Genomic DNA, 144179 nt, shown 5'->3' with positions numbered 1-144179 from the left:
GACAGTATTATTCTTTATTGTTTTAACCAATTTTCTTGGTACTGAAGTTAGGCTTATTGGCCTGTAATTGCCAGGATCGCCTCTGGAACCTTTTTTTAAAAAAATGGGATTACATTACCTATCCTCCAGTCATCTGGAACAGAAGCTGATTTAAATGTTAACTACTTACTGTGGTATGTAATCTATTATCTAACCACTCCAATTTCGTATCTGAGTTCCTTCAGAACTCGAGTGAATATCGTCTGGTCCTGGTGACTTATTACTGTTTATTAGTTTGTTCCCAAAACTCCTCTATTGTCACCTCAATCTGGAACAATTCCTCAGATTTGTCACCTAAAAAGAATGGCTTAGGTGTGGGAATCTCCTTTGCATGGTAAAGGCCAGCACCTGTGCTTTGTTTTCTTTCTAAGGGCTATGAACAGTGTATTGCCAGCAGTTACAAGCTATCACACAGCTGTTTTGAAACAAGCAAATTTATTTTTAAGGTAACAGTATTACAGAAAAAACATAAAACAACAGATGTTCCTGTATGCATGCTAAAAATCTTACCAGAGGTCACCCATCAGTCTAATATGAACCTAGTAGGTCAAAGTCTTCCCCAACCTTCTGCAAGGTCTATTTGCTGAATCAGAGTGAAGGTCTTGAGTCAGTTTAAACCCACTCAGCCTTTTTATACCCTTTGTTTGTTGTTCTCTGGAAAATCCAATTTGAACTACTACCTTCAAGCCTCCCCAGGAGGTGGTACCTCCCTGGATGTGTTTACAACATAATTGATTCACCTTAATCACGTCTACACACTATTTTTGCTTCCTGCTTCTGATAACCTCCTCTCCTCCGGTGTTGCATACAATCCCTGGCCCACAGCGATACATATGCTTAATACAAAGGTACCCAAAAATATTGCATAGTATTGCAATGTCTGTCACAGTGAGAACATGGAAATAGTCAGGGAAACAAAATATCTTTATAGAGCTGAACACTTAAGGTTTGTCTACACGGTGTGTTAGTGCACACCAGAGGAGTGTAAATTGTAGTTAGTGCATGTCACATTACCACTAACTGACCCATGTGGACCCTGCTGGTGCACAGTAAAAGTTCGCTAGTGAGCATTAATATAGTAGTGTCACATAGGTCACTGTGGACTAACATATCATTTAGACAAGTCTTGAGTCAAATAGATGTGCCCAAATTTTTCAGTGAGGAGTGTTGAGTAACATCTTTTCAATGCACCCTGCCTCAAAGAGACACAGTGAGCCTTGCAGTTTTCCAAGTTAATCTCTGAAGATATCCAAAAAAGTTTTCTGGTTGAACTGAGAGACAGGAAGTCTATGGTACTGCAGTTCATAGCATTAGCTTTGTGAGTTAATGCCAGAAACATATGTGAGAGGGACACCATCATTAAAATATAGAGAATTTTTCATGCAATTACATAAAATAGTTTGTGGGAGGGCAGATCTCACTATCACTTTTTACAATCACATTGACTATTTTTTAAAATTTGTTTCTCTCTCTCTGTGTTGCTATGTGAGAGACCAACAGGAAAAAAAAACGGGGGGGGGGATTGACTATACAGAGGAAATATCGAAACTCGCTATACACAGATAGTTGTCAAATGTACAATGTAATCAAATTGAAATAAAAAATTTTTGTTCACCCATTATATTAAAGTTCCAATTATAAATGATTTATAAAGGGCTAATACATTATTAATACATGCTATAGACGTGAGTAGTAGGTGTTATAGATGGTTAAAAACTACAGTTATAAGCAAAATATTGGAAACTATTGCCAAAAAAATCTATGAATCAGTTCATTCAATATAAACTATTTATAAACAAAAAGTAGGGCTGTTGATTAATCACAGTTAACTCACATGATTAACTCAAAAAAATAAATCGCAATTAAAAAATTAATCACGATTAATCAGTTTTAATTGCACTGTTAAACAATAGAATATCAATTGAAATTAAATATTTTTGGATGTTTTTCTATATTTTCAAATATATTGATTTCAGTTACAACACAGAATACAAAGTGCACAGGGCTCATTTTATTTTATTTTTATTACTAATATCTGTACTATAAAAATGATAAACAAAAAAATAGTATTTTTCAATTCACCTCATACAAGTACCATAGTGCAATCTCTTTATCGTGAAAGTGCAATTTACAAATGTAGATTTTTTTTATTGCCAACCGCACTCAAAAACAAAACAATGTAAAACTTTAGAGCCTACAAGTTCACTCAGTTCTACTTCCTGTTCAGCCAGTCACTATGACAAACACGTTTGTTTACATTTGCAGGAGATAATGCTGCCCGCTTCTTATTTAAAATGTCACCTGAAATTGTGAACAGGTGTTCACATGGCACTTTTGTAGCTGGCATTACATTATGTGCCAGATATGCTAAACATTCATATGCCTTTTCATGCTTAAGCCACCATTCCAGAGGAGATGCTTCCATGCTAATAATGCTCATTAAAATTTAATGTGTTAATTAAATTTTGACTGAACTCCTTGGGGGAGAATAGTATGTTTTACCCATATTCTGCTGTTTTACCCATATTCTGCCATGTATTTCATATTATAGCCATCTCAGATGATGACCTAGCACATGTTCATTTTAAGAACACTGTCACTGCAGATTTGACAAAACACAAATAAGGTACCAATGTGAGATTTCTAAAGATAGCTACAACACCCAACCCAGGGTTTAAGAATCTGAAGTGCCTTCCAAAATCTGAGAGGGATGAGGTGTGGCACATGCTTTCAGAAGTCTTAAAAGAGCAACACTCTGATGCGGAAACCACAGAACCCAAACCACCAAAACAGAAAATCAACCTTCTACTGGTGGCATCTGACTCAGATGATGGAAGTGAACATGCGTTGGTCTGCACTGCTTTGGATTGTTATCGAGCAGAACCCATCATCAGCATGGACGCATGTCCTCTGGAATGGTGGTTGAAGCATGAAGGAAAATATGAATCTTTAGCTCATCTGGCACATAAATATCTTGCGACGCCGGCTACAACAGTGCCATGCGAACGCCTGTTCTCACTTTCACGTGACATTATAAACAAGAAGCGGGCAGCATTATCTCCTGCAAATGTAAACAAAGTTGAATAGAGTTGGGCAAAATCTTTCCTCCAAAACTTTTTTTTTTTTGCTTAAAAAATTCTGAATAGGTGACACAAACGTTTTATAAATTCCCCTTGTTTTTAACTGAATTGTTCATTTCAGAAAAAATCTACAAATTTTAAAATGAAAACATTTTGTTTTGACATTTTTAAAATGAAACGTTTCAATTTTTCAGTTTGAAACTATTTTTGTTTCAAAATTTCCTTTAATTCCTTTTTAAAAAATACAAAAGTGTTTAAAATGATTAAAATCCAAACTGAAGTGAAGGCTTTTTTTTTTGGTTTGCCAAAAATTTTAAAAATATTCATTTTTGGTCTGACCCAAAATAATTGTTTGACTTTTTGAAATTACCAATGTACTGAAAAATCTGTTATTGGCACAGCTCTCCTTGTGAGTGTGTACTAGCTGCTGTGCATGCACACTTAATATTTGTGCCACAGTTTATGTTCCCTGAATGCCAGTTGACCTGATCCTTTCGGCAAACACTGTATATTTTGCTACCCCATCACTTTGACATTCCAAATTTTCTTCATGCTCTAACGTATTTAAAAAAGGAGGTCAACAAGTTAGTCTCCTGAATATGAGCTGTTAATATTCCTAGACTAGACACTTCACTTTTATGATATCCTTTTCTACTGAGCACATATAATATGATGACTGATTCTTTTACAGCTGCTACAAAGAAACAACAAATATTCCTCTGAATAACCAGGGCACCTAATCATCCCTAGTAATCAAAGGATTTGTAAATGTCACTGCACTTTGTCACATCATTCCTGCTGCCAGTAGAGCAGTGATAATTTCTCTTGAGTGCTAAAATTTTCTTGCCTGACCTCCAAACTTTGAACACATGAAGAATATAGGAAACTAAAAGCTGGCATTTTCCCACTGAATATCCTTAATCAAAGTTGTCTAATGTGTTTACGATTAAGAGGGATATGGAACCTGCTGCATTAACATTAAAATACTTGGCACATTACATTTTCTTCTACTTGTTGTTGTGTTCATGTCAACCTTGGTATTTAAATGATTTCCTAAACTTTAAACAGGATATATAAATTCTCTTACACTTCTCTAGAATTCAGATTGTGTCCTATACTAGGTCCTTGATGTGTAATGATAACTGAAAGTCATATCGTATTTGGGGATGAATAAAAATGTTTTGGATAAAATCAGTATGAGATAAGCCTTGTGACAGGGGGCTGCATGGGGTTTAGTTGTTTTTCTTTTGAGATTGTATTTTTAACTTCTCTCAGTTTTCTTATTTTGTGTGGCCCAACTATAATATGAAAGAAATGTGGAAAATAGCAACATTCTTTTTGTTTGCAACTGCCTTGTTTGATCTTTTATTTGTTCTGTCCACAGAAAATTAGGTAAAGGACAAAGAGGCAAATACATACTCCTGTGTATATAGAATTATTCTTATTAATTATTATTATGATTAATCATAAAGACCCTAATATTGACATTTCTGAGCTATTAATAACCATAAAAATGATATTAGCCAAGCACAGGTTCAACAGCCTAGCAAATGGGACTCTGAAGCACAGGAAATAGGATCAAGAAATCAGAAACTTCAAGGAATTTTTTCTCTAGTACTGATAAAGGCAACATAGCACAAGGGGCTTCACGATTACTGCCAAGATCCCTCGCTGAGACTTTCTGAAAAACTTTGCTAAGGTAAAGTACTTCCAAGGCAATGAAGAAAGCCAAGATTTTCAAAAATGGGTGCCAGAATACATTTTGCTAAGGGACTTCTGGCAGAATGGTTATTCATGTAATGCATCTGAAAACTGAATTGGAATGTAGGCTGCCATTTTAATTTGTAAGGGGTTTCCTGGTCTTGCTTGTAGGTGAAATGGCTCTGCAGGGAAGTGTGCAATCAGAGCCACTGTGGAAGAAGCGGGTGTAGAACAAGGTGGCGTGAGTAGTGCCTTGCTGCCTTTCAGAGCAGCCTGCTTTGCCTCTCTCTGGTTTTGGTTCTTGTGTTGGAGCTCTGGATTTTAAGAAATTAAACAGTGTTACATTTTTAGGAAGGTATTTTATGTTTTTATCCATCCTCTCTGATTGTGAACATAATCAGAGGGCCTTGAAGTTGTCATTTGTACATAATTAGGCCCCAACCCAACACACACTTGTGTAGATGAGTAGCTCTATGCTCACTCAGAGTCCCCATTAAGTTCATTGGGGCTACACACATGCACAAGGATGCTCATGAGAGACAGGATGCTGCAGTGATTAGCCTGGGATTCAGAAGGCTGGGGTTCAGTTTCCTGATCTGCCATAAACTTTGTATGAGACCTTGGGCAGTCATTGAGGGCTAGGTTTTCAAAGCTAGTTAGGTGCCTAGTGGGATTTTTAAAGGTGCCTCACTGCTTTTTCAAAATCAATTGGAGTTAGGTAACTCAACACTATTGAATATCCCAGTAGGCATCAATCTTTTGGCGCCCTAATACCTTTAAAAATCTGTCCCTTAGTTCCTCTGTTTGCCCTAGTCTCTCTTTTCCCTATCTGTATCATGGGGATAATAGTACTTTCCTACCTCACAAGAGTTCTGGGGAATAAATACATTAATGATTGTGAGGTGATCAGTGTGACGTTGTGCAGTCTATATGGTTTTATAAAAACTTGATAATAAGTCAATATAATGTAACTGAGATAGTTTTAGAGAAAATACGGTAATAAGTGAATGTAAGTAACTGGGATATGCCTCATGCAAAAGGTCTCTTGTAAGGTATCATTACAAAGCTTATAATCTACTGAGTATGATCATCTGATTTGTATAAATGTACCACTCTTGTATCTAAAACTAGAAATATAAAATGTAACTCTGAGGGACTATTGTAATTGTGTAAAGTGTGGACCATTAATGATGGTTTGGAATCTTGATGACTCCCATTGCCGGCAGATGGCTGTATTTACCTGTGAGTCTTCCTGTATATGTGTGTGCTGGCAAGTGAGTAATGAAGTCTTGCAGTGACATGTGATCATGTCACCTGAACTGGAATCCATCTTTAACCTGGTGCTTTTCCAGTGTGTGGGGGGGGTGGAAACCCAGAGAGACAAAGAGTTCCCGCCTTATGCAAAAGATATATAAAGGGGGGAAGAGAACAGAGAGGGAGAGGAGCCATCATGAAGAATCCCCTAGCTACCACCTGAGCTGCAACAAGAGCTGTACCAGGGGAAAGGATTGTGCCCAGGCCTGGAAGATGTCCAGTCTGAGAAAAACTTACTGAAGCCTCTCTGAGGGTGAGATTATCCGTATTTAGTTTGATTAGGCATAGATTTGCGCATTTTATTTTATTTTGCTTGGTGACTTACTTTGTTCTGTCTGTTACTACTTTGAACCACTTAAATCCTACTGTCTGTATTTAATAAAATCACTTTTTATTTAGTAATTTACTCAGAGTATGTATTAATACCTGGGGGAGCAAACAACTGTGCATATCTCTCTATCAGTGTTATAGAGGGCGAACAATTTATGAGTTTGCCCTGCATAAGCTTTATGCAGGGTAAAACGGATTTATCTGGGTTTAGACCCCATTGGGAGTTGGGCATCTGAGTGCTAAAGACAAGCACGCTACTGCGAGCTGTTTTCAGGTAAACTTGCAGCTTTGGGACAAGTGATTCAGACCCCGGGTCTGTGTCTGGAGCCAGACGGGAGTGTCTGGCTCAGCAAGACAGGGTGCTGGAGTCCTGAGCTGGCAGGGAAAACAGAAGCAGGGGTAGTCTTTGCACATCTGGTGGCAGCTCCCAAGGGGGTTTCTGTGATCCAACCCATCACAATCAGATAATATAGTAATGGAGGCCAGCTTAGTACCTAATAGATAGATTTGCAGCACTGGGGTATTAGCATTACATTAAACGTAAGATAATTAACACCGGTTCTTTTTCATGGCAAAAAGTCACAATTTTAGTTGAATCCCCATTATCTCCTCAAAAGCCATGTCACTCGATTTTAAACATATATTGGGGTTGTTTTTTAACTGTAAAAACACAGTAGAATTATATTAAATTTATTCAAACAGGAAAATCCCTTCATACACACAGAATACTTATCCAATACTTATAAAAATGAAATCAGGTGTCATTTTTATAGAGCATGTTATACACTTATAAATTACATGGTTTATAGCTCACCTGTTATCTCTAAACTCATCTTTATGATGGGTGGGGAGAAGCTCTATTTGCTGGTTGGCAATAAGAATACATTCCATTGGTTTACAGTAAATTCATCTTTGTGTCTAAAAGACCCAGCAATTTGAGAAGGGCGAATAAAATAAACAAGGGAACTAGCCAGAGAAAAACTGTACCTTCACAGGGAGAACGATGGGCATAGTTCTGCTCTCTGCGAACCCTAAACTTGAACCTTATTCTTAGGACTTCTTAAAATTCTTTAACATTCCTTGTAGTGCATGGAAATTTATGTGGTGATTCTTAGCTAACTAGTGTAGAGATTTTTTAGAACATTTCCAGAAAAAGGTTCTTCTGACTAAAACAATTGCAAACTGTAAAATATTTTGTGATTATCTCCCCCACCCCCTCTTTTTGGACCAGCTCTAATTTGGCTGAAGATGACTCTTATGTTACATAGATTCCCAGGATTTACTTTGGAGAAAGAAGTGGTTAATCCAGAATAGTTGCTCTGTTAGGCTAGGTCTACACTACTGGCCTGAATCGGCGGGTAGAAATCGACCTCTCGTCGACAGAAAGCCGCAGAAGTCGATTTTGCCGCCGTCCTCACAGCGGGATAAGTCGGCTGCGATACGTCGAATTCAGCTACGCTATTCACGTAGCTGAATTTGCATATCTTAAATCGACTCCCCCCTGTAGTGTAGATGTACCCTTAGTGGAGTCAGTGCTGGTGGAAAACATTTTCATTCTCAGGTTTTGAAATTATTATTTTTTTCCAATTTAGAATGAAAATGAGACCTTTTGAAATTTTTCACAAAAAAGAGGAGAGTCACCCTAGATTGCCCAATAACACAGTGATTAGGCCACTCATCTGGGACATAGGAAGCCCAAGTTCAAGTCCCTCTGTGCCTGATTTGGAGCAGCAACTTGAACCTGGGTCTCCCACATGAGTGCCTGGACCACTGGTCTATTTACACAAAATGGAACTGCTCCTATATAGGAGATTGAGAGACTGAGTCCATAGACTCATGTTTAGGGCACTCACCTGGGATATGGGAAACCCCGTTGCAACTCTCTGCTCTGATTCCTGCTGAACAAGGACTTAAGACACTCAGTTGGGATGTGGGAAAACTAGGTTTAAACTTCTCCTCTGATCAGGGACTTATACCTAGGTTTCCCCCATCCCAGGTGAGTGTCCTAATCATTGGGCTATTGGTTATTCTGGGGCAGGTCTCACTCTCATCAGAAATTCCATTGTGGATCTGTGAAACATTTTAGTGAAACAGATACATTGTTCATGAACAATGTGGGTTTTGACAAATCAGCATTTTCACATGAAAAACATTTAATCAAAAAATTCCCAACCAGCTCTCATGGAAACCACATCAGGAAGAAGTACAAGTGAAATGGCATAGGCCTCTAGGGCTGGGAGACTGTTCCGTATGGTCACAACAACAGAGCAGTCAGTGTGGTCTAGTGGATGAGGTACTAGGCTGGGATTCAGGAAACCTGAGTTTTATTCCCAGTTCTGCTGCTTGCCTGCAGGGTGACTTAGCACAAGATGCTGCATCACTATGTGCCTCAGTTTCTCCATGTGTTCCCCAATAATTCAAACAGGAAAAATCCCTTCATACACACAGAATACTTATTTTATACTTATAAAAAATATATCAGGTCTCGTTTTGATAGAACATGTTATGCTCTCCTAAATTACAAATAATTCCTTTGTAAAGTGCTTTGGGATCTACTTATAAAAGGTGTTTTACAAGAGCTAGGCACTATTATTCCTACTCACACCAGGTCACTGATTCTAATATCAGGTTCACAGTGGCCAAAGTTTTTAGCAATTGATGACTGATTGGTGGTCCAAGGGCACAAGCATCCACCTCAAAGACAACAACAAGTGTACTTTAGTATTTGTTGGCAGTCTCAACAGAGAGGCTCTTGAGACCACTCATGTGCTTAAAGCTAGGTACAGGCTTAAGTACTTAGCTGAACTAGGCATCCAGCCTTAAAGGTCATTGAGCCTGCATTAGTCTTTCACTTCTGTCTTTCACTTTTAGAAGTGGGTTCCCCAGGAAGTCCAATGTGAAGATTTCATGCTCAATGCAAGCACAATGCTATCCTTGTTCTGTGGATAATTAGAGCACTTCATTCCCCAGGCTGCCACTATAGTACCTTGCATTAACCCTAAACACACACACACCAATTTTTAAAAGATGTAAATGGAAGACTGTAGAGGAGCAGACTCACCCCTGTGGCGCCTCCTGCTGGTGACTTCTGGGAATTAGCTCATTCCAGCTCCGGAGTGCCCTCTACAGGCCGGGGATCCACCTGTCCTCTGGCCCCCGTGTCCCTCCTTGGACCTTGGTGCCCTTGGACCTGGGGTGCTGCCCCCTAGCCATAACCCTTCAGTCTTAGGGTCTCCCCTCCCCGGGGAACCCCCACCCACTATTCCCATCTCACCTCAGTATAAGGCTACTGCCAGTCATCGTCTAGCCCCATGCCCTGGGGCAGACTACAGTATCAGCCTACTCATCACTGGCAAGCTTGGGTTTGGACCTGCTGCCTTGGCCTACCCCTGGGCTGCCCTCTGCAACCCCCAGTATCTGTTGGCCTTATGCTAGGCTGCAGCCTGGGGCTTTCCAGGCTGGAGCTCCCCAGCTCCTCTGCCTTTCCCCAGCCCTGCTCCACTCAGGTACCCTGTCTCTAGCACCGTCCAGCCAGGCCCTTCTCTCTCTGAAGAGCAGCAGTTCTCAAACGGTGGGGGTCGGTACCCTAAAGTGGGTCACAACCCCTTTTTAATGGTATCACCAGGACTGGTGTTAGATTTGCCGGGGCCTGGGGCAAAAGCCCAAGCATGAGCCCTGCCACTAGGGACTGAAGTCTGAGGGCTTCTGCCCTGGGTGGCAGGGTTCAGGTTATAGGCCCCCTGCTTGGCACTGAAACACTTGGGCTTTGGATTCCTGCCTTCTCCCCCCCCCTTCCCCCAGGGCAGCGAGGCTCAGGCTTCAGTCCCCCTTCCTTGTGTTGCGTAGTAATTTTTGTTGTCAGCAGGGCCAGCTCCAGGGTTTTTGCTGCCCCAAGCAGCAAAAACAACAACAAAACAAAACTGCGATCGCGATCAGCTCTACCGCTGCCACCTCAGTCTTCAGTGGCAATTCGGCGGCTGGTCCTTCGCTCTGAGAGGGACTGATTGACCCACCACTGAATTGCCGCTGAAGAGCCGGACGTGCTGCCCCTCTCCGTTGGCTGCCCCAGGCACCTGCTTGCTGAGCTGGTACCTGGAGCAGGCCCTGATTTCAGAAGGGGGCTGAGGAGCAATGAAGTTTGAGAATCCCTGGAATAGAGGCATGATTTTTTCCATGAGAGATAATTTGTCAGGATCAGTTAAATATTAACTAACTATACAGTGAGTGAGGAAAGGAGAGTGTTCCGGTTATTTGCCTGAAGAAAGTGGGTCTACTGATTAGGGTACTGGTTGATGACTTGGGTTTAATCACTTACTCAGCCACAGGCTGTCTGTGTGGCATTGGGCAAGTTCTTCTGCCTATCTCTACCTCAGTTTCCCCATCTATAAAATGGGACTACTAATACACCCCTAAAAAGAAGTGAAGTATGAGGCTAAGTGTATTAAAGATAATGAAGCACTCAAATACTATGGTAATGGGGGCCTTAGAAGTAATTGTCTAAAAGTAATCAGGCCTATAGTCTGATCTAGGTTGGTACCTAACATAGATATTCTCTCCTTTTTGATCTTTTGTCCCTTTCAGTTTCTATGTCGGAGAGAAAAATCTGAGCCTTAACAAGCCTTGTAAGCAAGAAGAATTAGAAGCATTAGTAATTAATTTTAGAGAGCAAAAATATGTTAGAGCCAGCTTCAGTACCCTAATCACACTGAAAAGTACCTTACTCCTCTAGAAGTCCCATTGAGTGCAATAACAGAGCTTGAAGAGTAAACTATTTTATAAAGTCCAATGGTAGAAGGGAGTGCTGTGATCATCTAGTCTGACCTCCTGTATAACACAGGCCATAGAATTTACCCCAAATAATTCCTAGATCTTTTAGAAAAACTGCCAATCTTGATTTACAAATTGTCAGCGATGGAGAATCTAACACAAGTCTTGATAAATTGTTCCAATGGTTAATTACTCACATTAATAATTTGCATCTGCATTTGTTTAGCTTCAACTTCCAGCATTTGGATTATGTTATACCTTTTCTGCTATACTGTAGAGCCCATTATCAAATATTTGTAGGTACTTATAGGTTGTGATCATGTCACACTTTAACCTTTTTGTTAAGCTAAGTAGATTGAGCTCCTTGAGACTATCTTGAGATGACAACTTTAAAGTCTATTGCTCTTGTTTGCCTTTCCTCCCCCACCCCATGAAACTTGTTTACTCATTCTTAATAGATATTCTGTTTTATGGTCAATAATGTATTTCATTCCCCACACAGCTTAATCAGTTGCCATAGAATCTCCAGGCAGGTTATGCTTTTCTACCTTTGTTCCATATCATCTCTTTTCTTCTCTAATTCCAGCTGGTGAATTTACCAAGTTGTTTCTTAGCTGAGGCTATACTTGTGCATGTGTGCTTGTGTGTGCGTGCACTATGAATGACTGCCTTGGCTACTATCCTAAAATATTCTCGTATCAATATGCTCATTGAATTAAACTCAGCATGTACCTGAATAGCAGTCATAATAGAAAGGCTCACCAGGCAATGCCATATTCATTCTCATGTTTCCACACTTCCCAGAGAAAGCACAGTTAAAACCTCCACAATCTAGCCACAGCATGTTTCTGTGAGATCAGTTATCTGAAGAATACACTACACAAGAGAAAAATAATCAAGCAAAATAGCCTCCTCTTGTGAGTTCTGAAATAATTATTGCACACAGATAGTGGCCAAGATAGTCATTCAACACACACAATCTCTTTCACTCAGTAATCACTGGCAGGATAGTTCCCCCTATTTGTAGCTGTCCATACCATGGAAGCTTTTAAACAGTTTAAGGACAAATAATCACATTGTGAATTTATGCATGCAATTTATACATCTACTATATATCACGGGAAGGAGTCAAGCATTAAGTTGCTCTTTCAGTCCTGCAGAGCTTCCCTGATCATCTGGAGAGGTAGTGGGTTTTGTACCACCAAGATGGTGGGTACTGCATCTCTCTCACAGCCACCATTGCCCAAAGCATAATCTTTGGCTGTTGTAAGGCTCATGGGTCTTTCCACTAATTCCCTTATCCTGAGCCACATTTATGTCTCTCAAATGCATGTTCAGTGGCTGCACTATGGATCAACATTTTGCAGCTGTTCAGGTTTGGTAAAATCCTCTCAGCGATCTCAACCACTCTCCCTACAAGAACACGGTAGGAGAGGGAGGGAATTCTCTTTGATTTTTGCCAAGATCACATTTTGACTACAGGAAAAGTGGCAAGGGAACAAGGACACCCTGAAAGCCCCAATTACCATGCCCCACCAAATAATCCTTAATCCTATCCTGGGTCACCTTTCATCCTTCCTCCCATCAATTGATCCTTAAATCTGCCCCATCCATATCAAACCTGCTGTGGTCCTAATTGTGATTCCGCCCCCATTAGTCTTTATTCCTAATCCCATCAACTGTTAATCCTTAATGCTTTCCCAATCAGTCCTGTACCTCATTCACAATAAAATCAAGCTTTTTCTCTCATCCATTCTGCCTCTAATCTGTCAATCCAGCCACTGAATCAGATACAACTTCACTCCCCACCCCCACGTAAATCAATTCATATTCCCACATGAGATTGATCCAGAAACAGCCAGAGCCAGGGGAGGAAGGGGAAGCACTTCCCCAAAGGAGCAGTGAGAGCCTGATGGTAACACTGGAAGGAGGGGGAATGCTGGAGCCTCCTCCCCAACAGGAGTGGCAGCAGCAGAATGAGGAGAGTCCCTTCTCCCAGCAGCAAGCTGATATCTCCTGAGGGTGACAAGTCCTTTACATAGCTGGTGGTTCTCAGCACAGGGTGTGGCTGTGCAGGTGTACAGCGTAGAAGCAGCCTTGACTCCTGCCTTCTCTATTTTCTAAACCCGCCAAACTTTTTTTCCCTCATCAAACCTGTTGGCTGTGGCCAACCACTCCCCTGGTGGCCTCTTATTCTTTCACGGCCTCCAACTGAGTGGATGCAAAACCAGTGCTGGAATTCCTTCAATCCTCCACCCTTCTACTCCACTGATTCTTCTGAGATCCAGTTTTTCAGTTTAGGAGCCCTCTACACTAGCTTAAGACAGTAAATAATCAAACTTGATCACAGTTGTTCAGTACCTACAAAGGCAACAATAATTGGATAATGGACTGTTCAATCTAGCAAATTTACGATCTGCCGGTATTACGGAACCTATGATGGCTTAGGTATACTGGCATATCCTCTACTATAGACACAGCATACATAGCGCAAAGAAGTTTTTCTGCCAGTGTAGGAATACTACTTCCCCAAATGCCATTAACTATGCCAACAGAAGCACTCTACACTGGGGATTTTGTCATCATAGTTATGTCACAGGAGGTGTTTTTTCCCCACATACACTGACTGACATACCTGTGTTGATAAATGTTTCAAGTGTAGACCAACCAAAGGTATTAACTCATCTAGATTGATATAAGCCACTCTTAAATCAGAATAAGAATGTCTACATAGTGTTTTGAATTGGTTTTACTAAATCAGTTTTAAAAATGATTTAAGCAATGATTCTGGTGAGTGCAAAAGCCAATTACCAGGAAATCAAAACACATATTAAAGAACTTGATTTTCAGAAGTGTTGATCATCTACAACTCTAAATGAATTCAGTAGGAACTCACACCTCTGAAACTCAGCACTTCTGCACTGCTACAGGCTGGGGACCGATAGGCTAAGTGGCAGTTCTGCAGAAAAAGGATGTGGGGTTACAGTGAACGAGAGCTGAAATGAGTCAGTGTGCCCTTGTTGCCAAGAAGGCAAATGGCATATTGGGCTGCATTAGTAGGAGCATTGCAAGCAGATTGAGGGAAGGGAGTATTCCCCTGTATTAGACACTGGTGAGGCCACATCTGGAGTATTGTGTCCAGCTTCTCCCCCCACACACACACCCCCAGAAAGGATGTGGACAAATTGGAGTCAGTCCAGCGGAGGGCATCGAAAATGATTAGGGGTCTGGGGCACATGACTTATGTGGAGAGGCTGAGGGAACGGGGCTTATTTAGTCTTCAGAAGAGAAGAGTGAGGGAGGATTTAATAGCAGCCTTCAACTACCTGAAGGGGGGTTCCAAAGAATCATAGAAGATTAGGGTTGGAAGAGTAGGACCAACCCAAACTAAATCATCCCAAACAGGGCTTTGTCAAGTCAGGCTTTAAAAACCTATAGGGATGGAGATTCTACCACCTCTCTAGGTAACCTATTCCAGTGTTTCACCATCCTCCTAGTGAAATAATGTTTCCTAATATCCAACCTAGACCCCCCCCCCCCATTGCAACTTGAGACCATTGCTTCTTGTTCAGTCATCTGCCCCACTGAGAACAGCCTAGCCCCATCCTCTTTGGAACCCGCCCCTCAGGTAGTTGAAGGATTTTTTTGTCTGTCTTTTTCTCAGTTTTATTTGTTGGATTGGATAGTTAACTCCCCTAATGATCACCAACTAAATTTTGTATAAGAAACATGAGACAGCAGAGTATCAGTGACTCATTATTATTTTACCATAATCCCTTTTAGAATAAGAAAAGTTGATTTGTCTGGTACATTACATGATTAAGTCTGCTTGTGAGGTCACTAAATGCAATGTCACGTGACTGAATCTGACATTACATAACAACCCACAGTTACCAAAGCTAGTGATAATGTTTTAAATAATGTGTGATGTAAAATGAAAAAGATAACCGAACCTGTCATGTCTCATGGGTTCACAGAAATTGTAGACAACAAAATAAACTATTATTTTATCTTGCTCCCAAAGCAAGATTGTTCCCCACAGTATAATTTTCTAGTAATTAGTCCAGTCTAGTTTAAAATTATTCCAACAGTGGGGCTTCCACAACTTCCCTTAGGAAGTGTAGCCATAGATGACAATTTGAGATTCACATTACACTCCAGTCCCTAGATAACACAATTCAGTGTACCATGACATGAGATTCATTGTGATGTAGTCCATCATTTGACAGGTTCCTGTCCAATGTAATGTGCTGTGAATGAATGATTTTAGCTGGTTTTTAAACAGAGCTACTGTAATGTAAACATACAGATGACTAGAAACTTAAGGGACTATAAACACCCTGGTGGAATCAAATTCCTTAGAGTTAAACTCCATGTATTTTACTTTCTGGATGATGAAGTTATTGGGGAAAATATCTGCTTACCATCTCAGGCAGTCACTCAAACTATATTGGGTAGGCTGAGCCACAGAGCAGGAAGTCAAATAGTAAACTTATTATTTAAAAGGGTCAGATTTGTAAAGGTCTTTAGGCAGCTAAAGATGTAGACAGGTACCTTCTGGGATTTTCAAAAAGCACCTAACTCCCATTGATTTAAATGACAGAGAAGTACAAAGGTGCTTTTGAAAGTCCTATTAGGCACCTACAGACCTTTACTAATATGATCCCAAGATTTTAAGTGCAGTGACTGTGTGTTTGTACAGAACCTAGGACAATAAGAACCCATTTTGATTGGAGCCTTTGGACACGACTGCAATACAAACAATAAATAATTCAGAAGAGAGTGATAGCAGTCAAGTGGCAGTGGCTTTTGGAGAATTGTGGAATGCTAATGGTGTGTTTGGAGTGCTGCTGGTGACATCAGAAATGTGGTTAGCACAGAAGAGCAGCTCTGAATAGCACAGGCTAGTTAAGATGAATGAGTTTGGAGGACAGTAGGCAATTACAAAATCTATGACATAGAATGTTGCCACAACAATGGACTACCAGACATGTGGAAGTATATATATATTTAAAGCTAAACCCTCAAAGCTTTGGACCACAGAGCACTGATTTTACAGCTGCACTGAATTCACAGATAAGGCCAGAAGGGATCCTTGTGGTCGTCTACTTGGACCTCCTGCATTCCACAGGCCATAGAACTTACCTGAATTGATTCCTATTAGAACTAGAGCATTGACACAGTCTCAGGGTTAACTGCACCTTTGACCCGTCTCCTGTTCTTGAGGGAAACCACGTAAAGTTTCAGGTTTCCAGCCATTGACTCTCTCCCTGCAGGCCAGGGGTTTAGGCTTGCAGTTCTGCACCTCACTGTGATTTACCAGAGTCCAGCACCTGTGGTTAACCTTTCTCCAGGGGCTTCAGGTGTATCCAGCTACAAACTAGCCTTCACAGAGCAAAATACATTTATTCTAAGAGCAAAAACATTGCAAAGAAAAAAATATAAAACAGAACAAACATCCCTTTGCACATGATAAAAGCTTACTAGAGGTCACCCATGAGTCTTACGGGGCACTAGTAAGCCAAAGAGTTTTTAACCCTTCTGCAAGCATAGTGCCACCCTTCCCCTTTGGATAGAAGATTCTGTCCATTTGCTGAATCAAAAAAGGCCCAGTGTTAGTTTAAACTCCGCCTTTTCTGTACCAAAAGCCCTTTGTCTGTTGATCTCTGGAAAACCCAGTTTGAACCATTATACATAAGTCACCTGAGGTGGCTTGTACCTCGCTGGAGTTGTTTACAGTTCCAGTGACTAGCCTGAATCACCCCCCTCCCCTCAATGTTTTCAGTTACTGGATGCAGGTAACCTTCCCCCTGGGATTGCATACAATCCCTGGCCCACAACATCAACCATTCAAAAAGTTAACAGAATATGTCCCCCAAAGATATTGCATGCAGTTGCAATATCTGTCAAAAGCATATCTTTCAGAAAAAAAACTATTTTGATTTAAAAGTTTCCAGTGAGAATCCACCCCGCCCCCCTTGGTAATTGTTCTAATGGTTATTTACCCTCACTGTTAAAAATTGTGGCCATATTTTGAGTCTGAATTTGTGTAGCTTCACCTCCCAGCCATTCAATCTTTCTATACCTTTGTCTGCTAGGTTAAAGAGCCCTCTGCTATCAAATTTCTGTTCTCCATGTAGGTATTTGTAGACTGATCAATTCACCCCTTAACCTTCTCTGTCAGGCTGACTGGCCTATTATTGCCCCGGACATTCCTTTTACCTTTTTTTTAAAAAAAAGGTAAAATAGTAACATTCTTCCAATCTTCTGGAAAATCCTCAGTGTTTCAAGACTTATTGAAAAAAATCAACATTAATGGTCTAGAGAGCTCCTCAGACAGCTCTTTAAAAGCCTTTGGGTGAAAGTTATCCAGACCTGCTATTTAAAGATCTCTAACTTTGGACTGCTGTTTAACAGCTTCTTCAGTTACTGTTGTAATGGATAATTGAAATCTCCTTATTGTCCTTGTCATAACTATAAAGGGAAGGGTAACAGCTGTCCTGTGTACAGTACTATAAAATCCCTCCTGGCCAGAGACTCCAAAATCCTTTTCCCTGTAAAGGGTTAAGAAGCTCAGGTAACCTGGCTGGCATCTGACCTAAAGGACCAATAAGGGGACAAGATACTTTCAAATCTTGGGGGGGGGGAGGCTTTTGTTTGTGTTCTTTGTTTGGGAGTGTGTTCGTTCTCGGGACTGAGAGGGACCAGACATCAATCCAGGTTCTCCACATCTTTTTAAACAAGTCTCTCCTATTTCAAACTTGTAAGTAAATAGCCAGGCAAGGCGTGTTAGTTTTCCTTTGTTTTCTCAACTTGTAAATGTACTTTTTACTAGAGTGTTTATCTTTGTTTGCTGTACTTTGAACCTGAGACTAGAGGGGAGTCCTCTGAGCTCTTTAAGTTTGATTACCCTGTAAGGTTAATTTCCATACTGATTTTACAGAGATGATTTTTACTTTTTTTCTTTAATTAAAAGCTTTCTTTTTAGAACCTGATTGATTTTTCCTTGTTTTAAGATCCAAGGGGTTTGGATCTTGATTCACCAGGAGTTGGTGGGAGGAAGGAGGGGGGATGGTTAATTTCTCCCTGTTGTAGATCCCAGGGGGGTTGGAACTGTATTCACCAGGAGTTGGTGGGAGGAAGGAGGGGGGATGGTTAATTTCTCCTTGTTTTAAAATCCAAGGGGTTTGGATCTGTATTCACCAGGGAATTGGTGAAGGTTTTTCAAGGCTTCCCAGGGAGGGAAAAATTGAAATGGTGGCAGCGGAACCAGAGCTAAGCTGGTAGTTAAGCTTAGAAGTTTTCATGCAGGCCCCTACATTTGTACCATAAAGTTCAAAGTGGGGATCCAGACTTGACAGTCCTTAACAGCACAGACCATTGATTTCTTCTTGTGTCCTTTCGCTTTCCTTATCATTTTCAACAGTTCTTAGCTTCTAATTTATCTTCATTGCTTTCAGCTTCCCTTTTTGCATTTGTTATATACTGTGTTTTATTTTTTAATAGCTGTCTTCATTGCCTTAGTAAGCAAGGTTGGTTTTTTAACCCACATAGACATTTTTCTGCACTGTGGGACTGTGGTTTTTTGAGTATTTAATAAAATATTCCTAAACAGTTCCCAATTATCATTCACATTTTTCTGTTGAATATTGCTTCTCCCATCTTATTTGGCTCATAATTTTGTTTTCAGCTTTGTAAAATGGACCCTATTTAAGCACCAGCTATTTATATTACTGGTTTGGACTTCATTCTGTTTGCATAAAATAAAATAGATGTAATCAAGTCATGACCACTTGCACCTAAGCTATCACTAATTGTTAGTTCTCTGATCAGTTCCTATTTAGCTGTCACAATAAGGTCTAATATAGACTTCCCCCATGCAACAATTTGAGTTAAGAAATTGAAATATATATATTTTTAGTAATTATAGTACTGGCAACATGAGACTGAAGTTCCCCAGGATAATATAAGTTTTTGTTTTACAAATTGCAACTAGGTGCTTATTGGGCCACTCATCCTTTTCTTTAGTGTGATTTGGTAGTCTGTAGCAGACCCCAACTTGTATCCCATCTTTTGCTTTATCTGTTAGAATGCTGATTCATAAGCATTCACAATCATTTTCTTAGTTGTCAATGACTCTCAAACAAGTAATGCCATTTTTGACAAAGAGTCTCTCCTCCTCCCTTTCTTCCCACTTGATCCTTGCTAAATAAGTTATAACCATTGATTTTAACATTCCAGTCATATAAATCTTCCCACCAGATTTCAGTAATGTCAAGTAAGCCAAATTTATGCTCATAAATGAGCAATAGCAATTCCTCTTGTTTATTATCCAGGGTCTTAGCATTGTTGTATAGCAATTAAAGAATTTCTTCTCTTCACAACCCTTGGTGCCTTGACCATTTTTATTCTCACATCATGATTTAGTTCTAAATGAGTGCTCATTGGGTCCCTCTTTTCACCCACCTCTTTCCATCTCAGTTTAACATTGTTCTGATAAGTCTAGCCAGCCTGTCCCCTAGAAGATTGTGACTCTTCCACTAAGATGGAGGCCATCCAGACTGAATAGCTCCCTCTCCTTATAGAAGATGGACCAGTGTTCCACAAAACCAAAATCTCCCCTTGTTCCCCCATTCTCCCCAGTTCTCAGAGTGTCCACCAGATCTTTGAAGTCCCCTTCCCTAGTTCTCCATGCTCCTCAGGTCTCAGGAGCTCCCTGTTTTTCTTGCTCATCCCAACGGTAGGTGTCAGTGCAGGTGGTTATGGATATTGTGGGAGTGAACCTTCTCCCATCACCACTCACTTTAGCTATCTTTAACTTCAGAAGCCAATCTAATGGTAGAGTTTTATCTCATGTCTTCACTCTGAAGAGTGAACATGCCATCCTGTTGTCCATCTTCCCCCTGCAGAAAGGTCTTTCCATTTGTCTTAGTACAGAATCCCCTATAAGCATCTTCTGCCTTCCTTTGATTGTTGCAGATCTTTGTGGGTACACTTAATTGTCTTGAGAGTTGGGCTCAGCAGCCACCCCTAGCTATGTCCTGTACAGTGCTCCATTCCATTTGACCATCTGGAGCTTCGGAGATACTTTTTGCAGTTTCCCTGCTTAGAACATAACAACAATTGGATACTTCTAGTGTGGAGTTCTTCTGTTTGGTGGTCACAACTGCCCATCTTCTTCTGTCTCCAGCCATGTGGAATGTCACCTGGTCCTCTTGACTTTTGTGGTTATCAACTGTCAAGCCTCTGCTATGGTTTCTTCTCTCTCTCTGGTTCTTGAGGTCCAATTCCTTTCTTTAATGCATCTGGGGTAGTGATGCTTCCCAAATCTGTTTGTACAAGAACTACTCATTCTCTCTGATGCTTCATAATGTCTGTATTTGTCCTCCCAGACCACATTTTTTTCTTCCAGCCCAGCCACCAGTTTTGCCCTTCAAACAGAGGAAATCCCTTCTGGCTTCAGACAGGAAAGAAAATATACACCCATTGCAAGTCACAACCACTGTTCCATTGTTGGCCATCACAGTTAGCCATCATAGTGAGTGTAGAACTGTACCTAAAAAGAAAGCATTCTACACTTTCTAAACTTCCCTGTTTGCTGTTCAAGAGTTTGCCAGGAAACTGACTTATACACTAAGCCTTGGTGCCCAGCTACCCCTCCTCACTAACGGGGAGCAATTAACCACTCAAAAACCATACCATTCAAGACAGAGGGGAGATTTTCAAAGGCACAAATGGCAGTTACCCCACTGACTTTTAAAGCTGCAGAAGCAAATTAAAGCTGCAGAAGCAACCTTAATTTTGCCACTTACGATCCAGGTACACTCGGGGTGGTACATTTGAGAACTGGATATGAAGAATGGCAAAACTATTGTGATGTTGAGATAATTGGCTCAACCTTGTTTTAAATCTTTGAAATATTACTTCCCCAATAACATATGGTTCAACCTTCAGTTTCCAATCATCCAGGAGGAGTTTGTATCCAATTGTTCATACATTTGGACCCTGAAGTTATATCCTAGAATTAGTTACTGTAAACATTTACTCACTGTTAATTCACTATATACATCTATTATTGCAGCATGGTCCACCATATAGGGTACTGAATTGGAATTCAGGAGACCAGAATTCTTTTCCCAGATCTGCCATTGACCTTGTTATTCTATCTCTGTGCTATTTCCCCTCCTACCCTTTATCTGCATTGTCTATTTATATTATAAGCAATTTGGAGCCAGGAACCTTCTCTTTCTGTGCATTTGTACAGTGCATAGCACAATGAGGCCCAATCTCAGTTGGGACCTTGTGATGGGGCGAATAAACCACACACTGTAGAGTCAGAAGTGCAGGAACAACTCAGCCAGGGAAGCCCCACCCCAACAGGTCTTCTGAGCATGTTCCAGTTGAAGGAGGGACTTAAAAGGGAGTCTTTTCAGCACAGCAGGGTGGCAGGCAGAGATAGGCAGATCTGTACTCATGCTGAGGAGCGACTATGCCAAGAAGGCATTCCCAGAAGGAGATCTGCTGCACAGAGCTGGGACTCCCTACCCTGCTGAGACCCATAGGCCAAGTCTCCAGGGATGACCACTAGCCACAATGAACCCCAAGTAGAAAGGCAGAGTGGTAGGAAGAGGCCTTGGGGAGAATGTTAACTGAATCCCAGGTAGCAGACTCCTGCCTTATGGTGCTCAAGAGAACCCCAGGTCAGAACCCAGTGGACTGGGAGGGCCTGAGATCCTGTACCCCATAACTACTAGGTGAGACTGCTGCCAGAGACTTCAACCACTAGATGGGATTGTCACCACAGACTGCAACCACTAGATGGGGAGTCTCGCCCCTTCTCACAGGCCAACAGAATACTGTAATATAAATAATAAGTCATACTATCCATTTATTAGGTGTGTGTTATCCTGGTACACTGTGTACACTGAGCATATTTTCAAGCATGACTGTTGTTAAAGGACTAGAATCTGAACCACTCAGTTATCTGTCCTGCTTTATAGTCAGTTCTCATCTTAATTCCAGTACTTGTTGTTGATCTTCATCCTCATTAGGACAGCCTGGGCATCTTAATGTCTTCTTTTAATGAACTGAATGATGCTCACTTATTGACTTGAAAGAGAACACAAAATTATATTTGAATCCATCCACCTTCCTTTTTGTAAATTGGTTTCATTACACTCTTTTGCACAGGATTGGACTCATGAAATTATTGAATATCATTTTGGTATTTTCTTTGCAAATAATTCTTTGAGTTTTCATGCTTTTCTTAGAATTTTCTCTTGACTTGACTAATTATGTATGCACACAAGTATTCCTATGGGCTTGCCTAAGGCGTCTTGTCTCAGTGTGGGAGTTTCTTTGAGTCCTAGTTTTACTGCAATATAAATCCTCACTACAGAGCAGAATATGCAGTCATTCAACCAGTGTTTGTTCAGCAGCTACAGTCTTCAAATGCCTGAGGAAGTCGTAATTGCTTTGAGTTCCTTTCTTTCTACTTTCAAACAGTTGTCTTTTTACCCTTCTTTTTTATATTCCTCTTTATATTTTAACTTTTCAGTAATGTCTTCATAAAATCATCTAAGAGCTCTTTAGATTTTAGCTATCATATTCTTTTAAATAATGCTTTTCACAGCTCTGTTTAGTAAGGGTATGATCCAGTGAGGTGCTAAGTGCCTTCAACTTCCTTTGAAGTCACCTCACAGGAGCTCTCAGCAATACCAGTCCTTTTCTTTGAATCCCTGATAGCCAGGATGGACTTTAAGGTGGGAAGGAGCCCTGTCTTGCCTTTGATTCCAAAGCAAATGTACACCAGGCCACATAGTGCCACTCTTTTTGACAATAGTATTTATCTGGCTGATCTGGAACTGAGACTTGGCAGTTATGGGGAAGGAAGGTGGGAAGAAAAAGAACCCAAACTACCCCCATTTGAAGATCAATTAAATCCAGTTAATCAGATACTTAAAATCAGGTATTTCTCAGAAAATGTTTTTCCATTCACTTATAGTTCCTCCAGATGAATCTTGAATTGGCAGAAGAGTCAAACAAACCATTAACAGAGGAGTCAGATCCGTTCAAAAATAAGTCTGATGTATTGTTTTACAAGACTGACATCCAGCAGTGCAAAGTTTACCACAAAATTTATTGGTTGTGCAGGGCAATGGATGCTTCTCTTCTGCTCCCTCCAAAAAGTTGTTGCATGTTGACCATGAGGCCTTTGTTTGTACATTGGTCATGTGCAGGGCACCTGTGTGCACAAAGCCAGATTCTACTCTCGCCTTCATGGTTTTTACATCCAATAAATTGCTTCTGATGTCCAGCAGTGTGAGATGAGCATCTGGCTCTCAGAGGCCAACTATGAGTTGGTTTAAGTCCATTCAGAAAGTATACCCAATAACACTGGCAAGCCCAGGCTCACAATCCTATAGGAGAAAGTGATCAATGCAGATCAATTTTTAGATGAGAGCTCCTCCAAAGACTTTCCAAGATGATGCAAACAGAAGGAGAATATTATCCAAAATATGCTCAGCACATAGACTTAGGTCTGGTCTACCCTACGAGTTTAGGTTGAATTTAGCAGCATTAAATTGAATTACCCCTGCACCCATCCACACAACGAAGCCATTTTTGTCGGCATAAAGGGCTCTTAAAATTGATTTCTGTACTCCTCCCCGACGAGGGGAGTAGCGCTGAAATCGACATTGCTGGTTCGAATTAGGGTTAATGTGGATGCAATTCGACGGTATTGGCCTCTGGGAGCTATCCCACAGTGCACCATTGTGACCGCTCTGGACAGCGATCTGAACTCGGATGCACTGGCCAGGTAGACAGGAAAAGCTTTGCGAACTTTTGAATTTCATTTCCTGTTTGCCCAGCGTGGAGAGCTGATCAGCACAGGTAACCATGCAGAGCTCATCAGCACAGGTGACCATGCAGTCCCAGAATTGAAAAAGAGCTCCAGGATGGACCATACGGGAGGTACTGGATCTGATCACTGTATGGGGAGACAAATTCATGCTATCAGAAATCCGTTCCAAAAGATGGAATGCCAAAACATTTGAAAAAAAATCTTCAAGGCCATGATGGACAGAGGCCACAACAGGGACTCAACACAGTGCCGCATGAAACGTACGGAGCTGAGACCAGCGTACCAGAAAGCTAAAGAATCAAATGGATGCTCCTGGACAGAGCCACAGACATGCTGCTTCTACGCTGAGCTGCAGGCAATTCGGGGGGGGGGGGGGGGGGGGGGGGGGGCACCACCACTACCCCACCCCTGTCCATGGACTCCGATGATGGGGTACTCTCAGTAGCCATGCCTGAGGATTTTGCGGACAGTGAAGATGAGAAGGAGGAGGAGGATGACGACGAGGTTGAGAAGATCACACAGCACACCGTTCTCCCCAACAGCCAGGATCTTTTTCTCAGAGTGACTGAAATACCCACCCAAGGTGGTATCCCAGACCATGAAGCTGGAGAAGGGACCTTTGGTGACTGTACCTTTGTAAATATAAAACATGGCTTAAAAGCAAGCATTTTTTAATGATTCATTTGCCCTGAGGACTTGGGATGCATTCGTGGCCAGTACAGCTACTGGAAAAGTCTGTTAACGTGTCTGGGGATGGAGCAGAAATCCTCCATGAAGCTCTCCTGGAGGTACTCTAAAAGCCTTTGCAGAAGGTTTCTGGGTAGAGCAGCCTTATTCCGTCCTTCATGGTAGGACACTTTACCATGTCGTGCTAGTAGCAAGTACTCTGGTATCATTGCATGACAAAGCCTGGCAGCGTATGGTCCTGGTGTTTGCTGGCATTCAAGCAACATCCGTTCTTTATCTCTGTGTTATCCTCAGGAGAGTGATATCATTCATGGTAACGTGGTTGAAATATGTGAATTTAATTAAGGGGACATTCATAGGTGGCCGTTCCTACTGGCCTGTTTGCCTGTGGCTGAAAATAAATCCTCCCCGCAGTTAGCCAAGCGGTTGGGGGAGTGGGGCGCACATTGGCACTGAGCTGTTTGCGTTTGGCTAGTAGGGATCTTCCCTGATATCAGCCACGTGGTGCGGTGGGGGGATGGTTAAAGCGGTCATCCCAGAAAAAAGGATGGGGAGGGGAGTTAGTTTGGTTTCTGCTGCTACATGTTAACATGAAAACCGCAGCCCTAAATGGACAACTCAACAGGCTTTGCTTGGTATGGGAAAGGAGGGTGCTGCTTGTTATAAAGGTTGCAGAAGCCGAAAGACTATGGCTTACCACGCTTACCATGGCCACCTGCAAGCTGAATTCTGTTGCCCGGTGTGTTTGATGTCTAATACCAAAGCCGCAAGCACTCAATATAAGATGCAAAAAATGACCTGTACCAAAATCACATGTGCTATGTAATGTGAATAGTGTTGTTCACCATGAAAGATAATACCCATTGTTCTGTAAAATGTATCTTTCTAAATACTTCTCTCCCTTTTTTTCCTCCAACAGCTGCAAATGTTTCAAGCCTCCCTCCTCCGTCCCAAAGGCTACTCAGATAAGGCGGTGAAAAAAAAACGCACGCACGCAATGAAATGTTCTCTGAGCTCATGCAGGCCACCCACACTGAAAGAGCTCAGCAGAAAGTGTGGAGGGACACAATAGCACAGGACAGGAAAGCGGCCAGTGAACATGATGAGAGGTGGTGGCAGGAAGATCAGAGCATGCACAAAGCAACGCTGGGGCTACTGTGGGAACAAACGGACATGATCCGGCGTCTGGTGGAAGTTCAGGAACGTCAGCTGGAGAGACTGCCGCTGTAGCCCCTGTGTAACCGCCCTCCCTCCTCCCCATGTTCCATAGCCGCCTCCTCACCCAGATGCCCAAGAACGCGTGGGGGGGGGGGTAGGCTTGAGGCACCCAACCACTCCACCCCAGTGGACAGAAGGCTGTCATTCACCAAGTATTGAAGTGGCCTCTTCCTTCCCTCCTCCCCTCCTCTCCCACCCCACCCAGGCTACCTTGTGAGTTATCTCCCAATTTTTATAATTAATTAATAAAGAATACATGGTTTTTAAATGATAGTGACTTTATTTCCAATCTGTGATCGAAGGGGGGAGGGCAGTTTGCTTACACGGAATTTTAAAGTCAACCAAGGGGGCGGGTTTTCACATAGAACTGTCACACCATAGCCTGGCCAGTCATGAAACTGGTTTTCAAAGCTTCTCTGATGCGCAGCGCTTCCTGATGTGCTCTTCTAATCGCCCTGTGTCTGGCTGTGCGTAATTGGCTGCCAGGCGATTTGCCTCAACCTCCCACCCTGCCATAAACGTCTCCCCCTTACTTTCAGAGATTGTGGAGCGCACAGCAAGCAGCAATAACAATGGGGATATTGGTTTTACTGAGGTCTGAGCGAGTCAGTAAACTGTGCCAGCGACCCTTCAAACGTCCAAATGCACACTCTACCACCATTCTGCACTTGCTTAGCCTATAGTTGAATAGCTCCTCACTACTGTCCAGGGTCCCTGTGTATGGCTTCATGAGCCAGGGCATTAAGGGGTAGGCTGGGTCCCCAAGGATAACATAATTTCTGCGGGATGTCTGGGGCTCTGACCCGCTTGCATCTGTGGTTCATTAGCAGGCTTGCCTGATATTCTAGGCAGCACTGAATCTCCATTAGACAAAACTTAAAGAAGAGAATGACCTGGGGAGTCATTCCCATTTTTGTCTAGGCGCCCCCGACCGACCTCACGGAGGCCGGCCAGGAGCACCCATGACAGCAGCAGACGGTACAGTATGACTGGTAACTGTCTTTGCTAACTTGCAAAGGCAAGAAGCTGCAGCTGCTGCTATGTAGCACTGTAGTACTATGTCTGTCAGCAGCATGCAGTAGACATACGGTGACAGTGAAAAAAGGCTGAACGGGCTCCATGCTTGCTGTGCTATGGCGTCTGCTCAGGCAATCCAGGGAAAAGGGCATGAAATGGTTGTCTGCCATTGCTTTCACGGAGGGGGGGTTGATTGACGACATTTACCCAAAACCACCCGCGACAAATTTTTGGCCCCATCAGGCATTGGGAGCTCAACCCAGAATTCCAATGGGCAGCAGGGACTGCGGGAACTGTGGGATAGCTACCACAGTGCACCACTCCGAAAGTCGACGCTTGCCATGGTTCTATGGATGCACACCGTCGAATTAATGTGCTCAGTGTGGACGCATGCACTCGGCTTTATACAATCTGTTCCCAAAATCGACTTCTGTAAAATCGGAGTAATTTTGTACTGTAGACATATCCTTATTTTGGTGCAGGACAGTCCATAAACTCATTAATGTAATGATTGTGTTTGCAACAGGGTCCTACACTGCCGCTGCTTCAGTTTCCTCTATTTGGGCTTTCCAGTAATTGTACCCAGGATCTTCTATGAGGCAAATATCACGCCTTCTCAGGGTCTCATTAATTAAAATAATGCCACAGTTCAAATGACAACTTAAGCCAAAACAAGCCTTTCCCCATGTCTTCAGTCCCTTGGCGGCTCACCAGTTTTCTCACCTAGGTCCTTCTGCCTGGAATTTCTGTAGTCCTCCTTCCAATGAAGGCTGTTCCTCTTCTTGAAATTTCTGCTCCTGCCCCTTACTGCGGGTAACTACAGACAGTACTTTCCTTCTGGTTGCTGTAGAGATCCCGTTCCTTCATCTTCACTGATCCACTGTCCCCTGTAGGAACCTCCCTGTAGGTATCTCTCCACAGTTACCCTTGTATCAGGATTTCAGGCTCCAGCTCTCTCAGGATGCTAAATCCAGCTAAGCAGAGACGCTTAGTCAGGCCCACTCCAGACTCTGGGCTTCTCTGGAAAGCCCTCCTCTATGTTTTTCCAAACCCCTGCCTTCTGTTCCATCCAGTCTCCTTCCTATAGGAGCCCTACCCTTGGTCTACCGTCACATGATGGCTGGCCACTTGATCCAGCCCAAACCCATCTCCTTGGACCAGATGACTAGGCACAGATGGGGCTGAGCCCAAATCCCTTCAAGGGCCAGCCCACTCTAATGGAGTGTTCTAAAGGGGGCTTTGGACCGAAATAAGAGACACCTGAGTTCTTATAACTAAAGAGACATACTAAAACATGGTGAGCCAAATTGTTCTGTGCCCTGAATCTACTGAATTCAATGGAATTAAATCAGGGATAATTCATCCCATTCTTTCACTGATTTTTAGGAAAACCACAGTGTGTTTGGACTGTTGCTTTAAGCCACCACATCTCTACAGAGGAATTGGCTCAAACACATCACGTTGGTGGCAGTTCCCACTGGCATTGTTGCCCAGGGCAGGCATGAAATCTCATGGAGCACATGGAGTAGAGGCAAGCTGGGGTCTCTTTTCCCAAACCAAGTACTGCTATTCCATTAAAGTTACACCCATGCACCATTACTGATGGCACTTCCTCTGCCCCACAACCATATGTTAGAAAAATGACATGTCAGGAAAGTGAGAACAGTTAATGGGAAATGGCCCATAAAGTTGAAGATTTGAGACATGACCCAGATACACTGAAAGTCTACTGTGTACTGAAGTGCATGGAAAAATGGTCTCCTACCAGTATGCATTCTGCTTCAGGAGAGGCCAGAGGGGAGTCACAAAGTTTTCAAAGTGCTCTTTAATGGGGAAGCAACCTAGCAGTGCCAAGTGAGTAACTGATTCTTAAACAGCTGTTAAATGTAATATTCTAGGCTGCAGTTCTCATACAGAATTTGCCAAATATAGATTATTAATAAAACATGATGGGTACTTCTGTAAATTCTTCCAGCTGAGGAATTCTAAGGAATACTGGGGACTAAGCCTTTCATGATACACCTGCTAAGGAGGTAAAATATGTGACACTACACCCCATATTCATCATAGTAATATTATGCTATGCTTATGGCATAATTATGATGCATTTTATACAAGATGGGTCATTGGAAAAGTTATGATTTGCTGAATATGATTATCTTCTTTGCATGCATGTATCATTTTTGTATCTAAAGTTATGAATATTGACCATGTAGCTGTATTTCATATGTGGTTAGGCCTGGTGACACCAACTAGGCAAACTGCATCCAGTCTAGATAGCAATATAAGGCAGGGGAGTGACATCGGTTGTTCTTCACTTCCCCACAACTCAACACCTGAGAGAAGCTCTGAAAGAAAAAGACTTGGAACAGGGGTGGGGAACCCAAGCTGCAAAGCAAGTGTAGCTTGTGCTTTGAAAATTTGCAAGCCTGCTTGTATCAGTCAGGTTGAGAAATTGCTAATTCATATCCAATCTAATATTTTAGGCTTAGTTTGTGGTTTTGTTTATTTACTAGATAATCTGCTTTAATCTGTTTGCCATCAGTTATAATAATTTAAAATCTATATTTTTGAAGTTAATAAACTTGTTTTTGCTTTATCTAAACCAGCGTACTTTTGAGTGAAGTGTCTGGGGGAAAATCTCAGCTTGGTTTAACACAGGTTTGTTGCATGTTCCTCTCCACTGAGGGAAAGGCTACCTAGGTAATAAGTCCATACTGGTCAGGGTTTCGATCAGGGCAGGAATGTACAGCTCTGGGGTCTTAGCCTGGGGAGCTGGGAGTTATTTTGACTGTAGCCTCTCTATTGTTGGTTCATGCAGTGGCTGGCCACAGTCTGCATGCAACGGCAACAGGGCATAGCCCTGCCTGTGTGAATGCTGGTGGGAGTGTAGGACCGGGAACAGCAGCTGTTATAGCAGCACACTGTTGAGAGGGAGCCCAGGCTGGTGAGTCAGAGGGTTCAGAGGTACTCCAGTTCCAGGCAGCACACCGGGGTGAACCGGTCACAATATGATGCTGTAGTGGGGTGGCTACCCCGCTCCTAAAATAGCAGGGGTTAAAAGCAGCCCTGCAGAGGGCTGCAGCTCTAACTGCTGCTAGGCTGATTGGGGAAGTAGCTGCAGTTGGGCCATGCCCCAATCAGGCCACAGCTGGCCTGTATAAAAAGGCTGGGAGCCAGGAGCTCAACAGTCTCTCTCTGCACTTAGAGGCAGGCTGGCTGGCTGGCCCGCCCGGCCAGCCGGCCGGCCGGGTACTGGGGGTCCCAGAGGGCAACCCTGGGGTAGGCCAAGGTAGCTGGTCCAAACCCAACCTTGCCTGTGATGAGTGGCCTATACTGCAGTCTGCCCCAGGGAGCAGGGGCTAGTTGGCAACTGGCAGTAGCCTTATTCTGAGGTGAGGTAGGGCTACTGAGTTGGGGTTCCCCAGGAAGGGGAGACCCTAAGACTGTGGGGTTACTGCCAGGGTGTTGCTGGCACAGAGGGCCCGAGGGGGCAACAGTGGGGTTTTGTGCCAATGAACACACTAGGGTGGAAAAGCAGACAAAGTTTATTCAAGAGCTCTGAATAGGCACTAGGAGACCAGCATGTCTCAAATCAAGTGCACTGAGACAAGCAGTTTTCCCTTTTTATTCTTTTTTTCCTCCCCCCCCCCTCCCCCCTCCTTCTGCAGTAGTTACATTAAGCAGTAGCAATTACATTTAAGGAGTTAAGTCATCTTGGCAGCTATAAGTCTAGCTTGTAAGTAACTCTTCTTTGAACTGTTAGCTTGTCCTTTTCCCTTTGATCTGTTATCTTGCCTTTCAGCCAGAAGCATGCAGGCCTTATTACTATTGCTTCCCAGCTGCTGGCCTGTGAGGTTAGTAAAGTTTAACATGCAGGGGCTTGGTTTACTTTGGCCTAGAGTGGGGGGGCTTCATTGATTCTCATGGTCTTCTAACCCCTCCCCCCCCCGAGTTACCTAGGGTGATGCCTAGTGACACCAACAAGGGGGCAGCATCCCAGGTAAAAGGGCACTGGGGTCCAGGGAGGGACATGGGGGGGGGGGGGGGGCAGAGGACAGGCAGATCACTGGCCTGCAGGGGGTGCTCCAACGCTGAATTGAGTTTCTTCCCAGAAGAGACCAGCAGGAGGCGCCGCAGGGGTGAGTCCGTTTCCCTAGATGCCCATTTTATAGATGGAGAAACAAGATTGAGACTACTTGCTCAAAGTCACACAGGAAGTCTATGGAAGAACTAGGGTTAGAACTCTGAATTCCTAAATCCTATTTTTGTGCTGTAGCAATGTCCTAATAGACTGCATAAAGGAGAACAAAGAAAGATTAAGTGTAGTGAATCCATGTATTTTTAATATAGTGAGACAGATGCTCACTAGTGTAAACTCTGGCAACTCCATTGTCTAATTTACCCCAGCTGAGGATCTTCCCTAGTACCTCAGCGTTCATTATGCAGCATATTATTTCTTAATTCGATGTTCCTTGAGGTATCCCAATTAGAGGACTTTGGCAGTATTGTATTATTATTTGTTATTATGGTTGGACTCAAGTGGGTGTGTTCTGATTTTGGCTAAGTGTCAGTCAATACTCTATCTTTCTAATAATAAATTCAAATCTGCCCTGATGTTGGTTATGGTTTTGTGTGCATTGTCTATAAGAAAGTGGAATATTTTATACTTTCCAGGTGAGATTGTAAACTGTTTGGGGCAGGGATTATCTCTTGCTGTTTCTGTACAGTGTCTAGCACAAGCAGTCCAATTTATAATCTCTAATACAAATAATCATAACTAATTATAACAACCACATTTGACATCAAACTAGATAAACCATCAGCTCTTTTTTTAAATAGTTTTTGCCCTGCTGTTATGGGAACAAAATGAAAACCCTGCAAACCTCAGACTAAGCATTACTATTCTAGATATATAAGCCAATCCCAGCATTGCTAAAATAAAGCTAGGAACACAGATTTAGTAATCTCAGTAATGAGAATTTCATATAGAAGCATGCAGCTAGCTCACCATCTGCATTGCTGAAATTCACATATGTAGTAAACCAGATCCCATTTTAAAAAGCAGTAAGTCACCAGGCCCATGTGGTACATGCACCCAAAGGTTCTGAAGGACATAAGAATCAAGTGGCTGAGCTGCTAGCAAAAATATGCATTTACTCATTAAAAAGAATATACTGGAGGGAAGAAAATATTGTTGTACCTATATTTAAAAATATAGCAGTTTGGTCAATTTGGGAATTACAGAAAAACTAAATTATTGAAAACCTTAAATCACGGGGTGAAATCCTGGGCATCTTGAAGTCAATGGGACTTTTGCCATTGACTTCAATGAGTACAGGATTCATCCGTGGTTTACACAGAAATCAGCTATGACAAATGCACTTGGATGTCTTTTTGCGTTCTTTATAGTCTTATTGACCTCATACTGAGGAAAAAGACAAGAGAATAATCCCTGACGAGTCAAGTGTAAAAGTATAATTAGGTAGGCCAAAAAAATAATTTGAAGAGCAACTAACTCAAAAAACAGGTGGGAAAAAAGTATCAGAATCAGGCAGCCTGTGCCCTCCCCCCTCCCCCCAAAAGAAAAAAAAGTCAGTGGGGCCACTGGATGATTGAGGTACTAAAGGAGCACTCAAGGAAGACAAGACCATTGCAGAGAAGATAAATGAATTCTTTGCATCGGTCTTCACTGTAGATGATGTGAAGGAGATTCCCACACTGGAGTCATTCTTTTTAGTTGATGCATCTGAGGAACTGTCACAAATGGAGGTATTGATAGAGGAGGTTTTGGAACAAATTGATAAATTAAACAGTAATAAGTCACCAGGACCAGATTGAGTTCCTTTAAAACTCTTGGGGAAAACTAATCTGAAATTGTAGAACTAGTGTCTGTGGTATGCAACTTATTGTTTATATCAGGTGACTGGAGGATAGCTAATGCGATTCCAATTTTTAAAACAGCCTCCAGAGGTGATCCAGGCAATTGAAGGCCAGTAAGCCTAACTTCAGTATCAGGCAAACTGGTTGTAATTATAGTAAAGAATAGAATTATCAGACATAGATAACATGATTTGTTGGGGAAGAGTAAACATGGATTTTGTAAAGGAAATCATGCCTCACCAATCTTTTAGAATTCTTTGAGGGGCTCAACAAATGTGATCTAGTGGATATAGTACTTGTACTTTCAGAAAGCCTTTGACAAAATCCAAGAATAAAAGCTCTTAAGTAAGCAGTCATGGGATAAAAGGGAAGGTCCTGTCACGTATAAGTAATAGGTTAAAAGACAGGAAACAAATGCTAGGAATAAGCGGTTGGTTTTCACAGTGGAGAGAGGTAAATAGTGGAATCTGTACTGGGACCAGTGCTCTTCAACATATTCATAAGTGATCTGGAAAAGGGGGTAGACAGTGAGGTGGCAAAGTTTGCAGATCTTACAAAATTACTCACGATAGTTAAATCCCAATCAGACTTTGAAGAGTTATAAAGGGATCGTGCAAAACTGAGTGACTGGGCAACAAAATGGCAAATTAAATTCAATGTTGATAAATGCAAAGTAATGCACACTGGAAAACATAATACCAACTAGACATAAAAAATGATGGGGTCTAAATTAGAGGTTAACACTCAAGAAAGATCTTGGAGTCATCGTGGATAGTCCTCTGAAAACATCTGCTCAGTGTACAGAAGTAGTCAAAAGCTAACAATGTTAGGAACCATTAGGAAAAGGATACATAATGAAATAGTAAATATCATAATGCCTCTATATAAATCCATAGTACGTCCACACCTTGGATACTGCATGCAGTTCTGGTTGCCCTATCTCAAAAAAGATATATTAGAATTAGAGAAAGTACAGATAAGGGCAACAAAAATGATTAGGGGTATGGAACAGTTTCCATATGAAGGGAGATAAAAATGACTGGGACTGGTCATCTTAAACAAGAAATGACTAACGGAGAATATGGAATAGGTCTAAAAATCATGAATGGTATGGAGAGTGCATACGAAAGTGTTTACCCCTTCACATAAGACAAGAACCAGGGCCAACCAATTAAATTAATAGGCAGCAGGTTTAAAACAAACAAAAGGAAGTAATTTTTTGCATAACATCCAGTCAATCTGTGGAACACATTGCCAGGGGATGTTAAGAAATCCAAAACTATAACTAGGTTTAAAAAAAAAAATTTAGGTAAGTTTCTGGAGGATAGGTCTATCAATGCCTATTAGCCAGGATGGGCAGGGATGCAACTCTGCTCTGGGTGTCCCTAAGCCTCTAACTGACAGATGCTGGGACTGGACAACAGGGGAAGAATCACTTGATGGTTGCCCTATTCTGGTCATTTCCTTTGAAGCTTCTGGCATTGGCCACTGTTGGAAGACAGGATATTGGGCTAGATGGATCGTTGGTCTGACCCAATATGGCCATTACTACATTCTTATGGAGATAACAATGATCCATGCTAGGACTGGGCCTTGATCACTGGTCTTCCACAATGAATCCTCTTTTGAAGATTTGTCAGACTGAAGTGTAGGCCCCAATCCAGTCAGACATATAAATGTATAAGGGCAACATCGTCATGATCCTAGGTCTCTAACCTTAACTTTTTTTTATTCTTGTGCACCCATAACTTCTACTGGGCTGCAGGGGATTTTGAATACACAAGGAATTCAAGATGAAGCTCAGAGACTCTCTAACCTTTCTGCTTAGCCTACTAGGGTTGATCCTATTGAGGGCACTGTGATTACCTACTCACATCAATCAGAACAGAATCATATCCCCAATTTGCAAGAAAACAAACTACCTTCCCATTGTCATTACAAAAATAGAATCATAGTCAATACCTAAGTCATGAAATCTATGTTCTATAGCATTTTTTTTTTATTTCAGCAAAACTTGTATGCTATGTTATTTTTTAGGAAAATGTCTGAGCCCAGAAAACACTAGTCAGTGGACAAAGACAATAAATATATATGTGTGTGTGTGTGTATATATATATATATATATATATATATACACACACAAATTGCCCTATACATCTATGCTTATGCCAGTATATCAACAGGCACCAATGTTAACAGAAAATCAGCATGAACAAAATATCAGGGTGTTTGGGGTAGAGGGAGGGTTCAGGCTTCTTTGAGATTCAGCACAACTTCTTTCTAATTAGACGTGCTCTATATATGCATATATAAATTTTGTAAATGCCTTGAGCATGCCAAATCTTATTTTAATTAGACCAAATAAGACTGATGCTTTAGAGAGTTTGAAACTTTAATGTTACATTCGATTCAACTGTAAAATGAAATCAGTGAAAAGCACCAGATTTTCATTTCTCTCTTTTTAAGCAAAAAGAGTAAAAATATAATGACTCATACAACTCCAGCAGATACAGCAGAAGAATTCTCACATCTATTCAGCACACAGAAAGAACAGAGTTTGAAAATACATAATTCTGAGCAAGTATGCAAAACATAAATGTCAACTAGAGAGGAATTTAAATAAAAACTGGCCCAAGGGGGTGGGGAATCTTAAAGCTGAAATAGGCATCTTGGGAAATATATGTGCTGTGTTGTCAGATGGAGAACTTATTCCGCTTGAATAAAACCATAAGCAGGCTTCCAAGAACCTCATTTTTACAAGTTATTGATCAAACAAGATTTTGAAATTTATTCTGGATTTCTTTTCTTGCTGGGTAACATTATTTGCCCTGCTGAATATTTAATAATGCTTAAACTTTTATTATATTTTTATGGTCACACACCAATAAAGATTCTAAGCAGATAGTTATTTTTTGGCATATACATTTTTAAAAGTCCTCTTTTTTCCCCTTTTAAAATGAACTGCTGATACATTTTCTTCATATTTTAATGTGAGGAACTCATCTACTATAAGGAGACAATACCCGTGAGAAAGTTCACATTGAAAACTATGGATACAAGGACACATTAGATTGTCATTTAAAGGATAGAAATTTTAATCTAAAAAATAAGTTTATTTTCTGTGGGCCTAATTCTGGCACCCGTACTCACATCAAGCAAACAGCTCTTCATTAAATCACACGAGCATGGTCTATGCAGACCAATTAAGCACAACACATTAGTGATCACACTCCCATTGATCACATTACCCCAGCATGTTGACAAGCCCAATTTTATCTGTTGCTCATAGTTCTGTGGATCACAGCGAGTGACTTGTTGGGTCTATTGGCCCATACATCACATTTGTTTGAGATGTATGGAAGCCGAAACAGAGGAACTGTATCTACTGTCAAGTCTTCAGTAATTGTCTTTAAAAAAGAAAAAAATCTCAGACTAGAAAAGATCATTTCTTTACTGAAAATGTGATTGGAAAGATTGAGTGCACTTGGAGTTGCATCTGAACAAAGTGAGCATAATCGGTTAGGTGCACAGTTAGTTAGGACTAAAGGGAAACCCTTAAGAGGATAATAAATTTCAGCAGAGAGAACATCAGAAGAGTGTTAGAAGCGTGGGGTGCAATCAATCAAGGTAAAGCCTTGGAGGGAAAAGACAGCAAAGGGAAATGGAAATACTCAAAGAAAAATGACTGTATCTCTAAGTGTTATGAATTCCAGGGGGAGATAAACAGAGGAGGGGGTAAAAAAAAAAAAAAAAGGCAAGATTAGCAGGGATGAACCAGGAAAAGCAAAAAGTGATGAGGGGCAAGAAATACCACAGCCTTTATATGCAAGTAATAGAACATGAAATACAGAAGAGGAATAGACTGGCTAGAGAATGAAGTTGTTTAAAAATAGCAAAGGAGCAATAAAAAAAGCTTTTGTAGACAGTTAAGATGAGAAGTACATTTTAAAGAGGATTTAAGGAAGAATGACTGTATTTTAAGTTTCCATAAAAATCACAGCCATGATATACTGTAAAATTCTCTACAAATCCTTTTCCACAGTGCTTCCCACCTCACCCCACACTTAGTATGGCTTCCAGTGGTGTGTGGTCACTAGTGTTGTACCTGTTTTGTACTACAAAGTAGTATCCTGATTTCCCCTCATGTAGTTGAAAAATGGAATCAGGTTCTAAGCAATTGAGGGAATACGAGTTAATTAGACAGCTGGTTAGGATTCTGTGACCCTGCCATTTGAGGATAGTCAAAGCACACCATACTTGGGCCATACCTCTTCCCCAGTACAACGTCTACACTTGAGGCTTGATGGGCGTTGCCTAGAAACTAACTATTCCAGCTGTATGTCTGGAGAACTCCCCATCAGCAGGGGAGATGTGGCCAGTTTCTGTCCTCTTTGTGGCAACATACTAAGACTAAGCAGGTAGAGGAGGGGGCCAGTATCTGGCCCTAAAATACTTTTGCCATAAGAGAAATACTGTAATGTTCCCAGCTTTGGTCAATAAGCCAAACTGCCCCAACACCAACATACTGACTTTCTACAATTGATTTTACATTTTAAAACTAAAACCTCTTTGCATTATTTCAGCTGTGATATAAAATATGCCTATTGGTTACTCTTCTAGGGCATGATGCAGCTCCCATGTAAGTCAATAGAAAGCTTCCCATTGAAGTAATGGAAGTTGGATCAGGACCCAGGAGAGTTAAATAGATGTAGAACTGCAGGAAGCAGAATCAGGATCTGACTCAGGACGCCAGATCTTCAAGTGCTCAGTGCCCACAATTGGGGCCAGATTGTCAAAGCACTCAGCTCCCATTGTGACACTTATTCTCAGATTTTCAACCAACCTCAGAAGCAACCTGCCTGCTGAGCAATTTTTTTAAATCTGGTCACTTATTTTGGTGCTTAAGTGGAAGCAGAGCTTGCCTGAAAATTCTGGCCTCAGAGTCTCAGCTTCCATTTTAAACACGGGGGTAAAATAACTGTACTAAAGTGAATGGGAGTTTTACCATTGACTTCACCTGAGATTTAAAAAAAAAAAAAAATCCTTTTTTTATCCCCTCCCTCTTCTTGTTTTCTTCCTTTCTTTTGCTTTCTCTCTTTATTTCAAATACTCTGTTTTAAACATTAAAAATATACAGCATGTAGACCCTGCTTTGGCCCTGTCTTCTCATGGCTGTGAATTCTGTGCTCAGGAAACTCAAAAATATTCAGGTTTCTAATGCAATATTGACTTGGTTCAGTTGGATAACTGTAGTGTTTTTCTCCACTGATGTTAATTTATATGTAAATATAGATTTTATATAAAATAGCTATAACTAGTGTTATGGTTGTCTAATCAAGGGCCTTTTCAGTTTTAACTTTCCAAATATTTCATCCTTCATGTTGAAACTTTTCAGGACTGATCTCTGCCTATAAGTGTTTGGGAAAAAGTGGTTTGAATATTTTTGAGAGAAAGAAAAGTTTGTGTGTGGGGAAACAAAAACAAAAACTTCCCCCATATGAAAGAAATTAATTAATATTGCTGTATGTTCCCCCATACCCCACCTCTCCCTGCACCCCTTACAGTTCTAGCACTGAAAATTTAAATTTCTCATAGAAACTGTTCTCATTGAGTAAAAATCCTATGTGTGTGTTTCAGTGGAAAATAACTTCTCTTGTAGCGGTACTATTTGAGTTAGAAAATAACCAGTTCATCCATATACTTTATTTTTTAAGCTACCTTTGCCAGTGTTCTTTTAGCCACCTCTACTAGCATCCAATCCAGCTTCCTTTCATTGTAAATACAAAGATTCCAATTAGCCAAAGTGGTGAGAAAATGGAGGGAAATGTTCATGAAAATATTACTGAATTTTCATCTGTTTTTGATGGAATTTAATTTTTATCAAAAATTTCCCAACCACCTCTGTAGTTGGTTACAAAACCAACTGTCTAGTTGGCAGCCGGTTTCAAGCGGAGTACCCCAACGGTCAGTCCTGGGGCCGGTTTTGTTTAATATCTTTATTAATGATCTGGAGGATGGTGTGGACTGCACTCTCAGCAAGTTTGCAGATGACACTAAACTGGGAGGCGTGGTAGATACACTGGAGGGTAGGGATCGGATACAGAGGGACCTAGACAAATTAGAGGATTGGGCCAAAAAAAACCTGATGAGGTTCAACAAGGACAAGTGCAGAGTCCTGCACTTAGGACGGAAGAATCCTATGCACTGCTACAGACTAGGGACCGAATGGCTAGGCAGCAGTTCTGCAGAAAAGGACCTGGGGTTACAGTGGACGAGAAGCTGGATATGAGTCAACAGTGTGCTCTTGTTGCCAAGAAGGCTAACGGCATTTTGGGCTGTATAAGTAGGGGCATTGCCAGGAGATCGAGGAACGTGATCGTTCCCCTTTATTCGACATTGGTGAGGCCTCATCTGGAGTACTGTGTCCAGTTTTGGGCCCCACACTACAAGAAGGATGTGGAAAAATTGGAAAGAGTCCAGCGGAGGGCAACAAAAATGATTAGGGGTCTGGAGCACATGACTTATGAGGAGAGGCTGAGGGAACTGGGATTGTTTAGTCTCCAGAAGAGAAGAATGAGGGGGGATTTGATATCTGCTTTCAATACCTGAAAGGGGGTTCCAAAGAGGATGGAGCTTGGCTGTTCTCAGTGGTGGCAGATGACGGAACAAGGAGCAATGGTCTCAAGTTGCAGTGGGGGAGGTTTAGGTTGGACATTAGGAAAAACTTTTTCACTAGGAGGGTGGTGAAGCACTGGAATGGGTTACCTAGGGAGGTGGTGGAATCTCCCTTCTTTGGAGGTTTTTAAGGCCAGCTTGACAAAACCCTGGCTGGGATGATTTAGTTGGGAATTGGTCCTGCTTTGAGCAGGGGGTTGGACTAGATGACCTCCTGAGGTCCCTTCCAACCCTGATATTCTATGAAAACAGTTTTTTTTTAATAAATAGTAAAAAAAGGAATGAAAATTCTCTCTTTCCGCCCTCCCCCCCCCCCCCCCAATTTTCATTTTCGTCAAAATTATCCAAACAGGCCTGTCCATAAACTTAAAGGAAAATTGAATTGCCCGCTCAATGAGGAAAGATTGCACCATGGTTTCATGCATGGGGGTCTTTCTATTGGGTTCAATGGCTTTGGATCAGGTCCAACATGAGACAAGGATCTGTGTCTGGAATGTATGAAAGAACTGTAGCTGCCATGTCACTTATTTAGATACCTTGACTCACTTTTTGATTTATGGAGTCCTACATTTGGATTTTGTTCCCTACTACATTTGATTCAGTTCTAAAAGCCACTATCATCAGGTGGGAAAACATAAGACTCTATAAGCTTCTTGTCCTTATATTTCTTTATGGTCTGTCAATGTCTATGGCTTGTACACTATTTTCTCTTATAAAGTTGCCTTATATGATTAAAAACCAAACCCAGGCAATTAGTCATTGGGATAATATTTACTTTCTAAATATTATTTATTTTAGCTTTACTAAACACAGCCACATGTATTCCACCTGACGCACATACACCCAGGAACAGTTTGTTCGCCTGCCACAGTAGAGGCAACTGCCAACAAGAGAAATTAATCTTTCATTATAAAAGTAATTGCTGACAAGATTTTCTGAGAAATGAGATGGTAAAATCTGCCAAATAACCACACATTTTGTCAAATAATGGCAAGTTCATGAAGGATAAATAAGCTTGTACTTGATTTTACATTCCCCCCCCATGAAACTTTCCCAACTTCTGCAAAATGAACTGCAGCTCTAGTCAAAATTGAGCTCCACAAAAGGCAATTAAGCCCGTGCTTTGTGCTAGTAAATTGAGCCACCTAAAGTAATTGCCAGCACATTGTTGGTGCTGAAAAAATAAATAAACAATAGTGCAAATGATATCATAGAAGACTGACTTTGGGGGCTATATTTGAGAAAGTGTCTTCATGACTTTTAATTCATGCCCATCATATCACAAGGCCCTCTCAGTGAACAAAATGTAGGCAGTTGTCAGAAAAAAAAATTGAAGACAACTCAATTGGACATCTCAGCCCAATACTAACTCAGGGACTGAAACTAATCCTAACTTGAAAACCATAGGAACAGCGGATTATGCAGTGTTTATTCAAGGAAACACAAAGGTGAAGAAGTCCATCTGGATATGTTTCCCCCTAAAAGAGATTACTTTATCCTGCAATGTTATAAGATTTATCATTTTTATTTAGGATTTTTTCCCCCAAAATACTTATCCAGCCCCTAATTCATTGTCCCTCCTGTCCTTGTCCTTTGGATTTGATTGTTATGGCCTTTTCTCTTTGTGCCTCACGCAAGGTCCCTCCACGGCTGCAATATGTGTGCTCTCCCAAGTATGCTGTAGCAGGGAGTATATGTTGTACAGAGCTCGTGTGCTCCCCACTATGGGCCAACGAGCCCTACATGGCTCCTGGAGCTTCCCCTGAAGTGGCAGGTTTGATGGTTTTCCTTCATTTGAAGCAGACTTGCGTCATAACACTTCAATCTGACCATACATCATCAACTTCTCTACATAAAGTAATTTGACCTACATTGAAGTACTACCAATCTCTTCCTTAATTCGAGTTCATGCGCCCTTGTTCTAATATTTGACAATAGCTCAAAAAAGTTTTAGCTTGTGTCCTCTGTGGTCTTTCAGAATTATGTTTACAGCACATCTGTGAGGCCATCTTATCTTTCTTACCTTATATCACCTTTGTGCAATACTAAGATCTTCAAGTCACTGTGCAGTTCTTAATGCCCTCTGCTAAGCCAATTTCATTTCTATAGAAATATTTTGTAATAAGGTATCTGAATTATGCAACATATTTCACATCAACCTGTCTTGTCCCTTTCACAACAATAACCCATTGTTTCTCTGACATTTTATATACATCCATTTTGTTTCTCAGTCTTCCTTTATGTAAGCAGTGGTTTGATTTTTTTTTTTTAGAGCAGTGATGCCCAAACTTTTCCTGTCAGGCCCCCTCTTACCAGTAATGTAATCGGGCAGGGTCTGCCCCCCCCCACACACACCCATTACTGCACAGTTGGCTCAGCAGAGGGGCTTCGGCTGAAGGCAGAACTGGGGGCTGAACTGGATATGGAGGAGGAACTGGAGCTAGAGATGGAGCTGGCTGGGGTTTATAGATTCATAGATTCTAGGACTGGAAGGGACCTCGAGAGGTCATCAAGTCCAGTCCCCTGCCTTCATGGCAGGACCAAATACTGTCTAGACCATCCCTGATAGACATTTATTTAACCTACTCTTAAATATTTCCAGAGATGGAGATTCCACAACCTCTCTAGGCAATTTATTCCAGTGTTTAACCACCCTGACAGTTAAGAACTTTTTCCTAATGTCCAACCTAAACCTCCCTTGATGCAGGTTAAGCCCATTGCTTCTTGTCCTATCCTTAGAGGCTAAGGTGAACAAGTTTTCTTCCTCCTCCTTATGACACCCCTTTAGATACCTGAAAACTGCTATCATGTCCCCTATCAGTTTTCTCTTTTCCAAACTAAACAAACCCAATTCTTTCAGCCTTTCTTCATAGGTCATGTTCTCAAGACCTTTAATCATTCTTGTTGCTCTTCTCTGGACCCTCTCCAATTTCTCCTCATCTTTCTTGAAATGCTGTGCCCAGAACTGGACACAATACTCCAGTTGATGCCTAACCAGCACAGAGCAGAGCGGAAAAATGACTTCTCGTGTCTTGCACACTGCACACCTGTTAATACATCCCAGAATCATGTTTGCTTTTTTTGCAACAGCATCACACTGTTGACTCATTTAGCTTGTGGTCAACTATAATCCCTAGATCCCTTCCTGCCGTACTCCTTCCTAGACAGTCTCTTCCCATTATGTATGTGTGAAACTGATTTGTTCCTTCCTAAGTGGAGTACTTTGCATTTGTCTTTGTTAAACTTCATCCTGTTTACCTCAGACCATTTCTCCAATTTGTCCAGATCATTTTGAATTATGACCCTGTTCTCCAAAGCAGTTGCAATCCTTCCCAGTTTGGTATCATCTGCAAACTTAATAAGTGTACTTTCTATGTCAATATCTAAATCGTTAATGAAGATATTGAACAGAGCCAGTCCCAAAACAGACCCCTGCAGAACCCCATTTGTTATGCCTTTCCAGCAGGATTGGGAACCATTAACAACAACTCTCTGAGTATGGTTATCCAGCCAGTTATTAACCCACCTCATAGTAGCCCCATCTGAATTGTATTTGCCTAGTTTATTGATAAGAATATTATGCAAAACCGTATCAAATGCCTTACTAAAGTCTAGGTATACCACATCCACAGCTTCTCCCTTATCCACAAGGCTCGTTATCCTATCAAAGAAAGCTATCAGATTGGTTTGACACGATTTTGTTCTTTACAAATCCATGCTGGCTATTCCCTATCACCTTACCATCTTCCAAGTGTTTGCAGATGATTTCCTTAATTACTTGCTCCATTATCTTCCCTGGCACAGAAGTTAAACTAACTGGTCTGTAGTTTCCTGGGTTGTTTTTATTTCCCTTTTTATAGATGGGCACTATATTTGCCCTTTTCCAGTCTTCTGGAATCTCTCCCGTCTCCCATGATTTTCCAAAGATAATAGCTAGAGGCTCAGATACCTCCTCCATTAGCTCCTTGAGTATTCTAGGATGCATTTCATCAGGTCCTGGTGACTTGCAGGCATCTAAATTTTCTAAGTGATTTTTAACTTGTTCTTTTTTATTTTATCTTCCAAACCTACCCCTTTCCCATTAGCATTCACTAGGTTAGGCATTCCTTCAAACTTCTCGGTGAAGAACGAAACAAAGAAGTCATTAAGCATCTTTGCCATTTCCAAGTTTCCTGTTACTGTTTCTCCCTCTTCACTGAGCCATGGGCCTACCCTGTCTTTGGTCTTCCTCTTGCTTCTAATGTATTGATAAAAAGTCTTCTTGTTTCCCTTTATTCCTGTAGCTAGTTTGAGCTCATTTTGTGCCTTTGCCTTTCTAATCTTGCCCCTGCATTCCTCTGTTGTTTGCCTATATTCATCCTTTGTAATCTGTCCTAGTTTCCATTTTTTATATGACTCCTTTTTATTTTGTAGACCATGCAAGATCTCGTGGTTAAGCCAAGGTGATCTTTTGCCACATTTTCTATCTTTCCTAATCAGTGGAATAGCTTGCTTTTGGGCCCTTAATAGTGTCCCTTTGAAAAACTGCCAACTCTCCTCAGCTGTTTTCCCCCTCAGTCTTGATTCCCATGGGACCTCACCTATCAGCTCTCTGAGCTTACCAAAATCCATTTTCCTGAAATCCATTGTCTCTATTTTGCTGTACTCCCTTCTACTCTTCCTTAGAAACTCTATGACTTCATGATCACTTTCACCCAAGCTGCCTTTTACTTTCAAATTCTCAATGAGTTCCTCCCTATTTGTTAAAATCAAGTCTAGAACAGCTTCCCTCCTAGTAGCTTTTTCAACCTTCTGAAATAAAAAGTTGTCTGCAATACAGTCCAAGAATTTGTTGGATAGTCTGTGCCCCGCTGTGTTATTTTCCCAACATATATTTGGATAGTTGAAGTCCCCCATCACTACCAAATCTTGGGCTTTGGATGATTTTGTTAGTTGTTTAAAAAAAAGCCTAATCCACCTCTTCCAACTGGTTAGGTGGCCTGCAGTAGACTCCTAGCATGACATCACCCTTGTTTTTTACCCCTTTTAGCCTAACCCAGAGACTCTCAACACTTCTGTCTCCTATGTCCATCTCCACCTCAGTCCAAGTGTGTACATTTTTAATATATAAGGCAACACCTCCTCCCTTTTTCCCCTGTCTATCCTTCCTGAGCAAGCTGTACCCATCCACATCAATATTCCAATCATGTGTATTATGGGGGGAGGGATAGCTCAGTGGTTTGAGCATTGGCCCGCTAAATCCAGCATTGTGAGTTCAATCCTTGAGGGGGCCACTTAGGGATTTGGGGCAAAATCAGTACTTGGTCCTGCTAGTGAAGGCAGGGGGCTGGACTCAATGATCTTTCAAGGTCCCTTCCAGTTCTAGGAGATAGGATATCTCCATTAATTTAATTTAATTATCCCACCAAGTTTCAGTGATGCCAGCAATGTCATAGTTGTATTTATTTATTAGCTCTTCCAGTTCTTCCTGCTTATTACCCATACTTCTCGCATTTGTATATAGGCATCTAAGATACTGGTTCGATCTTGCCTCCCAGTTTTGCCCTGACCCTCCTTTCTCTCTGCCATTATAGCCCACACTCCCTCTTGTTTCCAACCCATCTCCCAGGTCTCCATGTTCCCCACTTACTTGTGGGCTTTGCTCACCTGTCCCTGTCGAACCTCCGCACTAGGTTAGCCAATCTGTGTCCAAATAGGGTCTTTCCCCCCCTCGAAAGATGAACACTATCTCTGCCTAGCAGTCCTTCCTCGAATAGCATCCCGTGATCAAGGAAGCCAAAGCCCTCCTGGCGACACCATCTTTGCAGCCAGGCATTCACCTTCATGATGCATCTGTCTCTGCCCGGGCCCCTACCTTTTCATAGGAAGAATCGAAGAGAATACCACTGCGCTCCAAACTCCTTCACCCGTACTCCCAGAGCCCTGTAGTCACTCTTGATCCGCTCAGTGTCACACCGCGCAGTATCATTTGTGTCCACATGGATGAGTAGCATGGGGTAGTAGTCAGAGGGCTGGATAATCCTCGACAATTCCTCTGTAACATTTTGGATACGGGCCCCCGGCAAGCAGCATACCTCCTGAGATGAAATGTCAGGGTGACAGATGAGCGCCTCCGTCCACCTCAGCAGAGAGTCTCTGACCACCACTACCCTATGTTTCCTATTCCCAGTGGTGGCAGCAGACCTCCCAGCCTTAGGGGTACGAGGCTTCTCCTCCTTTACTGTAGGGGGTGATTCCTTCTCTCCTGTATCAAGAAGAGCATAACGGTTCCTTATTACCACGGCGGGAGGGTTTGGAGCAGGGGTGGAGCACTGCCTGCTGCCAGAAGTAACCAGCTGCCAGTGTCCACCCTGAGCCATCTCCTCCTCCACCAGTGGTGTATCAGCAGTCCTGTGTACTGGGACAGCTACCTCAGCTGTCTCCACATGGACACTGTCCAGGAATTGCTCGTGGATTCGGATGCTCCGCAACCTAGCCACCTCCTCCTGTAGCTCTCCCACCTGCTGCCTGAGAGATTCCACCAGCAGGCACCTTTCACATTGGATGGTCCCCTCAGCCTGGATATCAGTAAGTGGAAATTGCAAGTCACAGTCTCTGCAAAACCCCACCAGGATCTGGGTAGAAGCATCCATGCTCAGGCGCTCTGTCTGGCTACAGGCACAGGTGGAGGAGACAGTAGCAGTGCTGGCACAGATGTTGTGGGTCTTCCTAACCATTGTAAGCCTCCCTCTGTCAAACTCCCTCTCAAACTCCCCTGTCTGCAGCCCCCTGTCCGCTGAAAGAGTTGTTTAAGCAAGAAGTTTTGAATGTAGTTGGTTTATAGGTTTTAAGGGGAATAAAGGGAAAACAGATAGAACCAGCAAGGGACCCTCGCTCCCTTCCCACTCACCTTCCAAACTCCCTTGTGAAACTCCCTGTTAGCAGTGGGAGTGTGGGGAGAGGATGAGGGCAGAGCTGCGCTGGGGGCAGAGCATGGGGTGGAGTGGAGCTGTGGCTGGGGCCAGAGGTGGGAGCGGAGTTGAGCTGTAGCTGGGGTCGGAGCTAGGCTGAGGTTGGAGCAGAGCTGGAAATGGAGCTGGAGCTGGGCTGGGGGCAGAGTGGAGCTGGGTGGTGCTACCTCTTTCCCCATGGTGGCTGGATTGGGCCCCACAGTGCACTTCCCCAAACATTCCTCTGTGCCCCCCTAGGGGAGTGTTCCCCACAGTTTGGAGAACACTGTTTTAGGGTCTGCAACAGGATTTGACTCACCACCACTGGCGCCCCTTGCTGGTCGCTCCAGGAATTAGCTCTTGAACACTCTGGGGTGTCCTCACTACATGGTAGCTCACCCATTCTCTCTGTTCTGCTGCCCTGGGACCCGCATTGCTCCCTGCTCGGTGGCATCCTCTTCAGGACAGTCTTCATCCGTTTCAGAGCACTGCCCATTACTCTGGTCTCACCCACTTCCGGAGGGGGTGGGGGTTGTTAACAGCAGTCCTCTGTTTGCCCCTGCCTTGGTGACCAACCACAACCTTAGAGTCTAGCCCCTCATCTCAGGGGTAGGTCACAGTCTGTCTCGGCCCCTCCTCTCAGTGGCCAGGGGCAATACAAAGGCGGGGAAGGAGGCGGTCCAGTCCCACCTGCTACTCTGGGTCCTGTCCCATGGACCCTCTAGCGGCAGCCTCCCTCTGTTGTCCTTCTCTCTCCTCTGCATAGTTTCCCTGGGCCACTTCCCCTTTGGCCCTATGCACCTTCTCTACCCCTTCTAGCAAGGGCCACAGCCTGGCAGGTATCTGGACTGGAACTCCACTCTGCTCCCCCAGGCCTGCCCAGCACTGCTCTATCCAAAGTGCTGCTCCTTAGCTCAGAAGCCAGTCCTTCTCCCTCACTATTCAGGGAGTCAGACTGGCTTTTCCTTTGCTAGGCACCCTTTATATAGGACCTAGCCCGGCCCTGATTGGTTGCCTCTTTCCCTGCCCTGATTAGCTCTTCCCAGGCCTTGGCTGATTGGCTGCTGGTCTGTGCAGCCCCTCAGGCCTGGTTCAGCCTTTTTCCTCAAAGGGTGGGGCACCGCCCCACCACAGGGTCTTATCTTCCATTTCCCCCAGATCTTTCTTATTCAGGATTTTGTATGTACATTTTTTTGGATTGTCATCTGTAACAACATTGTCATTACCTCTTATTTCCTGGAAAAAGGACTGTAAAATCCACTGATTGGCACGTGCTCCTATGCTAAGTTAGGATGAGCTTTTCAGCTTCTTGGCTAGTGTTGGATTCAGACATTTTTTCCCCTGACAGAAGGCTGCCTTTTGTTCACTGAGAGGGCTTTTCCTTATATGATGTGCACCTTCCACTTCAATGAAAGTTGAAGCTATATATTATAGAATTGGGCTTCAGTTTGTACCAATATCTCTGAATCCTTCTCCCCCTCAATCCTTAGGACTAGAATTTGTAATAATATAATCTTGAGTAAAGGTTGATACACAACTGTGCTGCCCAAGCAGAGAGCTAGGAGGCATTGTAGCTAACTCTTCATAGAAGTTAGTCTAAAGAATAGCAAACGTAGTGATTTAGTGAAAAAGATTCTTTACATAGGTTATTAAAAGTAGCCTATAGAATTGTTTGATAGGAATATAATTCTCTATTAAATTCTAGAGGATTGTCTAAAACCACGGATACAAAGGTAATCATTTTCAATTAAATTCTATAGGACGGGTACATAAGGATAGGACCTGTAGTCGATTATTTCATTTTATTGTCCATTTATTGGGTGATGTTAGGATTAACTAACATATCATGTCATATATATAATCATTGTATGCCAAATAGAGTTGAATTGTAGGATTGTAGAAGTATAAGATTGTTCAGTCACTGTGATTATTCTTGGCCTTTGTATGGGAGAAGTCCCACCTTTCTTACATCCCCACACCTCCTTCAGGTAGGTAGCTCCCATGGGGGCCCTAGGAGACAGGATAGCCTGTGCTTACCAGCCATATTGTGAATGGCCTCCACCCAAAGATACAAAATGAAGAAAGATTCCTTGTACCCTCATGCACCCTAAGCACCAATGCAGGGGCCATCCACAAATTAGTCATGGATTTTAACCTGTGTAATGACAGTAAAATCAGCAACTCTGTGTTAAGGCACCTTACTTTTCCCTCTCTGCTTTGTTGATCTCATGTCAAAGATTAGTTATAGGAGTAGCAGAGATGAGAAAAGAGCAAAACCATTCTGCAATCAATAGCATAATTAGAGTGATGAATCATGGGAAGGATGCTACCTGTGACACTGTATCATCAAGCACAGGGCCTGTGAATCAATAACTATGTGTAAATTGGCCATACGGAGTTTCTATTGATATCTTATGTAGTCAATTACATGGGAATCCCTCGCTTGTGTATAACCACCAGGGGGTTTGGAGAGCATGGTCCTTTTAAAACCTGTGCTGAAGTAGAGAAAGTGCTAGCTGTTCCAGGACGAGGAAATGCTCTCCACCACTAGAGGAGGAGGGTGGAGAGAGAGAGTGTGCAACATTGGTGTGTATGAAGCTAGACCTCCAGACCAATGGGCTAGATGCGAGCAGGCCTCTATGTAGCAAAGCAACTAAGAACCAGCATGAAGCCTGAGAGAGACAGAGCAGCCAACTGGGGATGCCCCAGGACAGGAGCCAGGAGGAGCACCTGAGAAGAACAAATTGGAGTTAGACCCAGTATCACCATCTCCCAGAGCTGTATGGGGCTGTGAGTACTGGGACTTGTGACCTTGCATTGGGAATAAGGAGGGAGGCTGTAGCTAGGTAGGTGAGGCGGTTGTCATTCTGTATGCTTTACAGAGACTAGCAGAAGAGGGCACTGGAGGGGTTTGTTGGGGAAAGTTTACTGGTGCCAAAGACAACCAGGGGCATTCTAACTTGTGATATCTTATGATCTAAGTTTACTATTGGTTAGCTGCTTATGCTAAGGCTTTTTAGACCTTGATTAGTTCAGTTAAGCTATTGCGGCTTGTAGGCTCATTGAATTGTTGCCTTAATTTATACCTATCCCTTACTACCAAATACCTATCCACATAGGCTACACTGGTGTGCAGTGTGACAGAAGATGGACAGATTCTGGGTATTTTTAATGTGTTGTGTTTCCTATGTTCACAAAACATACACAGCCTGGAGCACTTTTTGATGAAAAGATCCCTAAACTTTAAAATAAATGGGACTGCATTGGCTAATATCATACTCCTTAAACCAAAATTGAATTCAGAAGTTCAATTTAAATCTTGGCAGCCTTTCAGGAACATTAAAAGGAAATTAAATCAGTTTTGGAGAGTCGAGTTCCTGTATTTTAAGTTTAGTTTCAGATAAATGTTAGAAATCCTCTGCTTTTTGGAATCTTTCTCAATCACACAGGACTGAGACCCTGCAGCAGCAACCCTCGTCTGACCCCAGTCATGTTAATTAAAATATATGCAAAATATTGTAAAGGGTCTTTAAAAACTGGCATAGAGGGATTACAGTATGGTGATACATTTACTTCCATTTTGGTAAAGATGCCACACTTAGGCCTGGTCTACACTACGACTTTAATTCGGATTTATCAGCTTTAATTCGAATTAACCCTGCAACCGTCCACACAACGACGCTAGTTATTTCGATGTAAAGGGCCCTTTAAATCGATTTCTGTACTCCACCCCGACGAGCGGAGTAGCGCCAAAATCGATTTTAACATTTCGAATTAGGGATAGTGTGGCCGCAATTCGATGGTATTGGCCTCCGGGAGCTATCCCACAGTGCATCATTGTGACCGCTCTGGACAGCAATCTAAACTCGGATGCACTGGCCAGGTAGACAGGAAAAGTCCCGCGAACATTTGAATTTCATTTCCTGTTTGCCCAGCGTGGAGAGCACAGGTGACCACAGATAGCTCATCAGCACAGGTAACCATGCAGGCTGATAATCGAAAAAGAGCACCAGCATGGACCGTGAGGGAGGTACTGGATCTGATCGCTGTATGGGGAGAGGATTCAGTGCTTGCAGAACTTCGTTCTAAAAGACGAAATGCAAAAACTTTTGAAAAAATCTCCAAGGGCATGATGGAGAGAGGCCACAATAGGGACTCTGAGCAGTGCCGCGTGAAAGTCAAGGAGCTCAGACAAGCCTATCAAAAAACAAAGGAGGCAAACGGTCGCTCCGGGTCAGAGCCGCGGACATGCCGCTTCTACGCCGAGCTGCATGCAATTCTAGGGGGGGCTGCCACCACTACCCCACCTGTGATCGTGGATTCTGGGTCGGGGATAGTCTCATCAGCGACGCCTGAGGATTCTGCCGATGGGGGAGAGGAGGAGGAGGAGGATGAGGATGAGCTTGCAGAGAGCACACAGCACTCCGTTCTCCCCAACAGCCAGGATCTTTTTCTCACCCTGACTGAAGTACCCTCCCAAACCTCCCAAGCCAGTACCCAAGACTCTGACCCCATGGAAGGGACCTCAGGTGAGTTTACCTTTTAAAATATAAAACTTGTTTTAAAAGCAAACGGTTTTTAATGATTACTTTGCCTGACTTTGCATTCGCGGTCAGTTCAGCTACTGGAAAAGTCTGTTAACGTGTCTGGGGATGGAGCGGAAATCCTCCAGGGACATCTCCATGAAGCTCTCCTGGAGGTACTCCGAAAGCCTTGCCAGAAGGTTTCTGGGCAGTGCATCCTTATTCCCTCCTCCATGGTAGGACACTTGACCACGCCATGCTTGCAGCAAGTAATCTGGTATCATTGCCTGACAAAGCCTGGCAGCGTATGGTCCCGGTGTTTGCTGGCATTCAAGCAACATCCGTTCTTTATCTTGTTGTGTGATATCACTCCTGGTAACCTGGTTGAAATACGGGAACTTAATTAAGGGGACAGAGGTGGCCGTTCCTACTGGGCTGTTTGCCTGTGGCGGAAAATAAATCCTTCCCTGCAGTTAGCCAAGCGCAGATGGGAAATTGGGCCTGAGTTTTTCGCGTTTGACTAGCAGGGATATTCCCTGTTACCAGCCACGCGGTGGGGGGAGGGGTACCGTGATCATCCCAGAGAATTCATGGCGGGAGGGGGGCGGCGGCGGGGGGGGGGGTGGTTAGTTTGGTGCCTGCAGGGATCTTCCCTGATACCAGCCACGCGGTGGGGGGGGGGGAGGGGTACAGCGATCATCCCAGAGAATTCATGGCGAGAGGGGGGGGGTGGTTAGTTTGTTTTCTGGTGCTGCTGAATGTTAACAGAAAAACCGCAGCACTCTACAGGCTATGCTTGGTATGTGGGAAAGGAGGGCGCAGAAGCTGTAAGACAATGGCTTACCATGGCCGCATGCAAGCCGAATTCTGTTGCCCAGACCTGTGATCTCTAGCAGCAAAGCCACAGGCACTCAGCATTAAGAGGCAAAATGCGACCTTGCACAGAAATCACATGTGCTATGTAATGTGAATAGTGTTGGTCACCGTGAAAGAGTATAAGCATTGTTCTGCAAAATGTAGCTTTTTAAACAATTCTCTCTTTTTTCCCCTCCCTACAGCTGCTGCAAATTCCTCAAGCCTCCCTCCTCCATCCCGAAGGTTATCACAGATAAGGCGTCGTAAGAAGAGAACGCGAGACGAGATGTTTTCTGAAATTATGGAATCCAGCCGCAGTGACAGAGCTCATCTGAATGAGTGGAAGGAAACAGTTTCAAAGTATAGGAAAGAAGCCAGTGAACGTGAGGACAGGAGGGACCAACGTGAGGACAGGAGGGACCAACGTGAGGACAGGAGGGACCAACGTGAGGAGAGGAGAGACGCTCGAGATGAGAGGTGGCGGCAGGAAGACCAGAGGAGGCAGGATGCAACGCTGGGGCTGCTGCGTGAGCAAACAGACATGCTCCGGCGTCTGGTGGAGCTTCAGGAACGGCTGCTGGAAAACAGACTGCCGCTTCAGCCCCTGTTCCACCCTCCCCCCTCCCCATGTTCCGTATCCTCCTCACCCAGACGTGTAAGAACGCGGGGGGGGGAGGCTCCGTACACCTTCCCATTCCACCCCAGTAGACAGCCCAAGCAAAAGGCTGTCATTTTTTTAACCTTTTCTTTGTGGCTTTTTCCTTCCCAGCAATCCTCCTCCCAAATACCATCCGGGTTCCCTCCCTCTTTTTCTAATCTATTAATAAAGAATAAATGATTTTTAAATGATAGTGACTTTATTTGGTTTGAAAGAAAGCTGGGGGAAGGGGGAGGGTGGGTTCCTTACAGAAAATCAGTCAATAAAGGGGGCGGGTTTTCATGAAGGAGAAACAAACAGATATTTCACACTGTAGCCTGGCCAGTCATGAAACTGGTTTTTAAAGCTTCTCTGATGCACAGCGCTTCCTGGTGTGCTCTTCTAATCGCCCTGGTGTCTGGCTGCACGTAATCAGCAGCCAGGCGATTTGCCTCAGCCTCCCACCCCGCCATAAAGGTCTCCCCCTTACTTTCACAGAGATTGTGGAGCACACAGCAAGCAGAAATAACAACGGGGAGATTTCTTTGGCTGAGGTCAGAGCGAGTCAATAATGATCACCAGCGACCTTTTAAACGGCCAAATGCACATTCTACCACCATTCTGCACTTGCTTAGCCTGTAGTTAAACAGCTCTTGACTCCTGTCCAGGCTGCCTGTGTACGGCTTCATAAGCCATGGCATTAAGGGGTAGGCTGGGTCCCCAAGAATAACTATTGGCATTTCAACATCCCCACCGGTTATTTTCTGGTCCAGAAAGTAAGTCCCTTGCTGCAGCCCTTTAAACAGAGTAGTGTTCCTGAAGATGCGAGCGTCATGAACCCTTCCCGCCCAGCCCGCGTTGATGTTGGTGAAACGTCCCTTGTGATCCACAAGTGCTTGCAGCACCATTGAAAAGTACCCCTTGCGGTTTATGTACTCGGTGGCTTGGTGCTCCGGTGCCAAGATAGGGATATGGGTTCCGTCTATCGCCCCACCACAGTTAGGGAATCCCATTGCAGCAAAACCATCCACTATAGCCTGCACATTTCCCAGAGTCACTAACTTTCGTAGGAGCACCTGAGTGATTGCTTTGGCTACTTGCATCACAGCAGCCCCCACAGTAGATTTGCCCACTCCAAATTGATTCCCGACTGACCGGTAGCTGTCTGGCGTTGCAAGCTTCCACAGGGCTATCGCCACGCGCTTCTCAACTGTGAGGGCTGCTCTCATCTTGGTATTCTGGCGTTTCAGGGCAGGGGACAGCAAGTCACAAAGTTCCATGAAAGTGCCCTTACGCATGCGAAAGTTCCGCAGCCACTGGGAATCGTCCCAGACCTGCAACACTATGCGGTCCCACCAGTCTGTGCTTGTTTCCCTTGCCCAGAATCGGCGTTCCATGGATAGAATCTGCCCCATTAACAACATGATCTCCAAAGCACCGGGGCCCGTGGTTTCACAGAATTCTGTATCCGTGTCCTTGTCCATGTCCATGTCAATGTCCTCATCATGCTTGTCGCTGCGCTGCCGCCGCTGCTGCCTCCTCGCCTCATTTTTCTGGTCCTGGCTGAGCATAAACTCCACGAGAACGCGCGAGGTGTTTACAATATTCATGACTGCTGTCTTGAGCTCAGCGGGTTCCATGCTTGCCGTGGTATGGAGTCTGCAGTATTCACCCACCCAGGAAAAAAGGCGCGAAAATGGTTGTCTGCCGTCCGTTGCTTTCATGCAGGGAGGGAGGGAGGGAGGAGGTGAGGCTGTACCTAGAACCACCTGCGACGATGTTTTTTGTCCCATCAGGCACTGGGATCTTAACCCACAATCCCAATGGGCGCGGGAGACTGTGGGAACTATGGGATAGCTACCCACAGTGCAACGGTGCAGAAATCGAAGCTAGCCCCGGTACTTGGACGCACACCACCGAATTAATGTGCTTAGTGTGGCCGCATTCATTTCGACTTTATACAACCTGTTTTTCAAATCCGAATTATATAAATTCGGATTAATCCCGTAGTGTAGACATACCCTTAGACTCTGCCCTTGGTAAGTTATGGGGGCATTTCCTTATGAAAGGAATATATATTTTCAAACCAGTGATCAATGATCTAGCCAACTATCCATCATGGAAATGGACCCAACTCTCACAGAAGTCTAGGAAAAGCCCCCTATTGACTTCCAAAGGACTTCACTCAGACTCTTAATTATCATCACAATAGTATCTTAGGTAATGCTGTACTATGTAGATGCTAGTGAAACAGCTGCTGGAAGTAAAATCAGTTGTTGCTGAACTGTTCACTGAACTGATGTATATTGCAGATAAGATAATTTATTATAATGAAGAATATTAGGATTTGCTTAATGCTGTACTGCAGAGCAGAGGGAAACTTTAATTGTGGTTTCAAATGTACAAGCTAAGTAAAGATATATGCTCAAGTAATTGGCGTATGATGGAAGAAATCTACAAAGTTGCTGAAACATACCGTTTCCAATGATAGAGAAAACTGTAACTTAACACCATATTTGGTTTAATTGACAAGTACTTAAAGGTTCATATTTTGCTCTCATTTACTCTGCTGTAAATCAGAAGTTGCTCTGATTACAGAATCCTTCAGATTTACCAGTGTAACTTAGAACAGAATTTGGCCAAAGAACATTGAGCCAAATACTGCTCAGTACTATGTAGAATGAAAAACAGTAAAGGAAACATAAGTGGGAAATCTCTGGAGAGTTAATATGGAAATTAATGGTCTCTATGTAGCATGTTCTCCACACGCAGACCCTGAACTAGTAGCAAACAGTCTGTGTGACCAAAGCATACTGCTGACGCTTTCAGAGTTCCTAGCCCAAGGTCTGGGTTGGCAATGATACCTGAAACCAGCTGAGTTTCATCTAACTTGAGGTTTTGGTCTGAATATTTTGCACAGCCCTTTTATTGATTTACTATGTTCTGGAACCTTTATTATACATTATTTAAATAAAGACATATTAATACATTAATCATATGCAAGCACTGCATTGTTTTACAATATCCTTTACCTGTGTCTAAATAGGATACCACAAAAATATCCTTCAACCTGCTTCCAATTCTTAAGTCCATGTTTTAAAGTATGGTAAAGTCCATGCATTCTAGGGAGATAAACATATAGGGTTAATGATGGAACTGGATCTATTAACTTCCAATTTATCTATTGACTTCAAGGCATCCAACTCCCATTGATTTTCAATGGAAGTTGAGCGCCTCATTGCCTATTGTGCCATTGAAAATCTCCCCCACAGATGCCCAAATACCATTGAATATCAGTGGGAATTGGGTGCCTAAATGCCTTCTTTAAAAATCCCAAGTCCATTGCTAAGAAGATAGGGTGGGATTTTCAATGGTGCTGAAGTGACTCAGGACCATTCTGAAGGTTAGTATCCTCCGAAATCACTGACGGCTAGATCCAAAAAGAGACTTAGGCATCACAAAACCTAACCTTTAGGTGTCTAGCTACCCAGTGAAATCCATAGCCTCAAGTTAGGCACTTTGGATCCCTATAGAATGCATGGGGAGAAATAGGCATCAAATAATGAGATTCACAAAAGTCCACATACTGAGCAAGGAACCACCTAAGCTAGCCAATAGTATATGCAGAAAAGCTAGGACATAGGAACCTAAATCCAGACCTGTCTTTGATCTCAGCCATAACCTGTCTCCTGGAGTAGGCATTTAAGCTGATTTTTGTAAGAAATGCCACAGGCAGAGGAGGAGGCATCCTTAATAGCCATTAGCCTAGTTTTAGTACTCACCCAGGATGTGGGAAATCCAGGTTCAATTCCCCCATCTGCCTTATAGGGAAAAGGGATTTTAACTTTTCTTCCTAAGGTTTCCCACTTATGAGTTGGAGGGCGTTAACTAGAGGGCTATAGGATATTCAGGTGTTGGGCTCTCTCAGTCTCTCCCATTAAAGTTGTTCCCCTGTGGACAAATAATTAAATATGCATTGAGTCAGTGAGAATGACTCTATAGTCCAGTAGTTAAGGGCACATTCCTAAGAGGTAGGAAACCCAAGTTCAAATCAAACAGAAGGAGGATTGATTGATTTTGATCTCCCACATTCCAACTTAGGGCCATGACCACTGGGCTAAAGGTTATCAAAGGGATTGCTTCCTCCTTCTTCTCCCCCAACAACTTTGTAGCAGATTGCCCCACACCGAACACTTTTACCCCACACTAAGCCCCTTCACACTTGCATCCTTGTGGGCTGAACCTGCTTCTCCACATGTGGTGTGCCTGGCACAGGGCTGCTAACCCTTGTGAGTTGCTTCACCTTTTACTCCTGAGGGAATTCTGTACCAAAACATTTAAAAAATTTTGCCAAAAAATAAAAATTGTGCGCACAATATTTTAAAATTCTACAAATTTTATCAATAAATAAATGTGGAGGCTCTGGCATGGCACTGGTGAGATCACCCTGCAGCCCTCCCACCCCCTGCCCAACCCGGGACATGGACCTCTGGGGCAGACCCAGCCCTTGTGCTTTGTCAAGGTCGGGGGTAGCCTTATCACCAATTCCCTCAGGAGTAGTATTTAACAGAAGATGAGGAGCTGCATTTCCTCAACCCAATTTCCCTTACTTTAACATTGTGTTTGGGTTGGGAGAGGCATAGGTCTCCACACATACCTCCGCAGTTTGGTTCTGGGTCCCTTCCTATTGCCTGAGCTCTTACGCTTCTCCAAATAAGGGCACAAATGAGCCTAAATACATCAATTTACGATCGTTTTTAAACATGTAGAACAAAACATGCTAAGTTATGCAGTCTTCAAAATGAATGTATACCTTTTCCTTAGCTGTTCAAAAGTTAATTGAATGCTGGTGGTGACAGAACTGGAAGCCTTATGCCTATATGATGGTGTGGTTTTGTGATGAGTTTAAAGGACTCTAAATTAACATAAGGAGGCTTAATTTATACCTCACCTCTGAATTTGGCCCCATATCTCCTAACTGGTCATCTGAATCATCCAGCCTCCCTGCCCCGACTGTAATGTTATTTATTACACAGCTATATTGTCTTTCTGTGTCTGCAAGTCCTGTGGTTTGAGATTGCCACCTTCCTCTTTACTTATGCCCAACAACCTGCTTCCCATTCACATAATTGTTACTTGCCTCCAGCTACAGACAGGAAAAAGTGTCTCTTTAAAATACTCAGGCTATAAGTTTTCACAAAATCACCTAACAGTACCATTTACTTAAACAAAACAACCCCAAATTTCATTAATGTTTTAGTGGTTTCGATCAAGTTAGGCAAAGCAGAAAAGAACATACAGAAAAAATAAAATAAAAGGATCTTTGAACATACCATTTCCCTACAGCAAAGGATGGGTGAGCCAGTGTATTAAACAATGCGTATTACCTCACAGAATATGGCTGAAAGTTACCTTTTCTCAGACCACATCCATGTGGGATTTCACTCTGTTAGGCGGACTCTCTCCTCTGCCCAAGGTCTGGATTATTTATAGCCAGAGTCTCTTACAGAATACAAAAGGGGACATGCAGATGTAAAATTTATAAGACACTTCCTTAAAATGAATCCATTGCTGATCCTTAAAATGCATCCACTTTTCCCCCGGAAATCTCATTCTTGTGGATTTAGCCCAGTAAACACAAAGATTTAGATATTCCACTGGTCAAAATCAGCAAAGCTCCTCTGAAGACAACGTTGATTTTTGACCAGCTGAAGATATGGCCCAGATACTATTTAAACCTCCTCTCCAAGATGTCATCTGAATTAAGGCCTACTTTGTCCAACCCTAAACAAATTAGCCTTTTAAAGATCATTACAATCAAGCACTTTGGATTAATCCAGGCCCCTTATGCTCCCATCATCCTAGGTATGCCCTGGTTTACCATCCATGATCCTCACTTTTGATATAAGTATCAGAGGGGTAGCCGTGTTAGTCTGAATCTGTAAAAAGCAACAGAGGGTCCTGTGGCACCTTTAAGACTAACAGAAGTATTGGGAGCATAAGCTTTCGTGGGTAAGAACCTCACTTCTTCAGATGCAAGTAATGGAAATCTCCAGAGGCAGGTATAAATCAGTATGGAGATAACGAGGTTAGTTCAATCAGGGTGGGTGAGGTGCTCTGCTAGCAGTTGAGGTGTGAACACCACGGGAGGAGAAACTGCTTCTGTAGTTGGAAAGCCATTCACAGTCTTTGTTTAATCCTGATCTGATGGTGTCAAATTTGCAAATGAACTGGAGCTCAGCAGTTTCTCTTTGGAGTCTGGTCCTGAAGTTTTTTTGCTGTAAGATGGCTACCTTAACATCTGCTATTGTGTGGCCAGGGAGGTTGAAGTGTTCTCCTACAGGTTTTTGTATATTGCCATTCCTGATATCTGACTTGTGTCCATTTATCCTCTTGCGTAGTGACTTGTACAAATACAGACAGATATCATCTTCCTTTCCAAATGCAAACGGATGGACATCATACCAAATGGACTGAAGGTGAAAAATCCATTGCTATCTACATACTGCACAGACCACAGTGAGAGATTATGCCATACACTATCAAAGAAACTGAAGAACCTACCTTATCAGCATCCTATACAGCAAACAGAAAAACATCAAGAAAGAGCTCTCCAACCTGTAGACTTTCATAAATAACCAACCCTCCACACAAATGGACTTTACTAAAATAAGACAGGCGATCTACATAACAAATACTTCTGTTAGTCTTAAAGGTGCCATAGGACCCTCTGTTGCTTTTGATATAAGAGATTTTTCAGGTGCTCTATTCTGTGTGAGGAAACAGCATTAAAAATGCTGTCCTGACACCATTAGCTGAAGTGAGGGGAGGGAGGGAAAGAACTGAAATTTAGGCCTAATCAAACAAACAAAATAGAGTCATGACGGTGAATCATGTTAAGACCTACATACATGCATAATTTGCTCTATAGTTATAAGGATTTAATAGTTAATAAAGATGGTTTTAAGTGGTTACAGCTAGGGAAAACAAGATGGTGGTCCAAGCAATCACAGCCCAAGAAATTAAAATGGCGGTCTTGCAGCAATTTGGCCAATAGTAAGCAAGCAGGCTGAGATGAGACAAAGGTCACTCCAAAAACTGAAGGGAGGGGTCAGCTAAGCATAGAATAGTTTCTGAAACAGGTCCAGCTTTAATAGCACAGGTCTTCAAACGGGTCTGGCTTTGATTGACAGATATGTTAGCAGCTGTGGTTGGTCCATAAGATGGGGAAAGGACCAACCGAAAAAGCTAGAATCTGTATCTAAGGCACAGAGCTGAAAGACTTCAATCAGTGTGAGTGGAAGTGCTAGAGTGAGTGGAAGCAGCAGTGGGGTTATTAATAGAACAAAAGACCTGAAATCACAAAGAAGAAAGAAGGCATGACAATGGCGGCAGTAAGCATTGACAGAGAAGAAAACCTTTAACAGATCAGAGGGAAGGAAGACAGTGGATAAAGTAAGCATGATGACTCCACTATAAAAAATAATCAGATCGAAAGAATGTGTATGCTTGAAATAATAAAGCTGGATGTCTGTATATGTGACCGGCCATCACATATAGAATGTAACCACTGAAAAGCCATTTCTAACTGCATGATATCATAATATTGAATACCTTAATATGCATCTGTGCTAATAAGATTTGTATTATCTTGTGATCTGTACTGCGAGAATTTATGTTTACCTTTTTCCAAGTATATGCTTTACATTTACTGTATTGGGGCATATTGTGTTAAATAAAGAATATTTTTGTTTTCGAAGATTGCTGCCTGAATGTCAATCCTTTGAGCAGAAGGCTCTATCTGTGTCCTCCCAGGGATTAACAGAATTAGTCTGTTCTGGGGAGTTCTCCACAGGTTGGAGGGAAACCTCCTGGTAAAACTCTCACAGTTCCTCTAGGATGAGCCACCTCCTTTCATCTACCAAAAACAGAATAATTGAAGATTAAGTGACAGATATAGATAGGCCATTGTGGGAATGCCTAGTGTCAGATTTGGGCGGTAACTTTCACTGGCCAAAGGGGACCCTACATGTTAACTCCCAGCATTTCCAGCTATCCTGCCTCCCAAAAGCCAAGAAACAGACTGGCACACTCTGTGGTTCATGTGATACACTGGACAAGCCTGACTCTCATGAAGCAAGATTGCCATGACCCCCCAGTGCCTCCCACAGTTCTACTGGCCCTGGCCAAAACCCCCACAAATACCACATTGGACTTACAATTGCCCAGTCAACATGCCCAGCATGTACCCAGTCAATCTACAGTTTGATGTTGAGATCCCATTTAGTCAGATATATGCCTCTCCGAACTTGAACGTCATGCTCGCCACCTGTACTTGCAAGAGAAACTTCAGAAGGACTCCATCCATCCATCCATCCATCCATCCATCCATCCATCCATCCATCCATCCATCCATCCATCCCTGTCTCCATCAGGCACTCTAATCTTTTTTTATCAAGAAGAAAGATGGCTCTTTGCAGCTGCTTATTGATTAACCAGGTGACCATACAAAACTGTTACCTACACCCACTTATCAATGAGCTCTTAGACCAGGAATGCATAGCCTGTATTTTCACAAAGTTAGATCTGCATGGGGCCCATAACCTGGTGCACACAGGGAGAAAAGTGGAAGATTGCCTTTTGTACTCAATATGGGCTTTATGAATATCTAGTCATGCTATTTGGCCTATGCAACCCTCCAGCAACCTTTCAACATATTATGAATGATATATAGTAAGATATAATAGACCACTTTGTCATTATCTACCTTGATGACATTCTGATTTTCTCTAAAGACCCAGCTCTTCACAACCAGCATGAGCACAGAGTTCTTGAAAGTCTACTCCAGAATCATCTAATCATCTATATGCCAAACTGGAGAAATGTGAGATTGACCAGGACACCCTTGAATTTCTTGGATTTATAATCTCACCTAAGGAACTGGAAATGGACCCCTGCAAGGTGTCAGCCATGACAGATTGTGTGGCACCAAAGAATATTCATGAAAACCAATGTTTTGGGGTTTTGCTAATTTTTATAGATGATTTATTCCAGGATTCTCTGCTTTGGCCAGACCTCTCACAGGCTTGCTATGAAATGGAGCCCAGTTTCATGGTCCCCATAGGCACCGATGGCTGTTTATAGTTTGAAACAGAAATTAATCCCAGCTTGCACCCAGACCCCACCCTAACCCTAACCTTCTGACCTTAAAGTCTATGATTCTATGATTCATTAGGGGGTCAGTCCTTTCCCAACCTGCTGTTCCTGATGACTGTATTCATCTGCACACCTTTTACTCATGAAAACTCACTCCCATTGAGATAAACAATGACATCCTGGACAAGGACCTACTGGCCATCAAAATAGCCTTTAAAGAATGCCACCATCTCCTGGAGAGTACTAGGTTTTTGGTCCAAGTTCTGATAGACCATAACATTTGCAATATCTAAAAATGGCCAGGCATCTGAACCCGTGGCAGGCAATCTGATCCCTCTTCTTCGTGCAATTTGAGTTTGTGGTCACCTATTGGTGAGGAAGAAGGAACAGGAAAGCAGATGTGTTGCCACAAAAAGATGAGTACTACAAACCTGGTGAGGAGCCTATGTCCATGATTCTGATGCCATCAAACTAAATTCCTGATACCAGAGCCTCTGATCTATTATCCTCCATCCACTCGGAGTTACCTAGCAATCCCTTTGCCACCCAAACCCATCAAGCCCGAGACCAGGTCCAGACTGCCACAAGCTTCACATTCCATGGCAGGATCCTATACCATGAGGGACACATATATGTGCCTGAAGGGGCCACTTGGCTTTGAGTCCTACACTTCTGCCATGATGCTCCCCGAGCAGGCCACTTGGGCCAGTCCAAAACCTAAGACCCTGGTTTCCAGGAATTTTTGGTGGCCTGCCATATGCACCTCTGTTGAGTCCTGTGGGGAGTCCTGTGACCTTTGTGCCCAGACCAATATCCCCCTTTCAAGATCACTGGGTATCCTCCAGCCAGGGCCTCAGCCTTAGGCCATCATGTCCAGGTACTTTATCATGGAATTACCACCTTCCCAAGGCCACCCAACCATTCTAGTGGTGGTTGACCACTTAACCAAAATGGCACATTTAGTTCCATGTTGAGCATTTCCCTATGCTTGGGGGTCCATTTCCAGTCCCTTGGGTAAGATTATAAATCCAAGAAATTCAAGGGTGTCAAACTCATGACCCACATTTAGCAGGTACATCAGGAACTCCATAGGCAGTTAGATGTTGCCAAAGCAACCTACAAATGTATGCCAACCAGTCCCACCAGCTAACATTTGGCTTCAGGGAGGGGATAAGGTGTGGTTGTCCACCCGGAATCTGTGATCAGCTCGCTCCTTTGCAAAACTGAACCGTACCAAGGCCATTCCAGATCATGGAACAGATTAACCTGGTTACTTTCAAGTTACAGCTACTAGATTCCCTCAAGACTGACCCTGTCTTCCATGGCTGTCTTCTAAAACCATTAGTCAAAACCCCCTTCCTACTCTGTATTGCTCCCCCATCCTCCACCAATAACCATTTGGGGTGAAGAAGAATATGTATTTTGGCAGATTCTAGACTCTTGTCAGGTGTGAGGAAAAGAACAATATCTAACTGACTGGTATGTCTATGCCCCAGATGAATGTCCATGGGAACCTACAGAACACTTCCATGATCCAGATCTCCTGCACACCTTCCCTGAGAAACCAAGTCCCGGGGCCCTTAGATGGCACCCTGAAGCGTGGGGGGGTACTGTCTGGAATCAGGGCCTGTAGCCGAGCTAGACTCCGGGCAGCCTTATCAGTACAGCTGATCTGCAGCAGGCTCCCTTATTAGTCACACAACTTGCTTGGCTGCAGAGGCCAGCAGGCTGGCTCTTAAGCCAGCATCAGCTCGCTGGTTTCTCAGTGCTCATGCCCACCATTGTGCCTGCCCCTTTGTTACCTTGTTCCTGTTACTTCTGCCTTGTACCCAGCCTTGCCTCTGTCCTGCCCCTGCCTTGAACTCCTTCTTCCCTGCTATTCTGCCCCTCCAGTGGGACCCTTGGCTTTTGCTCCAGACTACTGACTCTGGCTGTGATGCCAGCGCCAAACACTAGACCTGATGCTTCCTCTGACCACTAGGCTAGATCACCATCATCCTGGTCATCTGCCAGGAAGGGCAGGAGATGGCTGGAGCAGCAAGAGGGAAAACAATCTGCATCCTGAATGGAGCACATAGTTTGCAGGGAATGGTGTAAGAGGGGAGGCTGTGGACTAGAGGGCTGCTGTGATGAAGTTGGGAGATACCTGGGATGTGGGCAAGAAACTTGGCAATGAGGATCACTGTTGGGATGATTGGACAAATTACTACAATACTGTAAATAAAGAAGCAGCAAAATTAGTGATAGCCTTTGGAAAAGTTTAGGTACCAATGCAGATGTGTTTATGTTCTATACTTGAAAGCCTACAAAACTCTCAGTAGAATGAGCAGGGCATCAATTCCATGATTAAGTGCACATACTGTATCTAGAAGGTCAATTCCCCCATTCCAGTTCACCTGGACAAGAATCCTGAAATTAAATTTAAGGCCATTAAATTGTTATATTTTGAAATTTTGCTCTTTTTATGTTCAGACTGGAGATAATCCTTTCAACAGAGATAAAACAGCAGTAAATCATCCAGGCAGCTAGCTGAATAAGCAAATTATTAAGCACATGAATGGAGCTGTCATTACATCATGACAAACAAGATTATTAAAAGGACCCTCCAGTTGTCTTTTGGCCATTGAGTTCCATTATCAGCTTCACTGAAGTAGCAAATGCTAATTAGCCCCTGTGGGGGAAAAGGGCAGTTTCAATAACAGCCACAATGTCAGAGCCAAATAATGTTATAAAATGTAATTGATAACCATGCTCCTGCATCAGTTGCTTGGGCAGAATGGATTTTTCATCAACATCAACATTGTGAGATGAAAGTAACTGCATGAGAAATAAGCAAGTTGCCAGACAAATGCAGCAGTAATATGCAAAAATAGAGTAGCTTGATTTTCTTAACTGATAAGATTTTACAGCAAATGACAACAAATGACTTTCATCTAGCTGTTACAGAGATGTCAAAACAATTTTATTAGAGATTTTCATTCTGATTTATTATCACCAGGAAAATTCTTTTTTGATAGTTGATTTTCCTAGGCAAATAATGGATTTTTCAGTTTGGTGGCAATTTCAAACACACACACACACACACACACACACACACACACACACACACAGTCCAATGAAACATTTCATTTCAATTTTGAACACTTTAAAAAGATTTTGATTTTTTAAAAATAAAATTAAAGGAAATTTCAAAACAAAAATTTATTTTGAACCAAAATAGCAATATATTTCATTTTTAAAATGTAGAAATAAAACATTTTGATTTTGGGGGGAAATTGTAGGGTTTTTTGTCTATATGAACAATTGGGTGAAATGGCATAATGTTTTCGTGTTGTTGAATTTGCATTTTTTTCCTCAAAAAGTTTTGGTTGAAAAATTTCACTCAACCCTAGTTATTTTTGGGGGGTGAGAGAGTTAAGTTATGGTCCAAATCTATGAGATTCTCTTCACCTTCTATGAGGTTCTAGGAGTCTTCAGCTGTCATACACAGAATAATATGAAACTCACATCTGGGCTGTATGCTCAGCCATGTCACAGCTACCCTACATAACTTTGGGTAAGTCATTTACTCTTTCGTGTGGCGCTAACATACATCTAGCATCTAAACTTCCATCTTTGCTTGAGATTACAGATGAGATTGAAACAAGACAACCCCCAGTATCTGAATACACTATTATATTAATAAAAGAATAGGAGTACTTGTGGCACCTTGGAGACTAACACATTTATTACAGCATAAGCTTTTGTGGGCTACAGCCCACTTCTTCGGATGCATATAGAATGGAACATATAGTGAGATATATATACACACATACAGGGCTATCTTGATTATCACTTCAAAAAAAATTTTTTTTTCACTTACTTAATTGGACTCTCAGAGTTGGTAAGACAACTCCCACCTGTTCATGCTCTCTGTATGTGTGTATATATATCTCCTCAATATATGTTCCATTCTATATGCATCCGAAGAAGTGGGCTGTAGCCCACGAAAGCTTATGCTCTAATAAATTTGTTAGTCTCTAAGGTGCCACAAGTACTTCTGTTCTTTTTGCGGATACAGACTAACACGGCTGCTCCTCTGAAACCTGTTGTTATATTAATGCTTCAATACAAGTAAAAGAGAACTTATTTAAATGAAATAAGAAACATCCACTCTCACAAACTAAAACCCATCTTTAAAACTGAATCCTTGATTAATTTATTAGGTTTTGGAAAGGATCATACATACATATATGCATATTTCATTTTTGCTTGCCTTTGAATTTTAGCTGAGAGCAGTGCTGAAACAGAGATGCTGTTCTCAAGGTGACTTTGACAAGGATTGTAAAAACACCAAGAAATGAGGGTTTCTTTTCAAACTCTGAGGATCAATCCTATAGTTAGACTGTGTGAAGTTTAGTATCAAATGACTTAACATTTCACTGTGGCTCCCAGATATTGTTTTGGAACTAAGAGTTTACCTGTCTACAATATGGCACTGCATATCATTCATTCTGCTCTTCTGAAGTCTGTTGTAGATTCTATATCATGGTGGAAATTCCAGCATTTGAATCATTTGAAATTAAATTGGAAAAACAAATATTTGAGATTTTTTTCTGTAAAAGGAACAATCCTGGAATTCTGAGGGTCTGGGCATGATTACCTGTGGGATGACTACATGGATATATTTGCATTGGCAAAGTAAGCAGTATTTGACTCTGAGTTTTAGGACTGTGGGGATCTATCCAGGATCTTATGTTTTCTTATAATCTTTTTTTTTAAGTAACCCAACATATGCTCCAGGAAAGGGAGTAGCATGGAATGCCTAATAAAGCACTCCCTTGTTTCCCCTGGAGACTTGAGATTCTCCCACAAAATCAGTAAGGGGCTCTATTGATTTAGACTGAAATGGATCTATGGAAATACAACCATGGCTATTATTTGCAGCTGGATTAAGGCATGAGAACCCAATTCTTCTCATAGACTTTAAGATCAGAAGGGACCATCATGAGCATCTAGGCTGCACAGAACCTCACCTGTAACTCCTGTAACAGACCGATAACCTCTGGCTGAAGTCCGAAAATCATGCTTTAAAATCTTCAAGGTACAGAGAATCCACCATTTACACAGGTTTAAACCTGCAGGTGACCTGTGCCCCATGCTGCAGAGGAAGACAAAAAAAACCTCAGGGAAGGTCTATTGCATGGAAAGTTTAGTCACTGGCTACCACAGGTCTGAGTAGAGACAAAGAGTATTGAATATTGCCAATATTTTTATGAGCAGTGTTATTTTCTAACATTCTGTAAGTTAAGTGAGCGATCAAAAGTCAGGGCCTTTGTTCTCTAACTGCAGATGGGATGGGTGCCTTTTTTAAAAGGGGAAGAAGAGAGAGGGACAGGAGAGGCAGGGAGAGGAGCATTCAGGCAACAAAAAGATAAAATGTGCTTATTGTAGCCTATAGGGCTAGCTTGCCTTTATTATATTCACTGCCTTCCATTGTATTCAGCAGTAATACAAGGAACCTACAGGCCTGTATCCTGTAAGACATTAGCTTCAGCAAGTTAGCATAAGGCTTGTGGCCTATGAACTTTGAACAGATAAATGGCCCAACAGAAAACCCCAAGTACTGGGGAGTTGGAAATAGAGTGTTTAAGGGGAATTTCTGACCACAAGTGCACGACCCAACCACAAGAGTATCAGGGCAACAAATTGACATACATAACGGGTACATGAGTTACATCCGCAGATACCTATCCTCAAGAGGGCCAGGGGAACGAATTGACATATATGATAATTTAATATCATTGCTATACTATTCTATAGGAGAAGAACACTCCAACATTAGTAAGGTGTGGAAATACAAATAAGGAAGAGGGGGGAAACCCCTACTGAATATGCATCAAATATAGTGGCATCAGTATAGCATGTTATAAAAGTTGCATCGCAGCCTAGGGGCGGTAGGAGAAAGAGATGTAGTCATTGGGAAGTGGCCATTGGTGATGAGGGGAAAGGTGATGTGATGAGGAAGATGATGGCTAACATTTTAGGTTCTTCTGCAAGAGATGGTGTGAGTATATGGATATGCCAATGTACATTTTGTAGTATCTCTGTCTACTTTACTGAGTTGGGGTGTTTCTGACTGCTAAATATATTAATAAACTATTTGTAAACTACATAGAAGAGTTCCTATAGTGTGAATGTTGCAGCTGTGCACATCGAGGTTCCCAACTATATAATAAATGGAATAAGAATGGGCCTGATCTTGGGACAAGAACCTGTTAACCCTCAAAGTGATAACTGGGAATTCTTAAGTAATCAATATAACAAAATCTATAGATCAGGCTACATTATAAGGAATAATGCATGTATACACTTACCCAGACCCCCTTCTCATTCAGCAGGCTCATCTGCACTGACCCGGCGGTACTGACTTGATCTGTAGAGTTTCAAACAGTTCATAGCTCACCACATGATTTACATCTCCCTCTAGTTCTTTCCTCCCTCCTCCTCCTCATTGTGCACTGCAGAGGTGTCCATGTCAGGCTCCTGCAAAGTGTCCACAGTTGTGTGTGGAGTGGGGTCTATACTAAACCTGGCATGCAGTTTGTTGCAGAAGTGGAAGGTCTGCAGGGTGGCCCAAGATTTGTTGTTGCCTTCCCTCACCTACTGACATGCCTGCCGAAGTTCCTTGGCTTTCACGCAGCACAGCTGCTCATCCCTGTTGTGCCCCAGTTTGAGAATCCCCTCTGCAGTCAGCACATAGATATGGATATTTATTCAGCTGTTCCTTAGCTGTGATTGCACAGTCTCTTCTCCCCACAGGCCAACAAGATGAATGATGTCTTTTCTGCTCGACACAGAAGTGTGTCCAGCAGTTCTCTGTGTGCATGGAACCAGCATGGTCAGATGCTCACAAAAGGTAGACTAGGAGATGTGTTCACCAAGGTGGGCAGTCAGGAAAAAGGCATTTCAGAAACAGCTTTAAAGTACGTAGGAGGGCAGGCTTCCAGTATCCGTGACCCCCAGGCACGGAGTTCAAAATTGTGAGTGAGTGACCACTAGTGTGTGTGGATAGGGCATTGTGGGACAGCTGCTGGAGGATTGATAGGGTTGACACACGTAATGCACTCACTCTGGGTCAACTGATGTAGCATTCAGGGAGATGGTTTTATTGTGTCACTGTAACTGGGTGCTTATGTCGGAGGGAGACAAATTTAGTGTAGACATATGCAAAAATCAGGTCAAAAACAACTTGATGTAGGTCAACCTTGTAGTGTAGACCAGACCTCAATGGAAAAAAGAGGAAAATTTGCCCCTAGGTGATAGTTTTTTCACAAATCTTATGTTTATTCACACTCTGTGTTAAAAAGCCAACTCATTTTTAATCCTACAGCTGACTGCTAAAATTATGTTTAATTTTGTTAATATAGGGTTAGCACTTTGTGCTTAATTTGTGGATTTAGAATTAAATTATACTGATACAGTGGCCAGTGGGATTATGCACATGAGTAAAGCAAGCAGGATCTTTTCATATACTTGCAAAACTAACTTTATCTACAATATTATTCTATGCTGAGGCAAACAGACATACTGCAATGTCTGCCTACAAGCCAGGCATTTAAATATTCTGGATTCATTGGTGGCTTAACCTGCAGAAATGTATTCATATTTTCTGTAAGCAAAGAGATTAAATGCAACATAAAGGCTACATATTTTTATGTGAAAAATATGGTCTGCTTTGTGAACATTCACGATCAAATATTTTCTAATTTTATCTCTCTCTATGTGCTTCAGTGCTGCCATATTGTGCAGTTTGCTTCTACAGAAGTAATTAGAAAAGCTGTAGCAGAAAACATCAGACAAATCCTTTGATATTTCTGAAAATTGCCAACAGTGATGCTGGGGGTTTTTTAATCAGAAAAAAATAACCATGGTGCAATTCAGGCATCATGAAATCCTGTTTCTGTGAGAGGCACATTTGGATCTACTTCAGTCACAGATTGTATCTTTGCCTCATAGGAGAGGTAGTAGAGGGAAATCCTTCTGCCTTTAAACATGCAAAATTCCCATTGTGGTCAGGACTGGACAAAACCCTTACCCTTGCACATAAAATGTAGTCCTACTGATATCAAATTAAATCATGTGACATACATAAGGGTTTGTAGGATCTGGAAACATGCTGCTGCAAGGTAGCAATCTCTCTCCTAAAAGTGTTAGACACCCAAAAATCCTGTTGAAGATAGAGTTGAGGGCATTCAGGACTTTACCAGAAGTGCTCTTTCCGCAGGATAACACCCTGTGCGAATAGGGGCCTGCTTGTACAGCACCTACTCAAGTAAATTGGCCTCTTGATTTGATTTTAGTAAGACTACTTGACGTCTGCAAAGCTGGGCCCAACAGCACACAGTGCAATGGGGTCCTGGTCCATGGCTGGAGCTTCAAGACATTTTGATAATACAAAACACCAACCAACCACAACAGCCCTCCTCCCCACAAAACAAATTTAAAATATTATCTCCCCCTGCCCAAATGGGAAAGAGTGAAGCCTCATTCCCAATGCCAAGAGTCTCAACTGCCTCCTCCAACATATCATAATCCCAGCCACGTACCATGACTTCCATGGTGCCCAACGCCCCAGATGTTCCCTACCCAGCTGCCAAAACTTGCCAGCTCCTCCCCAACAGTGTCTACAACTATTACTTTTCAATACAAAAACCAACACAGCACAGTGTAAATAGAAAATTTGGGGCTGTATAAAATAAAGTTCCAGAGTAGCAGCCGTGTTAGTCTGTATCCGTAAAAAGAACAGGAGTACTTGTGGCACCTTAGAGACTAACAAATTTATTAGAGCATAAGCTTATTCAAACAGCTAATAATCAAAGCATAAGCTAATTCAAACAGCTAATAATCAAAGATATATCTGCACAATACAGAAAAGCAAATACATACCCATCTGGAAGACAGACTTGTAACTTATGTCTTCACTGTATACCAAAATGATAATCTCAGTTCTACTCTAATTGATAGCTTCCCTTGTTTACAACAAATAGAAAATTCTACAAATTGCAGATTGTACTAGTTTCATACCTGTTTTTCAAGGTACAAAAGCATCTGCACCAATTATCCCTAGCATACTGTAACAGTTGAACAGCACAATGTTCATATTTGGCAAATGGGAACAGAACATACATCATTTCTCCAAAAAGTCCTACACATAAAAGGAACAGAGATTATACACAGTTTACCACTGGTAAGCATAAGCATAAGCTTATGCTCTAATAAATTTGTTAGTCTCTAAGGTGCCACAAGTACTCCTGTTCTTTTTATAAAATAAAGTGATTATTTTGAACAGGTTTATGGGCAAGTGATGGGTATGTATTTGCTTTTCTGTATTGTGCAGATATATCTTTGATTATTAGCTGTTTGAACTGAGTTATCTGACATCTTATCAATAAAAGAAGTAAACCTTCGACAGTAGGTGCTGAAAAATAATATGTAACACAAATTCATCCAACTCACTCTCTAATGCAAAACCTAATTTGATGTTTGCCACCATTGCATTGTTACTTCTGTTTATATATTATACTCCTTTCCTCTTCTCTGTGTCTTTCTTGTCTATTTAGATTGTAAGCTGTTAGGCATTATACTAACATATAGTAAGTAGGTGACCTCTGCCCTAGCTCAATGGAGCCCCATTTTTGGTTGATCCCTAGTCACTACTGAAATAAACATGATTAATAACAACTATGTTAATGAAAACAAATTGTTTTTAGGAAAACTACAAGAAAAGACCCTGGTGCATATTTATAAAGATTCCCTCACACTAATGCAATGAAAGAGAAAAAATATTTGGAAAAAAGGGCAATGTCCCCAACAAAAAAAATACTCCAAATGCACAAATACAGAATCGGGGATAACTGACTTGGCAGCAGCACTGCTGAGAGGGATCTGGGAGTTGTGGTCGAGCAATGTGATGCTGTTGCAAAAAAAGCAAATGCAATTTTGAGTTGCATTACCAGAGGCATAGCATGCAAGTCACGGGAGGTGATAGTACCACTCTACTCGGCGCTGATTAAGCCTCAACTGGAGTACTGTGTCCACTTTTGGTCATCACTATATAGAAAGAATGTAGAGAAACTGGAAAGGATCCCGAGGTGAGCAACAAGGATGATCAAAGGGATGGAACACAAGCCATATAAGCAAAGGCTGAGGAACTGAATATGTTTAGTTTGTAAAGGAGGAGATTAAGGGGGGACATGATAGCAGTCTTCAAATACTTGAAAGACTTCTATAAAAAAAGATGGAGAAAAGTTGTTCTCTCTTGCCACAGAGGGCAAGACAAGAGACAATGGGTTTAAACTACAGCATAGCAGATTTAGATTAAATCTCAGGAAAAACTTCCTAACTGTAAGAACAGTGGGACAACAGAAGAAACTGCCCAGCGAAGTCCTCCTTCACTGAAGGAGCCATCTATCTTGGATGATTTAGACACAACAAATCCTGCATCTTGGCAGGGGGTTAGAGTAGGCGACCCTTGCGTTCCCTTCTAAAACTATGATTCTAACATTAAAACTTTGTACTCTTATTTTGATCTTCATATGAATGGGTGAAATTAACTCAGCTCTTTTGATACATTATGAAGGTCTCTAGCTAATTTTAGACAGAAAAATGTCTTGTTTTAGGAGTTTGCACTGGGTAGTGCATTAGGCCTTCCTTACATTTTTATTTGGTTTAGTGTTTATGGCTCAGAAATAATCAGCCTCTCCATCTCTTGCGCTGCCACTCAGTCAAGCACCCAATCTGAATACATTTCTTTTAGGAAACCTAAAAACAGAGGACTGGAAGGGACCTCCTGGCATATTGAGTCCAGTCTCCTTCTACCATAAGCAATCTCATCATATAATCCTGTTCATTAAGCTCCCTCTTAAAACCAGTTAGGTTTTGCTGGATTTGCCCCTTCATAGTGATAGCAGAGAACTTTTTCACTCCTTACAATTTTTTTGTTCCCTTAGGATCTAACCCAAAAAGGTTCTTAGCTACCTCTACTCTGAGATGTTCCCTACAAAGTGGAAATGCAAAATATCATCTGATGTGTTAAAGAATGTTCACCCCAGGGTCCTGTAGACATTAAAAACTGTGCACCACACCTGCTTCTATGAGTCTTAACTGAAGGAGCACTTGGCTAATTGAGGAAATCCTTTGCATTGCTCTATGTGCAAGTCACCCGTATGGGTGGGTGGGTGCATATGCATGTGCACTCACAAGAACATTCCCAATGTCTGCAAAGTAGCAGCAGAAATATTGGTCGCTGCTGCTACAACCTCCCAATGTCAGGAACAGCTGTAGCCCACATACCACCCTCACTGGTACATGGATGGAGAGTGGCTGGATGAGCCACAGTGTTGCTCTGCTCCAATCCCCAATTCTTGCAGCAGGTAAGGAGTATCCATTGAGCTCTGGACTACATCCTGCAGAAGGTATGATCTAAAAGTGAACCATTCTCCTCTCCTGGGCAGCACTGATTCCACAAGGTAGAGTCTTCCACAGACATGGTGGCAAGGGCAGTATTTCTCCTATGATAAATACTTGCTAACATCACTGTTCAACAGCATACAATACTGTACATTTAGTAAAGAGACGTGGAAGAAGGGTAGATTGTTCTAATGGGTTATTTGCTGGCTATTAGCACAAAGGTTTATATGCTGTTAGCATTTTATTGCACATTGTAGATGTGGAGGTTGAAAGCTTTCTAACAAGTTCAAATAATTATATTAAAAGGTGTGAAAAACATTCCACTTTTCCATCATTAGTGCATAAATATTCCTCTAATAGGTGACTTGTAACATAAATTGTTCAGTAATGACCCTTGATTTTAGTCTTGCAGTTTCCAATACAGTTTTTGCCCTAAATCAGTCCTTAGGAGTCTTCCACTATAAAATGCAGAAAAAAATAATCATTCAAGTTTGGTTCCTTTATGGTGCTGTTATAATTAAAGGAGGTAAAAGCCAAAGCCTATTTTGATAAGGCATGTTTGTATTTCATTTCATAATGCAACAGAAAATAATTTTCCAAAGATAAATAACTGTAAGATTGGATAGGGAAGGATTAGCATTAAGGAAAAGATAACTTAAGTTAAAATGAAAAAGTTGGGTAAGATTGTATAGACGGGGATTAATAAAAAGGAATAAAGAACCTTGTTAAAATGAAAAAGACCAAATAAAGATTCTGCTCTGTATTAAAGGAGGTACAGGGAACAGGGTCAGTTAAATGCAAAAATCGGGAACAAGCAAAATAGCTATTTTACAGAAGTACCAATACTATTTATTTTTTTTTAAAGATAGCCAAAATTTTAGACTTTCTAAAATAAGGTTCTTAACTCCATGCAGAGATACCTTAATACAAGTTTGACTTCCGAACAGCCACAATCCTGTTAAAGACAACAGGCGCTGAAGTTGCTCGCTACTTTTGGAAACCAGCCCATTTTTATTTGGGAGCCTAACAAATGTTTTAGGATCGGTCTTTAGAGTGAGGCACTCAGATTTGAAAGTTTGGGCCTCTACATTTTTTATCATGGATTCTGTCAATGTGATTTACACAGAATGCAAAGTTTTGGCCACAAGGCCAAATTTTCAAATGACCATTGCAAAACACTCATATGCATATAATAAGAAATTGGGTATGCAGAGTTTACCTTTTGTGCATATGGAAGGGCATATTCTAATCCACATATTAGCCATGGAGGTATTTTTGCATGCACAACATAAGTGCCTTCTTTTGAAAATTTGGCTCATGATATTGGAGTATTGAATAGAGGACTAACTTTTACACATCTCCTGAAGTGATTGGAAGATGCAGTTCTTTGTGCAGGTAAAGACTGAAGCAGTTGGGAATCATTAAGAAAGGGATAGATAAAACAGAAATTATCATATTGCCTCTATATAAATCCATGGTATGCCAATAGCTTGAATACTGGATGCAGATGTGGTCGCCCCATCTCAAAAAAGATATATTGGAATTAGAAAAGGTTCAGAAAAAGGCAACAAAAATGATTAGGGGTATGGAACAGCTTCCATATGAGGAGAGATTAATAAGACTGGGACTTTTCAGCTTGGAGAAGAGACGACTAAGAGGGGATATGATAAAGGTTTATAAAATCATGACTAGTGTAGAAAAAGTAAATAAGTAAGTGTTATTTAGTCCTCATAACACACAAACTAGGGGTCACCAAATGAAATTAATAGGCAGCAGGTTTAAAACAAATAAAAGGAGTATGCCCGTTCTTATGCTCTTATATCCCAATAATTTCATTAGCTAATGCTATAATACTCAACTAAATTGAATGTTGAATTGTTATATAACTAAGAAATCCCCTAAGAGAAATCCTGTTTTCTAGGAAAGAATCTTACCTAGTTTTTTTCTTTGTTGAGATTATAAACTAATAGCTTAATGATTTAGCTTTTATAGTTATAGTCCTCCTACTCAGTCAAAAAGGTGCTTTCTCCAGCATTGATGACACGGGATGCTGTTTTCTGATCTATTTAGAAATCATTCAGTCAATGATACTGTGCCTTAAATGAGAGTCAGATAAGATGATAAATAAACTGAGATATACCACAAAGAAAATGAAAGACCTTCTTCACAACAAATTATATAAATCACTGAATATGATTATACTTATAATTTCTTCAATACAAGCTAGACAAATATAAAGCAAAAATTAATCAGGATAAGCTGATGTCAATAAAATGTAATTGTTTCACTGCTGGCTCTCAATTTCCAGCAAGTTTTGCTGTGCTTTGTTGCTTTTGCATTGTTCCACTGAAATCACTATGGTGCACCAGCACATAACCAATAGCCTGACCCTCCTGCAGAGTAATTTTTGACTGATACACAGTAAGGAATTTTTTTACTGCCAATTTGTACTCCATATCCTTTCTGCTGGACAGGCGGAAACACTGGGAATCTCAAGCATTGCTGTGTGCTATTGGCACATGCTGAGTTTTTAATATCCAAACCTGTGCCTGATGAATCCCCCAGCACATGAATCTCATTGCTTCCTTATGGACATTCTTTGATGAACTCAAAGGGACATGGATAAGGCCATATGTTCATGTACCCCAAGACTCATTAGAAATGTTCTCTTACATATGTGAAAATTAATAGTCTCCAATTGTGAGCAAAGCTTAGTACTCAAAAGGTTAAATAGAATTTACTTAGCACAGGAAAAGGACTGGGCCCAAAGTTGACATAGGAAAAGCAAAGATATGTAGAATAAGTTAAAACTTAGTGTAGGACACTGGGTATTTTTTTACATATTACTTTTCTTAATAATTGGAAAAACAAATTAAAATAAAATAAGCATGTAGATGATGCATGGGAACACATCCTGACATGGCTACAACCATTGACTTGACATTGCAATATCTCTCTAGCCAGCACAATGTCTCTGACTCTTGCACTGATGTACAACAGTTCCAAATGCCATCCCAATTATACTCACATTGAAAGTGTCCTTAGGGAAATGTGAATAGAAACAAAAAAATCTCCAATGATGTTGGAATGGACACTCCAACTCTTAGAAATATCAGGCTCCCTTCTGGTCCAGCAGGGTAAAGCATCTCACCTGCATGGGACATCACTTGTACTTTGACATTTTCATCTGTATAATGTATGACTACTGCTCTCATTCTAGATATTTATGCCTGCATACAAACATGACTGTCTCCCCCTTCATATGGTCATGGCACTTTCTCCACATCTAAGCTGCAAAGAGTAATTGGGGACTTACTCAGAACCAGAACAATGTTCACAGGACATAGTGGAAAAATGTAATTTACAACTGCCTATCATGTTTGTCTTCTTATAGCAGTGGAAGCAAAGATAGAGGATCCAGTGTTGAAAAGACAAATGGATGGTCTTACCATAGGTCATTTATATTCATCATACAGTCTCCATTTCAAATCACTGATTTTATTTTCAATTACATTTGTAAGTAAATGTGGCAATACAGGCAGAAAAAACAACCATGAGATATGACTGAAAGGGAAGCAGAAGAAGTGACTTGCAAACAGAGGGAAAATCTTTGTCTGTCTATCATTGCCCCTATTACCATAGTATCTTAAAATCATATAATCATAGAAGGTTATGGTTGGAAGAGACAACAGAAGGTCATCTAGTCCAATCCCCTGCTCAAAGCAGGACCAACACCAACTAAATAATCCCAGCCAGGGCTTTGTCAAGCCGGGCCTTAAAAACCTCTGAGGATGGAGATTCCACCACCTCCCTAGGTAACCCATTTCAGTGCTTCACCACCCTCCTAGTGAAATAGTGTTTCTTAATATCCAACCTAGACATCCCCCACTGCAACTTGAGACCATTGGTTATTGTTCTGTCATCTGCCACCACTGAGAAAAGCCAAGCTCTATCCTCTTTGGAACCCCCCTTCAGGTAGTTGAATGCTGCTATCAAATCCCCCCTCACACTTCTCTTCTGCAGACTAAATAAGCCCAGTTTCCTCGGCGTCTCCTCATAAGTCATGTGCCCCAGCCCCCTAATCGTTTTCATTACCCTCCGCTGGACTTTCTCCAATTTGTCCACATTGTTTCTGTAGGGGGGGGTCCCAAAACTGGATGCAGTACTCCAGATGTGGCCTCACCAGAGCCAAATAGAAGGGAATAATCACTTCCCTCGATCTGCTGGCAATGCTCCCAGGAATGCAGACCAATGTGTCGTTAGCCTTCTTGGCAACAAGGACACACTGTTGACTCATATCCAGCTTCTTGTCCACTGTAATCCCCAGGTCCTTTTCTGCAGAACTGCCGCTTAGCCGGTCGGTCCCTCGTCTGTAGCAGTGCATGGGATTCTTCTGTCCTAAGTGCAGGACTCTGCCTTGTCCTTGTTGAACCTCAGCAGATTTCTTTTAGCTCAATCCTCCAATTTCTCTAGGTCACTCTGGACCCTATCCCTACCCTCCAGGGTATCTACCTCTCTCCCCAGCTTAGTGTCGTCCGCGAGACATCTGTGTCACTGGGAAGTTTGATTATCCCCATTTAACTGAAACACACACAGAGAGTCTAAGTGACTTGCTCAAAATCGTTGAGTAGGAGATTAAACCTAGATAACCTGAGTCCTAGGCTAGCACCTAATCACAGGATCATCCCTTCCTCTCTAGTCAAAACCCCTTTGAATATCAGATGTTAGTAGTTCTTATTTTTTTGAGTTGTAGCCCACAGAGCTAGCTTTTGCATTTTATTTTACTTAGCAGTGACACAAGGAACATACAGGTCTGTATCATGTAAGACATTAGCTTAAATTGTTAGCATAAGGTATAAATTAGCATAAGGCTTTGAGTCCTGTGAACTTTGGCGTAGATAAATGGCCAACAGTTACCCTGTGTTTTGGGGAACTGGGAAGAGTGTGTTTAAGGTGCGATGTGTCTAACATGCTATAAGTAACCACAGGAATATTGAACTGATACTAGGCTTGGATATTTCAGGATAGACTGTTGGCAGATGCTTAACCATAAATCTACCCTGGCAACAAATTGATATACATGGTAATAAGCTAACATCATTAGTATGCTAACTGATAGGATAAAAGGCACCCCAATATTATTAGGGTGAGGAAGTTAGATATCGACAAGAGAAGCTGGGCGTTTGAATGAATATTCATGACAACACTAGGCCCTATGATAGGTAGACCACCATGTATAGGGCATTGTCATCGGCTGATCTGGATCTGGACCAGAAAGAAACAGCCAAATGTAGTTCAGTAGACTGATGAGCGCCAAAAGGCCTTTAACCAGCTTAAGACAACACTCATGTCTGACCCTGTGCTAAGGGCCCCAGACTTTGACAAACCATTCCTAGTAACCACAGATGCGTCCGAGCGAGGCGTGGGAGCAGTTTTAATGCAGGAAGGACCGGATCAAGAATTCCATCCTGTCGTGTTTCTCAGTAAGAAACTGTCTGAGAGGGAAAGCCATTGGTCAATCAGCGAAAAGGAATGCTATGCCATTGTGTACGCGCTGGAAAAGCTACGCCCATATGTTTGGGGACGGCGTTTCCAACTACAAACAGACCATGCTGCGCTACAGTGGCTTCATACCGCCAAGGGAAATAACAAAAAACTTCTTCGTGGAGTTTAGCTCTCCAAGATTTTGATTTTGAAATACAACACATTTCGGGAGCTCCTAACAAAGTGGCTGATGCACTCTCCCGGGAAAGTTTCCCAGAGTTAACTGGTTAACAATTGTTCTTGGAATGAAACATATTGTTAGTTTTTATATAATCAGTAGTATGTCTAAAGGTACATGTGTCTTATTAACTCTGTTTTCTCCTAGAACTCCAGGAAGAAATCACAGCCAGTGTGGAACCGAACGTCCAACACTATCTGTGATTTGGGGGGCGTGTCATAACTATAAAGGGAAGGGTAACAGCTGTCCTGTGTATAGTACTATAAAATCCCTCCTGGCCAGAGACTCCAAAATCCTTTTCCCTGTAAAGGGTTAAGAAGCTCAGGTAACCTGGCTGGCATCTGACCTAAAGGACCAATAAGGGGACAAGATACTTTCAAATCTTGGGGGGGGGAAGGCTTTTGTTTGTGTTCTTTGTTTGGGAGTGTGTTCGTTCTCGGGACTGAGAGGGACCAGACATCAATCCAGGTTCTCCACATCTTTCTAAACAAGTCTCTCCTATTTCAAACTTGTAAGTAAATAGCCAGGCAAGGCGTGTTAGTTTTCCTTTGTTTTCTCAACTTGTAAATGTACCTTTTACTAGAGTGTTTATCTTCGTTTGCTGTACTTTGAACCTGAGACTAGAGGAGAGTCCTCTGAGCTCTTTAAGTTTGATTACCCTGTAAGGTTAATTTCCATACTGATTTTACAGAGATGATTTTTACCTTTTTCTTTAATTAAAAGCTTTCTTTTTAGAACCTGATTGATTTTTCCTTGTTTTAAGATCCAAGGGGTTTGGATCTTGATTCACCAGGAGTTGGTGGGAGGAAGGAGGGGGGATGGTTAATTTCTCCTTGTTTTAAAATCCAAGGGGTTTGGATCTGTATTCACCAGGGAATTGGTGAAGGTTTTTCAAGGCTTCCCAGGGAGGGAAAAATTGAAATGGTGGCAGAGGAACCAGAGCTAAGCTGGTAGTTAAGCTTAGAAGTTTTCATGCAGGCCCCTACATTTGTACCCTAAAGTTCAAAGTGGGGATCCAGCCTTGACAATATGTATGTAAAGCTGGAGTAAAGAAAATACTGTGAGAGTTTGTGTGAGAGAGAGAGACTATAAAATACAATTGCTGTGGATGAACAAAAATATATGTAATCCCCATTCAAAAATGTGGATAACCTGTGACTTTCATTTTTCTTTTTCTTTTTTCATTTTTCTTGTTATTGCTATCTATAGCAATAATAAAAATCAGAATTAAATGCAATTGAAAAGGAGGTTGCCCATCCTCTTTTACAGAAAAGGATCTGGATCTGGACCATCAGACTCATCTGGATGCCACAAACGGGAGCAGAGTCTATGTCTCTCATGACCAGATCCCCGAGGAAGGCTGTAAGTATATAACTATATGTGAGGAAAGGTACAAGGAGCAGTTCTGGTGGAGACCAGTTCCATAGAGATTCCCCTCCCATATTCCACACTTGGCAACTTCTCAAGCATCTGCTGAAGACCTGGCCTGTCTGGAAATAGGCTTTGAATTCACTCACCATCTTGGCATCAGGTCCCTGGTGACATGGATCCATTGGAGCCATGCTTCCAGAGACTCACCCTGGCTACAGATCCCTCCCCATCCCCGATACCTAGCTGTTTTTATTTTTTCCAGAGAATCTTTATAGTGCTGTAGGGATTGCAGTGTGTGTTGCCTTCATATCTTTACCCCAACCCACCCTCTCCTGGCCTCAGACCCTACCTTATGATACAGAAGTGGTGAAAGTTGGTGCCATAGATGCAATTAAACCCATTCTTTTTTGGATGTGGGAAATCCATACAAAGAGTCTTCTCAGCAAAGGTCTGTAAGAGACCAATCCTAGAATGTGGAAACTGCTAAGCTTTTCAGTGATTTACTACAAAACTGAAATACATTTTTCCATGAGGAAAAAAATTGTCTGAAAAGCAAGCAGCATGCATGGTTATAAACCCCCACCGAAGAGACCTAACAAACTTACTAAGAAAGATGCAGTGTACTTCAGTCCAGCACTTATGACCAAAGCTGCTAGAAGGGACCATGGAATATGGAGATGACCAGCACGCTCTCCTAAGCTTCTTGCATTGTATATTGAAACTGACACCCTTCCTTTATGCTGCTTAGACACCACAGAAACTTATAAATTTCCCTCCCTGAGGAGCAGATTTTTGCCCATAGCAAATTGCTGCTAATCAAAACAACATGAATGTGCTGTCAGTTTTTGGTAATAACTCATCTTTTATGTTCCAGAATAGCTTGCAAAGAGACAGATTATATAAAAGGGGAAGTTGATTGAGAATGGCATAGCAGGTAGTCACCTCATCAGCATTGTTTCTACATGCCATGGAGGGTTCTTTGGCAGAAGAAGTGGGGAGACTAGGTGGAAGGGCTGGAGACTAGCTGGGCAGGGAAGGAAGGATGCACATTGTCCTCTCTTTAGTCTCAGAGCTTACATGGGAAAGCCTGGTGCTATATTTTCCACATAGCTTCCTGTATGGTGAGAACACTTCTTATTGGACACAAGGAGCTGCAGGGGTTCTACAGACAGTGCAGCAGCAGGGGATCTCTTCACAGACAACCCTGGCAGACAGTAGATTCCTCAAGGAAGAAACTCCACAAGGGGAACTTCCCCCTGAGTCTTTACCTGTTGGTTGTAGCACAGAAGCGGTAATTTGGCCCACAGAATGTTATTCCTCCCAAACTTCTCCAAACCACAGCCTATGCATTTGGCTTTGCAGGCATCCTTTAGCTTTTGAAAGTGTGGAACCATGTTTTGGGTTCAAGCTGATTTGGTAGCATTATAAACAGGAGATTTGGCATAAAATTGGGACAGGAGGCAGGTTTGGTAGCAAGCTGATGCACTGTTTGTGAGCTGAAAAATGAAAGCCATATGGCCCTTGGTGAGCCAAAAAATAAACCACAGTTCAAGAACATCAGCATGACAAACACCAGCATGAAAATCCCAAAGTTTTTAAGGGTATGTCTACACTACGAAATTAGTTCGAATTTATAGAAGCCGGTTTTATAGAAATCGGTTGTATACAGCCGATTGTGTGTGTCCCCACATAAAATGCTCTAAGTGCTCTAGTTGGCAGACCGCGTCCACAGTACGAGGCTAGCGTCGACTTCCGGAGCATTGCACTATGGGTAGCTATCCCACAGCTATCCCACAGTTCCCGCAGTCTCTGCCGCCCCTTGGAATTCTGGGTTGAGATCCCAATGCCCGGATGATGCAAAACAGTGTCGCGGGAGGTTCTGGGTACATGTCGTCAGGCCCCTCCCCCCCCATCACAGCAATGGCAGACAATAGATTCGCGCCTTTTTACCTGGGTTACCTGTGCAGACAACATACCACGGCAAGCATGGAGCCTGCTCAGCTCAGCTGAGCTCACCGTCACCATATGTCCTCTGGGTGCCGGCAGACGTGGGACTGCATTGCTACACAGCAGCAGCTGCTAACTGCCTTTTGGCGGTAGACGGTGTAGCATGAGTAATAGCCATGGGGCTGGCAGCCGTAGGGCTGCATTGCACCAGCCCCTTGCCCTTTGGTAGGCGATGGTATATTATGACTGGTATCCGTCGTCATCGTACTGGAGTGGCTGTCAATCATGGCCACCTGGGCAGACATGCTACTGTTTCGATGATGATGGCTACCAGTCGTAGTATACTATTTTCTGCCAATTGCCCAGTATTGTCTGCTAAGCACCCAGAAGAGGCAGAGGGCGATGCTGGGTGCTGGCGGACGTGGGGCTGGCAGACGTGGGGCTGCATTGCTACACAGCAGCAGCCCCTTGCCTTTTGGTAGACGATGGTATATTACGATTGGTAACCGTCGTCATCGTACTGCAGAGGCTATCACTCATGCTGCACCGTCAGCTGCCAGCTTAAGATGTAAAAAATAGATTTGTTCTGTATTCATTTGCTTCCCCTTCCTCCGTGAAATCAACGGCCTGCTAAGCCCAGGGTTTTCAGTTTAATCTTTAGGGGGACCATTCTGTGTGACAGTTGTTTGTGTTTCTCCCTGATGCACAGCCACCTTTCTTGATTTTAATTCCCTGTTCCTGTACCTGTACGCCATGTCGTCACTCGGCCCTCCCTCCCTCCCTCCCGCCCTCCCTCCTTCTCCTGGTCCATCAGATACTACTTTCGCGCCTTTTTTCTGACCAGGCGCCATAGCTAGCACTGGGATCATGGAGCCCGCTCAGGTCACCGCGGCAGTTATGAGCACTATGAACACCACGCGCATTGTCCTGGAGTATATGCAGAGCCAGGACATGCCAAGGCGAAACCCGGACCAGCCGAGGAGGCGATTGCAGCGCGGCGAAGAGAGTGATGAGGAAATTGACATGGACATAGACCTCTCACAAGGCACAGGCCCCAGCAATGTGGAAATCATGGTGTCACTGGGGCAGGTTCATGCCGTGGAACGCCGATTCTGGGCCCGGGAAACAAGCACAGACTGGTGGGACCGCATCGTGCTGCAGGTATGGGACGATTCCCAGTGGCTGCGAAACTTTCGCATGCGTAAGGCCACTTTCATGGAACTTTGTGACTTGCTTTCCCCTGCCCTGAAACGCCAGGATACCAAGATGAGAGCAGCCCTCACAGTTGAGAAGCGAGTGGCGATAGCCCTGTGGAAGCTTGCAACGCCAGACAGCTACCGGTCAGTCGGGAATCAATTTGGAGTGGGCAAATCTACGGTGGGGGCTGCTGTGATCCAATTTGCCAGGGCAATGAAAGACCTGGTGATATCAAGGGTAGTGACTCTGGGCAACGTGCAGTCAATAGTGGATGGTTTTGCTGAAATGGGATTCCCAAACTGTGGCGGGGCCATAGACGGAACCCATATCCCTATCTTGTCACCGGAGCACCAAGCCACCGAGTACGTAAACCGCAAGGGGTACTTTTTAATGCTGCTGCAAGCCCTGGTGGATCACAAGGGATGTTTCACCAACATCAACGTGGGATGGCCGGGAAAGGTACATGATGCTCGCGTCTTCAGGAACTCTGCTCTGTTTCGAAAGCTGGAGGAAGGGACTTTCTTCCCGGACCAGAAAGTAACCGTTGGGGATGTTGAAATGCCTATCGTGATCCTTGGGGACCCAGCCTACCCCTTAATGCCATGGCTCATGAAGCCGTACACAGGCAGCCTGGACAGGAGTCAGGACCTGTTCAACTACAGGCTGAGCAAGTGCCGAATGGTGGTGGAATGTGCATTTGGACGTTTAAAAGCGCGCTGGCGCAGCTTACTGACTCGCTCAGACCTCAGCGAAAAGAATATCCCCATTGTTACTGCTGCTTGCTGTGCGCTCCACAATATCTGTGAGAGTAAGGGGGAGACCTTTATGGCGGGGTGGGAGGTTGAGGCAACTCGCCTGGCCGCTGATTACGCGCAGCCAGACACCAGGGCGGTTAGAGGAGCACAGCAGGGCGCGGTGCGCATCAGAGAAGCTTTGAAAATGAGTTTTGTGACTGGCCAGGCTACTGTGTGAAACTTCTGTTTGTTTCTCCTTGATGAACCCTCCAACCCCCCCCCCCCCCGATCCAGTTCACTCTACTTCCCTGTAAACCAACCACCCCACCCCATCCTCCCTTCCCCAATTCAAGCACCGCTTGCAGAGGCAGTAAAGTCATTGTTTTTTCACATTCATGCATTCTTTATTAGTTCCTCACAGAAGTAGGGGGATAATTGCCAAGGTAGCCTGGGATGGGTGTGGGAGGAGGGATGAAAAAGGACACACTGCATTTTAAAACTTTAAGTCTTATTGAAGGCCAGCCTTCTGATGCTTGGGCGATCATCTGGGGTGGAGTGACTGGGTGGACGGAGGCCCCCCCACCGTGTTCTTGGGCGTCTTGGTGAGGAGGCTATGGAACTTGGGGAGAAGGGCTGTTGGTTAAACAGGGGCTGTAGCGGCGGTCTCTGCTCCTGCTGCCTTTCCTGCAGCTCAACCATACGCTTGAGCATATCAGTTTGATGCTCCGGCAGACGGAGCATTGACTCTTGCCGTCTGTCTGCAAGCTGACGCCACCTATCGTCTTCAGCCCGCCACTTGCTCTTTTCATCCCGCCATTCAGCCCGCCACCTCTCCTCTCGTTCATATTGTGCTTTTCTCATGTCCGACATTGACTGCCTCCACGCATTCTGCTGTGCTCTATCAGCGTGGGAGGACATCTGCAGCTCCGTGAACATATCGTCCCTCATCCTACGTTTTCTCTTTCTAATGTTCACTAGCCTCTGCGAAGGAGAAACATTTGCAGCTGGTGGAGGAGAAGGGAGAGGTGGTTAAAAAAGACACATTTTAGAGAACAATGGGTACACTCTTTCATTACAAGGTCGCATATTTCGGCTTGCAGGCAGCCATGGTAGGCCACAGTGTTTTGGCTTTTTTAACCTTCTTAACATGCGGGAAAGGTTTCAAACAGCAGCACATTTTCCATATCAAGGATGAATTGGGTTGTCCATTTAAAATGGGTTTTCAATGTAAAAGGAGGGGCTGCGGTTTCCCGATTAACATGCGGCACAAACCCAAGTAAACCACCCCCCCACACACACACACACGATTCTCTGGGATGATCACTTCACCCCTCCCCTCCACCGCGTGGTTAACAGCGGGGAACATTTCTGTTCAGAAGAGCAGGAACGGGCACCTCTGAATGTCCCCTTAATAAAATCACCCCATTTCAACCAGGTGACCGTGAATGATATCACTCTCCTGAGGATAACAAAGAGAGATAAGGAATGGATATTGTCTGCATGCCAGCAAACACCGGGACCATACGCTGCCATGCTTTGTTATGCAATGATTCCAGACTACGTGCTACTGGCCTGGCGTGGTAAAGTGTCCGACCATGGCGGACGGGATAAGGCAGCCCTCCCCAGAAACCTTTTGCAAAGGCTTTGCGAGTACATAAAGGAGAGCTTTCTGGAGATGTCCCTGGAGGATTTCCGCTCCATCCCCATACACGTTAACAGACTTTTCCAGTAGATGTACTGGCCGCGATTGCCAGGGCAAATTAATCATTAAACACGCTTGCTTTTAAACCATGTGTAATGTTTACAAATATTTACAAAGGTACACTCACCAGAGGTCTCCTGTGTGCCCTGAGGGTCTTGGGTGAGTTCGGGGGTTACTGGTTCCAGGTCCAGGGTAACAAACAGATCCTGGCTGTTGGGGAAACTGGTTTCTCCGCTTCCTTGCTGCTGTGAGCTACCTACAGTACCTCCATCCTCATCTTCCTTGTTCCCCGAACCGTCTTCCCTGTGTGTTTCTCCAGTGAGAGAGTCATAGCACACGGTTGGGGTAGTGGTGGCTGCACCCCCTAGAATGGCATGCAGCTCCGCGTAGAAGCGGCAAGTTTGCGGCTCTGCCCCGGACCTTCCGTTTGCTTCTCTGGCTTTGTGGTAAGCTTGCTGTAGCTCCTTAATTTTCACGCGGCACTGCTGTGTGTCCCTGTTATAGCCTCGGTCCTTCATGGCCTTGGAGACCTTTTCTAATACTTTGCCATTTCTTTTACTGCTACGGAGTTCAGCTAGCACTGATTCATCTCCCCATATGGCGAGCAGATCCCGTACCTCCCGTTCGGTCCATGCTGGAGCTCTTTTGCGATCCTGGGACTCCATCACGGTTACCTGTGCTGATGAGCTCTGCGTGGTCACCTGTGCTCTCCACGCTGAGCAAACAGGAAATGAAATTCAAACATTCGCGGGGCTTTTCCTGTCTACCTGGTCAGTGCATCTGAGTTGAGAGTGCTGTCCAGAGCGGTCACAATGAAGCACTGTGGGATAGCTCCCGGAGGCCAATAACGTCAAATTCCGTCCACCCTACCCCAATTCCGACCCGCAAAGGCCGGTTTTATCGCTAATCCCCTCTTCGGAGGTGGTGTAAAGAAACCGGTTTAAAGGACCCTTTAAGTCGAAAGAAAGGGCTTCGTCGTGTGGACGTGTCCAGGCTTAATTTAATTTAACGCTGCTAAAGTCGACCTAAACCCGTAGTGTAGACCAGGCCTCAGTTATCAGTTAAGTACAATGTATATTCCCATTAGTTTACAGTTGAGTCAGTTAATAAAGGTCTAAAAGTCAGACTAAAGGCACTAGAAACATCCTTAACTCTGACTTTCCTATGATTTATTGATGAGATGCCAAACAATATAGGCATATATATATATATATAACTATATTATTGGGTGTTATCTCGGTTCTACCAACAAGGTGGTTTGAGGAGGTGTTCCAGTGCAATATTCTGTGTGGGACTCTCTGATGTTTTTCTGTAATATTGAGATTTTTTTTTATACATAAAGTAAGTGCTGGAAAGTATGTACATGGAACGTGCTGCAGATATCAGAATATTAATACACTGTAGTTAATGAGTTTCATTTAAAGTTCCATTTAGTAGATAATTTGCTAACTGCAATTATGGATTTAAAACAATAAGCTTTCAGTGGGAGGAGCTGTTCTGGAAAAAATAATAAAAACTGACAGGTTGTTAAGCAGCACTAAAAGCTGTAATGGTTTTCAACCTCTCCTACATGTTCCTATGTATTTACCCAGCTACCTATTATTTTTTTATTTGAACACCAGTACTGCTATGTTACAAATGTGCTAGACAGCCAATTATTTCTCTTCGGGGGAGAGGGGGAAATCTCCATTCCTGCTCCCTAGAACTATCACAACCATTCCCACAGCACGGATGTAATGAATTTGGATAGTTCTGCAGTTACCATTCAGCAGTACATTTCCAGCCTTGTCCTGGAAGTCTGTTTGCATTTGGCTACCTAGATGAGACTGAATGAGCAAACAGCTGATTTGCAGTGGTTTTAAAAATATATGTTAATATAAGAAGTCAGGCAGTGGAAATCCAGGGACTATAACTATGACGGTCATATAGCTGATATGCAGAAGTTCCAGAAAATGTTACTTAAGACTATAGCACCACTGCAGATGAGCAGTTTTATAGCCTCCCTGGACAGCAGTGATGTAGAGTGAAAAAAACACTGTATCTAAAAATGAAATGTGATACTTTGCAAAATGTAAAGAGGTATATATTAGTTCCTGCAGGCACCCAAGGCAGCTGCTTCTGAATCAAACTCCGCTTTTCTTCCCCCCCCATAAGAACTTTTTTACCTTTTAATTTAATTAAAATCTCTTCCAAGGAGTTTCTTTTGAACATCCTGGAGCTGCCAATCGTGATACTAGGCAAAGTTTGACAGGCCACACTTTGCTCTCATCTACACACCTGCTCACCTTCAGTGACATCACTAGGGATGTACAGAGTATAAACCACTGGAGAATTTGCCTAGACATGATTAGTAAATGTTGCTTATGGCCTTATTAACCCTTTAAAGTGTCAGTGTAAAAGGGTAATTATATGTATATTGAAAGAGCATGTGCTGCATATCTAAAACTGGCCAAATTAATCCCTCTGTAGCTAACAGCTTTTAAAATTGTAACAATTATATTTATGACAGGAAAAGTTTAAATAAAATATAGATTTAATCAACTTCAAGCGTTCTTTGAAACACATGATTGGGATGATTGTTTTGGGCTACCTGGCAAAAATATAGCTGTTGGAAAATTTTACCAAGAAAAAACAACAACATTCAAATGGAGACTTTCAAAGGGTATGTTGGGACTAAAAGAGAGAGTGAGGCTCTGATAAACATTTACATTATTGCAGAAAATTCATGTTTACCACATTCAAACATACACCACCACTGTGAATTCTTTAGATAATACGTTGAACATAACATCCCTGCAATAACAGTAAGTGTTGGAGTCAATTGACAATAACCCCTTCCACGTGACAGGGGTAGTATCTCTACCCCAACTCCTGTCTGGCCAGCATTCTGGTGTTTTACACCTTTATTATAGTAACAGTTACATTCAGTACAAGAACTAAAATTGCTTATTGTAGTGGGGTAGACTGCCCCATTCCCTGAAAGTGTGGGCTGCAGCAGGCCAGTGCACCTGTGCAGATGGGTAGCCAATTAGAGAAGGACTTATTGGGAGCCAATCAGAGCCCAGATTGGCGGCAGCCAATCAGGGCCAGGCTCAGCCCTATAAAAAGGCTGCTCAGGCCTTCAACAGGGGAAGGTTAGTCTCCAGAGGTAGGAGCCTAGCACCGTGGACAGCGAAATCCTGGCCAGGCTCGGGGAGCAAATGGGATCTCTAGGCTACAGGCCCTGAAGGGGAGGGCCTAGTGTATGCAAGGGGTCATAGGGGAAGCGGACAGATGAGGGGAGAGAAGGAGGACAGCGAGGCTGCTGCCAGAAGGTCTCTGGGCCGGGACCCAGAGTCGAGGGCAGGCCTGGGTCTCCCCCTCTCCCCCCTTCCCACCTTGCAGTACACCCAGCCATCAGCCATAGGTAGCGGCCATCATAGACTACGCCAGATCCCTGACAAGAGGGATTAGACTTTGGGGTGTGTGGTTGGACATGGTTGCTGGGGCGTAGAGAGACTGTTGATCCCCTGCCCCCGGAAGGGGGTGAGGATGGACTAAGGGCACTGCCGGAGGGCAGTGGCTCGAAAAGGACGCCGTGAACTGGTGAGCAACACGGGCTCAGATGCCAACTGAGGGCGAGATGACAGACGGGACACCATCAGGAGGGGGCGCTCCACTGGACAGGGCTAATTCCTGGAGACAACCAGCAGGAGGCACTGCGGTGGTGAGTCCCAACTCTGTCACAATTATGTTTAAGGGTTTTCAAACAGTCACCACTGACTCCATTGAAGTCAATGGGCACAGGTCCCATTTAATTAAATTGAGCAAGAGTCAGTTCTTGATCTGAGATGATGAGTCTAATGCCACGCCCACTGAAATAAATGGCTACCAGGCCCTATTGTGGAGTTGCCAGAGGCAACTTTACCTGTGAAGTCTCAACCACACTTGCATGCTAAGCCCCTCTAACATTGGGTATTTGAGTTGGGCATGAAGAATTCTCAGAGAATTTGGGAATTGCCAAGTTTATGGACATTTATAGGTTACTTAATCAAAAATTGTTTGGGTTTTAAAATTTTACTCTGATGTTTTCAGGCCCCCATATTCTTAATAATATGAACTTTTTCAGAAACCACACTCTACACGGGTATGGGCCTTTACACACTTGCAATAGGGTGAATCTCATGGGTATGAGGCATTTTCTAAGACAGAATTGTTGGGGTATCTTTGTTCTTATGGATTGGAGCCATAGAGTGGGAAAGGTTTGGGTAGAAAACCCATTTTCATTAGCCCGGAAAGTGTTGTGTATGTTTGCTTTTAGTCACTGTAATTCTGGAATACTACAGAATTTCTCCGGGATCAGAGTCTTGGAATATGTGAAGAGCAGCTAAAGTGCAGAAACCAAGGGATGGAGGAAGGTAGAGACTGAGATATCCTGGGGAACAGAGAGAGGAATGGCACTAAATGGGGATGAACACAAGAACAACTTGGTGTTGTGTTCTTTATATGTTCATTTATGTTAAAGTATTCCAAATGCATTATAGTTTTCATTCTAGGTGGTGGGAGTGCATCATATTTCATTTTACCATCAAACTTGCCTGTTATTCATTTCACAAAAAAATAAAGCTTTTGAAACAACATCAGGCTGACAATCGCGTACAGTGATCACCATGAAAAAGACATCATTGCCAACCGATACCACACTGCTGTGCACAGTTATTTTCCCATTCTAAATAAAGGGGTATATCCGATACCATGGGTGTTAACTATTGGGGAGTGGACACTTTTAAATAGTGTCCACTGTGTTCTCCTGATCTAATTTCTTTCACTATGTTTTAAAGAAATGCATTAGAGTTTGGCACAATGTAGACAGACATGGTAAGTCTACAATTATTTCAATAGTGTAAACACCAAGAAGGGAGAACAATTATTCTATCCTACTGCCTTATTCATGTAAATAGTCCTATTGACTATGTATGAGTGTAGCAAACACGATATGGTTCCCATAATAAAAGAGAATAGAACTAGGATTACATTAAGAAAGGGAAAATGCCTTTTGCATCACATATTCAAAAACAATATTCTCCCACCCTCACACAGCACTTGGGAGTTGACAAGTATTTAGGAGGAAATTACAATTGTTTCCTTTTTTAAAATGTATGCAATTATTTTTTTAGAAATAAAATTTTGGGATTCAACAATGTAGGAGAGAGAAAAATAATACACAAATGTGCATGAATCCAGCACAGAGGAGCAAAAGCAGAACAAATCAGAGGCAAATAGAAAGTGTAATGATATTGAGCTAGAAGCAGAATATAAAGCATTCTGTTTTAATGCAGGCCCAGACTGCAGGGACCAACTTTCACCTGCCCCAGTGCAAATGGTGCAGACTCCAACACTCAGGTAGGTTACCCAGAGGACCCCGGCTACACTCCCTTTGCCCCACAGTTCATCAGCCAGCACCAGATCATAATCAGGACTGAAAAGGGATGGGGCATAAGGGGTCTGGTAATTTCTGGCTCCATACCCCCAACTTCAGCTTGGAATTCTGTCACTTTTGGACAACCCCCTAAACATGGAGAAAGATTTCTTTTCTTGCACTCTGGGCCTTGTTCTCTTTCAGCCAGTGGTTGCAACAATTTTAAACGTAGGGCTTGTCTTCACTACAGCGCTAAATGGGCGCCACTGCAATCAATGCAGTGGTGTCGCTTTAGCGGGTCTTTTGAAGATGCACTACGTCAATGGGAGAGCACTCTCCCGTTGACTTCAGTACTATGCAAACAGAGTAACAAAGTCCCTGCTCCCAAATTGTTTAATGGACAAGAAATTCAGGAATTAAGAGAATTATTTTCATCCTTGATAAATTATTGATCCATGTGTATTCTAATCAAATTCTATTGTGTTCAAATACTGAAAAGCCTGAGAAACAGAGCAACATACAAAAAATACACACAAGAACCAAGGGGACTGATTCTCTGCTCTTTCATATGTTTGATGCCATTGGAGTTATGCCTGCATATGACATCAATTAAGTAAAACATTGAAGCATATACTTAAGTCCATCCCTGTTCAGCAGAGCACTTATGCAGCTGCTTATGTTCTACTGAATCCAATAGGATTTGCACATATCATGTGCTAAAGTACTTTGCTGAATAGGGATAAGCTTCTGAATTGGGGACAAAACCAATATATTGGCGTGGAGAATCACCCAGTGTTTTTTCTCTGCATTTTAATAGAATATATGATTTACTGCATAGCAACAAAAATCCCTATTGGTCAAGAATATGCTCATAATAAATGGCTATTGCAGCGGGTCACATCTTTTAGTAAATAATATATTGCAGCAATGATTTACTGTGAATATATTTCAAGGTACTAGAGATTATCATGTAGATTGAATATATATCACGCACACTAAATGCCAAGAAAATATTTTTAATTAAACCTTTCCAGTTGCTTCATATTTGTAAATATATATTATGTTAAGTGACCTACCTTGTCTTCTGGTGTCACTGCTGTAGGATGGCACAAGTGTCTCATTATTAAACATTTATATTCTGGTAGTCCCTCGAGGCCAGGAACCCATTGTGCTAGGTGCTGTATAAACATATAGAAAATAACAGTCCTTGCCCAAGAGAGCTTAGAATATATAAATTAAGCAATCATTTTAACAAACTACTTATTTGGAATCATCTGAATTGATTCACCACCTTCTATTATGGAAAAGATTAAAGACCAGTTACCCTGATTGACTAGCCTTAGAATGTGTGCTTGTATAATGACCACTGACATGGAACTGCTTACTGTTAAGGTCAAAAGACTTTGCAAGTTGTGATAGTGACACCCTTAGACAAAGGCACCTACTTTCTAATGTGTTGGGGGGGGGGGAGGCCTCTGTCCCAGGCCTGCCCCCACTCCACCCCTTTCCCCAAGGGCCCATCCTCACCCCACATCTTCCCACCCTGTTCTGCCCTCTACTGAGAATGCCCCGCCCTCTCGCCTCCCTCTGCAGTGCCTCCTGCATGTCACAGAACAGCTGACCCGTGGCAGGTAGGAGGTGCTGGGGAGGAGCAGGATATGCTAATTAGCGGGACCGCCAGCGGGCAGGAGGCGCTGTTGGGGGGAGGACAAGGCACTGATAGGGAGGCTGCTAGTGGGTGCTAAGCTGAGCACCTATGGAGTCAGTGCCTATGCCCATAGAGCTTCTTATGCAGGCTCCACAAAGTAAGCAAAATTCAGCTGTTGAAGTTATATATGGCAAGTATAATACCCGGTCTCAGAAACTTTCATCACACCAGAATAGTTCAATTTAGGATACACAGTGCTAACAAGTCTTTGCAATACTTTGCCTTTCTCCCTTGATAGTGAGGTGTATCAGGCTGGATGCAGGAAGTGAACAATAGTCTATTTACTTATTTACAAATGGATTCATTGTGTCAAAAATTAAATCTGACACTTCTTGCATTGGGACATAATATATGTAAATTCACTCAACATGAATTTTTATTAGAGGTATTATTATATTATAGGTATTAGAACAAGGTTTTGTGCTATATTAATATGGTTTAATTGGCCCATTTTACTGGATGTGTTCTTTGTTCCTATATATAATATAAAAAAATCAGAAAAATAAACAACCTAGGGAAATATGCCTTGCAGTGATAGACTCAAGGGGCTCATTTATTTAAGCTTAACAAAGAGAAGGTTAAAGGGTAACTTGGTCACAATCTAAGTACCTACATGGGAATATGACAATGGGTTCTTCAGCCTAACAGTCAAAGATCCAATGGCTGGAAGTTGAAGCTAGACAAATTCTGACTGGAAATAAGGTGCACATTTTTAACAGTGAGGATAATTAACCATTGGAACAACTTACCAAGGGGTTGTGGTGGATGCTCTATCACTGGCAAATTTAAAATCAAGTTTCAATGTTTTTCTAAAGATATGCTCTAGTTCAAATTGGAATTAATACAGATAAATGTTATACAGGAGGTCAGACTAGATGATCACAATGGTCCATATAGGCCTTATAATTAAGGCTATAATTTAGTCATGGGCATTTTTAGTAAAAGTAGGCAGGTCACGGGCAATAAACAAAAATTCATGGCCTGTGACTTGTCCATGACTTGTACTATAAATAGCCCTGACTAAATCTTGGGTGCGCTGGTGGGCTCCAGGGTACTGCAAGTGCGCTGGGTTAGAAGAAGTGGCAGGATCCAGGCTTCCCAATCCTCCCAAATGTGGGAGCGTAGCCATCCTTTCCCAAGCAAAGGGGTAAATGTACATCCCTGCATCTCCTGGCAGTATTCTACCAGCTTGAGACACAGTTCTTCCTGGAAATAGCCTGGGTTGTTGCACTCCCACATTGCTCCAGGCTACAATACCTTCAAGGCACAAACAAGGCCTGTAAGCATTCATAATATAAGGGGGATGGTATTAATATATATTTTAAAATTCATTATATATTTTGTGTTACTATTTCAAGAACTAGAAAGAAAGAACAAGATTTTCACTGCAATTCTTCCATTTCAACCATGCCCACCACCTTTTATAGCACTTTGGGGGCTAAATTCTCATTTTGTATGGTATATTCCTCTGTAAATCTGCAGAAGAAACCCAGCTGTTGGATGTATGGACTTAAAGCCTAATTACAGCAAACTACATCCAACTCTGCTGCAGTTTTACAGCACATTGATGAATTTCAACGGCAGGAGACACTTCTTGTGTGTGGAGTTTAATATCAGCTGAGTTGCAGTCTTGCACGATTATTCTCCTGGGACCTCTTCTCAGCAGAAATACAGTTGTTATAACAAGTAACACATCTACTATATTTCAGCTGTGCAATGCACAATAGCTGCATATGTGAAATTACTAATGCATCATTATCTACTTATATGTTTTTTTCCCTTTCTAAAAAAAAAAAAGGTTGAGTACCTTATAGCAAGAAGCACCACTGAAGAAATCAGGGACAATGAATGAAAGTTTTTGGCAAAATTGGCAGCAGGATTCTAGTTAACACAAGTGAATTCATGTGTCTCTAAGAGACTTGTAGAATTTTCATTAATTTCAGAATCTTTTTGAGCATACAGAGTATGGATTTTTAAGAGAACCATTTAGAGTTAAACATTGAATAGCTACAAAAATGCAGCCTCCTATTCTGATCATGTCCAGATGATCCAAACCCAACTTTCATACAAATTTCCCCAGCCTTAATTTTCTTATGAGCTTCAGCCTCCTGCGTTTCCAGACTTGTTCCTGGAGTTTGGTCTGAATTTCTTTTTCCTAATCAGAATGAGTTAATGGTACATAGCACTTCCTTGCCCACCCATATATATTTCCAAAATTACCCATCATTTGTATTTCTTTGTATTTAAAAATGAGGTGATAAAATCTTATGAAGATGCGTAGGTGTCCTGACAATTACTCTTTCAAGAACATAATGACCATACAGCACCATTTAAAAAAAAAAGCACATGAACTCAGTAATGTGGTTGGGCTGTGTTAAACAATCAAATGGTAATAAATTAACTCAGCCCTCTAGTAAATCGAAGCAACAAAAAAACTCCTTTCCACCTCTCATTACCTTCAGAAAAATACCCTCAACCTTTCTCCAAAACCCTATAAAATTAATTTTATGAGTGTGAGTCATTACTGAGAGTTTTAATGTTGTGGGAAGCACAGCCTGCATAGAATTATAGGACTGGAAGTGACCTCAAGAGGTCATCTAGCTCAGTACCCTGCAGTCATAGCAGGACTAAGTATTAACTAGACATTCCCTGATGGGTATTTGTCTAACCTGCTCTTAAAAATGTCCAATGATGGAGATTCCACAACCTCTCTGGACAATTTATTCCAGTGCTTAAGTACCCTGACAGTGAGGATTTTTTTTTTTTTTTTTTGGCTAATGTTCAACCTAAGCCACCACAGGTGCAGTTTAAGTTAATTGCTTTCAGAGGTTAATGAGAATTTTTCTCCCTCCTCCTTATAACAACCTTTTATGTACTGGAAAACTGTTATCATGTCTACCCTCAGTCTTCTCTTCTACAGACAAAAATAACTAATATTTTTAGCCTTTCCTCATAGATCATGTTTTCTAGACCTTTAATCACTTTTGTTGCTCTTCTCTGGACTTTCTTCAATTTGTCCACATCTTTCCTGAAATGTGGCAACCAGAACTAGACACAATACTCCAGTTGAGGCCTAATGAGCACAGAGTAGAGTGGAAGAATTACTTCTTCTGTCTTGCTTACAAAACTCCTACTAATGCATCCTAGAATGATGTTTGATTTTTTGCAACAGTCTTACATTGTTGACTCATATTTAGCTTGTGATCCACTGTGACGCCCCATATCCCTTTCTGCAGTACTCTTGCCTAGGCAGTCATTTCCCAAGTTGTATGTGTGCAACTGATTGTTTCTTCAAAGTGAAGTACTTTGCACATGGTAACCAATCACCTTTTACCAAATGGAGGGTCGAAGACTTGAAATGACTCTGTGCTTTATACTTCTTGAGAGAAAAGCCAGCATCTAAAAATCAGCCTCTAGAACAAGTGAAAAATGTATAGGAAATATTGGAACCAATTCACTTCTAGACAATGAGAGCTATTGTAATAATTGGGAGCCAGCATGCCTAATTTAATTGTTAGCCTCATTGCTAAAGGGTGGGTAAACGTTCATGAATTGTTACATTCATCTGTTATAGAAAATTGCTTAAGAACAAATAATGAAGATAGAAAGACTGCATTATTTTAAATAGTAAGGGTTTACTGATACCACTCAGGGACTCTGTTAAGCTTATGACTGGTAAACAAGAGAAGACAACCAGAAATGAATAAACAAAAACTGGTGAAGGAGACAGACCTGACCAGTCTAACCAGATGATGTCCTTGACTGGGGAGGTGAGCCAGGATCCAGAGCAACCCAACCTGCCAGCCTAAAGCACCTATCCCTGACTGTACAGACACCCGCATCCTGAGAACATCAGCAAAAGCTGCATTTCTCCCATCTTTACTATGCTATCTCTTCTCTCCCTTTGTGTTTTCCTGTTTTGTCTAAAGCAGGAAAGTGGCTATCATTCCCAACTCAGAATTGAAATACAGAACTAATCTTTTCTTCCCCACCCAGAAGGATTGTGACTGAATAAGAGATTTGAACAAATATTCACTGTATCCAAAAGGATTTTGATTATGTATGTTTTGCATAATCATTTCAATTTCAGTTTCAATTCTCTTTGCCTCATTTTGATTCCTTTCCTTTTGTCTGTTTCAATCAATAAACATCTAATCTTTAACATGACTTCTCTAATCTGTTTGGAACTAAGCTGACTGAGGTCTCTGTATACCAAATCCCAAACCTTATTTAAAACTGTTTAATATTTGATAGTTTCAGGCTCATGTTAATAACTCTGGGTCCATTTATTCTACCTAAATTAATACAACAAACCTTAATGATGGCAAGGCCTCCTAGAAAGTCTGTATAGTGGAGGAAGGCAGCCAGAGGAAGGATGGTCTAGACAAGAAAAAAGACTCTCTAGTGCTTCAGGTACTAGCCTAGACATGGGAGATCTAAGTTCAATTTCCTGCTCCTCCATGGACTTTCAGTGTGACCTTTTACAAGTCACTTTGCCTCTCTGAACCTCAATTCCCAATCTGTAAAATGGGGATAATAAAAATGCCTCCCTACCTCACAAGGGTGTTGTAAGGATACATGCGTTAAAGATTATGAAGCACTTTGAGTTTCTCCTGAGGAAAAGTGCTGTATAAGAAATAGGTGGCTTTTGATTATTATTGTGTTCTTATATGGCCCTTATCGTCATAGTGTCCAAGTACTCAAGCCTCTGTGGCCATGCTGCTGTTTTTAGTGCAGAAGGTAGTGCATGTCTGTCTAGCTGGGCTGGGAAGCATGCTCCCAACTGCTGTGAAGACATACCCTAGTTTAGAATCAGTAAAAATATTTTTATCTCGCATGGTTTCAGAAAATATCTGCCACACCCAGTAGCTTTACCCTTGGATTCTCAAAAATGTTGTCTTTGCACTCGGGGCAGTCTAATTACCAATCTGCACCAGATACACAGTGAACCTTTGGGGCAACAGGTTAAGGTAGTGATTGCTCTCTTTCATTCTCTTTGCATAAATTTAAAATCATAGGTTCTGTTCTGTTTACTTGTTAATTAAATACACGCCGATTACCACTGATCTGAAATGTTACCTGAATGGTTTGAATACTGTATTTAATAACATTAAAGAGCAGACATTTATTCAATAAGTGAAAAGGTCAAGAACCAATATCTTTAGCTTTTGTTAAATGTATCGCATGACAGAGCTAGGAACAAAGAGTGACACACAAGACAGGCAAAGTACTTCACTTGAAAAGAACATAGTACTAACACAAGTATTAATAGTAAGGATGGAGGAGAGAAATGGTACTGAAGTATAAAAACAAATTTTCTAGGAATGTAATTACTAAAATGTTATAATTTATTCATAGATAAATTATATAATACACTGTTTACAGCACTGTATAAATATGTGGTGATATTTACAGTACATCTATAATATAATACACCTATGATATGTAGTGCTGAGGTAAGACAATGTGAGAAGAAAATGGAAGAAAAGCAGGGGAGGAGACAGGGATCAGAATTTGGTTAGGCAGGCCAGGATTCAGAGTGGGCAATGACTTATTCCAAATGAGAGCAGGAATAAATTACACTATCCATTGCCTCTGGATATCATGTATGAGGACCACATGAGTTGCAGGAGTTCATCCATTTTACTACCACATACTGTCTGTGCTCAACCATATATTGAAACAGGTTTGAGGTGTTTTTTAAGGAAAATACTACCATAAAGCAGTAGAGATCTGACTCTGGTTTTCACTAAAGACACATCCTTTAGTCTTAAAATATGATACTATATTTGAGAGGTGATGCACACACCTATGAGGACAGCAATTTATCAGAAAGAGAGATATGGTGGCTAGAAATGCAGGTAACCATCGGAGATTCATGCTCAGCAAATTTAAAAACATAGATCATTGGAAGAATAGTCACAAATATAGGGAAGGAGAGACAAGAAATGAAGAGGGGAGACACCAGTTTGATTAGGTATGAGCTTCCAAAGTGATACAGCAAAAACAACAAATGGCCAGTGCTGTTTTGGATTATACATGCAAAGGGATCATGCCATGCAGCAAGGTGGTTTCAGCTCCTCTCTATACTGCAGTGATGAGAATACATCTAGAATATCACGTTCCATTATGAATACCCTAAAGTTAAAGGAACTAAATAGGCATGGATTGGCTGGAAGAATTCCACTGAGTTCAGTGAAGTTACCCTGTGACTCAATATGGCCCACTGATAGTCTACGAATATTTGAAAGGTATAAGCACTAAGGAGAGATGTATTTAGGATGGTATCAGTGGATTCTGCTATTAATAATTGGATTAAAGAAAAGGAACATTCAGGTTCAATATAAAACCATTAACAATAAAGTGTATTAGACCTCCTGAAAGTGTCTCTCTTAAAATTCTTTAAAACTAGACTGGATGAGCACTAGTAAATGAACTGTAGGGAACAATCCTTCATTGGCAGGTGGTTGGGTTATATAACCTAATGAGAGCTGCTCAAGTTTTTCTATCCAAATATTTTTTCCATGAAATCTTTGGCCAAAATGTTTTTGGTTTACCATTTCTTTGGCGTTGATAAACAAATTCTGAGAAGTTTTATTTTGGTAAAGATTTTTTTAAAATAGTACAAAAACTTGGCATTTTTCACCCAACTCTAATTAATCTTCCCTATTTATACAATAGATTCTGTAATTATAGAAGTAACAGAACCAAAGGGGATCATTCCACAATCAATATGCAAGAGATGAGAGGCTAAAGATAACTTCCATAAGCGTTATCCAATATAAAACCCTTCTACATGAAGGAGAGGAAACTTCTTCAAAAAGTTATGATGTCAAAGAAAAAAAATCCCCAGGGGCCAAATCCATCCCTGGTATAATTCCATTTAACACAGGTTGAAGTTTGGCCCCATATGTACAGTTTGTAGTTCAAGAAGATCCAGACACTTGACAAAATGTAGGGTGACCAGAGAGCAAGTGTGAAAAATTGGGACGGGGTGGGAGGTAATAGGTGCCTATATAAGAAAAAGCTCCAAATATCGGGACTGTCCCTATAAAATCAGGACATCTGGTCACCCTAACAAAATGTGATGTTCTTTACTACTGCATTTTAAATGAATACTCTACAAAGCTTTCAGGGGTAAAAGTATGTGGGAGAACAAGACTACCTTTTCCTCCTAGTATTCACTATTCATTTTGTTGTCTATTTTTGTTTCAGTGCAAACCATTCTCCCTTTTATCATGTCTAACAGTATGTCAAGTGATATATCTATTTGTTTAAAAAATAACTCAAAAATAAGAATTCCAATCTTTTACACTGTGCTAGCACATTGTGAGCAAAGAAGCAGAAGCAGGCAATGAGCCGGTACATCTCTACTAAATAAGCACTTAATTCACAAATAAAATATTACTTCTGCCAGTTATTTTACTTATAATAGTTGCCTCCAGCAACAGTTGTTTCCAGCAGAACTTTGGTAGTGAGACATTCTAGAATTTGATATGGAACAAATTAAATGTAGTTTCAGATGATTAAACCTGGCTTTTTATGTGCTGCATATACCAAAAAAAAAAAGGCCCTTATAATTCATCTAAAACACAATCTAACTGCCATTAATCTTGTATCACAAGATAATAAGCAGATCCACTATGAATGCTGGGTGAGTTAGAGGCTTAGAAGGAAACTGTAATAGGTGTGATGACATGCATACAAAATCATTTGTGAGGAAAATTTTTATAAGATACGGCAGCAATGAAATGGCAAGATAAAAGAGAAAGAAAGAAGCAACATTAGTATGGGATGAGTAATGATGCTACTATAAGAGCATGTCAACAGCATACGATTATCACCTGAAATTCAAATAAAAGTGGGGTGGCAGGAGAGGAGCTCTCGATAGCATCATTTGATGGGAAGTAAGAACGTCCAATATAGAGTAAATTATTGAAGTATAAACATGTTAATTAGTTAATTACTATATATAAATCATATTAGAGATGTATCTTGGCAGATGCAGGTGCTTATCTTCCCAAAGAAAAAGTTTTTCTGCTTTCAGGCTAGAGTTTGGATGGCTCAGGATATTAGGCAAGGAACATTTAACCTTTATATCACTTTTTAATCCAGCCCAGCTCTGTAATGATGTACCTTTTCTTGACTGTCCCAAGGTTGTCAGTCTGACACCTCATGAACATTAGCTTACTTGAAAATAATACTAGAATTGAATAGGGAAAACTAAAGGTGAAAGGAAAGGTTCAGGGAACACATGGGTATTGCTAGGGTAACCATCCATCTCTACAGGAAGAAGGCAATCCAGGGTGGGTTGTGACGTGTTGATTTTTGTTAGAATTCCAAAGCAAAGACAATACATTTTCAAAATAATAAATAACTCTGGTTCAGCTAAAACCTTCAAAGTTTGAGGTCAAATGTAGTAATTGTATTATATAGGCCTATCACTGTTATCAATATATTTTTTACTCTTAGTTTTACAATAATTGTAAGGGGGTCCCAAACATTTTTTACTTCAAGTAAAGAGTTGCCAAACTGAAGAAGCTGAAGAGCACTGGGGTAGCATTTCATTCACAGTGATAGAGCAAACTGCCCTTCTTTATAGTCATATAGGCTACATCTATACTTGCATGCTTTCCTGGATACTTGTCTCTGTACTACTTGCATATGTATCCCATACCCACACCGAGGGTCCACATATGCTGTACTGGGAAGGGGTATATACTATGCACTGGCATATACTCATGTCCACACTGCCCTTTCTCAGTACATGATGGTAGCACTACCATTTCAGGGGTAGTTTCCCAGAGTACTGTGCATTACAAGAGAGACTCTGGGAACCATCTTCCTGCATGCTTCTGGTTCTGTACTCTACCTTCACACATCTGGCAATGGCAGTTCCCTGTTCTCTGTCCCTTCTGCCTAACTGCATTGAAGAAATGGAGCAAGTCCATAATGATGCGGTTGTGTTCCTGCTACTGCTGCAGGGCATATGTTCATGTGATGCAGTACTCAATACTGGACAGAATGGATACAGAAAAATTTGAGAAGCTGAAGACAGCTGTTCAAGAGGGTGAATGAAAATCCACTGGGTGGATGAAAATCCACATGGAAAAGATGTGTTGAATGCCAGGATCACAATGGAATGCCCATGCATGGACTGTTGTTTCTGGTCCTGGATAACCAGCATGGTGTGTGGGACCACATCATCTTGGTAACCTGGGATAACAATCAATGTCTGCAGGACTTCTGAATTAGGAAGTAGAAATTCATGGAGTTGTATGAGCAGCTTGCACCAACCATCCCGCACCAGACAACTCATTTTCAGAAACCCATTTGTAACAGGGTGCTGGCCAAACAGGCACTGAACCAGCCCATTAGCTCAGAAACTGCTAGCATAGCTCCCTTAAAGGGCAACTGACTGGAGCTGGCAGGGTGTGGCTCATTAAAGGAGCCTGAGAGCAATCACCTGTGAGCCTGCTGAGAGGAAGGCCTATAAAGCTAGCAGGAAGGAAGTAGGAGGGTGGAACAGGAAAGTGAGGTGTGAGGGGCTGTTGCTCCCAGCTAGCTGTAAGAGCAAGCTGTTCCCTAAGGGGCTACCTGACTGATATCGTACATCGAGTTGTATATAGATGGTGGTGGGAATAAACACAGGGAAATAAACAGACACTGGGTTGCAAAATAAGAAGTCTCCGGCTAATTTGTACAGTGAGCAAGGAAGTGCTTGTCTACACCATTCCAGTACAGAAGTGGGTGACTGATGCCCTATGGAAGTGGCAACACCTGACATCTACTTGTCACTTGCAAATCAGTTTGGTGTTGGGAAGTCAACTGTTGGGGTCGGGGTTTTATTGATTTGTCAGGCTATTAATGCTGAAATCTACCCAGAGGTGGCTGCCATAACTGAAGTCCCTGAAATTATAGTGGGATTTCAGAGAATGGGGTTTCCAAAACCCATCATGATACCCTTTCAAGGGTTTCACTATACTAGTGTGGTTTCAGGATACCCAAGGACATGGCATTTCTGTTCAATAAGCAACAAGTAGTTCAAACACAACATGCCTTTTATTAACACAGAAATACTTATTGCAGTAAGCTAAAAGCACCCCAAATCACACTTACATACAACCAGAGGTGATGCTGAATTGGTCGTGATGCTGAATTGGTCGTCCATGGGTCGTCTGGGGAGAATGATTTGTGAAAGCGGCTCTTGCTAGCAGTTCTCAAGCAGCATCTTCTCTCTTTCTCTGTAGTTTCCTTGCTCTTGTTTATCTTTATAGTTAAGACTTTGGACGCACAACAACATTGTGGTTAAGCACTTGCTGCTACACTTGATGTCATGACAAGCTTCCTTACCACAGTCTGCATTTTTCACAAAAATTGTTGCCCCAGCTCGATGTCTATGTGATCTGCTGCTTTCAGTTAATGATGGTAAGGGTTTCAAAATAGTTACTCTTGTTTTCTGCTATCAGCAGCAAGGACCATCAATGGAACACATATCCCAATACTTTGTCCACAAAAATGGTAAGTGAATATGTGAACTGTAATGAAGAACAGGAGTACTTGTGGCACCTTAGAGACTAACAAATGTATTAGAGCATAAGCTTTCGTGGACTACAGCCCACTTCTTCGGATGCATATAGAATGGAACATATATTGAGGAGATATATATACACACATACAGAGAGCATAAACAGGTGGGAGTTGTCTTACCAACTCTGAGAGGCCAATTAAGAGAAAAAAAACTTTTGAAGTGATAATCAAGCTAGCCCAGTACAGACAGTTTGATAAGAAGTGTGAGAGTACTTACAAGTGGAGATAGAGTCAATGTTTGTAATGGCTCAGCCATTCCCAGTCCTTATTCAAACCGGAGTTGATTGTGTCTAGTTTGCATATCAATTCTAGCTCTGCAGTCTCTCTTTGGAGTCTGTTTTTGAAGTTTTTCTGTTGTAATATAGCCACCCGCAGGTCTGTCACTGAATGACCAGACAGGTTAAAGTGTTCTCCCACTGATTTTTAATATTTTGATTCCTGATGTCAGATTTGTGTCCATTAATTCTTTTGCGTAGAGACTGTCCGGTTTGGCCAATGTACATGGCAGAGGGGCATTGCTGGCACATGATACCAATGTGATATATGCCATCATGTGCCAGCAATGCAAAAAGTTTTTTTTCTCTTAATTAATTGGCCTCTCAGAGTTGGTAAGACAACTCCCACCTGTTTATTCTCTCTGTATGTGTGTATATATATCTCCTCAATATATGTTCCATTCTATATGCATCCGAAGAAGTGGGCTGTAGTCCACGAAAGCTTATGCTCTAATAAATTTGTTAGTCTCTAAGGTGCCACAAGTACTCCTGTTCTTCTTTTTGCGGATACAGACTAACACGGCTGTTACTCTGAAACCTGAACTGTAATGGTTACTATTCCCTTGTTCTCCAAGGCTTAGTGGACCACTGAGTTAGGTTCATGAACACCAACATTGAACACATGGGTAAGGTTCATGATACTAGTATGCTCAGAAGGTCAGGATTGTATTATGGGCAGTTGGGGAGAAGTGACTTCATTTTGCAGAAACAAAGTGGAGTCCTTCATCAGATGCATGGAGTGGAAAATACAGGAGCAGGTATAAACACTTGGTAAGGTAACTCCCATCCTTTCATGTATTTATACCTGCTCCTGTATTTTTCACTCCATGCATCTGATTAAGTGGGTTCTAGCGCACGACAGCTTCTGCCCAAATAAATTTGTTAGTCTCTAAGGTGCTACAAAGACTCTTCATTGTTTTTGCTAATATAGACTAACATGGCTACCACTCTGAAACCAGAAACAAAGTGTTTCTGTACAGTATTTTTCTTCCCCCAGTTATTTGGGGGATCCCATGTACCGCTCCTAACTTGGGTCATGAAGCTGCACCCTGACACTGCTGACCCAAGAAAAAGCAAATTCAACTGTAGGCTGCGTAGCTACAGGATGGTGATGGAATGTGCCTTTGGGTATCTCAAAGCTATTGGTGATGCCTGAGAACCCATCTGGGTGCCAGTGTAGTCAACACAGTTTGTATTATGGCATGCTGTGCCTTGCATAACATACGTGAGGCTAAAGGGGAGCACTTCCAGTGCAAGTGGGCACAGGACAGACCTGCTTTATAGGCAGCTGGATCCCACTTATGTGCACGCTGCTCCTGCTTCCCAGGGAGCAAGGAAAGTTTGTGACGATATTTGCTTGCACACTGAATCAGAGTGGAGCCAGAAGTATTGTGATGCTATGGTGCTGCTGTAAAAGGTCAATAGAACATGATCACATACATGTGTTGAGACAAGGTTCAGTGGGTTTCGATCCCTGGCAGCTGATGTTATTGTACTAACTGAAAGCAGACAATTGGTGAGAGCTCTCAATTTTAATACCTTTGGCTGTGGTTTTGTGTTGCAGAGAATGTATACACACTTTAATGGAATCATTGAGCAATGTCTTTGTTATACGTTAACAGTTCTGTTTCAGGGTGCTTTATGAGGAGCACTTAAGCATTGCTAAAGTAATTTTAAACCAGTTCTGTAAGGTTTTGGGAGGGCTTCACGTATGCCTTCTTCATAATATTTTCTGACATCGCTGCTCACAGCATCTACAGGTGCTATTCATGAGTACTCCTACCATAGCAAGTGGTAACTGGTGGGAGCGTATGGGTTGTAAAAGCATCATTCAGTTTCTGATATCTTCACTGTTAATTTACTTTTGCTTTCTTTGTCTGAACTGACAATTAAGTCATTAACAAAGCCATAAAGCCATTTCTGTTAACTTCTCTTCTGATTTTCATTCTGGTGCTTTGGACAGTATCAGTTATTTCACAGTTTAGTTTTATTGTAATGAACCCTGTTTTATTTTTCTTTAACATTAGGAAACTCATTTTGAGAAGAAAAGGGGCATAGGAGGGACAGAAATCATTGTATTTCTTTGGCACCACACATTTAAAGTAATCACAGTCAGATGCTGTAAACCCTGGTGACTCATTCCTAACATGGAAAATATCATGTTAATCATACTCAGAGTGCAAGGTGCACACACAAGTGCAGTGAACAGTAACTATTATTTACAAATGTACATCGAACAGAGTGCTAAAATGGTTTTTAACTCACACAAATGAACCCCAAAATGGTTACTTTCCTTGCTGTTGTCTCTGGGGGCCTAATATCTGGATGATTTCCCAACTTACAGCATGGTTTAGTGACAACCATACAACACAATTCTCATAACTTCATATGCATTAATGATAAACATATATGGATAGAAAAATGACTTTCAGCAGATCATGCATCCAAAGAAGTGGGCTGTAGTCCACGAAAGCTTATGCTCTAATAAATTTGTTAGTCTCTAAGGTACCACAAGTACTCCTGTTCTTTTAGCAGATCATAACGTTTCCCCTGATACCTCACATGGCCTGCTTTATATGCAATATCACAATTATATACAGATGCGGAATATGGGGGTTACAGAATGCTCCTCCATGGTATAGAATGTCACACATCCATCCAGCCCCAACTGTCCCCACCCTACATTGCCAGAAAGGCCAGCTCCTATATCCAGCAAACAGTATGAAAATGACAGGGAAACAGAGTCATATCACAAGTGTATTTTTTCCCTGAACTTTTGGAGTAACACAGGAAGCCAGTAGCTTTTCCACTGCCAAGGGATACAACATTGTGTTTGTGGAAGTGCCAGAGTGGGTGCTTCACTATCCCCACCTCTCCCAGCTCTTGCAGAGTGGCTCAGCACAGAAAGAGGACAGACACTGGAGAGTGGGAACAGTAGTACACATTTGCAATGGTCACAGCAAACATGGACTACCCTGACTTTCCTCAGACAACCAAATGGTTCCATTTCCCTTTCCAGACTAGGCAGGTCTGCACCCCAGTCGCCAACCACCCATTTATGCATGGTTCCTATTTGCAAGGTGAAGGAAGGATGGAGAAGCAGTTTGGGGTCTTGGAGCAACCAAAGGCTCTTTCAGAACCTGCTCCCCCCAACCTCCCTCCCTATTCTGCACTACTCAGGGATTATTGTTTTCAGAGTACTGGCTGAGAAATGTATAGACACAGGGACTCAGTGAGTGCTCCTTAATAATCCATTATATCTTCTGATAAATGCTTTACAGTGGTTCAGTAATTTAGATGCATGCCTTGTTCAGGAACAAGTCAGGGTGGAACAGGGGCACGTTTAGCAAGATATGTATTACTGGAGCAAGAGGAGAGATTTCCAAGGAATGTGTAGTGGGGCCAGGGCCGGCTCCAGGGTTTTGTCCATCCCAAGCAGCCAAACAAACAACAACAACAACAGCTGTGATCGCGATCGTGATCTGTGGCAGCAATTTGGCGGGAGGTCCTTCGCTCCGAGCAGGGCCGGCTCTAGGTTTTTTGCTGCCCCAAGCAAAAAAAATGTTTGCCTGCCCCCCACCCCAGCCCTGGGCTCTCCCCCCCCCAACTGCACTCTCCTACCGCCCCAGCTCTGGATCACTGGTAACTCGCTCCCAGGGCGGGTCATTCAGCAGGAATTTTGGATGTGCACAGAACACAGACAGGATTGGTTCCCATATGGTTACAGAACTGCAGTAAAGTGGAACAATTTTCAGCTTGTGTGACTGGAGGATATCTGGATGCATATTATAAAACTGTCCTACATAAATGAGAAAAAGTTGAGGTGCTTTTATTGTTCTTTTGTTCCATTCTTTGTTTCTATAGGGAATGCACTATCACGATCTTCTTTTTAAATAAATAAAACTAAAACTTAAAAAAAAAAAAAAAAAGCAATGGCTGTTGAAAATAGCAATTCCAGTCCTAAAAACCACTGGGAAGTATTTCTTGCTCAATTTATTCTACTTTTTCTACAGCAAGTTACAGTGGATCACTATATTTGATTTGGGGGAAATGAAGTAACAGCTGCCTAAATTGAGCTTGAGCATTCCTGAATTTTGAGGGTGTTCAAATCTGGAAGGCAGGTACTACATTCCTTTTCTGAATATTAGCTATATCTGGAAAGGAAAAGTCAATTTCTGCTTCCATGGCTCGGAAGTGGAAATCCTCCTAAGTGCCTGGTACTGTATCTAAAGCTGCCCAGGTCCAGAGCTTCCCCTCTCTTACTTTTCATTTTAAATTCTAGTGGGATCCACATACCTCCCTTGCTAGGCTTCAGATAGAGAAGTGCACGGTCCATTTAGTCCCCCCAGTTCCTTCTTTGGGGGAGAGCCCAGGACTGGGGCGGCAGGAGATGCGGGTGGGGGGGAAGAGCCCAGAGCTGGGGTGGCAGGGGGTGCGGGTGGGGGCCAGAGCTGGGGTGACAGAGGGTGCGGGGGGTGGGGGGAAGAGCCCAGGACTGGGGCAGAAGGAGGTGTGGATGGGGGCCAGAGCTGGGGCAGCTGGGGATGCGGGGGCAGAGGGAGAGCCCAGGGCTGGGGTGGCAGGAGGTGCGGGTGGGGGGAGAGCCCAGGGCTGGGGCAGCAGGGGAGTGTAGGTGGGTGCCAGAGCTAGGGCGGCAGGGGGTGCGGGGATGGGAGAGCCCAGGGCTGGGGCAGCAGGAGGTGCGGGGATGGGGGGGGAGAGCCCAGGGCTGGGGGAGCAGGGGAGTGCAGGTGGGTGCCAGAGCTGGGGCGGCAGGGGGTGCGGGGATGGGAGAGCCCAGGGCTGGGGCAGCAGGAGGTGCGGGGGTGGGGAGAGCCCAGGGCTGGGGCAGCAGGAGGTGCGGGGGGGGGAGAGCCCAGGGCTGGGGGAGCAGGGGAGTGCAGGTGGGTGCCAGAGCTGGGGCGGCAGGGGGTGCGGGGATGGGAGAGCCCAGGGCTGGGGCGGCAGGAAGTGCGTGGGGGGGAGAGCCAAGGGCTGGGGTGCAGGTGGGGGCCAGAGCTGGGGCAGCAGGGGGGTGCAGGTGGGGGAGAGTCCAGGGCTGGGGCAATACAGGGGTGCGGTGGGAGCCCAGGACGGGGGGGGGGGGGGGGGGGGGGCAAAAAACCTAGAGCTGGCTCTGTTCCTACCATTCACAGCAAGCTGCAGATTTCAGTTCCATACTCCTTTCCCCCACCCTTTCCTGTTGCTAGTGGCCAAGGGAATGCTGGGAAATGTAGTTCTTTCCCTGCTCCAGGGCTGGCTCTATAGGCAGGGAGCTAACCAAGGAACTACAGCTCCCAGGGCCCCCTGTTGGTTCTCAGCTCCCATGCTGGATTCTTGCGCCCCTTGCAAATCAGCCGCCCCACGCACCTGCTTGCTTTGCTGGTGCCTAGAGCCGGCCTGGCTCTGAGCAGGAGTGAGGGATCATCCGCCGAACAGCTGGACGTGCTGCCCATCTCCGGAGTGGCTGCCCCAAGCACCTGGTTGGTAAGCTGGTGCCTGGAGCCGGCCCTGGATGGGGTGTATTGTAACTTACCAGCTTCAGATTCTGGTTCCTACTGTGGTTCGGGGTCCTTCGCAGAGGGGTGGGGGAGGGGCTTCCTCAACCTGCACCTGGTAGAGGTGCAGCATAATGTCCTCTTCCTCTGGGTCTCCTGGGGCTTCCTCCAGGACTGCCTCCTCACCCTGCCAGTTATTGGCATTCTATCAATCTATGAGGTCAGCGGGGTCAAGGAGTGAGTTGTGAGTCATGTCAGACTCATTACTCGTAGCTCTGGAGACCACTGGTCCAGCTCATCGAGGCATGGACACTCCCCTTCCAGAGTGATTATTGGAGACTTTTACCTTTCAGTAAAGGAGCTTGAAGTGATTCCTGTGCCCCAGGTACTGGGGCAGAGGCTGGTGAATGCTCACCTCCTTCAGTCTGCATGAAATCTCCTGGCACAGGTGTATGTCCTGACAACATGGCGAAGTCATGGACTATGGTGTACTCTGACCACATATTGATCAGCACCTGGGTGTATTATTTAGGCTAGGCAGCAGCTCTTGGAACATGATCAGTGATTGCTGGTGTTAATCAATACAGCTCACAGAAGAACTGATCTTAAGTTTTTAGGACAGGTTTTTACAACCATACACAAGACTGGCACAGAGGGGGGGAACCTTAAGGGTCAGACAGCAAAGAAATCAGTGCATCGTGGAAATGGGGCTGGAGGACTATCGATACCCATGACGAGGTATGTGCCCCTTCCCATACTGCACTGTAGAATGGGTACAGGGCATGCAACAGCAGAGGCGTGTATATACCCACACCTCACACGTGTGCTAGCTTTCCTGCACTACACTGTCCTTCAGGAATGTATTTTAGGTCTTCCAATGTGGGAAATAGGGGATTAATGGTGCAACAACGCACATGTAACCGTATATAGTCACAAGTATAGATATAGCCATGCAGTGCACAACATAATTTGCAGACTACAGATCTGGCAAGGTGCTAATTGCCTCTCATGAGGTTCAATGGGAGCTCACAGTGCTCCACACCTTGAACAAGGAGTTAGCACAGGTAGAGTTAAAATGAAAGGGATTTTGCTGTATGATTTTTAAGAAAAATAGTTATAAAGAGAAAAGGTGCATGACTGACAGGGAACAAATTCCTCTGTTCCAAATATACCAGAAAATTTGAACAACTGAGTAAATATTATTAACCCTTCAGTGCTGTCAATTTCAGTAAAATATGCTGCATATGGATAAGTGCCTATCTGACAAGTAAAGTAGCTGGAGAGCTTGAGGCAGGTTTAATTCATACATTAAGATTTTTTTCCCCTAACACACACAGCTTTTGAACATTGAGTGCAAAATGAGAGACGTTTACCTCTGGGAGCTTGTTTCAAATGTTTTGTTCTCATTTAGACACATGTAGTCACTTCACTTAGATCCTGATTCTGTAAGTTTCTGAGCATTTATTGTGTCTAATCCAAAACCCCTTGTATACACTCACTGACTTCAGTGGGCTCTGGATCAGACCCTTTGAGATGTGTGGTACATCCATAACTACCAATGGGAACTGGACACAGGCTAGCTTATGTGTCATTCCAAGTGGCTGAACAGCAAGAGCTTGATCCAGTAGCCTTTATTACCTGTGTAAGGGTTACAGAATGGCAACCTAAATGACAAAGTTGAGATTGGTGTGTTTTACATTTATTAATGTTTACAAATCCATATATATACTAAGTGATGTTGGACCAATTAAAACTATGCAATGTTCTGGTCTATATATTTACAATCAATCACATTATTTCATCTAAATATAGAAACTTGCATCCTGCTATTGTTTGCACGTTTAATTATAAATGCATTAAAAAGGGATTTTTAAAGGCACACTGTCATGGTTTATAGAGTGAGAAATTAACATAATTGTAAAGTTTATCACTACTGTTGCAATAACATCCTCTCTTCTGGAATACTTTGTGTCCCTTGGTACTGGTTATTCTATCACAACTACTTAATTTTTAAACAGTGTTTATTGTTAATTTAACAATGAATGAACTTGTGTGCACAGCTTGGAAGAGAGGAACTGATAGGCACTTTGAATGACTATGAATGTATTTAAGCTTATGCTCCAATACTTCTGTTAGTCTATAAGGTGCCACAGGACTCTGTCACTTTTTATGAATGTATTTATTTTCCAGCTTATAATATGCCATATATATACCATATTAATGTGCCTCTGACTATCATTGGCTGCATTTAAACACACACACACACACATTAAAATATAACAAACATCATATCTCAACTAATGAGATCTACAGAAATGGACCTGCATGAAAAGATGGTCAGTAAAATTGGGCTCTACCATGCCAGTGAGTCCTCAACTTGGATAATTGTCATAGTTCACAAGAGATCAACTGAGCTACAACAAATTATACCAGATGATGAGCTGGCCCATGGACGCTGAAAATAAACAGGTTACATCAATAGGTCACACCTAAAAATTAAACTGAATATTTGACTACTTGTCCTCTTTGACAAAGGGGATGTGAGTCACTTGAATATTGAACTAGAACCTTTAAAATTAGTCTTTATATGGCTGCATAAAAGATCAAGATTTAGTTACTCCCATTTAATTCATGTGTCACTGTATTATGCACCAGGGAATGTGGTCGTTAAAGCAGACTGGATTATTTCAACCATACGTGTGCTTATCACGTGGGAGGCATGGTAGATACGCTGAAGGGTAGGGATCAGATACAGAGGGACCTAGACAAATTGGAGGATTGGGCCAAAAGAAACCTGATGAGGTTCAACAAGGACAAGTGCAGAGTCCTGCACTTAGAACAGAAGAATCCCATGCACTGCTACAGACTAGGGACCAAATGGCTAGGTAGCAGTTCTGCAGAAAAGGACCTAGAGGTCACAGTGGACAAGAAGCTGGATATGAGTCAACAGTGTGCTCTTGTTGTCAAGAAGGCTAATGGCATTTTGGGCTGTATAAGTAGGGGCATTGCCAGCAGATTGAGGGACATGATCATTCCCCTTTATGCGACATTGGTGAGGCCTCATCTGGAGTACTGTGTCCAGTTTTGGGCCCCACACTACAAGAAGGATGTGGAAATATTGGAAAGAGTCCAGCGGAGGGCAACAAAAATGATTAGGGGTCTGGAGCAAATGACTTATGAGGAGAGGGTGAGGGAACTGGGATTGTTTAGACTCCAGAAGAGAAGAATGAGGGGGGATTTGATAGCTGCTTTCAACTACCTGAGGGGGCGTTCCAAAGAGGATGGAGCTCGGCTGTTCTCAGTGGTGGCAGATGACAGAACAAGGAGCAATGGTCTAAAGTTGCAGTGGGGGAGGTCTAGGTTGGATATTAGGAAACACTATTTCACTAGGAGGGTGGTGAAGCACTGGAATGCTTTACCTAGGGAGGTGGTGGAATCTCCTTCCTTGGAGGTTTTTAAGGCCCGGCTTGACAAAGCCTTGGCTGGGATGATTTAGTTGGGAATTGGTCCTGCTTTGAGCAGGGGGTTGGACTAGATGACCTCCCAAGGTCCCTTCCAACCCTGATATTCTATGATTCTATGATCACTTCAAAGAGATAGTGGAACTTTTCCCCACTAACATTTTATGAGTTTGGAAACCTTCTGGCAGGAGGCTAATGGTGGCAATAAGGGCCAGGTTTAATATCTTTCTTGAATAACAAAACTGGCTATAGTGCCCACCCAGAATACGGGGGAAAGTATGACTGAAACAGGAGGCAAAATTGCTTTACCTCGGTGTCACACTGGACTGCTCTTTGACTTACTGCAACCATCTAAAAAAGGCTGCTGACAAAGTCAGGACTAGGAATAATCTAATCAGCAAATTAGCCAGTTTGACATCGGGCTCCAACACACAGATACATCAGCGGTGGTGTTGTGTTATTCCCCAGGAGAATTTTGTGGCCTTGTGTGGTGTCGTTTCCCTCACATTAAATTGGTCAATCTCCAATTGAACTTGACCACGTGCAACATCACAAGCATCCTGCGCCCCATTCCTATTCCATGGTTACCAGTTCTGAGCAACCTATTTCTTTGGCTGTAGAGTCTCTGCAACAAATGTGTCAGACTGGTGGAAAAGCTACATGCCAATCCAGATCTCCCACTGTACATGGTTATCTTCAGTCACCCAGAGCACAAATTAGGTCAAGTCATCCATTGTGGTCTCAGCTGTCAGATTGAAATCTTTCAGCAATAACCCTATCATAGAATCACAGGACTGAAAGGGACCTTGAAAGGTCTTCTATTCCAGTCCCATGAACTCAAGGCAGGACTAAGTATTATCTAGACCATACCTGACAGGTGTTAGTCTAACCTGCTCTGAAAAATCTCCAGTGACGGAGCTTCCACAACCTCCCTAAGCAACTTATTCCAGTGCTTAACTATTCTGACCATTAGGAAATGTTTCCTAATGTCCAACCTAAACTGCCTGTCAGGACTGAGATCCCCACTTTGAACTTTAGGGTACAAATGTAGGGGCCTGCATAAAAACTTCTAAGCTTAATTACCAGCTTAGCTCTGGTTCGGCTGCCACCATTTTCAATGGATTCCCTCCCTGGGAAACCTTGAAAAACCTTCACCAAATCCCTGGTGAAAACAAATCCAACCCCTTGGATTTAAAACAAGGGGAAATTAACCATTCCCCTCCTTCCTCCCACCAACTCCTGGTGAATCAAGATCCAAAACCCCTTTGGATCTAAAACAAGGAAAAAATCAATCAGGTTCTTAAAAAGAAGGTTTTTAATTAAAGAAAAAGGTAAAAATTATCTCTGTAAAATCAGTATGGAAATCAACCTTACAGGGTAATTAAACTTAAAGAGCTCAGAGGACTCCCCTCTAGTCTCAGGTTCAAAGTACAGCAAACAAAGAGAAACACTTTAGTAAAAGGTACATTTACAAGTTGAGAAAACAAAGGAAAACTAACACGCCTTGCCTGGCTATTTACTTACAAGTTTGAAATAGGAGAGACTTGCTTAGAAAGATGTGGAGAACCTGGATTGATGTCTGGTCCCTCTCAGTCCCCGAGAACGAACACACTCCCAAACAAAGAACACAAACAAAAACCTTCCCCCCCCCAAGATTTGAAAGTATCTTGTCCCCTTATTGGTCCTTTAGGTCAGATGCCAGCCAGGTTACCTGAGCTTCTTAACCCTTTACAGGGAAAAGGATTTTGGAGTCTCTGGCCAGGAGGGATTTATAGTACTGTACACAGGACAGCTATTACCCTTCCCTTTATAGTTATGACACTGCCCTTGCTGCAATTTAAGTCCATTGCTTCTTATTCTAGCCTCAGAGGTTAACAAGAACAATTTTTCTCTCTCTTCCTTGTAACAAACTTTTGTGTGCTTTCAAAACTGTTAACATGTCCACCCTCAGTCTTCTCTTCTACAGAGAAAACAAATCCAATTTTTTCAAACTTTTCCCTCATAGATCATGATCTAGACCTTTAATCATTTTTGTTACTCTCCTATGGACTTTCTCCAATTTGTTCACATCTTTTCTGAAATGTGGCATCCAGAACAGGACACAGTACTCCAGTTGAGGCCTAATCAGCACAGAGTAGAGCAGAAGAATTACTTCTTGTGTCTTGCTTACAACACTCCTACTAATACATCCCAGATTCATAGATTCTAGGACTGGAAGGGACCTCGAGAGGTCATCGAGTCCAGTCCCCTGCCTGCATGGCAGGACCAAATACTGTCTAGACCATCCCTGATAGACATTTATCTAACCTACTCTTAAATATCTCCAGAGATGGAGATTCCACAACCTCCCTAGGCAATTTATTCCAGTGTTTAACCACCCTGACAGTTAGGAACTTTTTCCTAATGTCCAACCTAGACCTCCCTTGCTGTAGTTTAAACCCATTGTTTCTGGTTCTATCCTTAGAGGCTAAGGTGAACAAGTTTTCTCCCTCCTCCTTATGACACCCTTTTAAATACCTGAAAACTGCTATCATGTCCCCTCTCAGTCTTCTCTTTTCCAAACTAAACAAACCCAATTCTTTCAGCCTTCCTTCATAGGTCATGTTCTCAAGACCTTTAATCATTCTTGTTGCTCTTCTCTGGACCCGCTCCAGTTTCTCCACATCTTTTTTAAAATGCGGTGCCCAGAACTGGACACAATACTCCAGCTGAGGCCTAACCAGAGCAGAGTAGAGCGGAAGAATGACTTCTCGTGTCTTGCTCACAACACACCTGTTAATACATCCCAGAATCATGTTTGCTTTTTTTGCAACAGCATCACACTGTTGACTCATATTTAGCTTGTGGTCCACTATAACCCTAGATCCCTTTCTGCCATACACCTTCCTAGACAGTCTCTTCCCATTCTGTATGTGTGAAACTGATTTTTCCTTCCTAGGTGGAGCACTTCGCATTTGTCTTTGTTAAACTTCATCCTGTTTACCTCAGCCCATTTCTCCAATTTGTCCAGATCATTTTGAATTATGACCCTGTCCTCCAAAGCAGTTGCAATCCCTCCCAGTTTGGTATCATCCGCAAACTTAATAAGCGTACTTTCTATGCCAATATCTAAGTCGTTGATGAAGATATTGAACAGCGCCGGTCCCAAAACAGACCCCTGCGGTACCCCACTCGTTATGCCTTTCCAGCAGGATTGGGAACCATTAACAACAACTCTCTGAGTACGGTTATCCAGCCAGTTATGCACCCACCTTATAGTAGCCCCATCTAAATTGTATTTGCCTAGTTTATCGATAAGAATGTCATGCGAGACTGTATCAAATGCCTTACTAAAGTCTAGGTATACCACATCTACAGCTTCACCCTTATCCACAAGGCTTGTTATCCTATCAAAGAAAGCTATCAGATTGGTTTGACATGATTTGTTCTTCACAAATCCATGCTGGCTGTTCCCTATCACCTTACCACCTTCCAAGTGTTTGCAGATGACAGATAATATATATTTTTTTGCAACTTATATTTAGATTGTATGATCCACTATGATCCCTCTCTACAGTACATCTAACTTGTTTATGGTGTGATGAGTGGTCGACGGAAGACGTTTGGAATGGTATCCTAGTTGCTGATCCACCCATTCAATCCCTGGCATTTGACCTGCCACATCACCTTTGGATTTTGCCAAAACCTTTGGTTTCTAACTGGCCAAGGAATATGCATGTGGGGTCTGCACAATGACCCACTTTGCCAATGTGGTCTCTGTCAGTCAATGGCTCATGTTGTTGATGAGTGTCAACTAACCAGAGTTCATGGTGGCCTTCAGGCCATTTATTCCGCCGATGAAGCTGCTGTTGGGTGGCTTGGTGAGCAATGCAAATGCTAGAAGAATCATTTCCTGTCCCATTGATTTCTGCTTTGTCCTCCTCCAGAGTTCTGCATTTGTGATTTTTTTTTCAGCCATCTATGATGGGATAGATCCCCACCCCACTGGCAGAAAAACTAATTAGCATTCCCACAGGCAAGTACCATGCAGGCACACCTGCAATACACACTCCACCTGGAGAAATGGAGTTTAAAAGGGTGACACTAGCCAGAGAATAGGAGAGGGGAAGTTTTCCCAGGAGCAGAGAGGCTGCCAGGGACTGCTACTGAGCTCTGGTAGCAAAAGGAGTTTAGCCTAAGTCAGTTACTAACCCTTTCTTTCAACCACCCTGTTTCAGGCAGATTGACACTACAAGCTCAATCTGATCAAAGGCCCTGAAGGGCTGCTTCCACTCAGTGACTTATGGTAGGTCCTGGGAATTGTTGGCAGGGGCTAGAGAAAAGAGGACAACAAATTGGACTCTGAAGAGATCCTGGAAGTGACCTGAATTCCAATGGGGAACAGTAAGATTTCCCAGGTGGGGGGCTCCCATAGTAGACCTGGGGGCAAGAGACTCAAAGACACTACAGTCAAGCCCAAGTTGTCTGAGTGAATTTAATGCTTTATGCCTTTATATAGAAAACAGAAAGATGGGACTAATTGTGCTAGTGGAAACATGAAAGCAATCAATTAGTTAATCCTTTTTGAAAATGGCTCTCAGCACCCCCAGTATACAAATTGTTCCAGGTAGCACCCCTGCCTTTCTTTCTTCCTTGAAAAACGTCATAGCCTGTGGATAAAGTGTTACCAGTATAGGGAAGTCTATTAACACTTCCTAGATGTATAATTTTGGGGTAGAAGTGCCATCTAAAACTGTGGCTGTTTCTCCTGTAAGCATTGAACAAAATGTACTTGTGGAGAGTGTGATTTAGAAGTAGTGTTAATTGTTTGTGTTGATTGCTCTTGCTTTGCCAGTGTGCAGTAATACACTGAGATTATCAGTGTTCTCAAAAGTGGTGATCATGGTGCTAAGAATACAGGGTTTTATGCTCTTGTTGTTACCTTCTTGCTTCCAGTAAACCTTAATTTGATTTTTTTCCTTAGGTTTACTATCCATTAGTGCTGATTACCCTTTTAAAAGGCAATAAAAATTCTACACCTCCCTTTTACATACATGTATATACAAGAGTGAATTTAATGCTTTATGCCTTTATATAGAAAACAGAAAGATGGGACTAATTGTGCTAGTGGAAACATGAAAGCAATCAATTAGTTAATCCTTTTTGAAAAAAGAGACCATTTTCTTTTGATTTTGGAAATGCTAATAATTTCTTATTGCAATATTTTCAAGCTAATGCGTAGGAGTTGATGTGTTTGGATTCCATTGATTATCTCCCCCCCACCACCACCCACGTTCTGTTTTTCAGTAACTTCTTATCTTAAAAAAACTCAGTTTCAAATAATATATCCTTATTCATTTGGCTACCACTTAAAAATGCACACACAGATATTATGATATAAAAAAATCGAACATCCTTTATACTCTGTCATGGCATTGCAAAGATAAAATAGTCCATACAAAATGGCATCTATACATAATCTGGTTATTTTTAAAAAGCATTGTCATTTTTATCTAAATTATTGACTAACAGTTTTACTGAGGTTAACTAAAACTCCAGCAAGTATGATTTTCTTGTGAGATCAGTCAATATGTCAATACCTTTATCACATTGGGCCTGAGGCCAAAACCTAATATCCAAAAGGTTTAGGTTATGATGATGCAAAACACTGACACATTAGTCACAATATGCACTTTTAGTTTGGCAGGGAAGAATATTGCTATTCCCACCCCATTCTAATAAATACTAGGAATTTGTCTTACATGGATGAGCAAGGAAGTAAGGGACAGCAAGCATCCCATCCTTACCAACCCTGTGCTTCATCTATCTCAATCTTGAATCCAGGCCAGATTATAGGAATCTCCTCTTAGAGTAAGGGCTGCAACATTCAGAGAGTGAGTGATCAGGGTAAGGTGGGTGGAGCCTTGCGTATACTTCCTACCTATCCTCCCCCAGCCAGTGCTGCTGGCTAAGTGAGACAAGGAAATAAGGCCTGGTCTACAAGGTCACAAAGGAAATCTGTGGTGGAGCAGGGAGCTAAAAGCAGTTTGAGTTACTCTCAAACTGGTGCCCTAGCTACTGGACCATCCTGTTTCTCAATTGATTCTCTGCATGTGTAGTCCCACTGCATTTCATGGGGATTTGCTATATACACAGTAACTCCTTTGCATAAGGTATATGCACAGAAACAAGCTCATCCACCCCACTAAAGCAATGCAGGGGAAAGGCTGTCAACGATGCACACTTTAGTATTCTGGTGCGTCATTGACAGCCAACATATATTAATGTGTCTATTATGCAGGAAGGGATAGGAGCTGACCTCATTTGTTTTTATACTGGTGGGAAGTGATGATACAATGTCCAAGAATAAGTGCTGTAGGATCATTTCCAGCTCCCACAACATGGAATGCAGAGCGCTTCACCTCCAGCAAGTTCCCAATAGCTAAATTCCTTTGCCCATTTTTCCTTCCTCCCCATTTTCCCAGATCAGCTACCAATAACTAGCTTCTCATTTTAAATAGTTAACTCACATTCTCATTTTCACTGACCCAGTGAGGCATCCAAACAGGTGCAGATGGACTGTGGTCTTATTCCACCACCATTCCCTACCCAAAAGCCTTCTGGACTGGGAGGCAGATTGGGACTGGGAGCTAGTCTGGATTGGGAGCAACACTAAAATGACACCAGAGAAGGGAGTTGTATTGTATCTGCCAAAGACCTGGTCTTGAAGATTATTATAATGAGGAGTCATGGGACAGCTGCATTCAGGGTTCCATGACACAGCATTCAATGTTGGTATACTTATTTGTAAGGCTATGAGTCTGTCGCGGAGATCACAGAAGTCACGGATTCCGTGACTTTCTGGGACTTCCGTGACTTCTGCAGCAGCTGGTGCATCTGACTCCAGGGCCACCCGAGCAGCTCGGGTGGTCCCTGGGCAACCCACACTGTTCCCTTATGGGGCAGTCTTGGGCCACTGAGCCCCCACCCCTCAGCACCAGTGGCAGTCCTGGGAAGTAGGCCACTGCCCCACCCCAGCACCAGCGGTAGTCCCAGGCTGCAGAGCACCTGAGATTTAGTCATATTGTTAGTACAAGTCATGGACAGGTCACAGGCTATGAATATTTGTTTACTGCCTGTGACCTGTCCATGACTTTTACTAAAAATACCCATGACTAAACCTTAGCCTTACTTATTTGAACTACATTCAGAACCTCTTGTGGCTCCACCCTAATTAGATTTCTTATATTCACTCACACTTGCTGAATATTTATATGAGTACCCCCTTTTTGACCTGAGGAGCTAGACAATGTTTGGACCCCCTAGGGATGTTCCAGCTGGCAGTAGGAACTGATGATGGAGGCTGATATTTTCTTTGGTGCAATCGTGTTTATTTATCAGGAATGTACAAAGTCCTGCTTCTGTGAATGCAGGAGGAACCAAAAACAAAAGGAGTCGTTTCTTAGTGTACAGGCTCAAACTTCTTTCAGCCAGCATCCCCAATGCAGAACCTTTCTCTAGATTTCTCCCACAGTTACAGGCTGCGCCTTCATTTTCTTTCTCTGCTTTCAGTCTGTTTCTTGTCTGCACCTCAGTTCTCTCTCTTACACCCACACCCCAGAAAAATACCCAGTGGAACCCTCCTCTCACATGGCACTAGGTTCCAGGCAGACTCTATTAGGCCTTGTTTTAGGTATGAACCCGTTAACTGTCTTGTACAGCAGTCTCAAGTGAGGGGCATATTCATACATCAATTTCAATGAGGTTTCAACTCAATGCTTAACAAGGTTTAATCCAGATAATAAAAATCTGCATTTTTGCTATATTGTGGCTTATTTTCTGCTTAATTTACTTATAACTTTGCAATGATGAAATAGCACATATTGCAGATAAATGACAGAAACCCCCCTACACACACATACAAAAGAATGAGTGAAACTGTGGATGACAACTCATAAATCAATGAAAGGAAACGAAACTCAAGTATTAGCTTGTAAATTCTTTCTTAAATCTTTTGTGTGTTGTAGGTAAACATACCTTGACCCAGAAATCACATAAAATTAATTGGCAGACACGATAAATGAACAAGTACTCTAACTGGACATACTGTTTGTCAGGTCTGAAAAACTACCTGTCACCCTCGAAGTTGGATTGCATAATCTTGGACTCAGCCTAGCCTGAGACAAGACATATGACAATGTTACATTAAGAAAAGGCTGCAAGATTTATGATCTCCAAATGATTATAGAACTTATTTCAAACACTGGGGTTGGGACACTGATTTATGAGCAGGAATACAAGGACATTATATAACCAGAAGCAAGACATGGGTTGCTGTTATTCACACCAAAATGAAGTATTTTTCTTTTCTGATATTGTTACTCAAATATTTATAATGGTGTGTTTTAGGGCAATATCTTCTGGCCCTTCTCAAAGGTACTTCCCCTTCCTCCTTCACTTTTTGGCTACACTTGAAAGCTTCTGTTGTACAAGCTCAAGAACTGTACACTGTATGTGTGATATATTTTATCACTTCATATCTACTTCTGCCAATAAAACTGTAATAGACAAGAATAAAAAATTAAGGAAAAATCAGAGCAGAATTTCTTCCTTGTGTTTAATTAATTCAGCACAGTGAGCTCTCAACCTGTTTGGCAGTGCAGCTGACTTCATGTGCTGTATGGCAATCAGACTGGATTTAAAAGACAATTACCTTGAAGATAGAGCTTTCTTCCTCCATCTCTTCATTTTTATTGCCAGTGCAAATTGTGCATTAATAACTTAGGAGAGGAACCAGACACTGATACCCAAAGCCAACCATCTGAATATAGACAAATCCAACGTCCAGAGTTAGTTGTATTTTTTTCCAGGAAAATTGCAGTCTGAATGTGCACATGATTCCAGTGTGGCAGTAACACCGAAACACTGAGTGCACTACCATATATTGTACATTGTAAGACTGTCAAAAGTGAGTGATGAAAGTCAGACTCCAAGAGTAAAGTTTTCAAAAGCTCCTAAATTAATTAGGAGCATAAGTCCCAGTGACACTTATGTTCCTAAATCCCGTGGGAGCTTTTGAAAATGTTGCTGAAATGCTATAGCATATGTGACCATGGTCGCTGAAGGGGGCATACTGAGATTTCTCTATCAGGGCAAACTGTAAAGAATGGGGCAGACGATCCCCAACACTGGTGGTTATTCTTATAATTAGATTCACAAAGCCAGCAACAAAACAGCATCTACAATACCTTACTGGTTACCCACAAGCCAAAAACACTGCTGCCTTAAAGCAATCCAGCTCTGGGCTCCCACCCAGACAGCCAAGTCAAATATAGTGAGAATTATTTAAAATCTTATTCACCATATATAAAGTTCTACTAATCCCAAGGGATCGGACACATTACCCACCAGTGAATATTTCAGATCTTACCCAAGTACATACTTACGGTCAATTCTTATTAACGAAACTAAGATTTATTAAAAAAAGAAGAGAGTGAGTATTGGTTAAAAGATCATTATACATACATATTCTGCTGATGATAGCTCATCTCAGTTGATTGGCCTCTTACAGTTGGTATGGCTACTTCCACCTTTTCATGTTTTCTGTATGTATAAATATCTTCTTTTTGTGTGTTCCATTCTATGCATCTGATGAAGTGGGCTGTAGCCCACGAAAGCTTATGCTCAAATAAATTTGTTAGTCTCTAAGGGCTGGTCTATACTGGGGGGGGGATCGATCTAAGATACACAACTTCAGCTATGCGAATAGCGTAGCTGAAGTCAAAGTATCTAAGATCGAATTACCTGGGGTCCACACGGTGCGGGATTGACGGCCGCGGCTCCCCCGTCGACTGCGCTACCGCCGCTCGCTCTAGTGGAGTTCTTGAGTCGACGGTGAGCGCGTTCGGGGGTCTTAACGAGACGCGATATATTGATCCCAGATAAATCGATTGCTACCCGCCGATACGGCGGGTAGTGATGATGTACCCTAAGGTGCCACAAGTACTTCTGTTCTTTTTACAAAAAATGAATGAAGTTCTTAGGTCAGTTTCATAGTAGAGATGGTGAGCCGCTGAGTTGCAAAAAATTCTTTCAGAATCAATTCCGTAGGTTATAATCTAAATAGGCAGTTCATGTATAGCGTATGTTCAAATCCTTCCATAAGAATTTGCAGGGACAGTCCAGGATACCTAGAGATCTCAGTCTTATATCTCAAAACCTCCCCTGATAAAGTCCAAGCAGACTTGAGATAACAGAATCAGGTCCTAGAGTTCTTTTATAGATCTCTAGCAGACTACAATAGCCTCTTGACAGCATAACACAGCAGGCATTCCTTGAATGAAGAATTGGTAATGCCCATTGTTGCTTTGAAATAAAAATTCCCCTTTCCTATGTATACATAGGCAAACTAGTAGTATAATTAACATAAGGCAATTATCCATTCAAACTATCAAGGCATTCCATTATGGCACAGACAATTTAAGCTGAAGACAATGTAAGCAATATCATTTCCTGCAATATCTTACATCTTTGATCTTAAGGTTAACTGAAGCATCTGCAAGAATAATATAATGTAATTAAGAAATGAAAGGGAATTGGCATCCGCAAGCTAATCTGGTTTTATGGTTAACATCTAACAAGATATAGGAAAACACATACAAATACAACCAGTATTTACCACTAGTTCTCTATAATACAGATTTGTATTTCAAAGCTTTAGACTACCTAACATAGCTTTGTCAGTTATTTATAAGAAATTACCCTAATTATCATTTATATACTTGTCTAATATGTCTTTAAAGGTTGAGTTTGGGTCATTTAGTCTGCTAGTTGCTTAACCCTTTCTGGATCAGTGTCACAGTATGCATCTAATTAAATGGCCTGATTTTCAAAGTTAATGGAAATTGCTGACTGCTCACCACCTTTGAAAATGATGCCTCATTTAGGTAGCTAAATATGGACATAAAGATTTAACTTCAGACTGTCATTTGTGAAAATGTTGACCACAGGCTACTGCAGTCCCAAAAGCTATATATAGATTGTAACTCCACCTTAATTACAATCTCCAGCTTTCATCTGCTCATAACTTTCTTTTTAAAATAGTCTCTTGGGCTGAAAGAGTGGCTATGCCAGCACTAGAGTTAGGTCTGTGATTCCCAGCTCGAGCACACAGATTTGTGCTAACTTGATGATAGCTAGAGGGCTTGGTGCTGGACCCTAACTGCCTTCAAATCAGGTTCTTGTGTGGCCTCTGTGGTAGTTTCTTGTCTCAAGTCCTTTCAATTGTTTTGCTCTGTTTTCTCTCTTTCTTTGAAGTTCTTGTAGGTTGGTCAACATTCCTTGGCCAGAAATACATCACATTAAGTATGGGGTGGGGCTTAAATTCTTAACATAAAAGGATAAAAGTAGCTTTAAAATATACCAAAGAAAGAATTCAACATGTCATATCCTGCCCACACCTTAGAGCCTTCCCTCTCTCCTGTAGGCTTGTGTAATTCAATCTAGATCCGTGTGTGTCCCATGACATACTTTTTTGGGGGGGGGAGGAGGGGAGAGCTCAATCTGGTTATCTTGCCTTTGACGAAGTATCTAGACCTCTGTCTCTATCTCATATATCATAACTATGTTTAATGAGTCTGTGGGATGGGGATTGAAGGCAGGCCTGGACACATAAGCTGATGTAGACAGAGGAGCTTGGTTAGAGATATCTGGACACAGCAAGGGTTTGGTATCTAGTCACAAAAGGTAGCTGTCGAGTGGACCAAAGTGTCTAGCGAGAGGCGACTGCTTTTGAGGGATATAAGCTATTCATTTTCTGTTTACTCTGTAACTAAGCTGTGAATGTCTTATCTAGCTTAGTTTATGAGAAGGATGAGTACAGGTAGATAAAAAAAAAGAAAGGTTTGTTAAAATGTCATTGTATCTCACTATTTAATAACTCTTGTGTTTAAGATTACCATTTGAGTAATTTCACACAGACATCCTTGGAGAAAAAAGAGAAATCTGAGGGTATGTCTACACTTCAGTTAGACACCCACAACTGGCCTGGGCCAGCTGACACTGGCTCATGGGGCTTGGGCTAAGGGGCTGTTAAATTGAAGTGTAGATGTTGGAACGCAGGCTGGATCGTGGGTTCTAGGACCCTGAGAGGTGGAAGGGTCCCAGAGCTCAGGCTGAAGCCCACGCCTGAACATCTACACAACAATTAAATAGCCCTTTAGCTTGGGCCCCGCGAGCCCAGGTCACCTGGCACGGGTGTGTAATTGCAGAGTAGACATACCCTGAGAGATGCTGAAGAGTAAAATTCTTCAGCATCTACTCTGTTCCTTCTTCAGTCTTGGTCAAAGGGGCCTGGACTCAGGTGCCTCATCCTTGGAGGTTATGTTGCCTTCAGGCTAAAGTGGATAGACACGAAGAAAGAAGCCAAAGAACTCACCAGTAGACAAGAGTTGAAGGCATACTGATTACACCACCATATACTAAACAGTATAGAAGTGAGGGAAAAACTTGTTTTCAGCTCCAAAGACACTTTTCACAAAATAAATAGGAGCCAAATATTGCCTAAGTTTTAATAACTATTTTTTCATTTTTTCTCCCAAAGTGAGGGCCAGGGGAAAGTAATCATGTCTAAACAACTGAGATTAATTGGTGTCTTTATAAAAGGAACATGATGAAAAGCTGTTTTTCCAGTTTTGTTCATTTGTATTTACAGCACAATAAACAGCCCTGTTCATTCTTGAGTGACTTCCAAAGAGACATACACTTTGCTATCCATGCTACTCCTTATGCCAACTGAAAGCTTTGGAATGACCTAGAAGACTAAAGGTACGTTTATACTTACCGCTGGGTCCGGCGGTAAGCAATCGACCTTTTTTTTCATAGATTCTAGGACTGGAAGGGACCTCGAGAGGTCATCGAGTCCAGTCCCCTGCCCGCATGGCAGGACCAAATACTGTCTAGACCATCCCTGATAGACATTTATCTAACCTACTCTTAAATATCTCCAGAGATGGAGATTCCACAACCTCCCTAGGCAATTTATTCCAGTGCTTTATTCCACTCTTGTCTAGACGCGATAAATCGATCCCGGAAGTGCTCGCCGTCGACGCCGGTACTCCTGCTCTGCGAGAGGAGTACGCGCAGTCGACGGGGGAGTCTGCCTGCCGCGTCTGGACCCACGGTAAGTTTGAACTAAGGTACTTCGACTTCAGCTACGTTATCCACGTAGTTGAAGTTGCGTAGCTTAGTTCGAAGTGGGGGGTTAGTGTGGACCAGCCCTAAGATCACTTGTTCAATTTGAGGCAGTAGTAGCTGGACATGGAGCATTCACTCCATTCTGGGGCATGCTCTTTAATGTAATCTCTGTTCAGTGCTAACCACAGTGATCTGCAATAGTAATGTTCTTTTAGGTTAATGGCTTCAAGATACATTAAAGCTTAGCCTGTCACTCTCCTGTGCTCACTCTTAAAACATACTAAATTGTAGTCCTCCAAATGGGATGAAAGAGACTCTAGTTTCAATTCCTTCAGAGAAGTACTGATGTGCTGGAATGGGTTCATAGAAGACCACCAGTAACCAAACCAGCTTCTTAATCCTGAAAGGGACAATCTTTAATAATGTTTCTTACTCTGTACCTAGCAAGGATTGCTTTACTTTTTCAAGGTTATGTAAAAGTGATGTAACCCAAGTATTGGACTGTGACCGGGCACCTGCCTGCCACTGGCCCTGAGAGGATTAAAACCAGCCTAGGGAGGCTGAGCAGCAGGCAGCCAAAGGAGTGGCTGCAGAGGAAACAGCCAATTAGGGTGGCGGCTGGACAAGCTAATCAGGGTGGCAGTTAGACCAGCCAATCAGGGCCTAGCTGACCAATATAAAAGGAAGCTGCAGACCAGAGCAGAGAATCTGCTGCAGGGAGCCCTAGGGAGAAGACTGGCTTCCTAGAGGGCTATGGTGAGACCAGCATCTGGGGAAGGGCAGGTGCTAGTGGCTGGGGGAGCTAGGGAGAGATCCTGATGGGCTGCCAGGACTTACAGGCTTGAGGCCCTCGGAAGAGGGCAAAGGAGTTGGAGTCAGAGGCAGGAGCAGAAGGAACTGAGGCTGTGGGGAAGTAGTCCAGGGAATAGAGACAGTGAGCTGGAAGAAAGAGGCAGCAGGAAGCTGCTGTTTTCAGGGTTCCTGATTCTGGGACCCAAAGTAGTGGGTGGGCCTGCTCCCTGGCCACTGAAGGAGCCACCCAGCTGTGGACTGCCAAGCTGCTGCAAGGAATGGCTGGACTCTTGTTAGAGGAGTTCTCCAGAAGGGGGGGAAGCCAGATGGTAACACAGCAGAGGGCTGTGCCACGAAGCAGATGCCAAGAGAAAGGAGTCGTAACTGGTTTGCAGATGGAGGCGAGGATGGGAGAGCTACCACCATGGAGTTAATGCCCAAAATGCTCAGCAGGTGGTGCCAGTGTGATGAGTGACCCCATGACATGGACTAATAGAGGGTAACTTTTCCAGCAGGAGTGGGGGGATGGGAGGGAGATATGGGGGTTGGCACAAGTATTTTACCCTAGGGAATGCTCCATGTATTGCCTCTTGATATAGACATTTTGGCAGCACGATGCTACTGTGAAAATGTCTTCTTGCTTGACACCAGCAGAATTAATTATACAGTAAAGGCAGTGTGATAGCAAGGTCCTGTGTAACAATATGAGGAAGCAAGAGCACTGTTAGTGATTCTGTTACAACCGCCTTTTCTGGGTGCACAAGGTGAGACCCAGAGGTCTGACTTGTAGAAGTGCTGAACACTCACAGCTGTAACTGCAGTCAATGAGAGCTGTGCTTTGAACATATAATGGTGACTACTGTGAAAAATCAGGCCCTAAGCATCTCAGATTAGGATTACTTTAATTTCTCTTTGTCTCCCTTCCTCTTCTGTAAAATTTGAGTAACACTCCCTTATCTCACAGAGGTGTTATGTCTGTGAAGCACTCATATACTAAAGTAGGGGGTGCTAAAGAAGAACCCTTACGGAAATTAATAATTCTCTTTTCAGACAAGTGTATGAATAGTAAATATGGCATATGGCCACACAATGAAAAAAAGAGGAAAAAAGAAAATATTGAATAGTTCCTCTTTCAGAAAGCACTGTCCATCCTATTCATTGAATGAATAAAAGTAGCATATGATAATGTAATTAAGGACTGTATCAGAATGAATATGCACAAGGGGCCAAATTAAACTTGTATGGACAACCTTAATTCTGGCATTTCTTAAATGTTGAGGGCTTGGTTTGCATGTTTAACGATATTCTTCTAACATAGCTTTATGTGTGTAATATTTAAAGAGTCTGACATTTTAAGAGTTTTTCTCCCCCTGGATCTCCCTTCTTCTAGCAAGTATTTGCTATGAAACAGTTCAGAAACTGCAATTGGGAATGGAAGAAAGATGCAGCCTCCAGGGATCAGAACTTGTTTTAATCTGCATGTAAACTAAAATATTAGGTGAGAGATGTGCTAAGGAGGCTGGGTTTTGATTTTGCAAAACCTCACTGCGCTGGTGTCTCTTTCAAATAAATAAATACAAAGATAATACTTTACAGCCAGATTCAAGTTTATCTGCACCATTTGAAGTTGGTGTTAGAAGTTATGGATGAGAGATTCCAGTTCTTTTCTATCTCAAATAAAAATGATAGGGAGAGAGATTGTACATGAGCAAAACATTATTTTCTGATTAACTGTACACTTCCAGCAAAGCCTTCTCAACCCTAAAAACTTATAAGCAACAGGCATTTCACCAGCTTAAAATCCACCTGGCAGCTGTACTGCCCCGTATTCCTTATTCTCCAAAACCATCTAGTTCAATTAACTGATTTATAAGTCTTGTTTCCCATATCACTTTTTTCAGATTGTCCCTATTTCAGCCCCTGTGCTGTACTGAAAGTCAGAAGTAGTGATTCAAACCAAGTTAGACAAAGAGCAGCACCATCGACACAGAGCCCATTACTATCTACACAGAGCCCAATTTGAAGGGAATCTGGAATATTGCCCTCAGAATATCAAGCTTTTGGAGTTGGGTTGTGTTTTTCATTCTTCCACAAATCTAGTCACCTGGACAGCTCATATAATGAATCATTTTGATTGATGCTATGTGTATGGCTAAAATGAATAGCCAACATGTCCCAGAGGGAAATTTGAGTTTCCTTTATTTTCATTAAAGCAGCTAGAATGTGGCATATTATGCATATAAAATTTCATGCAAATCAGTTAGAGATTTTGCTATGAACCAGGGAATGCTGTTTGAAAGGTGTAGCTATTAGACCAGAGTTTTAAGTAGTTGTTGTGCAAATGCAAGCCTAATTTGCAAACACAATTATTCTGAGTCTTCTTTTGCATTAAGAGGATGCAAACATGTGGAGAATCTCATGACACTAACTCATTCCATTATGTGGAATAGTTTATCATCCAGGAAGTATTGTCCATCCAGTGCATCTAATGATAAAAAATAATATATTGTATGGTGGTAACAAAAATTGAGCTGTAAGTCTTTTGAACTAATTTTGCCCAGTGATCCATAACAGCTGAGTTTGTTAACCTTCAGGGGCCATGTTCATTCACAGAACAGGTCAATCCTGTGCACTGAATAAGGCAGGGGACCTATGGAAAAAATAATATGTAATCATATCATTAAAGAGTGTATCATAATGCATATGAACATGGGGGCTGAATCAAGGTTGTACTTGCATTAGTTCTTGCATTTCCTAACTTTTGAGTGTTTGAATTTGAAATCTTATTTATGTTCTTTCAAGGTAGGAAAAGAAACTGGAAAAAACAAATTCTATCTTATTGACACCCAGATGGGTCATCAGCAGGGTTGGGACCTTTAGACCACTACACAGACCTCTGTCACTTGAGTTAACAGAGTAAGGAGCAGCAGTAGTAGGTTGTAATCCTTTCTGTGGACCAGCACTAGAGAGAGATGAGACATTCAGCCAGTGGGTTTCACAAATATTTGCTCACAGCAGAAGAATGATGAGACTCAAAAATCTTGAACTATTCTAGGCTTTGGAGTAGATTGTGCCCTAGTAAGCATAATTTCATTTGTCTTTTCTTGACCCCCATCCCTCCACCTATCCCTGTGTCATTTCTGTGTCTTCTGCAGCTTAGATCCTTAACTCAATCACATTATCCTCATTGTGCCGCCCCCTGTCTCTTTGCCCAGCCATTCCCAGTTCAACCCCATCTCCTTGTCCCCAGTCTCCTTGCCCATTTCAACTCTCCAGGCTCCTCATCCAATCTGTCTTTCTTCCCATCCTGGCCTCCAGTTGTCCCCTTCACTCATGTGCTGCATCTCTACTGGTCCCCAGTCCCAGACTCCGTCCCCAGTCTCCTCATCCAATATCAGCATGTGTCCACCAACTCCTTGTACCAGTCTCTTTGCCTCAACCATTCCCAGTTCTCCCTTCACAGCCTGGCTCCTCATAGCTATTTCCCATTCCCCTCCACATCCTTTCCTTCACACCACTGTTTTCTGTTTCCTGCCTTCTTACCCTCTCCCTTCCCTTCACTCCTCAGCCAATCTCAATCACCCCCACATTGGCTCCTTGCCAAACCAGCCCTAATTTCCTGTGACCCCACTATTTCCTCATCTCCCTCCCCATTCCCAAACCAGTCTGTCTCCCTCTCTCACCTCGTGTCAGCCACCAGTTCCAGTCTCCACCACCAAGCTCCCCACACACAGGGTACATCTTCACTACCTGCCGTATCGGCGGGTAGCAATCGATTTATCTGGGATTGATATATAACATCTCATTAAGACGCGATCTATCGATCCCCGAACGCACTCACCGTTGACTTCGGAACTCCACCAGAGCGAGTGGCGGTAGCGCAGTCAACGGGAGAGCTGCAGCTGTCGATCCCGCGCTGTGTGGACCCCAGGTAATTCGATCTGAGATACTTCGACTTCAGCTACACTATTCACGTATCTTAGATCGATCCTCCCCCAGTGTAGACCAGCCCACACCCTGTTCCTTATCCCTGCTGCATTTGAGTCAGGCAACTTCCCCCTCTAGTCTGCCTGAGCCCCTCAGGGGGTCATTCAGAGCACAGGAGACACAAGCTTTGCTCTCAGTTCAGGTGTCCATCCTGCAGGAACAGGGATCGGCAATTACAGGGAAAGTCCTACTCAGCCTTGGGCTGGAGCATGCCCAATGTGGATGGAATCATCAGGAAACAGAGCTGTGATGCACAAGCCAGTCTCTAGTGAGCATGTGCAAACTGCATTTTTTTTGCCCCCAACGGCTTGTTTAGCTAAACTTGGGCAGATTTTTGTTTACACAGATAGGAAAAGTCACATCCCTAATGCAAAGGCTGTTATACCAATAGAATAAAAACCAGCAGGATCTTATTAAGAGGGATAAGGCAAAGATGCCACATTTATTGTAAATATACTGATAAAGCAAAAGATAAAAATAAACAACGTTGTTTGACTACTTATTTCTTATACACACACACACACACATATATATATATATATATATAGAGAGAGAGAGAGAGAGAGAGAGAGAGAGATTCATTCACACAATCATTCATTCAAGTTCTGTATAGGTGTTATAGTTACCAGCCTAGAAGTTGCTCATGCCAAGTTACTGGCCAGGTATCTTGGTCATGAGGATGGAGCCGAGTCTGTGTCAGGTGCACCTGATGCTCCTGGAGGCTGGCAGCAGAACCAGAGACTCAAAGTCATCAGTCTTTAGAGTCCCTTCTTATAGGAATTAATTCCTATGTTAGTCTATGGGAGCTGTTTCATCCTGCTGTTGCTGACTCAATCAGCAGATGGCACATTCCTGTCCAAAGTGGCACATTCCTGGTGGCTCCACACTGTCCAAAGTTTGTGTTTCTCATCCTTCCAGGTGATGGGGTGGGTCCCAGTTTACCCTCCGGGGGTTTCTGGTCATCCACTTGACACATTCTTCGGCCGATGGATACTCCTTTTCTAGGCTGGCACCTCCCTAACCATCCATGTATATCAAGCATTCATCAGCATACATTCCATCCCTTAACCATATTTTAATTTATGGTCTCCACCACTTTCAGAGTGTGTGCTAATTCATTTGAGACTCCCGGCCCTTTAATCACAGAGGGTGGGGGTCTGTCCTAGGAGCAGTTGAATGAAGTGAAAGACACTTAACAGCTTATAGTGTTTGTTTACATTGTATAACAAAGTCAGTTAACTTGTTTGTAAGTTTTACATAGTAGTCACAGGATAGATATAATCAATGGTTTCTACAGACAGTAGCTTACAAGTTTTAACAGAAGACCTAAGAGATTTTTGTACTTGGTGAAACTGTTGGATTTTAAAGTGTGAGGGCCAAATTATGAGGGGGTCACTGTCTCTTGGGGGAATCACTGTTAGTTCCTTCTTTAATATCCCTACAAGGCCACCTCCCTGTCAGATTTCAGATTCCATAGCATGGGAGTGCTAAAGCTAAGAAAAAGGTCACCTGAATTTCTCAAACATTGTAAACAAAAATAATAATAACCACACACAATTTTTCTCCTAGCTTCATTCTCAGAAAAGGCTGAACCATTTTGACTGAAATAAAAAAAAAAAAAAAAAAATCAACTTGAAGCATATCCCAGGCATTCAAAATAGCAGTTGAAGTTCTGCAATGTTATAAGCAACTGAAAACAGGGTCTTATCATGGGAAATGTCAGGAAACCTTAATGTTAAGCAGTGCTGCCATCCCTGCTTTCAATATTACATGTAAGGATCATATATCAAGACTGATGTTCTCTACAAGACTGGTAAAAGGCCAATAAAGTTTTAAGTTCATTAGAACTTTTTTCTTAACTACCTTTAAATTGTAACTAAGGACCAAAAATACTGGAAGCAGAAAAGGGGAATTTTTAAAGTGCTGTATGGTACATTAGCAATGGCACACTATATTTTCTTTAAAGTTTCCATCTGCAACTTCTTCTTCTTTTTCTTCTTTTATATGGCTGTGTAGAGCAGCAACTACAATTTCATCTGAAGTTGATTGAGCCAAATGAGTGGAAGATGGCAGGCTTCACAGGGCCCATTCTGTTAAGTGAAAATTCACAACGAATGTCATCAACTCAGCGACCAAACATCACTCAGCAATTTCCTAGTCATCAGAGCAGCAACTCAACAGATCCTAAAGTTCCTCCTCAGGGCCATACAACATGCCAAATAGGCCCTGGAATAAGAATCCTGCAACTTAATGTTGAAGGACTCACATTTTGCCAATGAGAGTATCTTGAAAACTTGCTGAAGACATACAACATTGATATCCTCATGTTGCAAGAGACCCATGTTGGCAATGACCAAAAGGCTAGGCGCTACCGTATCTATGGATACAACCTAAAGACTAGCCATTATCATCCTAAATATGGCTTGGCAATATACATCAAGGACACCATCACAGATATTAATGTTGTTCCATCAACTGAAGAGGAGACCACATTTACCACAACTATCAAATTAGGGGAGCTCCACATTACCAACATCTATAAAGCCCCTAGCACAAGATAACCAAAACCAGCACTCCTATTCCATGCATGTATGCAGGTGATTTTAATACTTACCACACTATGTGGGGCTATAAAACAAATGAAACCAATGGCGAAGATCTCATGGACTGGATATCTGCAAGACTTACAACTAATCTATGAACTAAAACAACAATCTATATTCTATTCAAGCCACTGGCAACGTGGGTACAATCCAGACCTAAAATTTGTATCTTAAGACCAAAGTGGTAACACTCTCATCGTAACACAAAATACTGTCGGCATTTCCAAACAGCCAACACAGGCCTATTGAAATTCTTGTGTTCTTTCCAAAACGGGTACCATGATGGAATTTTGCTAAAGCTGATTGGGATGCCGACAAACAGACTGAGAACTGTTGCAAGGACTCCAGCAAGACCAGAATGCTATCAACAGTTTGCAGGCTCCTGAAAGTATCAGGAAAGAAGAATGTTCCCTGAGGCTTCCAGAAAAAGCACACTCCCTGCTGGATGACAGAGATGCAGCAGTTGCTCTGGCATACAATCAGACCAGGAACTCTCATACTTCAAATGCCCTGCTACATTCCCTTGACAAAGCAAGATGCCAGCACTGGCTCAATTGCATAGAAAACCTTGATTTTACACATTCAATTGGTCGAGTCTGGACATTATTATGACGTCTTGGGGCTGCTAATCCCACAGAGTACCGGCCACCAAAAATCCAGCCAAACTCAATAGCCTTCAAACTAGATACACAAAAGGACTACTTGATAAACACACAAGAAGAGAAGTGTATCAACAACTTTACTGAACGCTTGCATCAAGCCCTTCCTCTGTCAGCATCGAGGAAGTAAAAGAAGGACTTGCCGTGATGAAAAAAGGGTCCTGATGGTATTCCGCCAGAATTCCTCCACCATCTCAGCCCCAAAGGACTCCAATGGCTAGCAACATTGTACTCTGTTTCCTTAAGGACAGTACAGATCCCTGGAATATGTTGTGAGGCAATTGTAATTGCCATTCCAAAGCCTGGAATTCCCCCTAATGAAGTGGGAAGCAAATTTCGCTATGTATGACCTATAAACTTCTTGAACGTATCATACTCAAAAGAATATATCCTTTTACTGAGCCAATTATTCCTTTCCAACAGGCAGGCTTCTGGCCAAAACATAGTTGTTGTGACCAAGTTCTGGCACTCACAGCTCACATGGAGGCTGGCTATCAAAAAACCCCTAAAGACTGGCCCAGTATTTGTTGACCTGGCATTTGTGTATGATACTGTATGGATTAAGGGCCTGATGCTGAAACTTGCTAAAATTATACCTTACTACAAAACACTTCGCCAGCTGTGGACTATGTTGAGTAACAGACACCTGTGGGTGTTCCTGGATAATAAGGCCAGCTCACCCCGTATCATAAACAATGGGCTACCACAAGGCTCTGTACTTGCACCAACCCTTTTTAATATTTACATAAGTGACATGCCTTCAACTAAATTACAAAAAATTGGATATACAGATGATCTTGCCATGACAATCCAAGCATCAAACCTCCATGACATTGAGAACCTCCAAAATATGGAACAATATTTCTGGAAATTGAGGCTCAAACCAAACTCTGTAAAAACAATAGTAAGCACATTTCATCTTATAATAAGAGTCCCAAAAACACATTGAAAGTAGCTTTTTGTGGTAAAAATGTGCAACACGATTATACTCCAACATATCTCTGAGTGAAATTCGACTGCACACTCACCTTCCATGAAAATCTTGAGAAGGTAGCTGCAAAGATAAAAATGAGAGCCAACGGCGGGAGAGAGATCACTTGATCATTACCTGTTAGGTTCACTCCCTCTGGGGCACCTGGCATTGGCCACTGTCGGTAGACAGGATACTGGGCTGGATGAACCTTTGGTCTGACCGAATACGGCCATCCTTATGTTCTTAACTAGCAGGTAAAACCTGGGGTGCATCAGTGTTGCGAACATCTGCAATAGCACTTGTATATTCAGTAGCTGAATATTGTGTACCAGTATGGAGCAGATGCAGCCACACACGACTTGTGGATACCCAGCTAAATACAGTGATGTGGTGCATCATGGGAACCCTTAAGTCAAGTCCAACACCATAGCCACCTGTCCTGTCTAACATTGCTCGCCCACCAATACACCAAACTGCTGCAACATTTCACAAAGCTCAGCGAATCCAGGAAAACAGATGTCTTCCTATTCACCAAGACCTTTACAGCACCCCCTGCAAGGTCTTAATTCCTGTAAGCCTTTCTGGGAACATTTATATAGCCTCATGCAATCAGGCTATGATCAGTAGGAGCTTTGGAAAGCAGATTGGGCTAAACAAGACTTAAATAATAAGCACCTTGTGCCAGATCCCACGCAGAAGATTCCTGGGTTTGACCTTCCACGGTCACTTTGGTCAACTCTGAACCGAATTCGAACCAGCCATGATAGATGCAGATATCTAATGCACAAATGGAAAATCAAGGACTCGCCGGTGTGCGAGTATGGGTCACCAGGACAGACCATAGAACATATTACTATCTACTGCCCAATTTATAAATATGAAGGAGGCATTACTGCAATCTGTATTGTATTGGAAAGTACCTTAAGCGTGAGAAATACAACAATTCAAAAAGGTTGTGGGACTGTTTAACAGAAAATGTAGATACAGGGTATAAAAAAAACACTAAATAGAAAAAAAAAGTGACTCTTAATCACTAAGTCAGGTTCAGATCCCAATAATACTCTTTTGGAAATCTATGGGAATCTTGCCATCAAATTAAATGGGAGAAGGATTGGGCTCTCAATAGGCAATTTAATTTTCTTTCCAGTGTAAGGAAATAATTTGAGTCCCTTGTGCATTATGATCTGCACATAATGATAAAAGAGCAATTTAACTTCCAATAATAAATTCCCAATGGATATCTTCAAAGCTCATAATAATCCCTTTTTTGATCAGATGACCAAAGTGAAGATATGCAACTCCTGCTTGTCATAGCTCTCACAGTGAAACTCACATGAAAAGCCTCTGTTTTTCCAGAATTGGATTATTTTATTCCTTTTTTAACCTGGAAACAAACTCAAACCATTTGTTACCCCTATAAATTGTGGAAAAAAATTGTTCTGAAATTTCTGTCCTGGTTAATAAAATGCAGTAACATCTCTTCTAGGGAAGTCAAAATATTCACTTTTTTTATATCAACACAGTGTGTCTCTGGAACACAGTGTGTCTCTGGTTGATTTTAGAAGCATTGACTGAAGTCCTTAGCTATACAATAATCCCCACCCAAGGCAGGCCTATGTTATGTACTATTATTTTAATATTGGATTTCCCCAGACTCTGAATAATGCAAGTCTCTTGCTTTGGAGACCAGTAATGAGTTTTCCTAAGTTTAAATGATTTAATTTAAATATAAATGAAAAGTTTAAGCATAAATTCTCTATCAAGGGCTAATCAGGTAAGAAAAGGAAAAAGAACACAAGAACATAACAAAGTCCATACTGGGTCAAACTAATGTCCATCTAGCCCAATATTGCCAGGTGCTTCAGAGGGAATGAACAGAACTGGTATCATCAAGTAATCCATCCCCTGTGGCCCATTTCCAGCTTCTGGCAAACAGAAGCTAGGGATACTTCAGAGCATAGTTTTGAATCCCTGTCCATCCTGGGTAATAGTCATTGATGGACCTATCCTGCACCAACTTATCTAGTTCTTTTTTGAACCCTGTTATAGTCTTCACAACATGTTCTGGCAAAGAGTTCCACGCATTGACTGTGTGTTGTGTGAAGAAATGCTCCCTTTTGTTAGTTTTAAACCTACTGCCTATTAATTTCATTTGGCAACCCCTAGTTCTTGTGTTATGAGAAGGAGGAAATAACACTTCCTTATTTACTTTCTCCACCCCAGTCATGATTTTATAGACCTCTATCATATTCCCCCCCTTAACTGTATCTTTTCAAAGCTGAAAAGTCCCAGTCTTATTAATCTTTCCTCGTAAGGAAGCTGTTCCATACTCCTAGTTATTTTTGTTGTCCTTTTTGGTACCTTTTCCAATTCCAGTATACTTTGACCAGATGACCAGATCTGCATGCAGTATGCAAGATGTGGGCGTACCATGGATTTATATAGAGGCAATATGATAATCTGTTTTATTATCTATCCCTTTCCTAATGATTCCCAACATTCTGTTAGTTTTTTTGACTGCCACTGCACAGTGAGTGGATGTCTTCAGAGAACTATCCACAATGACTCCAAGATCTCTTTCTTGAGTGGTAACAGCTAATTTAAACCCCATCATTTTATATGTATAGTTGTGATTATGTTTTCTGATGTGAGTTACTTTGCATTTATCAATATTAAATTTCAGCTGTCATTTTCTTTCCCAGTCACCCACTTTGTGATATCCATTTGTAACTCTTCACAGTCTGCTTTGGACTTACCTATCTTGAGTAGTGTTGTGTTATCTGCAAATTTTGCCATCTCTCTGTTTACCCATTTTTCAAGATAATTTGTTAATATGTTGAACAGTACTGGTCCCACTACAGACCGCTGGGGGACACCAATATTTAACTCTTTCCATTCTGAAAAATGGGCATTTATTCGTACACTTGTTTCCTATCTTTTAACCAGTTACTGATCCATAAGAGGACCTTCCCTCTTATTCCATGACTGCTTACTTTGCTTAAGGGCTTTTGGTGAGGGACCTTTTCAAAGGCTTTCTGAAAATCTAAGTACACTATATCCATGCTTGCTGACCTCTTCAAAGAAGTCTAGTAGATTGGAGAAGCATTATTTTCCTTTACAAAAAACATGTTGACTCTTCTCCAACAAACTGTGTTTTTCTATTTGTCTGATAATTCTGTTCTTTACTATAGTTTCAAACCAATTTTTGCCTGGTACTGGCTTACCAGCCAGTAATTGCCAGGATTGCCTCTGGAGACTTTTTTTTAAAATTGGTGTCACATTAGCTATCCTCATCTGGTACAGAAGCTGATTTAAATGATAGGTGACATACCACAGTTAGTAGTTCTGCAGTTTCACATTTGAGTTCCTTGAGGACTCCTGCATGAATACCGTCTGGTCCCAGTGGCTAATTACTGTTTAATGTATCAATTTGTTCCAAAACCTCCTCTAATGGCAGCTCAATCTGGGACAGTTCTTCAGATTTGTCACCTAAACAGAATGCCTCAAGTTTAGGAATCTCCCTCACATCTTCTGCAATGAAGATCGATGCAAAGAATTTATTTAGTTTCTCTGCAATGGCCTTATATTCCCTGAGTACTCCTTAGCATCTTGATTGTCCAGTGACCCCACTGGTTGTTAGCAGGCTTCCTGCTTCTGATGTACTTATGTTTTTGCTGTTACTTTTTGAGTATTTGGCTAGCTGTTCTTCAAATTCTTTGTTGGCCTTCCTAATTATATTTTTACATTTCATATGCCATAGTTTATGCTCCTTTCTATTTTCCTCAATAGGATTTAACTTCCATTTTTTAAAGCAGAGGTGGGCAAACTGTGGCCCATGGAACCGTCCTGCCTGGCCCTTGAGCTCCTGGCTGGGGAGGCTAGCCCCCAGCTCCCCCTGCTGTCCCCCCTCCCCTGCAGCCTCAGCTCGCCATGCCCCCAGCACTCTGGGCCATGGGGCGCAGCTCCTGCCAGGCAGTGCGGTGGTAAGAGCCACCAGCCTGCCCTGGCATTCTAGACTGCATGGTGGTGTGGCTGGCTCCAGCCGGCTGGCGCAGCTGCTAGTGCTTGTGCTCTAAGCAGCATGGTAAGAGGTTGGGGAGTGTGGGGAGAGGTTGGATAAGGGGCAGAGGGTTCCGGGGGGGGCAGTCAGGGGGCAGGGGGCAGTTGGATAGGCGTGGGAGTCCCACGGTGCCTGTCGGGGGGCAGGGGTGTGGATAGGGGTCGGGGCAGTCAAGGGACAGGGAGCAGGGGGGGTTGGATAGGGGGTGGGTCCCTGGGGGGCAGTTAGGGGTGTGGGGTCCTGGGAGGGGACAGTCAGGGGATAAGGATCAGGTGGATTAGATGGGTCGGGAGTTCTGAGGTGGGCAGTCAGGGGGTGAGAAGTGAGAGGGGTCAGATGGGGGGCAGGTGGCAGGCTCTTTGGGGAGGCATAGCTTTCCCTATCCGCCCCCCCCCCCCATACAGTTTCGGAACTTCAATGTGGTCCTCAGGCCAAAAAGTTTGCCCACCCTCGTTTTAAAGGATGCCTTTTTCCCCTCTAACTGCTTCTTTTATTTTGTTGTTTAGCCATGGTGGTATCTTTTGGGTTCTCTTACTGTTTTTTTGTTTTGTTTGTTTTTTGTTTTTTCCTAATTTGAGGTATACACTTAATTTGAGCCTGTATTATGGTGTCTTTAAAGTTTCCATGCAGCTTGCAGGGATTTCACTTTTGGCTCTGTACCTTTTAATTTCTGTTTAACTAACTTGTTCATTTTTGTGTAGTTCCCCTTTCCGAAGTTAAATGCTACTATGGTGGGCTTCTTTGGTGTTTCCTCTTCCCCCTTCCCCAAGGATGTTACATTTAATAATATTATGGCTGCTCTTACCAAGCGGTTCAGCTATATTGACGTCCTGGACCAGATCCTGTGTTCCACTTAGGACTAAATCAAGAATTTCCTTTCCCTTTGTAGGTTCCAGGACTAGCTACTCCAAGAAGCCATCATTTATGGTATCAAGAAACTTTATCTCTGCATCCAATTCCTGAATTGATGTGTACCGAGTCAATATGGGGATAGTTGAAATCCCTCATTATTATTGAGTTTTTTATTTTATAGCTTCTCTAATCTGAAGTATTTCACCATCACCATCCTGGTCAGGTTGTCTGTAGTGTCTACTGCTTTATTTTTATTATTCAACCATGGACTATCTAGCCATAGAGATTCTATGGTGTAGTTGGATTCATTGACATTTTTTACCCTATTTGAATTTATACTTTCACATACAGTGCCTCTCCCTCACCAGTATAACCTTTCTTGCTGTTCTTTTCCTCCTCTCTCTCTCCTCCCCTCCTTCCACAGAAACACACTATATGCCTCTGGATAGCCTCACTAACACCAAAAATAAAATCATGTTTGGAATAAGATCATGATGCACTGAACGCTATGCTGACTTCTTCCTTATATTTCCACAGCTTCACTTGTTACCACGCTTGAAGTAGTTTGAATTTCCCACTGGCTCAGTGGTGTGATTTTTCTGGAGGTAGGAAGGGAATTCAAGCTAACTCATTGCTGGACTTTTTCAGATGCCCAGTGGAAAGTTAACATAGCAGGTAAATGTCAGTGCATTTGAACAATGAGGTGCTTATTTCACTGGGTTCAGAAATGTGTCAAAATATTGACTATAAAGTCACACCCTTTTTCACTCAGTCACACTAGGGTGGATAAGCATCATGTATTTGACTTATGCACAGAAGTTTTCTACAAAACTTTTTTTCCTTTATGTATAGTGATCACATCAGTTTCTGCTGGGGAAAACACACATTGTGTAAGGTTATTTCTCCATAGTTTATGGCTAAGAGAAAGTAGCTTTCAAAGGAAAGGGGGTTGTTTAAGCTTGTTTTTATTTTTAGTTTTGTTAGGTTTAAAAGTGAGTAGTGCTTGATGTTGTTTATTGCATATTGTCAGGAGGATAAGAGATCTCTTTGAAGACTGATCGTGAGCAATGTATAAAATATCCAATTTGTGAATATCTGAAGGATGAAGGGGTAATCACTAGTAGCCAGCATGGATTTACCAAGAACAAATCATGCCAAACCAGCTTGATTTCCTTCTTTGTCAGGGAAACTGATTTGGTGGATGGAGGAATGTGGTGGACATAATATACCTGGAGTTCAGCAACATTTTTGACACAGTCCCACATGACATTTTGATAAGTAAGTTGGAGAAATGCGGGCTTGGTGGAACTACCATTAAGTGAATACATAGCAGGTTAAACAACCACAAAGAAAGAATAACTATTAATGTTGGATTGGAGGGAGGTCTCAACTGGAGTTCTACAGGGATCTGTTCTGGGTCTGGTGTTTGTTTTAACATCTTTATTAATGACCTGGAGGTAGGACTAGAGAGCATACTGATCAAGTTTGCAGGTGACACAAAGCTAAGGGGGGTTGCTAATACTTGGGAGGATAGATTTAAAATTTAGAGGGATTGTGGTAAATTGGAGAACTGGGCTATAGACAACAAAATGAAATTCAAATGTAAGGTGTTACACTTAGGGAAGGAAAAATCAAATGCACAAATACAAAATGGGGGGAAACTGGTTTGGCAGCAGTACTGCTGAGAAGGATCTGAGAGTTGAGGTGGATCACAACCTCAACATGAGACAGCAATGTGATGCTGTTGGGGGGGGGGAAGCAACTGCAATATTAGGTTGCATTAATGGAAGCATAGCATGCAAGTCACAGGAGGCGATAGTACTGCTTTACTCAGCTGCAGTACTGTGTCCAATTTGGGTCACCAATGTAGAGAAAGGATGTAGAGAAACGGGAAAGGGCCCAGAGGCGAGCGACAAAGATGATCAAAGAGCTAGAATGCAAACCATATGAGCAAAGGCTGAAGAAACTGGGTATGTTTAGTTTGGAAAAGAGGAGATTAAGGGGGGCATGATAGCACTCTTCAAAATTTTAAAAGACTTACATAAAAAAGATGGAGAAAAGTTGTTCTGTCTTGCCACAGAGAGCAGGACAAGAGGCAATGGGTTCAAGCTACAGCATAGCAGATTTAGATTAAATATCAGGGAAAACTTCCGAACAATAGGACAATGGAACACATACCTTGGGAGGTCATAGAAGCTCCTTCGGTGGAGGTTTTAAAAGGAGGCTGGATAGCCATCTGTCTTGGATGGTTTAGACAACAAATCCTGCATCTTGGAAGGGGGTTAGCTTAGATGACCCTTTCAGTCCCTTTTAAGCCTATGATTCTATGATTCCAATACTGCCAATTATTTAAAGTAGGCTTGTGGTTAAAGGATAAATCTTGGCAGTATCTAACTAAAGGGCTTTTGAACACTTGGTTCAGAGCTGGTAGCATTTTCTCCTGTACAACATCGCAGTGTTTCCTCTCTTAATTCTACCATTTTGCCTTACAGCATGTTTTTAAAGTTCCTGTATTTTTAGAATTGTATACACAGTAACACTCAGGGAACTATTCAGTTCAAATAATTTATTTGGTGAGTTTAGTTCTTGTCTGTTCACAGATTATCTGCATGGATTTATACTACTAGAAAAGTAAACAGATGTGGGGAGATGGCAGACAAAAAATTAAAAGTGCGTCCAATTTCTGGCAGTCAAGAAACCAAACAGAGCAACAAAAACTATCAACAGACTAATGGATCAGAAGAAATCATTATGGCACCATCCAGCAGGTACTTAAATCAAATTGGGGGTTCCATACTACAAGGATATTGGAGAACTGGAAATGGTACATAAAAAAATACCATTAGGATGGCAAAATCCTTAGATGTTAAAGAAAGTTCAGTTGGAGCATTACAGATATCAGGTTTGCCATCAATAAAATATTAGCATTAGGAAATAACATCAGTTTTGAAGTACAATTCTAAGGAGGATGGAAAAGATGGATTCCAAAAAATTGTTCAAGAAGGCTTCATAATGAAAAGGGCACAAAACTGAACAATGTAATAACCTGGAACTAAAAGTTTTAGAGAAAAAGCTTTATTTGAATTGTAGAGAGACAAGGTTAGTGAGGTAATATATTTTATTGGACCAACTTCTGTTGGAGAGAGAGAGACAGGCTTTTGAACTTACACAGAGCTCTTCTTCAGGTCTGGGAAACAAACTTTTGAATGGTAGCAGATAGTATAGTGGGTGAGTGCATATCTTTCACCATTGTAGAGCCAGGTTCAAACACTAACAGTTTTAAGTTTGAGGACCATCAAAAAACCAAGACACAGTTTGGCACAACAAACAGCACAAGATTTGAAGTCACAACAATGGTGAGGTACAAATAGAGATGTTTGGCTCAGTGCTGTTTGGAGAAGCTTACACTATACCTGTCACAAACAGTCTGTTGCCTTTTTTGAACGACAACTTCAAACACATAATATATAATTGTACATTTATACACATATACATAAACATGTACCAATAATATAAACACCCAAACTGTGTTAAAATACTTGGAAAGGCAATAAAAGGCAGCAAGAGAGGCTGCACCCATGAGCATATTCATGAATGAGTTGGGTTCAGGAAGTAGAAGAAATCCTGCGTGCAACAGATTCTAGCTAGAGATGCTGATTGATCAAAGCCATCCTAGGGCTTCCTTCCATCCTAAAACATTAATATGTTATATGTAATAAAATAAGCAGTATCATATTTGTAAGGATTTTTTTTCCATTTCTTTGCTCATTTCCCAGTTACCCACTGTCAATCTCTTTTCAGTCCATTAACTGTTATAGACTTGTGTTTTCTTATATTACAAGGGAGGAAAATCAGTGCTTCTCACTGACTAAAATTTGAAGTTAATCTATTTGCTATTCTGCTGGGTATGTATTTGAATCCAGCCTTGACTAGCCTGCTCAAAACTAATTTTGATCAGAGTTTTTCAGCTGTTACAGCTCTGATTCAATTTAAGCAAGGGTTACTGTATTTTAATACCAGTCCTTGGCCAGTAATCATGGTAGCTGGTGTTGCATCAAGAAAAATATCTCCTTTCTCAAGGAGGACATTTCAGAGTTCAGGAAGTTGGGGGCTTGGGAGTAATAGAAAAGTTCACTCTTTCTCACTAATCAGTGCACATTCAAAAGATAATCAGTTACCTGCATCTGCCATAGCAGTTCCTTGCATTCCTTCTCTCCCCCAAAAAATGAGTTTTAAAGTGAAAACACCAGCTTGGGGGGGAATAAGTGTAAGTGAAGCAGTGATTAGGTTATGCCGTTGATTTATATTTCCAATAATTAAGTAATAATATGCTCCCCCATTCTCTCCTTT

Source organism: Malaclemys terrapin, chromosome 3 (assembly GCF_027887155.1).
Source record: "Malaclemys terrapin pileata isolate rMalTer1 chromosome 3, rMalTer1.hap1, whole genome shotgun sequence".
NCBI classification, from domain to species: Eukaryota; Metazoa; Chordata; order Testudines; family Emydidae; genus Malaclemys; species Malaclemys terrapin.
The sequence above is the reverse complement of the archived record's forward strand: the minus strand, read 5'-3'. Positions refer to the sequence as shown.